Raw genomic sequence first — 121896 nt, 5'->3', positions numbered from 1 at the left:
TTCTTTCTTTCTTTTTTTTTTTTTGTTGCTGATGAAATAACAACATTTTTGTGCTTCAATATTTTAAAAATTATAAAAAAAAAAGATTGCAGTTTAATGACTAATTTTAATGATACTCCTGGGGAAAACATGGACATAAAATCCCAGCTTTCAAAACAGCATTTCAGATGCGCATTCAGTGCGGTCGTAAAAATGAGGTCTTAAGGGCATTCGACAGGTGTGAAAACGCAGCAGTGAGGATTTGAATTGCTGATTTTTTGAATCGCACGCAAAATCTTTGTATAAAAGCCTGAGGGCAGGAGCAGACAGATCATCCTAGGTTGGATTAACCAAGCACCATGCAGTGGTCAACTTACCTTGCCTTATTCTTCGCTGTTTTTTGCGCCCAGAGCTACTCAGCTCTGGGGCAAGGAGCCTCAGTATGGTCAAGCCCCCAAATGGCCGAGAACTTCATGAACGGCTTCTCCGTGGCTCTTTCGCAAGCTGGAGCATTCAGTGGGCAGGAGATGAAAGACTTCGATGATGTCAGAGATATCATGAACTCTGCAATGGACAAGATGATAAGGTCCGGGAAAAGTGGCCGTGGCGCGATGAGGGCCATGAACGCAGCGTTCGGCTCAGCTATTGCAGAAATCGTTGCTGCTAACGGCGGAAAAGAATACCAAATAGGCGCAGTTCTAGATGCAGTTACTAATACTCTTCTACAGCTGACCGGAAATGTTGATAACGGTTTTCTCAATGAAATCAGTCGACTCATCACGCTATTTAGCAGTGTAGAAGCAAACGATATATCAGCATCTGCGGGGGCAGATGCATCCGGAAGTTCAGGTCCAGTAGGTGGATACTCATCCGGAGCAGGAGCAGCAGTTGGACAGGGAACAGCTCAGGCTGTAGGATACGGAGGAGGAGCACAAGGAGTTGCATCAAGTGCTGCTGCCGGAGCAACAAATTATGCTCAAGGCGTGTCTACCGGAAGTACACAAAATGTCGCAACTTCCACTGTCACAACAACAACAAATGTTGCAGGTTCAACTGCAACAGGATACAACACCGGATATGGAACAGGTGCAGCAGCAGGAGCAGCCGCTGGCGCAAGCTCTGGATACGGAACAGGCTATGGAACCGGAACTGGAGCAGGTGCTGGTGCTGGTTCAGGCGCTGGTTATGGTGCTGGTGCAGGAGCGGGAGCTGGTTCAGGCGCTGGTTATGGTGCCGGTGCAGGAGCCGGAGCTAGTTCAGGTGCTGGTTATGGAGCTGGTGCAGGAGCTGGATACGGTGCTGGTGCAGGAGCAGGGGCTGCTTCAGGTGCTGGTTATGGAGCTGGTGCAGGTACTGGATACGGTGCTGGTGCAGGAGCAGGAGCTGCTTCAGGTGCTGGTTATGGAGCTGGTGCAGGAGCAGGTGCAGGTTCTGGATACGGTGCTGGTGCAGGAGCTGGAGCCGGATCTGGTTATGGCGCGGGTGCAGGAGCAGGAGCAGGAGCCGGAGCAGGATCTGGTTACGGCGCTGGTGCAGGAGCTGGAGCAGTATCTGGTTACGGCGCTGGAGCGGGAGCAGGAGCAGGTGCAGGATCTGGTTACGGCGCTGGTGCAGGAGCTGGAGCAGGATCTGGCTACAGTACTGGAGCAGGATATTCTGCAGGTGCTGCGGCAGCTGGCAGCAGTTCGAGCACTCAAGTAACAACTCAACAAACTGTTACATCACAGGCTTCTGCAGCAGGAGCTGGATACGGAGTTGGCGCAGGAGCTGGAGCTGCAGCTTCTGCAGGAAGCGGCACTCGAGCTGGATATGGTACTGGTGCGGGGGCAGGAGCTGGAGCTGGAGCTGGAGCTGGAGCAGGAGCTGGCTACGGTGCAGGTGCCGGAGCTGGTTATGGTGCTGGTTCAGGAGCTCGTGCAGCAGCCGGCGCAGGGGCTGGGTACGGCAGTGGAGCAGGAGCTGGTGCAGGATCTGGTTACGGCAGTAGGGCAGGAGCGGGAGCTGGGGCTGGTGCTGGAGCTGGTGCCGGCTACGGTGCTGGTGCTGGAGCAGGATCTGGTGCCGGCTACGGTGCTGGTGCTGGAGCAGGATCTGGTGCTGGCTACGGTGCTGGAGCTGGAGCAGGATCTGGTGCCGGCTACGGGTCTGGTGCTGGAGCAGGATCTGGTTACGGTGCTGGTGCAGGAGCTGGAGCAGGATCTGGTTACGGCGCTGGTGCAGGAGCTGGAGCAGGTTCTGGCTACGGTGCTGGTGCAGCAGCAGGAGCTGGCGCAGGAGCAGGATCTGGTTACGGCGCTGGTGCTGGAGCTAGAGCTGGGGCTGGGGCTGGGACTGGTGCTGGCTACGGAAGTGGTTATGGAGCAAGCAGTGGTTCCGGAGCTGGAGCAGCTGCAGGCTCAGGAGCTGCAGCTGGGGCTGGGTATGGTACTGGAGCAGGATATTCAACTGGTGCTGCATCGGCTGGCAGCAGTTCAAGCACTCAGGTAATAACTCAAGAGACTGTTACATCACAGGCATCATCTGGCGCATCTGGAGCAGCATCTGGTTACAGTGCTGGATCAGGAGCGGGAGCAGCAGCAGGAGCTGGAGCAGGATCTGGTTATGGTGCTGGAGCAGGAGCCGGAGCAGGATCTGGTTACGGTGCAGGTGCAGGAGCAGGAGCAGGATCTGGCTACGGCGCTGGTGCAGGAGCTGGAGCAGGATCTGGGTACGGCGTAGGTGCAGGAGCTGCAGCAGGATCCGGTTACGGCGCCGGTGCAGGAGCTGGAGCAGGATCAGGTTATGGCGCTGGAGCAGGATCTGGTTATGGACAAGGAGCCGGTGCTTCAGCAGGAGGAGCAGCAGCTGGTGCAGGCGCTGGATATAGAGGTCAAGCAGGTTATGGACAAGGAGCTGGTGCTTCAGCAGGAGCAGCAGCAGCTGGTGCAGGCGCTGGATATGGAGGACAAGCAGGTTATGGACAAGGAGCTGGTGCATCAGCAGGAGCAGTAGCAGCTGGTGCAGGCGCTGGATATGGAGGACAAGCAGGTTATGGACAAGGAGCTGGCGCTTCAGCAGGAGCAGCTGGTGCAGGCGCTGGATATGGAGGACAAGCAGGTTATGGACAAGGAGCCGGCGCTTCAGCAGGAGCAGCAGCAGCTGGTGCAGGCGCTGGATATGGAGGACAAGCAGGTTATGGACAAGGAGCCGGCGCTTCAGCAGGAGCAGCAGCTGCTGGTGCAGGTGCTGGAAGACAAGCAGGTTACGGACAAGGAGCCGGTGCATCATCAGGAGCAGCAGCAGCAGCTGGTGCAGGCGCTGGATATGGAGGACAAGCAGGTTATGGACAAGGAGCCGGCGCTTCAGCAGGAGCAGCAGCAGCAGCTGGTGCAGGCGCTGGAAGACAAGCAAGTTACGGACAAGGAGCCGGTGCATCAGCAGGAGCAGCAGCAGCAGCTGGTGCAGGCGCTGGATATGGAGGACAAGCAGGTTACGGACAAGGAGCCGGTGCATCAGCAGGAGCAGCAGCAGCTGGTGCAGGCGCTGGAGGACAAGCAGGTTACGGGCAAGGAGCGGGTGCTTCAGCAGGATCAGCAGCTGCTGGTGCAGGTGCTGGAAGACAAGCAAGTTACGGACAAGGAGCCGGTGCATCAGCAGGAGCAGCAGCAGCAGCTGGTGCAGGCGCTGGATATGGAGGACAAGCAGGTTACGGACAAGGAGCCGGTGCATCAGCAGGAGCAGCAGCAGCTGGTGCAGGCGCTGGAGGACAAGCAGGTTACGGGCAAGGAGCGGGTGCTTCAGCAGGATCAGCAGCTGCTGGTGCAGGTGCTGGAAGACAAGCAAGTTACGGACAAGGAGCCGGTGCATCAGCAGGAGCAGCAGCAGCTGGTGCAGGCGCTGGATATGGAGGACAAGCAGGTTATGGACAAGGAGCCGGTGCATCATCAGGAGCAGCAGCAGCAGCTGGTGCAGGCGCTGGAAGACAATCAGGTTACGGACAAGGAGCTGGTGCATCAGCAGGAGCTGCAGCAGCTGGTACAGGCGCTGGATATGGAGGACAAGCAGGTTATGGACAAGGAGCCGGCGCTTCAGCAGGAGCAGCAGCTGCTGGTGCAGGTGCTGGAAGCCGAGCAGGTTACGGACAAGGAGCCGGTGCATCATCAAGAGCAGCAGCAGCAGCTGGTGCAGGCGCTGGATATGGAGGACAAGCAGGTTATGGACAAGGAGCCGGCGCTTCAGCAGGAGCAGCAGCAGCAGCTGGTGCAGGCGCTGGAAGACAAGCAGGTTACGGACAAGGAGCTGGTGCATCAGCAGGAGCAGCAGCAGCTGGTGCAGGCGCTGGATATGGAGGACAAGCAGGTTATGGACAAGGAGCCGGCGCTTCAGCAGGAGCAGCAGCTGCTGGTGCAGGTGCTGGAAGACAAGCAGGTTACGGACAAGGAGCCGGTGCATCAGCAGGAGCAGCAGCAGCTGGTGCAGGCGCTGGAAGACAAGCAGGTTACGGACAAGGAGCCGGTGCATCAGCAGGAGCAGCAGCAGCAACTGGTGCAGGCGCTGGATATGGAGGACAATCAGGTTATGGGCAAGGAACCGGTGCATCATCAGGAGCAGCAGCAGCAGCTGGTGCTGGCGCTGGATATGGAGGACAAGCAGGTTACGGACAAGGAGCTGGTGCATCAGCAGGAGCAGCAGCAGCTGGTGCAGGCGCTGGATATGGAGGACAAGCAGGTTATGGACAAGGAGCCGGTGCTTCAGCAGGAGCAGCAGCTGCTGGTGCAGGTGCAGGAAGACAAGCAGGTTACGGACAATTAGCTAGTGCATCAGCAGGAGCAGCAGCAGCTGGTGCAGGCGCTGGATATGGAGGACAAGCAGGTTATGGACAAGGAGCCGGTGCTTCAGCAGGAGCAGCAGCTGCTGGTGCAGGTGCAGGAAGACAAGCAGGTTACGGACAAGGAGCTGGTGCATCAGCAGGAGCAGCAGCAGCTGGTTCAGGCGCTGGATATGGAGGACAAGCAGGTTATGGACAAGGAGCCGGCGCTTCAGCAGGAGCAGCAGCTGCTGGTGCAGGTGCTGGAAGACAAGCAGGTTACGGACAAGGAGCCGGTGCATCAGCAGGTGCAGCAGTAGCTGGTGCAGGCGCTGGATATGGAGGACAAGCAGGTTATGGACAAGGAGCCGGCGCTTCAGCAGGGGCAGCAGCTGCTGGTGCAGGAGCTGGAAGACAAGCAGGTTACGGACAAGGAGCTGGTGCATCAGCAGGAGCAGCAGCAGCAGCTGGGGCAGGCGCTGGATATGGGGGACAAGCAGGTTATGGACAAGGAGCCGGCGCTTCAGCAGGAGCAGCAGCTGCTGGTGCAGGAGCTGGAAGACAAGCAGGTTACGGGCAAGGAGCTGGTGCTTCAGCAGGAGCAGCAGCTGCTGGTGCAGGTGCTGGAAGACAAGCAGGTTACGGACAAGGAGCCGGTGCATCAGCAGGAGCAGCAGCAGCTGGTGCAGGCGCTGGATTTGGAGGACAAGCAGGTTATGGACAAGGAGCTGGCGCTTCAGCAGGAGCAGCAGCTGCTGGTGCAGCCTCTGGAAGACAAGCAGGTTATGGACAAGGAGCCGGTGCATCAGCAGGAGCAGCAGCAGCTGGTGCAGGCGCTGGATACGGAGGTCAAGCAGGTTACGGACAAGGAGCCGGTGCATCAGCTGGAGCAGCAGCAGCTGGTGCAGGAGCTGGAAGACAAGCAGGTTACGGACAAGGAGCTGGTGCATCAGCAGGAGCAGCAGCAGCTGGTGCAGGCGCTGGATATGGAGGACAAGCAGGTTATGGACAAGGAGCCGGCGCTTCAGCAGGAGCAGCAGCTGCTGGTGCAGGAGCTGGAAGACAAGCAGGTTACGGACAAGGAGCCGGTGCATCAGCAGGAGCAGCAGCAGCTGGTGCAGGCGCTGGATACGGAGGTCAAGCAGGTTACGGACAAGGAGCCGGTGCAGCAGCTGGAGCAGCAGCAGCTGGTGCAGGCGCTGGATACGGAGGACAAGCAGGTTATGGACAAGGAGCCGGCGCTTCAGCAGGAGCAGCAGCTGCTGGTGCAGGTGCTGGAAGACAAGCAGGTTATGGACAAGGAGCCGGTGCATCAGCAGGAGCAGCAGCTGGTGCAGGCGCTGGATACGGAGGTCAAGCAGGTTACAGACAAGGAGCTGGTGCTGCAGCAAGTGCCGCAGCTGCTAGTGCAGGAGCAGGTGGTCAAACAGGATATGGCGCAAGTGCAGGAGCCGCTAGTTCACAAGCTGTATCCAGAACAACGACAACCACATCACAATCCGCAGCAGGAGGAGCTGCTTCTGGATATAGTACAGGAGTTGGGTCTGGAGCGGCAGCTACTGCTTCAGGTGCTGGATATGGAGGACAATCAGGATACGGAACTGGAGCAGGTGCAGCAGCAGGAGCTGCAGCTTCCGGCGCAGGAGCTGGATATGGAGGTCAAGCTGGATACGGACAAGGTGCAGGAGCCTCAGCAGCAGCTGCAAGCAACCGAATTGTATCTGCTCCAGCTGTCAACCGAATGAGCGCAGCATCTTCAACTCTTGTTTCTAACGGCGCTTTTAACGTCGGTGCTCTCGGTTCAACGATTTCAAATATGGCTGCTCAGATCCAAGCTAGTTCACAAGGACTTTCTAGTGCAGAAGCAACTGTGCAAGCTCTTCTTGAAGTAATTTCGGTTCTTACCCACATGCTCAGTTCGGCAAACATTGGATACGTCGATTTCAGTCGTGTTGGAGATTCCGCATCTGCTGTCTCTCAATCAATGGCCTATGCCGGTTAAGCACTTTTTCAATGTTTAATTATTTTTATGTAATTATTCTGAGAAATAAAATGACATAGTGCTTTTTTCTGAAATTTTGTGCGTGTCTATAATTATATTCTCTTATTGCTGGAGAGTAACTAATTTTATCTTTCTTCCATTTATGATCTTTTTGGCAGACATTTTCGTATAAATTGCAAAGGGAAATAAAATAGAATAACAGATACGGAAAAAATTGCGAAGTAAAAGTAGAGAGAGCATGTTGAAACTCAAATGAAAATATCATCACGATATTATAAATTATTTATATTTTATGACCATAAAAATATGAAATCTAAAATTAGGTTTATGGCAATCAGTTATTTTGTCGTTCGTAGGGTCCTTTTTCATTTAAGGCTGATATTTGGTAACATTAGTCATGTTTGCTTTCAGTAAGTCACAAAAAATGAGAAAGTGGAGTTTTTTCAAAAAAAAAAAAAAAAAAAGTTTAACGATTGTGTTATAACAGTCTATAAAATCATTGAGTTTTTACGCCGTAGACAAAAGAGGTGAAGCTCATAAACGACCTTTAAAATTTCATTCAAAAGAGTACCTGTTATACTGGTTTGTGAAAAAAAAAAAAAAAAAAAAAAAAAAAAAATCAGTTTTCTTCTTATACATGCTTTTTAAGTCAAAGTTGGTGCCCGGTTGTCCGAGATATTTCGGAGTCTATGATTTTTCTCAATCGCCACAGTTTAGGCAACAATTGTTAGATACTAAAATCTGACAACGGATGAGACGGAAAAGCAAACATTCGGTTCACAGGAGAAAATGGACGCATCTACTGGTTTTCAGGGATGACAGCTTTTGCAGATGTACGTTTGCCTTTAAACTAAACAGAGTCAGATTGAACTATACGGATTTCGCGAATTAAATTTTTACTTTTCCCCCTCATTCAGGTAGACACGTCTTAACTGGGCGTTTTCCGATTCCATATCATCCGTGGCAGGGGGAAAAAGTTTTTTGACAGATTGGTGGTTGCCCTTGAAAAAGTTCACTTGTTACTTCCTCCCACATAGGATTGCAGGTAAAAGTGATGAATAAATCATTGTGCACGTACGTCACGGCGTCCTGCGTTTTTTCTTGCATGTAACGCGGACTTCCGGTAAAATTGGACGGTAAAATAGTGAGCTTTCCTACGTTATTTACGTTACCATCATTTAATATCGCATCTTTAAGATGAATGTAGTTGTCAACTCTAAGCTTTTGTTGATTTAATTGTACGTAGCGAAGTATTTCTGCCTCAATTTTAGCGTACATGTCTACTGCATATTGCTGAAAAAGCTCTCGTCCATGAAGAATTGTACTAAATTCTGTGCTGCGAACCATCAGACGAAAAGCATAGAATTCCATAGCTGAAATTTTTTTGTTTGTCAAAACCCCAGTTTCTGGGTTTCTTTGTTTGTGACTAAAATTATATCTATCCTGCCCTTTCCAAAAAAATAAGGGATATTGCAAGGAGTCATATGATCGATGCGTTTCAGAAATCCTTAGTAGGATATTATTTCGTAATTCTAAGACAATGTCACGGTGTCCTTTACTTTCTCCTGCCCTTATTATTGCAACTTCTGATGAAGATGGAATGTTGAATCGTCCTTTATGTTCACCGGCTGGAATTGGATCTGCAGAAATAATCAGCTGAGCGTCAGGAGTCAACTTCTCCATTGTCATTTTGAAATCTCTAACGTAGTTATTTTCCTGATGAAGCATCGCTTGCAACTGACTTACTAATTTTGGTTTTATGTTTTAAATATATTTACAACGTTGCGTGAGCTGTTCTTCTGTGTCAGATATGTTAAACTGTGAGCTTTTAAAAGTGCTCAGCTTATTAACTTTTATAACTTTTATAACTCAGCTTATTAACTTATTTAGTGGAAGCTCAACCAGGACGTATGATACTTCTTGAAAAAACATATTTATCTTGTGCAACATCAAGAAGAGCCAAAGTTAAAAAGTAACTTGTTTATTATATCTATGATATATACTATGACATGTTAAGATGTTATTGAGAATACGCTCTTTACAATAGTAGCTCATTGTACTTTAAATGACTTCTGAAGCTAACATTTTAAGTCAAAGTATGATACGTTAAACATATTGAGCTATAATATTCATGTCAAGAGCAGTAAGCCAAAGCCATCGGCAAAAACGGACAGACTCAACTGAGCTGCCGAAAAAGACAACCAAGTCTGACTTGGGTTGAAATTGAAAGGGAAGAAAATGAGGCAAAGTGCCGGGAGCTCAAATGCTACTGGCAATTTGCATATTCTGCTAACGCGATCTTGTTGCAAGAAGGAAAGAACGAATGAGAAAAAACTAATGCAAATTAAGGTTGACAACACTTTTGGAAAAAAATTTACCTCCTTTCGTAACAAGATACAAAGTACAACTGTAAAAATTTATGGCGTTCTTTTTCAGAGGGTTCTAAACTACCAATTCTATGGTACACTTGCCCCTGTACTTGAAACATTGGCATAAATCCCGCTTCTTTAACTTCTTTTTCAGCACCAAATGAAGTCATACTGAAACAGGCGTTTTAGCGTCTTTAGTTTCTCACGAAGTGTTTTGCATCAGTCGGTTCTTCGGAATGCAACGTACGAAGAAATTTCGGAGGCTCAGAAACATACGGAATATCAACTTTTCCATTGAGGCAACACAATCCTGGCGCTTCCTACTTCCACTTAAAAGCACTGCAGTATTTGCACTGAACAGACATTGACCCAATTTGGAATGATGGATCAGCAGAATAATTTACACCAGCACTATACTCTTTTTCTTTCCACACTTTTAATCGCGCAGCTGACTTGAAAGTTCTGTGTTTTTCTAACCTTCTTCTGCGCTCATTTTCTGTTTCCTCTTTAAATGCAGCTTCCTTGTCAAGTCTGTCTTTTTCTAATCTTTTTCTGCGCTCATCTTCCGTTTCCTCTTTACATGCAATTTCTCTGTTAAGTCTGTCTTTCTCCAATCTTCCTGCACGTTCTTCTTTTGTTTCTTCTTCAAGTGCAATTTTTTTGTTTAGACGATTTTTCTCTAATCTGCGCTCATTTTCTGTTTCTTCTTTAAGTGCAGCTTCTTTGTTAAATCTGTCTTTTTCTAATCTTTTCCTGCGCTCATCTCCTGTTTCCTCCTTGCTTGCCATTTCTCTGTTAAGTCTGTCTTTCTCGAATCTTCCAGCGCGTTCTTCTTTAGTTTCTTCATCATGTGCAATTTCTTTGTTCAGACGATTTTTCTCTAACCTTCTTCTGCGCTCATCTTCTGTTTCCTCTTTAAGTGCAGTTTCTTTGTTAAGTCTGTCTTTTTCTAATCTTCTTGTGCGTTCATTTTCCGTTTCTTCATTCCTTCTTTTGCGCATATTCTCTTTGTGTTTTTCACGGTTTTTCACACACATATTTTTTTTTGGTGCTGGAGGCATGGTTAATTTTTTAAGTTGCGCGAAAAGCCTCTTAAAAACTGAATATATATGGATCTTACATATCTTCAGTTATTGATATGCATGCCCCCAAAAAACAACAACAACAAAGTTCGATAAATAGGCACAATAAGTTGCAAATAAATCAAGTGCTCTCTCATTTGTCTCAAACGCTAAATATCGAGTAAATAATTTACTCTTAGATGTGCAATTTCATAACAACTTACTTTCATAAACGCAATAGAAATGCTTATACCCAAAACACAGCTGAAAATCAATTACTTTCAGATGACAACACATAACAGGAACTAACTAAATAGTGATGGTAATTAAATCACTATTAGCACTAACAAATAAAAGCAGAATTAAATTCAAAAGTTTATGTAGAATTGTGAATAAGACACAGTTAAAAAGTTCATATTCGATGACAACATATTATGCGATTGAATCATACTAACTAATATACATAAAAATAGACAATGCGAAAATCTTAAAATTCTAATTTTTAGGAGCACATAAATCGGGGATAAAAATTAAAGTTTACGTCTGCTATGTATCGTATGAATAAATGATGCGTTAGAATGACTAAAGCTGTAACATAATAACAACTTCAAAGTTTGACTTCTCATGAACACCAACAAAGCTTTTATTCTTCATCCATAAAAAATAATAATAAGTAAAATAGAAATAAAGCGGCATAAACTGTAAAAAAAAACCCTAAAAATTAAAAGTTCATGTTTTGCAATAGAACAGTTTAAAAACAATCATATTCGAATAACAAAACATCATGCGATTGAATCATACTGAGATATATACATTCAAAACAAATAAAAGTATTTATATTGCGTACAGAAGTTTTGTTAAGTTCCTGATTCCACAAATACAAAAGGTTAAAATCAAACATAACAGATCACGTTCATTTTGATATAACATAAACAAATAACTCTTAAATATGCATTAAAATAACTGAAATTGTTACTTAATAGCACCTCCGACAGGCACCAATAGCGCTTTAAAATGGAATCATTAATTTTTTATAAATAATCTAGAAAACGTCAGATAAGTTCTTGGGGTTTTTGTCAAATTTAATAAAAGACACTTTTGCTGCAGTTAATTATTTCTAGTTGATATTGTGGTTGAAAAACTATTTTCTGATGTTAACAGACTGTCCGGTTACGTCAGCACTACACCGCATGCAGCAAAGATACTTAAGCTATGTAACCTAAACGCAACTTTGAAATCCAAAGTTCCCTAATACTAATAGAAAAACTAAAAATATTTTTTTTTGATGACAACATATCGTAACTAAATCATAGTCTACACAATAAAGAAACGAATAGATTTGTATTTGCAGTCAGACTATTGCCAAAAAGAATCCAAATTTGAACTATTCAATTTAAAAGTAGCTGTTGTTCATCAGCGTTAAACATCTAATGAGTACTATTCGCAACTCCAGAGCTCAAATACGCTACCTTGCGGATATTTACAAAACTGCCGAAAAAACTAAAACATTGCGTTCCACGTGTTCATTTTGGGCAAAACAAACAGTTTGTTATGTGTATTTTTTTTATTTGCGTAATTCATCATTTGGAATCGTCATTCGCAACAGCGTAACATCAAAAATATCAGATATAAACTGTGAGTACACATTTTATTTTTCTTGTTCTGAGTGAATTTGAATAAATATCAGTTTTTCAATTCAATGAAAAAAAGCGGGCTTAGCAACATTGACTGGACACTAGGGCCATGCTGAAAAAGTACTCTTTTCCTTAACCTAATTCTACATAAATGATTTAAATAACCTTTCTTACTACAGCATCCAACTGAAATGGACAGTATGCAAATAAATTTTCTTGAAAATATTTATCGCAGAACAGAATGAAAAATCCAGAAAGAACGTTAAGAATTTGAACAATAAAAAATAAAAGTTTGGGATTTTTATCGCTAAAATATCGCGCCAACTTAACTTTATTGCTCTCCAAAAGCTGTCATTATCGGTGGAAGAGTCTCGCCAAAAATCTGTTTATAGGGTTATGGTTTGAAAATTGTGTGAAAGAATAATGTATCATGACAAGATTTCGCATATCAGTTAAATCATTTCCATGACGAATGAATTAAATGCCTGATGATTTCTTTTGATATCCAATCATATAGTCATAGAAATAAATTATCTAGTGTTAAATGTTACTTTTGACAGTCTGTCACGCATGTGCACTATGTGACATAAATGTCAACAAATTCCGGAAATGTCACAAAAATGTCAACAAATGAGGAAATGTCACGAATCTGGACATAATATGTACTAATGTACAGAAAAAACGGTACAAAATGAAAATGCTGTTCGAAGTGAACCAAAAAATTATGAATTCCGAATTCAACATCGTGAAAATGGCTGCTTCAGAACAACTTACTGTGTGTTCTGCATTAGTTTTTTACTTTCGTAATACTTTTTGATTTCTAATCTCTTTCTACATGGGTCAGAATAACCAAAAGACTTTGAAAAATCTTTTCAAATGAATAAAGGACAAACTAGTATGTTGTGACTATCACGAAACTTTCTTCTATATTTTTCCTTTTTCTGATCCCTCCCCATGCTTGACGAGAAAGCAATATTTCTAACAAAAACAAAATTACACATGCAAAGACTTGACGACCATCCCAATGTCTGAATTATTGTAAAAACAAAACAAAGAGCGAAAATTGAAAGTTACTCTAAAATCCTTACTTGAATTAATTATAAATATATTATTTATTAACAAACATAAGATGGCAACAGTTAAAAATTTTAAATCATTGAGATAATATTTCCGATCATTTCCATACAATTAAAATCACGAGAAATGCGCAGACGACAATCTATTACGATTTATCTTTCTTATTGTTGCATTAATATAATTATTTTTATTCGCAAAAAAAAGAAAAGAAAAAAAATCAACAACTCTTGGAGCGATTGGAGTCAAAATTGAACCAAAGCCTGTTTACGTATGGATTCACATATATTCCAAATTTCAACCAGAACGTAACATTACTTCTTGAGATAGGGCACTCACAATGGAAAAAAAAAAAGAACGGGCGATTGCGCTACCCCCTTTTTAGCTGTTGACACCAAAATAAAATCAGCTCTTATACCCACTAAGGGCTACTTGTCAAAAATTTTTGTTTGATTCCGTTCTTTATTTCTTGAGATACAGCAATCACAATTGACGACAAAAAACGTTCTATAACTCAACCCCCGTTTGAGCTATTGACACCAAAATTGAATCAGCACCTGCTCCTGTTAGGGGAAACAAATGGACCAAATTTTGTTTGATTCCGCCAGTTACTTCTGAGGAATAGCAAGCACGCGTAACTCAAAAAACGTCCCATTGCTCCACCCCCCTTGGAGGAATTCGCGCCAAAAACCAATGGGCACAAGTTCACATAGGGGCACATATGTGTACCGAATTTCGTTGAATTTCATGCGGTAGTTTTTGCTGTAGAGTGGCCACAAAAAACTGGTCACACACAGACGTGACACACATACACACACACACACATACACACAGACAGACAGACATTTTCCAAAAATAGTCGAAATGGACTCAGCACACCTCAAAACGTATGAATCCGTCAAAATTCGAAGTTCAAAAATTTGCACGAATCCAATATTTTCTTCTACATATTAGATATCGAAGAAAGTAAAAATCATGCATGTGAACAAAAATTTCTGTCATTTCGTAAGTTTAGAAGCAATTTATACGTTACACCGTGCGTTTGTTTTAGTTTTTTCATCCGCCATTAGACAGTGACTGCAGCGACCCCTATAGTTTGTTGGAGTTGCGAATTTTTATTCGAATATTTTGTGAATTAATCTGTTAAAACTTTTTTTTATACATTAAAAAATAATATTAGGTTTCATTTTCATGTTTTTTTTCCCCAAAATATTGACTGTGCTTTCTGCTATCTTTAATAACTTTTGTAGAGAACAATAAATTGACAAAATTTTGTTGAGTTGATGTGAGTTAGTTTTAGAATTACTTTTAATCTAAGTATTTGATATTTTATCTGAAATTTTCTGAACATAATTTATTATTACATGAGAATTCATCTGACCAACAATCATCATTCTAACTGCCCGGCCGAGTCAACGAGAAAATATCACGCCTGTTGATCGTTAGTATAAATTTGTCCCTTAAGTTTGGGATTTAATAAAATAATAGTTTAAAAAAACTAAAAAAACCCGCTTTCGTAGCAAAATGAACTAAAAAGTGAAAAGTAATCTTTGGATGATAGTAGTTGACCCAATCACTTAATTTTAATTTAATACAAAAAAGCGTGGGGTGCTGTCTATTTACATTTTTGCTTGGACAACAAACGGAAGAAATCCAATACAACTGATAAGAAGCCCTCCACGCTTTTTTGTATTACATTAAAATTAAGTGATTGGTCAACTACTATCATCCAAAGATTATTTTTCACTTTTTAGTTCATTTTGCTACGAAAGCGGGTTTTTTTAGTTTTTTTAAACTATTATTTTATTTTTCTGTTTTTCAGTCTTATGTTGGAGAATTATCAGGCAACGAAATTATTTATAAACCGAGTGCGAGGTAATATCTTAAAGTTAAGACAAGGGCACCCCGATGGGAAGCTACTGTGAGTCATCGATGTATGTTTGCGGAAATCATATTTATATTACTTTGAAAATTTGAGATGCATTTGAATAAAAGTTTTGTTCAACCATGGTCTGATCAGCAATGAATTTCCAATTGAAGGCTCACCTAAATTTTGGTATGAAATTAGTTAAAAACAATTATATTTCATGTTCTAATTACCTTGGAACATTGGAACAAATTTTGTCTGATGCAGGAAAAGTAAAGGTTTTCGTAGATATTTTTAAATAATTTTTGCGAGCATTTTTTAATGTATTTTTTTTAATTTTTCCTTTTTTTACATTGTTGGATTTATGCCAAAATATTGATTAAAATTGAACGAAACTAACAATTAAAAGAGTTAATTAATTTATTTTATTATAGAATATTGCATTGTCAACGGGTCTGAGGTCGCGTGCAAAATTTCAAAAGAATCCGAGCGCAGGAAGTGGGCGAAATTTGAGCTGCAAGATTCCGTTACAAGATACATACATACATACATACATACATACAGGTGAAGCTAATAAAAGCGGGTTAAAAAAAACTCAAAGTTAAATTTAAGTTTTAAGTTAGGAAAGGCTCTTTTCTACGCATTGACGGGAAATTTTATTTATTTATTTTTTTTCCTAACTGCTGAACATGCTTCACTTGACCCAACTTTTATTTTTGAAGTAGACCGTGTAACGCCAGGCAATGCAGCTAGTTTGTCAATAAAAGTTAATAAACCGATTTCAAGTCTGAACCTAAGCAATGGGGGCTATGCTTTTAAACTGATCACTTGATGTCCAAAATCCCCAAACGTATGATTTCTTAAGTTCAACCTTGAAATTAAGTTGTTAATATTATTAACAAAACTAGCCTTATAATTACTATTATTTTTTATTGCTTTTGGCTTCGATTAAAAATTGGAGTAATTTAACTTTGATTGCTATTATTTTACATTGTTTTTGGCAACAATTAAAAAACAACTGCGACACCTCCGTCACACGCAAAGCTTGCGGACGAGAATGTGAAAGCAATATCATAAAAAGTTTGACTGCAAAAATTAATAAACAAATAAAATTTAAAAACTTGAATAAATAATCTTTATCATCCAAAGAAAAAAAAAAGATCGTCTGCACAGATCTTTCTGTTAAAACATAAATGACTATGAATTTCCCTTCATTTCTCGTTGCCCAAAATTGACAAATTAAGTAAAATTGAAGAATGAAAATAAAACAAATAAAATCAGCAGTCATTACTTCACAGTAAAACCCAGTTTCTTTGGAGTGGGTGTCGGGAATCGAAGGTTTAAGTTGAAAGAATCATAGTCGGAGTCGGTCATTTTCCCTAAAAGTCTACAACTCTTTCAGCCGGAGTTGGACTGATTTTGTGGTAAAGGAGTAGGAGACCTAAAACTTCTTTGAATTGGAGTCAGGGCCGGAGACGGTCATTTTTCCTTCAACTCCGCAGCCTTGGTAAAGACAAAGGCTGCGAAGTCAGAGTCAGAGTCCGGAGTAGAAGGTTTTACAGTTCCTAGAGTCGGAGTTGGTCATAATCCCTCCGAGTCTGAGTGAGAGTCGAAGGCTCTAAAAGCTATAAAAGTCGGAGTCGAGACTCGGTCACTATTTTCCCACCGACTCCCCAGCCATGGTATACAAACAATTCCATAAGGCCCTCGTTTTACGCGGATTTATTTTACGCGGTTTCGATTATACGCGGTTTAAGATTTGACACCTTTATTTTATTTTACGCGGATGAGTTTCGGTTTTACACAGATACGGCATGCAAACAGATAAAATTTTCCCCTCTTTAAAAATCCAAACTCCTAAGGATTGCAGATGACGCGTAATCAACTGAATTTTGGCGTGCTAACAATCGAGCTTGGGCCACTGGAGACATTTTATGCGATGGGTTCCAGAGCTCTTTCCAGAAGTAAAGTTATTAAACTTTCACAGTTCAGAACTCACTGGAAGAAGAGCTTTTAGGAGTGACAAAGGGGACCAAAACCAACGAGGATACCGACGTCGGTGCCGCAGAGCCAAAAACGTTCACATTGAAAATTTTGAGTCATTCAAAGACAATAGAAATGATCTTTCTCATTTGTTAGTGAAGGAAGATTCTGTCATGGAAATGACGCAAGTGATCATGGATGCGTTAATGCTCTGCAAAGAATTACATAGAAAAATTCTTAATGACTGCCAAAAGACTATCATGGCCAGCTCCTCTTTATAAACAGAGCACAAAATTAATTTATCTTTTACTTATGCATGTTGTGCATAAAAGTCTATATAAGTACTCATTAAGCTTACAATTAGTCACCACTAACTAGAATGAAGTATTTTGATATCTACGGAACCAAACCCCTATTTTAATATTATTATTAGGTTTCAATTTACGAGGTTTCGTTTTGCGCTGAATTTCCGTGGAACGTAACGCTCGCGTAAAACGAGGGTCTACTGTAGTATGTATCTATGACTCGCGTTAATGCTAAGCCCGCGAAATAACGTAATTTGATTGTTATTGATAGCTTTTTTTCTATATCTTGAAACAAAAGACTGTAAGCATATTCAGAATCTGCACACTACTTTCAATTTCCTGGAGCCAAATAATTTTTTTTTTTTTGCGTTGTTGTTAGTGTTAAAATATTTTAAATTGTTAAAAAAGTATCTTCAGAATAGCTAAATAAAAAAAATCTGCTCTATATACATTTTCTTCATTTAGCGCTTTTTCCAACAAAGTTTGTTTGAAGCAAATCCTTCTATAAGTTAGGGATCTACATTGACCTTGTTTTCCCACAGGCGCAAATGTTAAGGGTTTTTAAACTGTTCAAAACTGAACAAAAAATTGCTCAAATCAAAAAGATATTTTCTACATACGTTCTTCATCAAAAGCTTCTTCCAACAAAGTTTGTTTGAAGCGAATTCACCTCTATAAGTTCAGAATATATATTTTTCCTTGAATTTTCAAGCAGGCGCTAATGTTAAGTTTTTTTGAACTGTTCAAAATTGAACGAAAAATTGCTCATATCAAAAGATGAAGTATGGGAATGAGGTGCTCTCTCCGAGATCTTTCGAACAAAAAAAAAATTGTTCAGATCAAACTATTCACTCAAAAATTATTAGGGGGGAATCGTCAACAGACAGACTCATAAACAGACAGACAGACTCATAAACAGACAGACAGACCGACAGACATTTTTCCCCCATCTCAATACCTTACTTTCCAATTTTTCGATATTTATTTAATTATTTCATTTATTTTTGATTTTTTTATCGATATTTTTGAGATGCATTAAGCCGTCGTTCATGCTCTTTTCTTCTTTCTTTTACTTTTACTGTGAAAGTAGGCTAAAAATTGAAAGTCTGTAAATCTGTAAAATTAGAAAGAGAAGCAAACATAACGACGATGTAAGCGTAATTTTTTCAACTTTCGCCGGCGATGATGTGAGCACGATTTTTTTAGTTTTCGCCAAGGTAGAGAGAAAACTCACCAAGCCAGCCAAGTGACGTACCTATAACGAAAGAATATCTAAAGAGAAAATATAAAGTATTGCAGTTTTACCGATATTGTGAAAATACAACGATTACTGTCAAAATCTTGACGACTGTGCCTTTAAATACATCCTTTAAATATGCAGTAAAATACTGAAAAATTTGTAAACAGCAAATATTCCTTCCTAGACGTTGTTTTTCTTAATTTAGAGGAAGAGTGATGTTTAAACCCTTCCCGATATTAACTCACATTAAATGTCTCAAAAATGTTAGACGTAATCCCAAAACATTAAAATAGTATTTTTTCACTTTTATTTAATGACTAGAAAATCGTCTGTCAATGTATGACGGGTGAAAATTGCTTCTACATTTGAACGAAGCCATTGCCTGTTGGGTGATATTTTGATAGTTGAAATTTTAACCCTAACTCCACTGGATGAACCCTAAAGTCCAGTAGTTAGCGTTCATTGTTGACCATTTTTTGGTCTCTTCATTCCCCTGAAGTGACAGTCTTACCACTAAAACAGTTAAGTTACCGGATCGAGTTCAGCCTTGTCGCAATAAAGCCTTTCCCTGTATGTCAAACATTACCGAAACATATTAGCAGGGGAAAAAGAAACGATTTTTTTTATATGATGTATTTATTTTAACGAGCTTTCCAACCATATCAAATTCGAAGCATTAAAATGCATTTTTCGTGTAGAAAAAGCGGTTTAAAAAATGAATTAAAACTTAATGTTTCACGCTTCCAACAATGAATTTCAACAACGGAAAAGAAATAAAATTAAAATTTTTGAGTTTCGCTAACTAAAAATCGCTTATAACTTTTTTTCAAGTGGATTTATGTTATTGGACCTTGGGCGCCCTGACAATTTTTTCGTTACGAGTGTTTTTTAAAGACCTTTCCAACCATATCAAATTCGAAAAAATTGGACCATCCCTTCTCGTAGAAAGAGCCATTTAGGACGAAAATGCGTTTTTTATTGATATCTCCGTTAATTAGCGTTCGATCTCAAAATTTTTTATTGATGACACTAAAACTCGGCAATAGCTACTGAACAAAAAATAAATGAAGGAAATCGGTTCACAAACAGAGGAGAAATCGGTACCGAAAGAAAAGAGCTCGCCTATTAATATATAAAGATGAGCTTATTAATTTTAATTATTATTATTTCGTTTTGAAAGCTGTTAATTTTTTTTTAATTTAAAAAAAGTGTATTAGCTGCTTTGTTTAAAAGGTGCTGCTATTATATATATATATATATATATATATATATATATATATATATATATATATATATATATATATATATATATATATATATATATATATATACAGGGTGATTCTGAATTCATCATCAATATTTGGTGGGGAGGTAGGGAATAGGAAAATAACACTATTTCACATAGGAAAGCATGGGCGCAGACGTCATGTAGTAGGGCAATATGAATCCGGTTAAATGATGGAAAGAAAAACATAACAAGAAAGTGGTAAGAGAAAAAACATTTATTTGTGCATCTTTTGTACAGACTTACAAGAGGTGCTCGAAATTCTGACCATTTGCTAGATTACATGCCTCACAACGACGTTGCATGGACAACCGAACTTTCTGGAATATGCCTGGCGTTTCCCGGATGTTTGCGGCGGCAACCGATATGCGTGCTACAAGGTCCATATCACTGGCAACAGGGGTCTCGTACACCATGGTTTTCATGGCACCCCATACAAAGAAGTCTATTGGAGATAAATCCGGTGACCGTGGTGGCCAACAAACCGGTCCTCCGCGACCAACCCATTGAGCTCCAAATTTTCTGGTCAGGTAACAACGCACATCATTTGCGAAATGTGCTGGAGCGCCGTCATGCTGGAACCACATTCGCCGGAGAATAACAGCAGGAACCTCGTTCATAAGACCCGGTAACACAGTCTGAAGAAATATGAGGTAGTTTGCGCAATCTAAACGGGATGGTAGTAAATACGGTCCCCAGCAAACAGTCGCCGACGATCCCAGTCCACACATTGACGGCAAAGCGTTGTTGCGCAGCTCGAACTCTCGTACCGTGTGGATTCTGATTAGCCCACACATGCGAATTGTGTGTGTTGAAGACACCTTCACGAGTGAAGGACGCTTCATCTGTGAAAAGAACATACGTTGGGAAATTGGGATCAACGGCTGTTCTCTGCATGAACCACTGACAAAAAGTAACACGCTTGGGATAGTCCTCTGCTTCCAGTAACTGCACTGTGTGCAAATGAAAAGGATGTAAACGTTCCTCGTGTAGTATCCGCCACACTGACGATTGTGAAACTCCAAACTGGCGAGCAATACCTCGTGTGCTAGAACTTGGCTGTTCTTCGATAGACTGTAGGACAGCTTCCTCGACTGAAACTGTCCGTGTTGATCGGCGCCTGCCTCGATCAACATTAATACCAGCAAATGATCCAGTTTCGCACAGTTGTCGATGCACACGTGAAAACATTTGATGCTGTGGCACGCGCCGGTTGGGGTAGCGCTCTGCATACATTTGCCTAGCTCTAAGACAGCTTTCTCCTGCGGCACCGTAAGTTAGATGCATATCTGCAAGTTCTTGAGACGTGTACCGGTTCATGTTACTTCTGCGAAGTCACCTTGTCGAATGACGACTGGCTGCACACGGCAGACAGCTATGCGCGTTCATGGGAGATGCGGACACACACCGCCCTCTACACCGTCATGCGTTCGTTTGTGCCCATGCTTTCCTATGTGAAATAGTGTTCTTTTCCTATTCCCTACCTCCCCACCAAATATTGATGATGAATTCAGAATCACCCTGTATATTTTACGCATTTGCGATTTTAGCTATTTTTGAGAATATTGATCAGGTACTAGAAAGTAGTATGTATATACGGGAAATTCTGCTCCTGTAGTTCTAGACGTAACCTCTTGTTTTTGATACGTTATCATCTTTAGAGTGGACGTTCTACTCGCTGGACCTCAATCCCATTAATTACACTGTATGGCCTGTTTTAGAGTCAAAGGTCTATCCTAAACTACACATAAGTTTGCGCTCTCTAAATCAATCGCTTTATGGGAATTGGATCCATTAAAGGACTTGAGGCCCTTGAATAAAAAATTCAATAAGCAGTTGCACCTCTGTATTACTTCGAAAGGCGGCCAGTTTGAAACCAATGAATTTATTGATTGCTAAAGGTCTTCTCATATTATAATTTTTCGTGTTTTGTTAATTTTTTTATTTTTAATAAAATTACATAGAAAATTGCCGGGGTGTTTTGCCGCACCCTGTACATTTGGTTCGCACAGTCAGCAGAAACATAGTTCTGTGATTAAAGTTATGCTTGTTTGTTTTATGAAGCAGGAAAATAAATTCTTCACCAAGGATATTGGTATAATTTTTTTTGCAAGTATTAAATGTTTTTTTTTTAAAAATCTATATGCAAGTTATATTATCATAGAACAACTTGCATCATCAAAGTTAGACATACAAGGAGGGGGTCGGGGGAGGAGAAATCATCAGAATTGAGGTATGAGAAATTTCTAACCACTTATAGCTGAAAATTCCAACTAAAACTTTCTGAAAAGTTGAAAAAATTCATTTTTTCAATTTTTTTGGGGTAGGATAAACCCCTTTGGAAAAAAAAGGTTTTTCTCCGGGTTTTTTTCGAAAATTTCCGGGTTTTTTTCTATTGTTTTCATCTCTAGTTATTTCACATTTCCCACCTAAACCGAGAAGTTCTTGCAACCAGTCGGGGGAGGAGCGGAGAAGTTTCTCTCTCTCTCTCTCCTCATCACTAACAAGGTGGTCGAATCATCTGATGTTTACTCCAACTAAAATAATGTAGGTTATCATACTATAAAACTAGCGTGAAAATGAAAATTTGTTTTTAAAGTTTTCACAAGTCGTTTTCTGAGGAATTTCATTTCAATATTTCCAGTTCACAAATGATCTTGAAACAATATATTTAGGTAGTATAGGTTAAAAAAAATATCACTTAGTGATAGTAACCCAATTATGAAAAAAAGTACAGTTACGGCTTCTGTGCTTAGGACGGCAGTATCCTTAATTTTCCCTTTTATGATTTTATATTTCACCAGAAAATCGCCCGTCAAGGTATGAAGGGTGGAAATTGCTTCTACATTTGAACGAAGCCATTGCCTGTTTGATGACATTTTGATGGTCGAAATTTTAACCCTAACTCCAGTACGCTAACCCTAACTCCAGTAGATAGCATTCATGGCAGGGTTGGCCGGATTGGACCCAATTGGGTTGGACTCAATGGTTTTTTTTTTTTGAAAAAACCCATTTAAAAAAAGCCATTATTTTGCCCACTTTTGTTTTTTTGTTTTTAAAAATTTTCTGAGAAGTTTTTTCAAAAATTAATTAATTTTAAATATTTTCACAATTTAAACTTCTTTTTTATTTGTTCTTCACCACAGACAATGGACATAAAAAATGAATTTTGAACTTTAATAGTATTTCTTAACTCTTAACGGAATTAAAAAAACACTTCAAAGATTTTAAATAAATATATTTAACTTTTTTCTTTAACTGGTCAAAAAATAACTCAAATTATCTTTTTTAAGTCCTGTCTTGCCTAATTTTCTCAATATTTGTAGACTGCTCAGAGGAAACTACTCCAGCTAAAAGACTTTCTTGTGAATTATTTTCTGCAAACCAACACGTCACAAATCTCGAATAAACATGGTACATTTTTTAGAAATTAACAGGTTTTACAAACGGTTGGACAGAAAACAGAATAGGATGTAGAGTATTTTAATTATCTTATGAAAAAGTTTAATATTTCTTACTCTGCACACAGAAATAGAAAAACAGGCAACATAAAATTCAGAGAAATGTCTTGATTAAGCTGGAATTCAGTAAAAAGGGATTTTTAAACTAATTGAGGTTCTACAGTAGTTTTGCATAACAAAATGAAATACAATAAAGTAAAATGCAAAAAAAAAAAAAAAAAAAAAAAAAAGGAAAACAAAAACGAACAAACGAACAATAGATTTAATCACTCAGAAGTAACTTTGCCTTAACTGTTAGCAATCAAGGAAACTAAACTAGTATGTTGTGGCCATCACGAAACTTTCTTCTATATTTTTCCTTTTTCTGATCCCTCCCCATGCTTGACGAGGAAGCAATATTCCTAACAAAAACAAAATTACACATGCAAAAACTTGACGACCCTCCCAATGTCTGAATTATTGCAAAAGCAAAGCAAAGAGCGAAAATTGAAAGTTATTTTAAAAGCCTTGCTTGAATTAATTACAAATATTTTATTTGTTAACAAACATAAGATGGCAACAGTTAAAAATTTTAAATCATTGAGATAATATTTCCTATCATTTCCATACAATTAAAATCACGAGAAATACGCAGACGACAATCTATTACGATTTATCTTTCTTATTGTTGCATTAATAAAAATATTTTTATTCGCAAAAAAAAAAAAAAAATCAACACCTCTTGAAGCGATCGGCGTCAAAATTAAACCAGAGCCTGTTTACATATGGATTCACATATATTCCAAATTTCAACCAGAACGTAGCATTACTTCTTGAGATAGGGCACTCAAAATGGAAAAAAAGAACGAGTGTTTGCGCTACCCCCTTTTTAGCTGTTGACACAAAAATAAAATCAGTTCTTATACCCACTAAGGGCTACTTGCCGATAAATTTTTCTTTCATTCCGTTCATTATTTCTTGAGATACAGCAGTCACAATTGACGACAAAAAACGTTCTATAGCTCAACCCCCGTTTGAGTTATTGACACCAAAATTGAATCAGCACCTGTTCCTGTTAATACCAACATATGGACCAAATTTTGTTTGATTCCGCCAGTTACTTCCTGAGGAATAGCAAGCACGCGTAACTCGAAAAACGTCCCATTGCTCCACCCCCCTTGGAGGAATTCGCGCCAAAAACTAATGGGCACAAGTTCACATAGGGGCACATATGTGTACAAAATTTCGTTCGATTTCATGCGGTAGTTTTTGTTGTAGAGCGGCCACAAAAAACTGGTCACACACAGACGTGACACACATACATACACACACACATACATACATACACACACACATACACACACACACACAGACAGACAGACATTTTCCAAAAATGGTCGAAATGGACTCAGCGCACCTCAAAACGTACGAATCCGTCAAAATTCGAAATTCGAAAATTTGCACGAATCCAATACTTTCTTCTATATATTAGATATAGAAGAAAGTAAAAATCTGAAACTTCACCATTCTTGGGTTTTTGTCGTCTTTTATACTTTTCTTCTGAAAACACTGACTATTCCAGCTTTTTTTACCCCAAGACAATTTTTGTGCTTTGTCCATATACTCACGCTACAATATGCTACAAGTACCCCACATTTTCCCTAAAAAAAGACAAAAAAAAACCCACATTTCTTTTTAAAAAAACAACTTCAGTTGGTTTTTTTTGAGGGGTTTTATTTAAAAAAAAACCCTGGATCCATGGACTTTTTTTAAAGAACCCGGGTTTTTGCCCCAACCCTGCAAGTGAAATGGAGCTCTTTTTAAACAGAAAGACAATGAAAAACCTTAAAAGGAACGCAAGAAAGCAAAAAATGAAAAACCTGTACAATGTACATATTTTATCGATGTTAGTACGAAATAAAAGCGACAGAAATTCGCAAAATACTTCAAAAATAATCGCGGAAACTAACCTTATCTGTTGACAATCAAGGAAACTAAAAAATCTGAAACTTCACCATTCTTGGGTTTCGTCGTCTTTTATACTTTTCTTCAGAAAACACTGAATTTTCCAGCTTTTATTACCCCAAGACAATTTTTGTGCTTTGTCCATATACTCACGCTGCAATATGCTACAAGTACCCCACATTTTCCCTAAAAAAAGACCAAAAAAAAACACATTTCTTTTAAAAAACCAAGCTTTAGTTGGTTTTTTTGGGGTTTTATTTAAAAAAACCCCCAAAAAAAACCTAGGTCCATGGGCTTTTGAAAAAAAAACCGGGTTTTTGCCAACCCTGGTTCATGGACCACTTTTTCGTCTCTTCATTCTCCCAAAATAAGTCTTACCAGTAAAACAGTTAAGTTACCGGATCCAGTTCAGCGTTGTCAAAATAAAGCATTTCCCTGCATGCCAAACATTACCAAAAAATATTGTCAAATGACCATGCTATGGCGCGAGTTTCGTTGCTGGTGACGCCAGGAACGTTACTCGATCGGTGAATTGGCTATTATCTCAACTTTTGGTCGATAGCGAATTTTAAATTTGATATTGTTTTCGTTTCTCACGTGATTCTTCGAGGCTTTTCTCAAGTCAAATAATAATGGTTCTGTCTTTTACTTTCGTTTTTCCAAAACTAGAAACGAAGTTTTTAAGAACATCATCACAGGGTGGACTATCCTTTTGAATTTAGGAGAGTGCAGTTTCCTGTAAAAGTTTGCTTTGCAATAACCGTTAATAAGTCACAAGGACAGACATTAAAAAGTAGCAGGAATCGATTTAAGAGAATAATTTTTTTTCACACGGCCAATTTTATGTAGCTTGCTCCAAAGTCAGTTCATCAAGCAACTTAATAATTTTACCACAAAAAAAAAAAAAAAAATTAATAAAAATAAAAATAAAAAATAAAAAATAAAAAATAATAAAAATTAATTTGAATTCTGAAATTTTGAATTCAAATTATGTTTTTCGCAGTCACGAACTGAGACAGGACCTTACTCATTAGAGTTATTGTTTATAGAAACGGCTCCTGCCCCCCCCCAAGTCTGCCTCTCCTCCTGGGCGATTCCGTGTGCATAGTTGTGTGTGTGTGCTTAGACCTGTGTGTATGCACGTAGGCGCGTGTGAGTGTATGTGTGTGAAGTCGTGTGTGTGTATGTGTGTGAACGTGCGTGTGTGTAGGACATGGACGCCTCCGACCAGGAGAAGCGGATAGCTCAAAACCGGAGCAGCCGCGCCGCGCCGCGAGCAGAGGACGGTGGGCGGTGGTGCTGCAAAGGCTTCTGGTCCAAGTTGAAAAAGGCACGGACACCAAAAACGGTCAAATGAGAACAATAAGCAATTGTGATTGCTCAAAAAAAAAAAAAAAAAATGTTGTATACAAAGAGGTTTTTGCTTAAAACTAGGTATAACAATAAAATGGATGGCTTGTGTTTGCAAAGATAACCAATACTTTAAAAGGATCGTTAATAACAGTTAAAGATCGGTTAAGGACAAGGGCATATATATAAGGAGTCCAGGGGCCCCGGGATCCTCCCAAAATTAGAAAAAAAATATAGGTAATAAATAATTATTATAGAAGATTTTCCAAACTAGGTGCACCCAGCATTGTTAACCCCTGCTAATTCCATTACCCGAGCAATGCCGGGTACGAGAATGCTAGTATATACATAAGGATTTTCATGAATTCAAAATACAGTTTTTACTGCGTACGCAGTAGTTTGCTTATGTACCTTGACTCAATTTATGCGTTTTTATGCCTAATCTTTGGTTTCATTGATCTGGACGACCTGGATCTCCTATTAGTGCAGATTATTGAAATTAAAACTGAATATATTCCATTACTGTTTGACCGCGGATTGTATGTAATTTGGCAATTTGCCCAGTAAAGACTATTCCATCTGAATGAATCTGGCAGGGGAGACGGAAAAATAACGATGGGTTTTTGATGCACGCGTTTTATAATGTCACTAGTGCCTTACTCATTTATTGCATTCTCTAAAATAAAATAAGGGAAAATAAAAATAGTAACCATGGAAACAACAAAAATAAAATAAAATATTTTCATTTCGTTCAGGAACCTAAAAGCAAAATGGTAAGCTCAAAACTTTCATGTGAATAAATAAATCAATTAATTTTTGCCTTAAGAATATAGATGGAATATACTTTAGGATTAAAAAAATGTTGCTGAGAGCAAATTTTCTTTTTTACAAAACTAAGGCTAAATAATAGAGAGGCAAAAGTGCACATCTAAAACAAACCAACTAACGCCCCTATAAACTAATAGATACGTCCATTTCCGCCTATAAACCGGATATTAGCCTTTCCATGTAATCGATGGTCAAACAGTATTTGCCCCTTTTCTCTTTTGCTGAGCATAATTTGTACTTGACGTAACATCGCAGCTGGTGCTACAGAATACTGAACGCGACGTGGTCCGAAACTTTTATTGATTCCTCCAGGTGGGGAAGAAGCAATAAATTTTAAGGTTTATGGATGCCTTATTCATGAATATTGATGTCCCCTGTTACAAGAATGGAAACGCGTTGTTGCCGAAAATAAGGTGTGCAAACACGACTCTGCCATGCGGCATTTCGAAATCTATGTTGCAAAAACTTCGTCCACTACACATCGACATGAATTGTTCACTAGTTAAACTCATTCATGAATTTTTAGGAAGATTCATTCTTTTGTCTGGAAGCAAAGTTTGATTTGATTTATTGACAACATACATTTCAAGTTCGTGTACTTGGTCACACAGGCAGTGTTGCCAGATTGGGGGAAATTTCCCCATTTTGGGGAAATCTGGTGCTCTCTGGGGAAATTTTCGGGAAATGGGTTTTGAGGGGAATTCTTTGGGGAAAAATTTTTTCCTTGAGGAAAACCTTGGGAAAAAAACCTCGGGAAAAAAGATTTTTTTTTTCGTATTTAAATACGCGTCAAGAAGTAGTGGGAACATTGTGTATCAAACAGCGTTGGGTTAACTTTGCTCAACTTTATGGAATTCGCATTATGTGGAATATTATGCTATGGAATTCGCATTAATGTTCTGCGTGAGTAACTAGTTGATACGTGAAGCATTTAAAAATAAGTGTGATGAAGAGTGTTCTTGGATAAATATATACAAAAATCATAGTTTAAATGTACATACAGAAGCAGAGTAGTAAATGCGAGTAGAAAAAATATATTTGGTTATTTCTTATCTCTCGGTCAGGCGCTTGTATTTATGGCTAGTGGCACCCGCACGGCTTTGCCTGTAAGAAAAAGAACAAAATCAAATTTTCAAAAAATCGCTTAAAGGTGCACACCCGCATGCTACAAACTAATTATTTGCCAAATTTCATGAAAATCAGCCGAACGGTCTTGGCGCTATATGCGCGTTAGAGATCCTGACAGACAGAAATAGATATAGAATATTCTATCTAATATAAATTTCCTGTATTTTTCATCAAGAACTGTGTCGTCCTTTCAAGAAAGTTTGAAGCCGCACCGGATCCGTTACAATATATATATATATATATATATATATATATATATATATATATATATATATATATATATATATATATATTCATACAAACAGTCAAAATGGAAAATGAAAAAGGTGAACCTAGGACCAACACTTACTCAAGGGGGGGGGGGGGGGGATTGGTCCTAAAGTTCACAAGGCCCTTTCTGTCTAGCAAGAGGGAAGGTCCCAATAGCTTGCTACCCTCCCCGAGAGCCTTAGAAGAGAAAGGAATCAGAGAACATACCTTAAGATAAAAGTGCAGAAGAAAGTTCCGGAGTGCATCCAAACGGAATGAGCACATTGAAATTAAAATTGACCTGCACGTGCCAGGCAAAGATGCAGTTAGGACACGGCAGCAGCGGGACATGGAATTGAAAACCGTGGAGTTGAAAAAACCTGGAGTATAGTAAACCCGAGGAGAGAAAAAGCAAAAATTGGATCGGAAATTACATCAGAAATATTCAGGATAGCTCCTGGCAGACCTTCATAGCTTAGGTGGCCTTACTGCAATAATACAATTGCGCTATACTTCACTCTGCTAGGCAATTCCCTACTTTTCTAATGTGGCTTAAATAAAAAGATTGAGGGACTTTATTATAGTCTAAAGTGCTTTTCATTAAATTAAGATTTTTAGAAACAAAATCATTTCTGTTGCAGATAGTTTTAATTCTGTTAATTTCATTAATCAAGGTATTACGAAAAACTTAAATAGAAATATTTGAATCCCATGAAATCAAACGATGAACATGGAATTGAAAGGACATTCGTTTATCAAAAAGATCAATATGCACAGAGTTATCCGAAAGAGAAATGTTAAGATCCAGGAAATCAGATTGATTGATATTATTATTGGTGTGGATAAGTTCTAATTCGGGAGGATAAATACTTTTAGAATCATTAAAAAAGTTGTGATAATTGAAAATAATGAAGTCATCGACGTATCTGAAAGCCCTAGGAATGGATAAGGTGAAGTTTTTTTTCAAAGTGGTGTAAGTACAGGTTGGCTAATACTGAAGAGAACTTAGATCCTTGAGGAATACCGTTGACTTGCAAAAAGCAATGTTCACCATTGTAAATGTAGTTGTTAAACAAACAGTAATTAATTAAATCGGACCATCCATTTTCATTAATGTCCAGCGTGTTGCTAAAGTCATAAAAGTATGACATGAGATCTTCTTTTAAACTAGAAATAGAAATACTTGTAAATAGGTCTTTGAAATCAAAGGAATAGATACATTCGATTGTATTATATTTGAGAAATTCTAGAACAGGTTTATTATTCTTAATGATCCAAGTGTGGCCGTCATCCAGAATTTTATTAAAAATTTAATTTAACAGGTTAACAAAAATTTTTCCTGGGGAATTCATCTAAGAGTTGGAACCACATGTTATATATCGGAATTTTACAGGATTTTTATGAAATTTGGGATATATGGTGATATACGGAAAAATAATCTTAGAGTTTTTAATATTAACTTTTTTGTTGAGGGCAATAACCTTTTTTGCAATGGTGTTATACGAAGCGTTAACTTTTTTGTAGGTGGAGGAATTCTGAAGTTCTTCATCTAATAATTGGAGATAGAATTTTTTACAAATAATTGAAAAGTTGTTGGCTGCTTTGTCAATAGGGGCGATAATAAAAGAATCTTGAACATCTTTGATATGGGGAGAAAAATCTGTAAATTTGAAAACATTTTTAATATGATATTTATGTAGAAAAGTTTTGAAATGATTGTAAAATCTCCACTTCCACTCCGCAAACACTTCCAAAGGAATCTTGCACGTAAACGAGGTTTTTATAATGTACTAGTGATACCCGCACGGCTTTGCCCGTAATAGAAAAATCAAAAGGTCTTTTGCTTCGCCTGTATATTTACAAATAATGTATGGTGACTTTTCTCGCCAGTTGGCTTGTACCCATCTTACGGTTCCACGTTATGATAATTTTGTATCTCGCCAATTGGCTTGTGCCCATGTTACGGTTCCACGTTATGATAATTTCGTAATTTACTCGTCAATCTTATGATGTTTTTTTTTTCTTAAAATTGGAATAGAAAAAGAACCACACCGAATTTTCGAAAAATCATTTCGAGGTGCACACCCCCATGCTACAAACTAACTTTGTGCCAAATTTCATGAAAATCGGCCGAACGGTTTAGGCGTTATGCGCGTCACAGACATCCTACAGACATCCTCCGGACAGAGAGACTTTCAGCTTTGTTATTAGTAACTAGTGGCACCCGCACGGCTTCGCACATAATAGAAAAATTAAAGGTCTTTTGGTTCGCTTGTATATTTACAAATAATGTATGGTGAATTTTCTCGCCAATAGGCTTGTACCGACGTTACAGTTCCACGTTATGATAATTTCGTATCTCGCCAATTGGCTTGTGCCCATGTTACGGTTCCACGTTATGATAATTTCGTAATTTATGAGAGTTTTTTTTCTTAAAATTGGAATAAAAAAAGAACCACATCGAATTTTCGAAAAATCGCTTCGAGGTGCACACCCCCATGCTTCATACTAACTTTGTGCCAAATTTCATGAAAATCGGCCGAACGGTTAAGGCGCTATGCGCGTCACAGACATCCTACAGACATCCTCCGGACATCCTACAGATATCCAGACATCCAGACATCCTCCGGACAGAGAGACTTTCAGCTTTATTATTAGTAACTAGTGGTACCCGCACGGCTTCGCCCGTAATAGCAAATTAAAAGGTCTTTTGCTTCGCCTGTATATTTACAAATAATGTATGGTGAATTTTCTCGCCAGTTGGCTTGTACCCATCTTACGGTTCCACGTTATGATAATTTCGTATCTCGCCAATTGGCTTGTGCCCATGTTACGGTTCCACGTTATGATAATTTCGTAATTTATTCGTCCATCTTATGATAGTTTTGTTCTTAAAATTGGAATAGAAAAAGAATAAAATCGAATTTTCGAAAAATCGCTTCGAGGTGCACACCCACATGCTACATACTAACTTTGTGCCGAATTTCATGAAAATCGGCCGAACGGTCTAGGCGCTATGCGCGTCACAGAGATCCTACAGACATCCTACAGATATCCTACAGACATCCAGACATCCAGACATCCTCCGGACAGAGAGACTTTCAGCTTTATTATTAATAAAGATAAAGAAGAAGAAGAGTCTAAGTCTTCAAGAAATGAACCTAAAAGGTGTTTTTTACTAAAATAAAAAATAGGACGGAATTTAGTGCCATAATTCATTAAATTGCGAAGGGAAATGTTATCAATAATTTTCAGATCACCTGTAATGATATGGCTATGGTCCTGATTGACAAATGGAGCAAAATCTTCTTTTTGGCAAAAACATTGCACATTATCCCGAATCAGATTGATATTTTTACAAAACGTGTTATAATTAAAAATTCTGCGCCCAAGTGGGATATCATAACTAAAAGAAGGTTTAACCTGAATGTCTTTAATTGGAAAATAATGCGACAAATTCAAAATAATACTGTTAAGTTTAAGGTGATCATAACAAGGATTTTTAAATTTAATCAGTAAATAAGACAACTTACATACTTTTTGTTTAGAGATTTTCGAAACACGACTCTTCAAAATGTCCTTAAAAAGAAGCTCAAAGCGAAAGTCTGAAAAGACTAAGTTATCAAAATTGTTATTGCAAAAAAGACTTTGTTTATCATTAAGCGAATACAAAAAGCTTTTTAGTGGAATCCAAGAAAAATTTTTAAGGAAGCTATTTTCAAGAAAAGTGATGTGTGATTGTAGTTTCATGGAGTTGTAGGAGATGTTCATATCAAAGAAGTTAGGTTTTTTACTGATATTATGACCACTGCGTTTATGTCTAGAAGTTTTTGTATTGGTGTTATGAAAAAAATGAAAGGTACAAGAAATGGAATTGGAAACCCTAGAACCATTAAAAAGGTCGTTAAGACCGTACGGAGATAAAGTTTTATAATAAATAATATAGGAGTTTTCTTTAGAAATGCGTAAGTTATAATCTGTTTCAAAATCAAGAATGCTAAAAATGGCAAATTTAAAGTCGTGCATTTTAAAATAATTAAATTCAAGGTTATAGTCCTTTTTAGCAGAATAGTTGGAGATATTAGATTTTCAAAGAGGGGAAAATTTTATCTGTTTGCATGCCGTATCTGTGTAAAACCGAAACTCATCCGCGTAAAATAAAATAAAGGTGTCAAATCTTAAACCGCGTATAATCGAAACCGCGTAAAATAAATCCGCGTAAAACGAGGGCCTTAAGGAATTGTTTGTATACCATGGCTGTGGAGTCGGTGGGAAAATAGTGACCGAGTCTCGACTCCGATTTTTATAGCTTTTAGAGCCTTCGAATTCGACTCTCACTCAGACTCGAAGGGATTATGACGAACTCCGACTCTAGGAACTGTAAAACCTTCTACTCCAGACTCTGACTCTGACTTCGCAGCCTTTGTCTTTACCAAGGCTGCGGAGTTGAAGGAAAAATTATCGTCTACGGCCATGACTCCGACTCAAAGAATTTTTAGGTCTCCTACTCCTTTACCACAAAATCACACAGTCCAACTCCGGCTGAAAGAGTTGTAGACTTTTAGGGAAAATGACCGACTCCGACTCTGATTCTTTAAACTTAACCCTTCGATTCCCGACACCCACTCCAAAGAAACTGGGTTTTACTGTGAAGTAATGATTGCTGATTTTTGAGCAATCACGATTGCTTATTGTTCTCATTTGACCGTTTTTGGTGTCCTTGCCTTCTTCAACTTGAACCAGAAGCCTTTGCAGCACCACCGCCCACCGTCCTCTGCTAGCGGCGCGGCGCGACTGCTCCGGTTTGGAGCTATCCGCTTCTCTTGGTCGGAGGCGTCCATGTCCTACACACACACACACGTTCACACGCATACACACACGACTTCACACACATACACTCACACACGCCTACGTGCATACACACAGGTCTACGCACACACACAACTATGCACAAGTAACCGCCCAGGAGGAGAGGCAGACTTGGGGGGGGGGGACAGGAGCCGTTTCTAGAAACAATAACTCCAATGAGTAGGGTCCTATCTCAGTTCGTGATTGCGAAAAACATAATTTGAATTCAAAATTTCAGAATTCAAATTAATTTTTATTTGTTTTATTTTCATTCTTCAATTTTACTTAATTTGTCAATTTTGGGCAACGAGAAATGAAGGGAAATTCAGAGTCATTTATGTTTTAACAAAAAGAGCTGTGCAGACGATCTTTTTTTTTTTTTGGATGATAAAGATTATTTATTCAAGTTTTTAAATTTTATTTGTTTATTAATTTTTGCAGTCACACTTTTTATGCTATTGCTTTCACATTCTGATGCGCAAGCTTTGCGTGTGACGGAGGTGTCGCAGTTCTTTTTTAATTGTTGCCAAAAACAATGTAAAATAATAGTAATCAAAGTTAAATTACTCCAATTTTTAATCGAAGCCAAAAACAATAAAAAAATAATAGTAATTTAAGGATAGTTTTGTTAATAATATTAACAAATTAATTTCAAGGCTAAACTTAGGAAATCATACGTTTGGGGATTTTGGGCATCAAGTGATCAGTTTAAAAGCATAGCCCCCCATTGCTTAGGTTCAGACAGGAAACAAGTTTATTAACTTTTATTGACAAACTAGCTGAATTGCCTGGCGTTACACGGTCTACTTCAAAAATAAAAGTTGGGTCAAGTGAAGCATGTTCAGCAGTTAGGGAAAAAAAAAAAATAAAATAAAATTTCCCGTCAATGCGTAGAAAAGAGCCTTTCCTAACTTAAAACTTAAATTTAACTTTGAGTTTTTTTTTAATCCCAAACTTCAGGGACAAATTTAGACTAACGATCAACAGGCGTGATATTTTCTTGTTGACTCGGCCGGGCAGTTAGAATGATGATTGTTGGTCAGATGAATTCTCATGTAATAATAAAATATGTTCAGAAAATTTCAGATAAAATATCAAATACTTAGATTAAAAGTAATTCTAAAACTAACGCACATCAACTCAACAAAATTTTGTCAATTTATTGTGCTCTACAAAAGTTATTAAAGCTAGCAGAAAGCGCAGTCAATATTTTGGAGGAAAAAAAAACATGAAAATGAAACCCAATATTATTTTTTAATGTATAAAAAAAGTTTTAACAGATTAATTCACAAAATACTCGAATAAAAATTCGCAACTCCAACAAACTATAGGGGGCGCTGCAGTCACTGTCTAATGGCGGATGAAAAAACTAAAACAAACGCACGGTGTAACGTATAAATTGCTTCTAAACTTACGAAATGACAGAAATTTTTGTTCGCATGCATGATTTTTACTTTCTTCTATATCTAATATATAGAAGAAAGTATTGGATTCGTGCAAATTTTCGAATTTCGAATTTTGACGGATTCATACGTTTTGAGGTGTGCTGAGTCCATTTCGACTATTTTTGGAAAATGTCTGTCTGTCTGTGTGTATGTATGTGTGTGTGTGTGTGTATGTGTGTCACGTCTGTGTGAGACCAGTTTTTTTCTGGCCGCTCTACAGCAAAAACTACCGCATGAAATTGAACGAAATTTGGTACACATATGTGCCCCTATATGAACTTGTGCCCATTGGTTTTTGGCGCGAATTCTTCCAAGGGGGGTGGAGCAATGGGACGTTTTTTGAGTTACGCGTGCATGCCATTCCTCAGAAGTAACTGGCGGAATCAAACAAAATTTGGTCCATTTGTTGCCCCTAACAGGAGCAGGTGCTGATTCAATTTTGGTGTCAATAGCTCAAACGGGGGTTGAGTTAAAGAACGTTTTTTGTCGTCAATTGTGACTGCTGTATCTCAAGAAATAACGAACGGAATCAAACAAAAACTTTTTAACAAGTAGCCCTAAGTGGGTATGTTCGAGGTAAGTACACTAGGAGAACCCACCGCTAGAGGGAGTGATCGTCGACGCATGCTCCGCAGTAACTATGTTTCAGTCTCTGTGTAGATCTCGTTAAGATAACCTAATGTAAATACTCGTGTGTGTAAATATAGTCGTTTATGTTTCTAATTCGTTCAATTATTGTGCCCACACCCCGCATGTCACCGTACATGTTTCTGGTCCGTCGACAGCAGCAATAAATTAGTGGAAGAAGCACAATTCAATTGTCAACGAGTAGAACATTCAAACACTATGGATAACCTAAAGAAGAAACGAAGCTACCTCAAAGGTAGGACGACTCGATTAATTAATATTCTTAACGACAAAATTAATTCAGATGCAATTACTATTGATGAACTCGAAATACATGGCTCTGATGCTCGGGATTTATGGCATGAATTTCACGAGTTAAACACGGAAATTATCCTAGCTCAAAAGGATACGGAAATCGAGGCAAACGACAAAGAATATGATGAAATCGCATCTAAAATTGAAAGTTTAAAGGTAACAATTTCTAAAGAAATTAAAACCAAAACAGCAGGTGAGACCTGTACGATTAATACTTCTCACGTATCAAATCAGTCGAATTCAGAACATCATTTGAACTCTGTTAAATTACCCAAAATAGAACTACCAATATTTTCAGGCAATTTTTGTGAATGGCTAAGTTTTCGTGACTTATTCATTGCAACCATTCATAACAATTCATCTCTTTCTGATGCTCAACGTTTGCAATATCTCAAGCTTTCGATTAAAGGACAAGCATCTGTTCTAATTCAAGCTCTGCAAATCACGAATGAAAATTACGACAAAGCATGGAAATTAATCAGTGATAGGTATGAAAATGAATCGGAAATAATAAATGCAACCCTAGACCGATTATTTTCGCAACCAAATTTAAATTCTGAGTCATCTCATGGATTAAGAAGGTTATTAGATATTACTAATCAGTGTATCGACACTTTAGAAATACTAAAACAACCAGTATCTCATTGGGATACCATTCTAGTTTATTTCTTGAAAAAGAAACTGGATTCTGAAACATTACGTCAGTTTACATTGAGTTTGAACAGATCGGAAGTTCCAACATTCAAATCAATTCGCGAATTCATTGAAAAACGCGCTGCAGCTTTAGCGTGTCTGAGACATAACACACATGGCAACACACATGGCGCGGGATCATTTTCGTCAAGGACACCGAACGAAAAATCTTTCTCATCAAAAAACAAAATAGAGTCAAAACATATAGCTGTTACGAACACTTGTTTATACTGTAAGGATAATTCACATGCAATTTATCAGTGCGATAAATTTAAAGAAATGCCAATTAGTGTGAGAAAGGACTTTGTAATGCAAATGAAAATTTGTTTGAATTGTTTACGACCAAATCATTTTGCTAATACATGTAAGAGTTCAAAGTGCAAAAAATGCGATCGTAAGCATAACACTTTGCTCCACGAAACGGCAAATGTCAAAAATGAAGAACAGAAAAGTGATACGTTAGTATCAAATCATTATTCGGAATCTAATTTAAATGCACAAAATGTTTTGCTTCCAACTGCTATTATTAATGTGCATGACAAGTATGGAAATGCGCATGTTTGTAAAGCTCTAATTGATTGTGCATCTCAAGCAAGCTTTTTTAGAGAGGATTGTTTACAGCGGTTAGGTATTCCACGGCAGCGGGTTAGTGTTACTGTTGCAGGGTTAGGTTCTAATGAATCGAATAAAATTTCGGGTGCAGCTCAAATTAAAATATCGCCAGTCTCAGATACTGATTTGACACTCACTGTTGATGCATTAACCATCCCTAAAATTACAAATAATCTTCCCCAGAATAAAATTGATGATGCGAAATTAAAATATTTTAAGCATATGATACTTGCAGATAAAAATTGTAATCAACCTAGCACCATTGATGTCCTACTGGGTGCTGACGTGATAGCAAACATAATGCTGAGTGGGCATATTGTTATTCCAGGAGAGAATTTGATGGCGCAGGAAACAATTTTTGGATGGGTTATCTTGGGAAAAGCGGGAAAAACTCAAAGCAACTCGAATCGCGTTTATACTCACTTCACTCGTTGCGAGGAGTTCGAAGTTCAGAAGTTGTGGGAATTAGAAGAAATTCCAAATAAAAAAATACTCTCCCCTTCAGAACAGGCATGTGACTTTCACACAGAAATAGACTGTTTGAAACATTCTCGCACACTACCTACAAAGAGTAAGATCTTGTCTCTAAATCCTTTCCTTGATGATGACGGTTTGCTCAGGGTGGGCGGTCGTCTTCGCCATGCAAACCTACCGGAAAATCAAAAATATCCTGTTTTGTTACCTAAACGCAGCTTTTTCACGGATCTGTTGATTTCTTCATTACATGTAACAAACTTACATGCTGGACCTCAGTTACTTCAAGCGTGCATTCAACGTGAATACTGGATACTATCTGCTAGAGATACTATTCGACAGTGCATTAGGAAATGCATGACATGTGCCAAGATTAAAGCTCAAACCGCTCAGCAAATGTTAGGCGATTTGCCAGCTGCACGAGTAACGCCATCCCGACCATTTCTTAAATGTGGCGTTGACTATGGTGGCCCTTTCTCCATACGGATGTCAAAGAGCTCCAAAGCAAAAACCTGCAAGGCATATCTATGTCTGTTTGTGTGCTTTTCAACTAGAGCAATTCACTGTGAACTAGTTAGTGATTTGTCAACAAATGCCTTCATAGCTGCTTTTAAACGTTTTATTTCACGTCGCGGTAAATGTTCTGACATTTACAGTGACTGCGGCACTAATTTTATTGGTGCAAAGAAGGAACTTGACGAACTTAATGCATTGTTCAAATCACCAAACCATAATGAAACAAGAAGTTCCGTCTAGAACTAGACGAGCCTACTTTCCCGTATACCCATACTACTTTCTAGTACCTGATCAGAATTCTCAAAAATAGCTAAAATCGAAAATTTTTTCAAACATATTTTTTTAAATATTTTAAGCTGATTTCTAGGAATAAAATATTCCTTACTTTTCTTCAAAAAAACGAACAAATAAAATAGCACCTTTTAAACAAAGCAGCTAATACACTTCTTTCCATTAAAAATTTTTTTTAACAGCTTTCAAAACGAAAAAATAATAAGTTCATTAAAATAAATACATCATATAAAAAAAATCGTTTCTTTTTCCCCTGTTGCCAGAAATAATTTTTTAAACAAATTAATGCACTTACCAAAATAAAAAAAAAACAATAAAATGTCAACATAAAGAAATAATTTTCATTGTCAAAAAAAAAAAAAAAAATCGTCTGCGCATATTTTTCGAGTTTATTCACCGAAAACTAAATACCTAAATTAAAACTTTAGCGTGAAAATAAAAACAAATCATATCAACAATAATTATTTCACATTTAAAACCACAGCAGCGGAGTCGGAGTCGGAGTCAATCTCATTTTGGGATAAAAGAGTCGGAGTCGAATATCCAAGAATCGGAGTCAGTCATTTGTCCTCCGTGTATAAATGTTTGCCAAAGCTACGAAGTCAGAGTCGAAGTCGGGGAGTCGGAGTCCGATTAATTGTCGGGAACAGGAGTCAGAGTCGGTGTCAGGTGCCCCTAAATTCTCGGAGTCGGAGTCGGGAGTAGGTCGTCAAGAGCTATTTCCAACAAAGTTTGTTTGAAGTAAATCCGCCTTTAAGTTCGGAATCTATATTGACTTTCAGTTTCCCCTTAGGCGCTAATGTTAAGAGATTTGAACTGTTCAAAATTGAACGAAAACTTGTTCAAATCAAAAAGATATTTTCGATACATGTTTTTTATCAAAAGTTTTTCCCTACAAAGTTTGTTTGAAGCCACTTCGCTTCTAAGTTCAAGATTTATTTTTGATTTGAATTTCCCCGTAGGCGCTAATGTTAAGTTTTTTTGAACTGTTCAAAATTGAACGAAAAATTGTTCGAATCAAAAAATGAATTATGGGAATGAGATGTCCTCGCCGAGATCTTTCTAACAAAAAAAAATTGTTCGAATCGGACTATTCATTCAAAAGTTATTAGGGGGGGACAGACAGACAGACCGACAGACAGACCGACAGACAGACAGACCGACAGACAGACAGACCGACAGACAGACAGACCGACAGACATTTTTCCCCATCTCAATACCCTACTTTCCAATTTTTAATTTTTCAATATTTATCTAACTATTTTATTTATTTTTGACTTTTTTTTGTTTTTCGGGATATTTTTAAGATGTATTAAGCCTTCTTTCATGCTTTTTTCTTCTTTCTCTGATTTTTACTGGGAAAGTAGGCTAAAAATCGCTCATTACTTATCTGATGAAGGTATCAACTGGCACTTCAACCCACCAGCTGCTCCTCACATGGGAGGCATTTGGGAAGCGGGCATCAAATTTGTGAAATTCCATCTTAAGCGCATCATATCAAACGTAATATTAACTTACGAACAGTTATACACGATCATAGTGCAAGTTGAGGCCTGTCTCAACTCTCGCCCTCTCTCACCTCTGTCCAGTGATCCAAATGACCTTTCAGTGCTCACACCAGGACACTTTCTTACTGGTGGTCCTCTAAACGCTGTTCCAGAAACAGATTTTACATCTTTTAAACTCAACCATCTGACACGCTGGCAGCTGACGCAACGTCTATTGCAGCACTTCTGGAAGCGTTGGAGTTCCGAGTACGTGACCCGTTTACAACAACGACCAAAGTGGTTTTCCAGAAAACCCAATTTGAAAGTTGGAGACCTTGTGCTGGTTAAAAATGAAAACTTACCCCCGCTAAAGTGGCGTCTGGGACGCATCTCAGAGGTTTTTCCAGGAAAGGACGGTTGTGTTAGAGTGGCAGCAGTAAAAACTTCTGACGGACTGCTTAAGAGACCCATTGTTAAGTTATGCAAACTGCCAATGGACAATGATTGACTTTTGAACTTTATTTTACATTTCATTTTGTTTAAATTGCAAATTTTTGTATTCATAATTGCATTATTCATATTTTAATTGCTTTTTGTATTTATAGTAACACTTAAATATTTCATGTTGAAACAGCAGTGTTTGAAGGTGGGCGGAATGTTCGAGGTAAGTACACTAGGAGAACCCACCGCTAGAGGGAGTGATCGTCGACGCATGCTCCGCAGTAACTATGTTTCAGTCTCTGTGTAGATCTCGTTAAGATAACCTAATGTAAATACTCGTGTGTGTAAATATAGTCGTTTATGTTTCTAATTCGTTCAATTATTGTGCCCACACCCCGCATGTCACCGTACATGTTTCTGGTCCGTCGACAGCAGCAATAAATTAGTGGAAGAAGCACAATTCAATTGTCAACGAGTAGAACATTCAAACACTATGGATAACCTAAAGAAGAAACGAAGCTACCTCAAAGGTAGGACGACTCGATTAATTAATATTCTTAACGACAAAATTAATTCAGATGCAATTACTATTGATGAACTCGAAATACATGGCTCTGATGCTCGGGATTTATGGCATGAATTTCACGAGTTAAACACGGAAATTATCCTAGCTCAAAAGGATACGGAAATCGAGGCAAACGACAAAGAATATGATGAAATCGCATCTAAAATTGAAAGTTTAAAGGTAACAATTTCTAAAGAAATTAAAACCAAAACAGCAGGTGAGACCTGTACGATTAATACTTCTCACGTATCAAATCAGTCGAATTCAGAACATCATTTGAACTCTGTTAAATTACCCAAAATAGAACTACCAACATTTTCAGGCAATTTTTGTGAATGGCTAAGTTTTCGTGACTTATTCATTGCAACCATTCATAACAATTCATCTCTTTCTGATGCTCAACGTTTGCAATATCTCAAGCTTTCGATTAAAGGACAAGCATCTGTTCTAATTCAAGCTCTGCAAATCACGAATGAAAATTACGACAAAGCATGGAAATTAATCAGTGATAGGTATGAAAATGAATCGGAAATAATAAATGCAACCCTAGACCGATTATTTTCGCAACCAAATTTAAATTCTGAGTCATCTCATGGATTAAGAAGGTTATTAGATATTACTAATCAGTGTATCGACACTTTAGAAATACTAAAACAACCAGTATCTCATTGGGATACCATTCTAGTTTATTTCTTGAAAAAGAAACTGGATTCTGAAACATTACGTCAGTTTACATTGAGTTTGAACAGATCGGAAGTTCCAACATTCAAATCAATTCGCGAATTCATTGAAAAACGCGCTGCAGCTTTAGCGTGTCTGAGACATAACACACATGGCAACACACATGGCGCGGGATCATTTTCGTCAAGGACACCGAACGAAAAATCTTTCTCATCAAAAAACAAAATAGAGTCAAAACATATAGCTGTTACGAACACTTGTTTATACTGTAAGGATAATTCACATGCAATTTATCAGTGCGATAAATTTAAAGAAATGCCAATTAGTGTGAGAAAGGACTTTGTAATGCAAATGAAAATTTGTTTGAATTGTTTACGACCAAATCATTTTGCTAATACATGTAAGAGTTCAAAGTGCAAAAAATGCGATCGTAAGCATAACACTTTGCTCCACGAAACGGCAAATGTCAAAAATGAAGAACAGAAAAGTGATACGTTAGTATCAAATCATTATTCGGAATCTAATTTAAATGCACAAAATGTTTTGCTTCCAACTGCTATTATTAATGTGCATGACAAGTATGGAAATGCGCATGTTTGTAAAGCTCTAATTGATTGTGCATCTCAAGCAAGCTTTTTTAGAGAGGATTGTTTACAGCGGTTAGGTATTCCACGGCAGCGGGTTAGTGTTACTGTTGCAGGGTTAGGTTCTAATGAATCGAATAAAATTTCGGGTGCAGCTCAAATTAAAATATCGCCAGTCTCAGATACTGATTTGACACTCACTGTTGATGCATAAACCATCCCTAAAATTACAAATAATCTTCCCCAGAATAAAATTGATGATGCGAAATTAAAATATTTTAAGCATATGATACTTGCAGATAAAAATTGTAATCAACCTAGCACCATTGATGTCCTACTGGGTGCTGACGTGATAGCAAACATAATGCTGAGTGGGCATATTGTTATTCCAGGGGAGAATTTGATGGCGCAGGAAACAATTTTTGGATGGGTTATCTTGGGAAAAGCGGGAAAAACTCAAAGCAACTCGAATCGCGTTTATACTCACTTCACTCGTTGCGAGGAGTTCGAAGTTCAGAAGTTGTGGGAATTAGAAGAAATTCCAAATAAAAAAATACTCTCCCCTTCAGAACAGGCATGTGACTTTCACACAGAAATAGACTGTTTGAAACATTCTCGCACACTACCTACAAAGAGTAAGATCTTGTCTCTAAATCCTTTCCTTGATGATGACGGTTTGCTCAGGGTGGGCGGTCGTCTTCGCCATGCAAACCTACCGGAAAATCAAAAATATCCTGTTTTGTTACCTAAACGCAGCTTTTTCACGGATCTGTTGATTTCTTCATTACATGTAACAAACTTACATGCTGGACCTCAGTTACTTCAAGCGTGCATTCAACGTGAATACTGGATCCTATCTGCTAGAGATACTATTCGACAGTGCATTAGGAAATGCATGACATGTGCCAAGATTAAAGCTCAAACCGCTCAGCAAATGTTAGGCGATTTGCCAGCTGCACGAGTAACGCCATCCCGACCATTTCTTAAATGTGGCGTTGACTATGGTGGCCCTTTCTCCATACGGATGTCAAAGAGCTCCAGAGCAAAAACCTGCAAGGCATATCTATGTCTGTTTGTGTGCTTTTCAACTAGAGCAATTCACTGTGAACTAGTTAGTGATTTGTCAACAAATGCCTTCATAGCTGCTTTTAAACGTTTTATTTCACGTCGCGGTAAATGTTCTGACATTTACAGTGACTGCGGCACTAATTTTATTGGTGCAAAGAAGGAACTTGACGAACTTAATGCATTGTTCAAATCACCAAACCATAATGAAACAAGAAGTTCCGTCTAGAACTAGACGAGCCTACTTTCCCGTATACCCATACTACTTTCTAGTACCTGATCAGAATTCTCAAAAATAGCTAAAATCGAAAATTTTTTCAAACATATTTTTTTAAATATTTTAAGCTGATTTCTAGGAATAAAATATTCCTTACTTTTCTTCAAAAAAACGAACAAATAAAATAGCACCTTTTAAACAAAGCAGCTAATACACTTCTTTCCATTAAAAATTTTTTTTAACAGCTTTCAAAACGAAAAAATAATAATAAGTTCATTAAAATAAATACATCATATAAAAAAAATCGTTTCTTTTTCCCCTGTTGCCAAAAATAATTTTTTAAACAAATTAATGCACTTACCAAAATAAAAAAAAAACAATAAAATGTCAACATAAAGAAATAATTTTCATTGTCAAAAAAAAAAAAAAAAAAAAAAAATCGTCTGCGCATATTTTTCGAGTTTATTCACCGAAAACTAAATACCTAAATTAAAACTGTAGCGTGAAAATAAAAACAAATCATATCAACAATAATTATTTCACAGTTAAAACCACAGCAGCGGAGTCGGAGTCGGAGTCAATCTCATTTTGGGATAAAAGAGTCGGAGTCGAATATCCAAGAATCGGAGTCAGTCATTTGTCCTCCGTGTATAAATGTTTGCCAAAGCTACGAAGTCAGAGTCGAAGTCGGGGAGTCGGAGTCCGATTAATTGTCGGGAACAGGAGTCAGAGTCGGTGTCAGGTGCCCCTAAATTCTCGGAGTCGGAGTCGGGAGTAGGTCGTCAAGAGCTATTTCCAACAAAGTTTGTTTGAAGTAAATCCGCCTTTAAGTTCGGAATCTATATTGACTTTCAGTTTCCCCTTAGGCGCTAATGTTAAGAGATTTGAACTGTTCAAAATTGAACGAAAACTTGTTCAAATCAAAAAGATATTTTCGATACATGTTTTTTATCAAAAGTTTTTCCCTACAAAGTTTGTTTGAAGCCACTTCGCTTCTAAGTTCAAGATTTATTTTTGATTTGAATTTCCCCGTAGGCGCTAATGTTAAGTTTTTTTGAACTGTTCAAAATTGAACGAAAAATTGTTCGAATCAAAAAATGAATTATGGGAATGAGATGTCCTCGCCGAGATCTTTCTAACAAAAAAAAAATTGTTCGAATCGGACTATTCATTCAAAAGTTATTAGGGGGGGACAGACAGACAGACCGACAGACAGACCGACAGACAGACAGACCGACAGACAGACAGACCGACAGACAGACAGACCGACAGACATTTTTCCCCATCTCAATACCCTACTTTCCAATTTTTAATTTTTCAATATTTATCTAACTATTTTATTTATTTTTGACTTTTTTTTGTTTTTCGGGATATTTTTAAGATGTATTAAGCCTTCTTTCATGCTTTTTTCTTCTTTCTCTGATTTTTACTGGGAAAGTAGGCTAAAAATCGCTCATTACTTATCTGATGAAGGTATCAACTGGCACTTCAACCCACCAGCTGCTCCTCACATGGGAGGCATTTGGGAAGCGGGCATCAAATTTGTGAAATTCCATCTTAAGCGCATCATATCAAACGTAATATTAACTTACGAACAGTTATACACGATCATAGTGCAAGTTGAGGCCTGTCTCAACTCTCGCCCTCTCTCACCTCTGTCCAGTGATCCAAATGACCTTTCAGTGCTCACACCAGGACACTTTCTTACTGGTGGTCCTCTAAACGCTGTTCCAGAAACAGATTTTACATCTTTTAAACTCAACCATCTGACACGCTGGCAGCTGACGCAACGTCTATTGCAGCACTTCTGGAAGCGTTGGAGTTCCGAGTACGTGACCCGTTTACAACAACGACCAAAGTGGTTTTCCAGAAAACCCAATTTGAAAGTTGGAGACCTTGTGCTGGTTAAAAATGAAAACTTACCCCCGCTAAAGTGGCGTCTGGGACGCATCTCTGAGGTTTTTCCAGGAAAGGACGGTTGTGTTAGAGTGGCAGCAGTAAAAACTTCTGACGGACTGCTTAAGAGACCCATTGTTAAGTTATGCAAACTGCCAATGGACAATGATTGACTTTTGAACTTTATTTTACATTTCATTTTGTTTAAATTGCAAATTTTTGTATTCATAATTGCATTATTCATATTTTAATTGCTTTTTGTATTTATAGTAACACTTAAATATTTCATGTTGAAACAGCAGTGTTTGAAGGTGGGCGGAATGTTCGAGGTAAGTACACTAGGAGAACCCACCGCTAGAGGGAGTGATCGTCGACGCATGCTCCGCAGTAACTATGTTTCAGTCTCTGTGTAGATCTCGTTAAGATAACCTAATGTAAATACTCGTGTGTGTAAATATAGTCGTTTATGTTTCTAATTCGTTCAATTACTGTGCCCACACCCCGCATGTCACCGTACAGGGTATAAGAGCTGATTTTATTTTGGTGTCAACAGCTAAAAAGGGGGTAGCGCAATCGCCCGTTCTTTTTTTCCATTGTGAGTGCCCTATCTTAAGAAGTAATGCTACGTTCTGGTTGAAATTTCGAATATATGCGAATCCATACGTAAACAGGCTTTGGTTCAATTTTGACTCCAATCGCTCCAATAGGTGTTGATTTTTTTTCTTTTCTTTTTTTTGCGAATAAAAATAGTTATATTAATGCAACAATAAGAAAGATAAATCGTAATAGATTGTCGTCTGCGTATTTCTCGTGATTTTAACTGTATGGAAATAATCGGAAATATTATCTCAATGATTTAAAATTTTTAACTGTTGCCATCTTATGTTTGTTAATAAATAAAATATTTGTAATTAATTCAAGTAAGGCTTTTAAAGTAACTTTCAATTTTCGCTCTTTGTTTTGTTTTTACAATAATTCAGACATTGGAATGGTCGTCAAGTTTTTGCATGTGTAATTTTGTTTTTGTTAGAAATATTGCTTCCTCGTCAAGCATGGGGAGGAATCAGAAAAAGAAAAATATAGAAGAAAGTTTCGTGATGGCCACAACATACTAGTTTGTTCTTTATTCATTTGAAAAGATTTTTCAAAGTCTTTTGGTTATTCTGACCCATGTAGAAAGAGATTAAAAATCAAAAAGTATTACGAAAGTAAAAAATTAATGCAGAACACACAGTAAGTTGTTCTGAAGCAGCCATTTTCACGATGTTGAATTCGGAATTCATAAATTTTTGGTTCGCTTCGAACAGCATTTTCATTTTGTACCGTTTTTTCTGTACATTAGTACATATTATGTCCAGTTTCGTGACATTTCCGGCATTTGTTGACATTTTTGTGACATTTCCGGCATTTTTTAACATTTGTGTCACATAGTGCACATGCGTGACAGACTGTCAAGAGTAACATTTAACACTAGATAATTTATTTCTATGACTATATGATTGGATATCAAAAGAAATCATCAGGCATTTAATTCATTCGTCATGGAAATGATTTAACTGATATGCGAAATCTTGTCAAGATACATTATTCTTTCACACAATTTTCAAACCATAACCCTATAAACAGATTTTTGGCGAGACTCTTCCACCGATAATGACAGCTTTTGGAGAGCAATAAAGTTAAGTTGGCGCGATATTTTAGCGATAAAAATCCCAAACTTTTATTTTTTATTCTTCAAATTCTTAACGTTCTTTCTGGATTTTTCATTCTGTTCTGCGATAAATATTTTCAAGAAAATTTATTTGCATACTGTCCATTTCAGTTGGATGCTGTAGTAAGAAAGGTTATTTAAATCATTTATGTAGAATTAGGTAAAGGAAAAGAGTATTTTTTCAGCATGGCCCTAGTGTCCAGTCAATGTTGTTAAGCCCGCTTTTTTTCATCGAATTGAAAAACTGATATTTATTCAAATTCACTCAGAACAAGATAAATAAAATGTGTACTCACAGTTTATATCAGATATTTTTGATGTTACGCTGTTGCGAATGACGATTCCAAATGAAGAATTACGCAAATAAAAAAAAAAAATACACTTAACAAACTGTTTGTTTTGCCCAAAATGAACAAGTGGAACGCAATATTTTAGTTTTTTCGGCAGTTTTGTAAATATCCGCAAGGTAGCGTATTCGAACTCTGGAGTTGCGAATAGTACTCATTAGATGTTTAACGCTGATGAACAACAGCTACTTTTAAATTGAATAGTTCAAATTTGGATTCTTTTTGGCAATAATCTGACTGCAAATACAAATCTATTCGTTTCTTTATTGTGTAGACTATGATTTAGTTACGATATGTTGTCATAAAAAAAATATTTTTAGTTTTTCTATTAGTATTAGGGAACTTTGGATTTCAAAGTTGCGTTTAGGTTACATAGCTTAAGTATCTTTGCTGCATGCGGTGTAGTGCTGACGTAACCGGACAGTCTGTTAACATCAGAAAATAGTTTTTCAACCACAATATCAACTAGAAATAATTAACTGCAGCAAAAGTGTCTTTTATTAAGTTTGACAAAAACCCCAAGAACTTATCTGCCGTTTTCTAGATTATTTATAAAAAATTAATGATTCCATTTTAAAGCGCTATTGGTGCCTATCGGAGGTGCTATTAAGTAACAATTTCAGTTATTTTAATGCATATTTAAGAGTTATTTGTTTATGTTATATCAAAATGAACGTGATCTGTTATGTTTGATTTTAACCTTTTGTATTTGTGGAATCAGGAACTTAACAAAACTTCTGTACGCAATATAAATACTTTTATTTGTTTTGAATGTATATAACTCAGTATGATTCAATCGCATGATGTTTTGTTATTCGAATATGATTGTTTTTAAACTGTTCTATTGCAAAACATGAACTTTTAATTTTTAGGGGTTTTTTTACAGTTTATGCCGCTTTATTTCTATTTTACTTAATATTATTTTTTATGGATGAAGAATAAAAGCTTTGTTGCTGTTCATGAGAAGTCAAACTTTGAAGTTGTTATTATGTTACAGCTTTAGTCATTCTAACGCATCATTTATTCATACGATACATAGCAGACGTAAACTTTAATTTTTATCCTCGATTTATGTGCTGCTAAAAATTAGAATTTTAAGATTTTCGCATTGTCTATTTTTATGTATATTAGCATGATTCAATCGCATAATATGTTGTCATCGAATATGAACTTTTTAACTGTGTCTTATTTACAATTCTACATAAACTTTTGAATTTAATTCTGCTTTTATTTGTTAGTGCTAATAGTGATTTAATTACCATCACTATTTAGTTAGTTCCTGTTATGTGTTGTCATCTGAAAGTAATTGATTTTCAGCTGTGTTTTGGGTATACGCATTTCTATTGCGTTTATGAAAGTAAGTTGTTATGAAATTGCACATCTAAGAGTAAATTATTTACTCGATATTTAGCGTTTGAGACAAATGAGAGAGCACTTGATTTATTTGCAACTTATTGTGCCTATTTATCGAACTTTGTTGTTGTTGTTTTTCGGGGGCATGAATATCAATAACTGAAGATATGTAAGATCCATATATATTCAGTTTTTAAGAGTCTTTTCGCGCAACTTAAAAAATTAACCATGCCTCCAGCACCAAAAAAAATATGTGTGTGAAAAACCGCGAAAAACACAAAGAGAATATGCGCAAAAGAAGGAATGAAGAAACGGAAAATGAACGCACAAGAAGATTAGAAAAAGACTGACTTAACAAAGAAACTGCACTTAAAGAGGAAACAGAAGATGAGCACAGAAGAAGGTTAGAGAAAAATCGTCTGAACAAAGAAATTGCACATGATGAAGAAACTAAAGAAGAACGCGCTGGAAGATTCGAGAAAGACAGACTTAACAGAGAAATGGCAAGCAAGGAGGAAACAGGAGATGAGCGCAGGAAAGGATTAGAAAAAGACAGATTCAACAAAGAAGCTGCACTTAAAGAAGAAACAGAAAATGAGCGCAGATTAGAGAAAAATCGTCTAAACAAAAAAATTGCACTTGAAGAAGAAACAAAAGAAGAACGTGCAGGAAGATTGGAGAAAGACAGACTTAAATGATAAATTGCATGTAAAGAGGAAACGGAAGATGAGCGCAGAAAAAGATTAGAAAAAGACAGACTTGACAAGGAAGCTGCATTTAAAGAGGAAACAGAAAATGAGCGCAGAAGAAGGTTAGAAAAACACAGAACTTTCAAGTCAGCTGCGCGATTAAAAGTGTGGAAAGAAAAAGAGTATAGTGCTTGTGTAAATTATTCTGCTGATCCATCATTCCAAATTGGGTCAATGTCTTTTCAGTGCAAATACTGCAGTGCTTTTAAGTGGAAGTAGGAAGCGCCAGGATTGTGTTGCCTCAATGGAAAAGTTGATATTCCGTATGTTTCTGAGCCTCCGAAATTTCTTCGTACGTTGCATTCCGAAGAACCGACTGATGCAAAACACTTCGTGAGAAACTTAAGACGCTACAACGCCTGTTTCAGTATGACTTCATTTGGTGCTGAAAAAGAAGTTAAAGAAGCGGGATTTATGCCAATGTTTCAAGTACAGGGGCAAGTGTACCATAGAATTGGTAGTTTAGAACGCTCCGAAAAAGAACGCCATAAATTTTTACAGTTGTACTTTGTATCTTGTTACGAAAGGAGGTAAATTTTTTTCCAAAAGTGTTGTCAACCTTAATTTGCATTAGTTTTTTCTCATTCGTTCTTTCCTTCTTGCAACAAGATCGCGTTAGCAAAATATGCAAATTGCCAGTAGCATTTGAGCTCACGGCACTTTGCCTCATTTTCTTCCCTTTCAATTTCAACCCAAGTCAGACTTGGTTGTCTTTTTCGGCAGCTCAGTTGAGTCTGTCCGTTTTTTGCCGATGGCTTTGGCTTACTGCTCTTGACATGAATATTATAGCTCAATATGTTTAACGTTTCATACTTTGACTTAAAATGTTAGCTTCAGAAGTCATTTAAAGTGCAATGAGCTACTATTGTAAAGAGCGTATTCTCAATAACATCTTAACATGTCATAGTATATATCATAGATATAATAAACAAGTTACTTTTTAACTTTGGCTCTTGTTGATGTTGCACAAGATAAATATGTTTTTTCAAGAAGTATCATACGTCCTGGTTGAGCTTCCACTAAATAAGTTAATAAGCTGAGTTTTAAAAGTTATAAAAGTTAATAAGCTGAGCACTTTTAAAAGCTCACAGTTTAACATATCTGACACAGAAGAACAGCTCACGCAACGTTGTAAATATATTTAAAACATAAAACCAAAATTAGTAAGTCAGTTGCAGGCGATGCTCCATCAGGAAAATAATTACGTTAGAGATTTCAAAATGACAATGGAGAAGTTGACTCCTGACGCTCAGCTGACTATTTCTGCAGATCCAATTCCAGCCGGTGAACATAAAGGACGATTCAACATTCCATCTTCATCAGAAGTTGCAATAATAAGGGCAGGAGAAAGTAAAGGACACCGTGACATTGTCTTAGAATTACGAAATAATATCCTACAAAGGATTTCTGAAACGCATCGATCATATGACTCTTTGCAATATCCCTTATTTTTTTGGAAAGGCCAGGATAGATATAATTTTAGTCACAAACAAAGAAACCCAGAAACTGGGGTTTTGACAAACAAAAAAATTTCAGCTATGGAATTCTATGCTTTTCGTCTGATGGTTCGCAGCACAGAATTTAGTACAATTCTTCGTGGACGAGAGCTTTTTCAGCAATATGCAGTAGACATGTACGCTAAAATTGAGGCAGAAATACTTCGCTACGTACAATTAAATCAACAAAAGCTTAGAGTTGACAACTACATTCATCTTAAAGATGCGATATTAAATGATGGTAACGTAAATAACGTAGGAAAGCTCACTATTTTACCGTCCAATTTTACCGGAAGTTCGCGTTACGTGCAAGAAAAAACGCAGGACGCCGTGACGTACGTGCACAATGATTTATTCATCACTTTTACCTGCAATCCTATGTGGGAGGAAGTAACAAGTGAACTTTTTCAAGGGCAACCACCAATCTGTCAAAAAACTTTTTCCCCCTGCCACGGATGATATGGAATCGGAAAACGCCCAGTTAAGACGTGTCTACCTGAATGAGGGGGAAAAGTAAAAATGTAATTCGCGAGCTCCGTATAGTTCAATCTGACTCTGTTTAGTTTAAAGGCAAACGTACATCTGCAAAAGCTGTCATCCCTGAAAACCAGTAGATGCGTCCATTTTCTCCTGTGAACCGAATGTTTGCTTTTCTGTCTCATCCGCTGTCAGATTTTAGTATCTAACAATTGTTGCCTAAACTGTGGCGATTGAGAAAAATCATAGACTTCGAAATATCCCGGACAACCGGGCACCAACTTTGACTTAAAAAGCTTGTATAAGAAGGTAACAGAATTTTTTTTTCACAAACCTGTATAACAGGTACTCTTTTGAATGAAATTTTAAAGCTCGTTTATGAGCTTCACCTCTTTTGTCTACGACGTAAAAACTCAATGATTTTATAGACTGTTGTAACACAATCGTTAAACATTTTTTTTTTGAAAAAACTCCACTTTCTTATTTTTTGTGACTTACTGAAAGCAAACGTGACTAATGTTACCAAATATCAGCCATAAATAAAAAAGGACCCTATGAACGACAAAATAACTGATTGCCATAAACCTAATTTTAGATTTCATATTTTTAAGGTCATAAAATATAAATAATTTATAATATCGTGACGATATTTTCATTTGAGTTTCAACATGCTCTCTCTACATTTACTTTGCAATTTTTCCCGTGTCTGTTATTCTATTTTATTTCCCTTTGCAATTTATACGAGAATGTCTGCCAAAAAGATCATAAATGGAAGAATGATAAAACTAGTTCCTCTCCAGCAATAAGAGAATATAATTTAAGACACGCACAAAATTTCAGAAAAAAAGCACTCTGTCATTTTATTTCTCAGAATAATTACATACAAATAATTAAACATTGAAAAAGTGCTTAACCAGCATAGGCCATTGATTGAGAGACAGCAGATGCGGAATCTCCAACACGACTGAAATCGACGTATCCAATGTTTGCCGAACTGAGCATGTGGGTAAGAACCGAAATTACTTCAAGAAGAGCTTGCACAGTTGCTTCTGCACTAGAAAGTCCTTGTGAACTAGCTTGGATCTGAGCAGCCATATTTGAAATCGTTGAACCAAGAGCACCGACGTTAAAAGCGCCGTTAGAAACAAGAGTTGAAGATGCTGCGCTCATTCGATTGACAGCAGGAGCAGATACAATTCGGTTGCTTGCAGCTGAAGCGGTTGCTGCTGCTGAGGCTCCTGCACCTTGTCCGTATCCAGCTTGACCTCCATATCCAGCTCCTGCGCCGGAAGCTGCAGCTCCTGCTGCTGCACCTGCTCCAGTTCCGTATCCTGATTGTCCTCCATATCCAGCACCTGAAGCAGTAGCTACCGCTCCAGACCCAACTCCTGTACTATATCCAGAAGCAGCTCCTCCTGCTGCGGATTGTGATGTGGTTGTCGTTGTTCTGGATACAACTTGTGAACTAGCGGCTCCTGCACTAGCAGCTGCGGCACTTGCTGCAGCACCAGTTCCTTGTCTGTAACCTGCTTGACCTCCGTATCCAGCGCCTGCACCAGCTGCTGCTGCTCCTGCTGATGCACCGGCTCCTTGTCCATAACCTGCTTGTCTTCCAGCGGCTGCACCAGCAGCTGCTGCTCCTGCTGAAGCGCCGGCGCCTTGTCCATAACCTGCTTGTCCTCCATATCCAGCGCCTGCACCAGCTGCTGCTGCTCCTGCTGATGCACCGGCTCCTTGTCCGTAACCTGCTTGTCTTCCAGCTCCTGCACCAGCTGCTGCTGCTCCAGCTGATGCACCGGCTCCTTGTCCGTAACCTGCTTGACCTCCGTATCCAGCGCCTGCACCAGCTGCTGCTGCTCCTGCTGATGCACCGGCTCCTTGTCCATAACCTGCTTGTCTTCCAGCGGCTGCACCAGCAGCTGCTGCTCCTGCTGAAGCGCCGGCTCCTTGTCCATAACCTGCTTGTCCTCCATATCCCGCGCCAGCACCAGCTGCTCCTGCTGATGCACCGGCTCCTTGTCCGTAACCTGCTTGTCTTCCAGCGCCTGCACCAGCTGCTGCTGCTCCTGCTGATGCACCGGCTCCTTGTCCGTAACCTGCTTGTCTTCCAGCTCCTGCACCAGCTGCTGCTGCTCCAGCTGATGCACCGGCTCCTTGTCCGTAACCTGCTTGACTTCCGTATCCAGCGCCTGCACCAGCTGCTGCTGCTCCTGCTGATGCACCGGCTCCTTGTCCATAACTTGCTTGTCTTCCAGCGGCTGCACCAGCAGCTGCTGCTCCTGCTGAAGCGCCGGCTCCTTGTCCATAACCTGCTTGTCCCCCATATCCAGCGCCTGCACCAGCTGCTGCTGCTGCTCCTGATGATGCACCGGCTCCTTGTCCATAACCTGCTTGTCCTCCATATCCAGCGCCTGCACCAGCTGCTGCTGCTGCTCCTGCTGATGCACCGGCTCCTTGTCCGTAACCTGCTTGTCTTCCAGCTCCTGCACCAGCAGCTGCTGCTCCTGCTGAAGCGCCAGCTCCTTGTCCATAACCTGCTTGTCCTCCATATCCAGCGCCTGCACCAGCTGCTGCTGCTGCTCCTGCTGATGCACCGGCTCCTTGTCCGTAACCTGCTTGTCTTCCAGCTCCTGCACCAGCAGCTGCTGCTCCTGCTGAAGCGCCAGCTCCTTGTCCATAACCTGCTTGTCCTCCATATCCAGCGCCTGCACCAGCTGCTGCTGCTCCTGCTGATGCACCGGCTCCTTGTCCGTAACCTGCTTGTCTTCCAGCACCTGCACCAGCAGCTGCTGCTCCTGCTGAAGCGCCGGCTCCTTGTCCATAACCTGCTTGTCCTCCATATCCAGCGCCTGCACCAGCTGCTGCTGCTCCTGCTGATGCACCGGCTCCTTGTCCGTAACCTGCTTGTCTTCCTGCACCTGCACCAGCAGCTGCTGCTCCTGCTGAAGCACCGGCTCCTTGTCCATAACCTGCTTGTCCTCCATATCCAGCTCCTGCACCAGCTGCTGCTGCTCCTGCTGATGCACCGGCTCCTTGTCCGTAACCTGCTTGTCTTCCTGCACCTGCACCAGCAGCTGCTGCTCCTGCTGAAGCACCGGCTCCTTGTCCATAACCTGCTTGTCCTCCATATCCAGCTCCTGCACCAGCTGCTGCAGCTCCTGCTGATGCACCGGCTCCTTGTCCGTAACCTGCTTGACCTCCGTATCCAGCGCCTGCACCAGCTGCTGCTGCTCCTGCTGATGCACCGGCTCCTTGTCCATAACCTGCTTGTCCTCCATATCCAGCGCCTGCACCAGCTGCTGCTGCTGCTCCGGATGATGCACCGGCTCCTTGCCCATAACCTGCTTGTCCTCCATATCCAGCGCCTGCACCAGCTCCTTGTCCGTAACCTGCTTGTCTTCCAGCGCCTGCACCAGCTGCTGCTGCTGCTCCTGATGATGCACCGGCTCCTTGCCCATAACCTGCTTGTCCTCCATATCCAGCGCCTGCAACAGCTGCTGCTGCTGCTCCTGCTGATGCACCGGCTCCTTGTCCGTAACCTGCTTGTCTTCCAGCACCTGCACCAGCAGCTGCTGCTCCTGCTGAAGCACCAGCTCCTTGCCCGTAACCTGCTTGTCTTCCAGCACCTGCACCAGCAGCTGCTGCTCCTGCTGAAGCGCCGGCTCCTTGTCCATAACCTGCTTGTCCTCCATATCCAGCGCCTGCACCAGCTGCTGCTGCTGCTAATGCTGAAGCGCCGGCTCCTTGTCCATAACCTGCTTGTCCTCCATATCCAGCGCCTGCACCAGCTGCTGCTGCTCCTGCTGATGCACCAGCTCCTTGTCCGTAACCTGCTTGTCTTCCAGCGCCTGCACCAGCTGCTGCTGCTGCTCCTGATGATGCACCGGCTCCTTGTCCATAACCTGCTTGTCCTCCATATCCAGCGCTTGCACCAGCTGCTGCTGCTCCTGCTGATGCACCGGCTCCTTGCCCGTAACCTGCTTGTCTTCCAGCGCCTGCACCAGCTGCTGCTGTTCCTGCTGCTGCACCGGCTCCTTGTCCGTAACCTGCTTGTCCTCCATATCCAGCGCCTGCACCAGCTGCTGCTGCTGCTCCTGCTGATGCACCGGCTCCTTGTCCGTAACCTGCTTGTCTTCCAGCTCCTGCACCAGCAGCTGCTGCTCCTGCTGAAGCGCCGGCTCCTTGTCCATAACCTGCTTGTCCTCCATATCCAGCGCCTGCACCAGCTGCTGCTGCTGCTCCTGATGTTGCACCGGCTCCTTGTCCGTAACCTGCTCGGCTTCCAGCACCTGCACCAGCAGCTGCTGCTCCTGCAGAAGCACCAGCTCCTTGCCCGTAACCTGCTTGTCTTCCAGCACCTGCACCAGCAGCTGCTGCTCCTGCTGAAGCGCCGGCTCCTTGTCCATAACCTGCTTGTCCTCCATATCCAGCGCCTGCAGCAGCTGCTGCTGCTCCTGCTGATGCACCGGCTCCTTGTCCATAACCTGCTTGTCCTCCATATCCAGCGCCTGCACCAGCTGCTGCTGCTCCTGCTGAAGCACCAGCTCCTTGTCCATAACCTGCTTGTCCTCCATATCCAGCACCTGCACCAGCTGCTGCTCCTGCTGAAGCACCAGCTCCTTGTCCATAACCTGCTTGACCTCCATATCCAGCGCCTGCACCAGCTGCTGCTGCTCCTGCTGAAGCACCGGCTCCTTGACCATAACCAGATCCTGCTCCAGCGCCATAACCTGATCCTGCTCCAGCTCCTGCACCGGCGCCGTAACCGGATCCTGCTGCAGCTCCTGCACCTACGCCGTACCCAGATCCTGCTCCAGCTCCTGCACCAACGCCGTAGCCAGATCCTGCTCCTGCTCCTGCGCCTGCACCGAAACCAGATCCTGCTCCGGCTCCTGCTCCAGCACCATAACCAGATCCTGCTCTAGCTCCTGCTGCTGCTCCCGCTCCTGAACCAGCACCGTAACCAGACCCCACTCCTGCTCCTGCTGCCACTCCTGAACTAGCACTGTAACCAGATGCTGCTCCAGATGCGCCAGATGTAACAGTCTGTTGAGTTATTACCTGAGTGCTTGAACTGCTGCCAGCCGATGCAGCGCCAGTTGAATATCCTGCTCCAGTACCATACCCAGCCCCAGCTGCAGCTCCTGAGCCTGCGGCTGCTCCAGCTCCGGATCCACTGCTTGCTCCATAACCACTTCCGTAGCCAGCACCAGTCCCAGCTCCAGCCCCAGCTCTAGCTCCAGCACCAGCGCCGTAACCAGATCCTGCTCCTGCGCCAGCTCCTGCTCCTGCACCAGCACCGTAGCCAGAACCTGCTCCAGCTCCTGCACCAGCGCCGTAACCAGATCCTGCTCCAGCTCCTGCACCAGCACCGTAACCAGATCCTGCTCCAGCACCAGCACCGTAGCCGGCACCAGATCCTGCTCCAGCACCAGCACCGTAGCCGGCACCAGATCCTGCTCCAGCACCAGCACCGTAGCCGGCACCAGCTCCAGCACCAGCCCCAGCTCCCGCTCCTGCACTACTGCCGTAACCAGATCCTGCACCAGCTCCTGCTCCACTGCCATACCCAGCCCCTGCGCCGGCTCCTGCACGAGCTCCTGAACCAGCACCATAACCAGCTTCGGCACCTGCACCGTAGCCAGCTCCTGCTCCAGCTCCAGCTCCAGCTCCTGCGCCAACTCCGTATCCAGCTCCTGCTGCAGAAGCCTGTGATGTAACAGTTTGTTGAGTTGTTACTTGAGTGCTCGAACTGCTGCCAGCTGACGCAGCACCTGCAGAATATCCTGCTCCAGTACTGTAGCCAGATCCTGCTCCAGCTCCTGCACCAGCACCGTAACCAGATCCTGCACCTGCTCCTGCACCAGCGCCGTATCCAGATCCTGCTCCAGCTCCTGCTCCCGCTCCAGCGCCGTAACCAGATCCTGCTCCAGCTCCTGCACCAGCGCCGTAACCAGATCCTGCTCCGGCTCCTGCTCCTGCTCCTGCACCCGCGCCATAACCAGATCCTGCTCCAGCTCCTGCACCAGCACCGTATCCAGAACCTGCACCAGCTCCATAACCAGCACCTGAAGCAGCTCCTGCTCCTGCACCAGCACCGTATCCAGTACCTGCACCTGCTCCTGCACCAGCTCCATAACCAGCACCTGAAGCGGCTCCAGCTCCTGCACCAGCGCCGTAACCAGATCCTGCTCCGGCTCCTGCTCCTGCACCCGCGCCATAACCAGATCCTGCTCCAGCTCCTGCACCAGCACCGTATCCAGAACCTGCACCTGCTCCTGCACCGGCACCATAACCAGCGCCTGAACCAGCTCCCGCTCCTGCACCAGCACCATAACCAGCGCCTGAACCAGCACCAGCACCTGCTCCAGCTCCGGTTCCATAGCCTGTTCCGTATCCAGAGCTTGCGCCAGCGGCTGCTCCTGCTGCTGCACCAATTCCATATCCGGTGTTGTATCCTGTTGCAGTTGAACCTGCAACATTTGTTGTTGTTGTGACAGTGGAAGTTGCGACATTTTGTGTACTTCCGGTAGACACGCCTTGAGCATAATTTGTTGCTCCGGCAGCAGCACTTGATGCAACTCCTTGTGCTCCTCCTCCGTATCCTACAGCCTGAGCTGTTCCCTGTCCAACTGCTGCTCCTGCTCCGGATGAGTATCCACCTACTGGACCTGAACTTCCGGATGCATCTGCCCCCGCAGATGCTGATACGTCGTTTGCTTCTACACTGCTAAATAGCGTGATGAGTCGACTGATTTCATTGAGAAAACCGTTATCAACATTTCCGGTCAGCTGTAGAAGAGTATTAGTAACTGCATCTAGAACTGCGCCTATTTGGTATTCTTTTCCGCCGTTAGCAGCAACGATTTCTGCAATAGCTGAGCCGAACGCTGCGTTCATGGCCCTCATCGCGCCACGGCCACTTTTCCCGGACCTTATCATCTTGTCCATTGCAGAGTTCATGATATCTCTGACATCATCGAAGTCTTTCATCTCCTGCCCACTGAATGCTCCAGCTTGCGAAAGTGCAACGGAGAAGCCGTTCATGAAGTTCTCGGCCATTTGGGGGCTTGACCATACTGAGGCTCCTTGCCCCAGAGCTGAGTAGCTCTGGGCGCAAAAAACAGCGAAGAATAAGGCAAGGTAAGTTGACCACTGCATGGTGCTTGGTTAATCCAACCTAGGATGATCTGTCTGCTCCTGCCCTGAGGCTTTTATACAAAGATTTTGCGTGCGATTCAAAAAATCAGCAATTCAAATCCTCACTGCTGCGTTTTCACACCTGTCGAATGCCCTTAAGACCTCATTTTTACGACCGCACTGAATGCGCATCTGGAATGCTGTTTTGAAAGCTGGGATTTTATGTCCATGTTTTCCCCAGGAGTATCATTAAAATTAGTCATTAAACTGCAATCTTTTTTTTTATAATTTTTAAAATATTGAAGCACAAAAATGTTGTTATTTCATCAGCAACCAAAAAAAAAAAAAGAAAGAAGGAAATATCTCGTTCACGTTTTTTCGTAAATAATTTAAACTATTAATAAACGAAAATAATTTCAAACATTCTATGCGGTTACGAGTCAGAGAACCTTGTGTTTTTCCCTAGCTTTTGTTATCTCTTTTCTCTATGTATTTTCTTATTTTGCAGCATTTTCGTTGAGAGTCTCTTTCTTTTCCTAACTCTGATCCCAGACCCTTTACAAATGTAAATTGATTTACTTTTCGTTTTGGGGGCACTTTACTTGACGAAACAAAGCTGCCTCAGACTTATTAGGACTGAAAAATGAGGAGTTAGTTGTTTATCTAAGCAAGCTGGCAACGGATTCCCTTACTTTGGCGGAACCCCTAATGTTTTTCTCTTCTATAAAATTACCGTTGTTAAAATCTTGATGCAAAACAATATTTTATTTCAATTAAGAGTTAATCTGGAAAATAGTTTACATGGAAATCTAAAAATCATATATCGATTGGCATATCGATTGCCTAACTGTGTTTATTACGTACAAGCTCTCGATACGTAAACACTTATTATACTTCCGTCTGTTGTAACTATCTGTTAAAAATGCTGGAGACATTTCTTGAAATAACAGTTCTGTTTCATACTCTTTATATCAAAAATAAATAAGTTATCAAACAATAATATGAGGCATAGTGAGAAGCAAAGGGATTGTAAGTTGCAAAATTAAAAATTTGGAGATAACCAGTACTCATGGTATGTGAACCTATCTCTGTCTTGGGGCAAGAGATGGTACTAGTAGTCCTGGTAGGTGCTGCTATTCAGCAAGATTCAGAAAAAAATGTCAATGAAAGCCTACCTAGGGTGTTATCTTTGAACGCGTTTTACTCAAAACTTGGAAATGTCCACTTGCATCCCTTTGCTTCTCACTGCCTCGTATGATGTTGCTACTATCTTCGTAGCCGCAACTAACAAACATAAATGCTAGTTAATCATTCGAACAAATTTCCCTTTTGCAATTCACTGCTAGTTTGCATAATTCTACATTAAAGTTCATTGATAAGCAGCGACAACTTTCACTTTCGCAATTCGAAACGAAATAATGCAAATTTAATTTGGAACATAAATGTACGTCCGAAAATGATAAAAATTAATAATTCCAACACAACGGGGTTGTGTCCTTCAGTCAAAAGTACTTCTTTTAGTCACTGAAATTGATAGAATAAGCAAAAAAAAAAAAAAAAAAACAACAGCGAGAAAAAAAAATCACTTTGGCAACTGTTACTATTTAATAATTTTTTTTTAATTTCCGATTTTGGAAATAATGCGTTTTCTTTATGTCGTCACAAGTGATGAAATTTGGCGCGATACTTCACTGGCACTTTGAATGCTTACGCTTGCTGTCTACCGCAATATAGCAAAACGCGATATTATATACATTTCAATTCAATTCCACTCAAAAGTCAAGAAATGTTTGCTTTCGAGTAAAATCCACGAAAGCAATAATTTTTGCAGACATGGATGCTTGATTGTTAAATATTAGAATGTTTTCTCCTTTTCTTGCAGTTATATTCATTTTAATACAATGAAACGAGAGAACGAAAAACTTATTTAAAAAGTATACAAAAGTAACTATTTCTCTCACACACAATCTATGAAATGGACTGCCGTCTGCCGTTTAAATTCTTAAATAGAAGTACAATCGAACTTGCTTATAACGAGTTTAACGAGAACCCGGATATAGCGAGGAAATCACAAATACTTGGTTGGTACACTGTTAAGTCTATGGGAACATAGCACGCTTTTAACGAGCAAAACCCGCTTAAAACGAGCAATATTATTGTGATTTGTAACATTTCTATTGACTTCCAGCTCTCTCTCTCTCTCTCTCTCTCAACTTATCCTTTTTACTTCCTTTTACAAAAAAGGAAGTATTGTATTCGCGAAAAAATGTTCACTCAAAAATCGGCCTTAATTTTCCTTTTTCTCACCCCCGAATGAATGTTGAGTTTTTTTCCGACCGGATGGAACGTACAGACACGTAAAGTATCCCTTTTGACGACCCCCGAGTTAATTACAACGAGTTTTCTCGTGACGTCCGTATTTACGTATGTATGTGCGTATGTGTGTATGTATCTCGCATAACTCAAAAACGGTATATCCTAGAAAGTTGAAATTTGGAACGTAGACTCCTAGTGGGGTCTAGTTGTGCACCTTTCCTTTTGGTTGCATTCGGATGTCCCTAAAAGGGTCTTTTGCCCCTTTTTGGGGGGAAATCATTGTTAATTTCGATGTAAACTCAAGTTGTGATATAATTTGTTGGACACTTGGCGATATGTTGCCAGTCTTTTGGTCGCCAAGTTTTGTCGCCAACTTGGCGACAAATTTGGCGATTTTTTTTTAAAATTTGGTTTCAATTTGTCTACTCTTGGTGATATTTAGAAAGTAAACAATTGAATCACATTAAAATTGCCAATAATTGGGAAAATGACATTAAATTGGAGTAAAAGGAAGTCATGTGATGCACACATCAGCTCGTTTTCCTTCAACATTCCACAGTCACCCAAAATAAGTGATAAATCATATATCCTAAGAACAAGCGATGACAGCACTTTTTTGTTGGCATTTAAGTGAAGAGCTCATATTAGAACACAATCCCACTCCCAGACGAAAACTAAAAGAACTTGATAGAAATACGCATATATAACCGAGATTTTTTTTTTTCAAAGGGCTTTGAAGAGCATCCCTTTCCCAGGTCACAAACTTGCACAGCTACAAGTGCTAAAGGGTTCCTGATCATTCATCTCTTTAATAGGCATCTCATCCCTTTAATAGGCAATTACAAGAAATTTTAACTTAAAGAAATAATTACAAAAAAACTAATTCGTAAGTTTAAAGCATAAAACTCCAAGTGCAAAACCCCTGGGCTCGGAGTAATTTCGTACAAAACTTCAAGGCTGCAGGTACCGTAGGGTCTCCTGGGCGCATTCCCGCCACAGACTTCCTTTCACATTTTCTTTGACGTTACTTTTTTTAATATATAGAAATACGACTTTTTTTTAAGCAAAAGGAAACCCGTTTTATTCTGCACCAGTGTTATCAGCACGGCTTTGCCCGTAGTAAAAAATTAAGAGGTAATTTGATTCGCCGATAACTGAACTAATAATGGATGATGATTTTCTCGCCAATTGGCTATGCTCATTTGCTCTCTCATGTTGAACCCCGCGTTATGATAATTTCGTAATTTACTAGTCCACGTTATGATAATTTCCTCGGTAAAATGTACTTAAAATTGGAATAGAAAAAGAACAAAATCGAATATTTGAAAAAATCGCTTCGAAGTGCACATCCCCATGCTACAAACTAACTTTGTGCCAAATTTCATGGCAATCGGCCGAACGGACTAGGCGCTATGCGCGTCACAGACATCCAGACAGACAGAGATCCAGATATCCAGACAGAGAGACTTTCAGCTTCATTATTAGTAAAAAGATGCCACAAAATTTGATCTATCGGACATGTTGTCTCAACCACACGTTTTTTGGGCACGCCAGCTGATGCGGGCAATAGGATAATATTAAAATCCTTAAATGAACGAATAACCAACGCTTTTCATTCATTTAATTTTTAAGCACAAAGGTATTTATTTATTCATTACTAGTGGAACCCGCACGTCTTTGCCCGTAATAGAAAAATAAAAATATCTTTTGGTTCGCCTGTATATTTACATATAATGTATGGTGAATTTTCTCGCCAATTGGCTTGCACCGATGTTACGGTTCCACGTTATGATAATTTCGTATCTCGCCAATTGGCTTGCGCCCATGTTACGATTCCACGTTATGATAATTTCGTAATTTACCCGTCCATCTTATGATAGTTTTGATCTTAAAACTGGAATAGAAAAAGAACCACGTCGAATTTTCGAAAAATCGCTTCGAGGAGCACACCCCCATGCTACAAACTAACTTTGTGCCGAATTTCATGAAAATCGGCAGAACGGTTTAGGCGCTATGCGCCTCACAGAGATCCTGACAGACAGACAGAGATCCAGACAGACAGAGAGACTTTCAGCTTTATTATTAGTAAAGAAGACACCACGAATTTGAGAGCGACTTTTCATCAACTTTACAAACTGTCATTTTGCTCAGCTTAGGAGCTCCTCAGCATCTATATATGTGCAAGTTGGTACAAGTTTGTTTGGAACCCAAGAAAGGGGTGCTCTTCAAAGAGCTTTTTTTATTATTATTATTAATAACTCAGTCATGCATATTTCTATCAAGTTCTTTTTTTCTTTAGGTAGCGGCGATGTTTTGTTGTAATTATGAGCTAAACTTAAATTCTATTTTCTATGGGTGGGAGAGGGGAATTTTCGTTCTGGTAGAAACGGAACTCATAACGCGTTTTTTAAATCTGATTCTTTTTAATCGACGATTTAAATTCATGCGAATCAAATAAGATCAATCAAATAAGCAATCTTCTTGGGTTCGTGAGTGCCAGCGAGCAGGGAGCTTAGACCCACAGTTACATAAATGAGGGCATCACATACCATAAAAAAAAAAAGGCGTATGCACGCCTTACCTTGTGAACTGCGTGTGCTAAATATGCCTGGTTATTAAAATCCTTGTAATTTAACACTTTTGAATTATTAAAATCATTTGCATGAAACTATAATTAGCAATCATTCATCTGGATTATATTACTGGTGATGATACGACATAAGGCAGCGCTGATGGTTACGAGTCACGAATTTGATATGATCAGAAAGTTTTATTGCTCGTCCCAGGTGAAGAAAAGGCAATAAATTTTTAGTTTATGGATGCCTTTTCATGAATATTAATATTTTGCTTAGGAAAAATGAAAACAGATTGTTTTAGGTGCTAAGATGTACAAACACGACGTGGTCGTGCGAAGCTTCGAGAATTTCGTCGCAATACGTCGCATCTCAAGACATTGCCTTTTTTGGATGCGAGGGCATACAGGACATTTTTTTATTGATTGCAGCTGTTGCTGAGATTACTGTTGCTCATCCTAGTTAATATTCATATCTCTGAATGGTGCCACATAGTCAATCCTAATTTTGGGACATCGCGCGCTGAACTTCGGCTGTCTTCAGTCAACCTTTGAGAAGTCAGCAGAAGCAATCGGTTGCTCAATGTTCTGTAAGTATCAGTAAGTATGAGTCTCTGCATGGACACTACTGCTTGACCATCGATTACATGGAAAGGCTGATGTCCGGTTTAAAGGCGGAAATGGACACATCTATTAGTTTATAGGGATGTTAGTTGGTTTATTTCAGATGTTCACTTTTGCATCTCTATTATTTAGCCTTAGTTTTGTAAAAATGAAAATTTACGCACAGCAACATTTTTTAAATCTAAAATATATTCGATCTATATTCTCACGGCAAAAACTAATTGATTTATTTATTTACTAGTGATACCCACACGGCTTTGCCCGTAATAGAAAAATAGAAAGGTATTTTGGTTCGCCTGTATATTTACAAATAATGTATGGTGAATTTCCTCGCCAGTTGGCTTGCACCCATCTTACGGTTCCACGTTATGATAATTTCGTATCTCGCCAATTGGCTTGTGTCCATGTTACAGTTCCACGTTATGATAATTTCGTAATTTACTCGTTCATGTTATGATATTTTTTTTCTTAAAATTGGAATAGAAAAAGATTCACATCGAATTTTCGAAAAATCGCTTCGAGGTGCACACCCCCACGCTACATACTAACTTTGTGCCAAATTTCATGAAAATCGGCCGAACGGTTTAGGCGCTATGCGCGTCACAGGCATCCTACAGACATCCAGACATCCTCCGGACAGAGAAACTTTAAGCTTTATTATTAGTAAAGATAAAGACAACAAAGTTTTGAGCTTACCATTTTGCTTTTACATTCCTGAACGAAATGAAAATATTTTATTTTCTTTTTGTTGTTTCTATGGAAACTATTTTTGTCTCCCCTTATTTTATTTTAGAAAAGGCAATAAATGAATAAAGCACTAGTGACATTATAAAATGCGTGCATCAAAATCTCATCGTTATTATCCTTTCTCCCCTGCTGGATTCATTCAGATGGAATCGTCTTTATTTGGCAGATTGCCAAACTACATACAATCCATGGTCAAACTATACGTACAGCAAACTTCGATTATCCGCGGAATAGGATGGCACGGTAATCGCGGTTAAGAAAATTTGCGGGCAATATGAAAATAGGTAAAAACGTTGCTATTGTATGCAAAAGCTTAAAAATATCATTAACACAGCATGCACTGAACAATTAAAAACGAGTTTGTAAAAAAAATGCTTGTAAAAGTCAGGGGTGCCTCCCACCCCTCTTAAGAGCAAGGGCACACCCCCAGTGGTGCACACAAGGGGAGGATCCAGGGGGTCCCGGACCCCTTCCATCGTCCTTGTTGTTTTTTGATTGACTATAATCCTATGTATGTTGTACGTAAAATAATTTCATGCAAAAGTAACGACAGTTTCAAGTTTAAGGAATGAAAAAATGAAATTTATTTTCGCTCTTTCGTGAACGTAAATTGTTCTATAATAATAATTCTGTTCCGCTGTTTTTATTTTTAATTATAAATTCATTCATTCTTATCATCTTGTGCTGTCTGATATTTTAATTAAGTATTTGTTATTCATAAACTTATTTTATTCCTTAATGCTAAGTAATTATTTTTTTTTCTTTTCTTTTTTACGTTTTTTATTCCCGACAACTGATGAGAATATGTTTGGATGCGTGTTGGAGTAAGATATGAGAATGGTGGACCTTCAATCCTCAACCCCCCCCCCCTTTGAAAAATTCCTGTGTGCGCCACTGCACGCCACCTAAATATCGCGTGGGCTCCCTCAAAAGCAAGAGCACACCCTCCCTAAAGTAAAAAATACCCCTTAAAACACACTCCCTAAAAAATTTCAATTGCACAGTCTGCACCATGACCCCCATCTCCTCCCTACTCCACGTGGGCAACTTTGTAAAAGTTAAAAAAGAATCCCTCAATATTTCAGACAGATTGCACTCACACGCTGGCAAATCGTGCAACCAGATTACCTTCAACAGATGGAACGAGGTTTCACAAAAAAAATGCACAGGGGAGGAGAGGAGGAGAATTTTTACAAGTCAGGTCTGGTCACTCGTTTACGCATATAGGTAGTATAGAACTAAAGCAGTGCAGATCGAAAATCGGATTCCATCTAGTCAGATTTCGGTAACCCTGGAAGGTTTAATGTCATTGGAAAGGAGAGTTAAGAGAAAAATAGGAGTGGGGGTCTTCAGTGACTCTTCCCCGTAGAAATAACATTGCACCTTCCATATGAAAAATCATCAAAGCTTAACTTTGTTTATCTTTTTTTGGCTCGCTTACCTTTTGAAAGAAATGATAGATTTAATATTTAAAATATTCTGACACTAACTTGCGATCGAAAGCTGCGCGAATTTCTGTTTTTACGAAAAACGTTTCTGCATTATTGAATGGAAATGTTTTAGTTGCTGAATCGGTTAATCAGATTGAGTTTTTTGGGGAAAGAGCCCGCCTAGTAGGCTATATATATTGCGCCAAACGATTAATTCAACAAGAAGTTCTGCCTAGAACTAGACGAGCCTACTTTCCCGTATACCCATACTAATTTCTAGTACCTGATCAATATTCTCAAAAATAGCTAAAATCGCAAATGTTTTCAAACATATTTTTTAAATACTTTAAGCTGATTTCTAGGAATAAAATTTTCCTCACTCATCTAAAAAAATTAGATGCGTTAAAAAAAAAAAAAAACTGAACAAATAAAATAGCAACAACTTTTAAACAAAGCAGCTAATACAATTTTTCCCATAAAAAAAAATCTTTAACAGCTTTCAAAACGAAAAAATAATAGTTAAAATTAATAAGCTCATTAAAATAAAAACATCATATAAAAAAACCGATTCTTTTACCCTGTTGCCAAAAGCAATTTTTTAAATGAATTAATGCACTTACCAAAATAAATAAAAACAATAAAATGTCAACTTAAAAAAATAATTTTCACTGTCAAAAAAAAATCGTCTGCGCATAACTTTATGTAGAAACATAAATGACTTTATTTCACAGTTAAAATAATGGCTGCGGAGTCGGAGTCGGAGTCAATCTCATTTTTGGGTAAAGAAGTCGGAGTCGAATATCTAAGAATCGGAGGCAGTCATTTGTCCTTCGTGTATAAATTTTTGCCAAAGCTACGAAGTCAGAGTCGAAGTCGGGGAGTCGGAGTCCGATTAATTGTCGGGCACAGGAGTCGGAGTAAGATGCCCCTAAATTCTCGGAGTCAGAGTCTGGAGTTTGGCGTCAAGAGCTATTTCCAACAAAATTTGCTTCAGATAAATCCACCTTCAAGTGCGGAATCTACATTGACTTGCAGTTCCCCGTAGGCGCTAATGTTAAGGGATTTGAACTGTTCAAAATTGAACGGAAAATTGTTCAAATCAAAAAGATATTTTATATACAAATTTTTCATCAAAATCTTTTTCCTACAAAGTTTGTTTGAAGCAAATTCGGCTCTCAGTTCGGAATTGCCTTGAATTTCCCCGTAGGCGCTAATGTTAAGTTTTTTTGATCTGTTCAAAATTGAACAAAACATAGTTCAAATCAAAAAGTGAAATATGGGAGTGAGGTGTCCTCGCCGAGATCTTTCGAACAAAAAAAAAGTTTGTTCGAATTGGACTATTCATTCGAAAGTTATTAGGGGGGGACAGACAGACAGACCGACAGACATTTTTCCCCATCTCAATACCCTACTTTCCAATTTTTAATTTTTCGATATTTATTTAATTGTTTTATTTATTTTTGACTATTTTTTTTTGTTTTTCGCGATATTTGTAAGATGTATTAAGCCTTCTTTCATGCTTTTTTCTTCTTTTTCTGACTTTTACTGGGAGAGTAGGCTAAAAAAGGTGCCAAAGAAGAGAAAATATTTAAAGAAGAAAGGACATAAACTTCAAGAGTTTGGAACACTTTTGCCGAAATAAGCAAATAAACGAAGTTTTAAATTTTGAGTAACAAGCCAAAAAGAGTTTTAGCTGGCTATTTTAAAGCTGTTTCAAATGAGTTAACCATTTAAATGTTTAAATTTAAATGTCGTTTTAAAATCTCGAAAGATTCTTCCGAACTTTTCCAGGAAATATCTTTACCATTCTTTCCTTTTTCTTCTTATTTTTTTTATTAAAGTTAAAACAGTAATAATATTCAAGAATAAAAAAAAGAAAAAGAAGAACTTAACAATATTTTCTACGCAAAGTTCCACACTGGTCGATTTGCTTTTAAGAAACTTGATCGAAAAGCAATTAGAACATTAGCAGACAAAGTTATTTATTTTTCTATTTTCAAAGTAATTTTTTGAATATTCATAATTTTTCCATGTTACCGCCTAACTGAAGAAATTCGAGTTTTACGTCTAAAGACCAATATCAATAAAACAATTAGGTGCGAAAATTCGAAACTATTCCTGAAATTTAAAAAAATAGTAATTGAAGGATTTCTCTTCGGCAGAGAAATCTCGACACTTTTAAGAAATTCAAAAAAGAAGGCTTGCACCCTAGTGTCGCCTTTGGACGAGATGGTTGTTAATCGAAGTTCTTGAAAATTCAGTAATTGAGAAAGAAAATTAATATTAATAATTCATCAAGTAAGCTCTTCAAGTTTACAAAGCGTGAATGGGGTTGTTTCCTTCAGTCAAAAGTAGTACTTTTAGTCACTGAAATTGATAGAATGAGTAAATGGACCCAGAAAATACTTTCATTTTCCCAACAGTTGTTTTTTAATTAATTTTTTTAAACGTTCGATTTTTCAAACAAGGCGTGGTCTTGATGACGTCACAAATGATGCTCTTTTGCGCATCTTTCTACCTTGTTTTCATGTTATGATAATCAAGAAGCGAATTAAAATTGCTCTCTACGCTTGCTATCAATCCTATCGTTGCCAATACACGTGAGTAAAGATGCGAATTAAGTATTTTGTTCTGTGAATGGCAATACTGAATGGCATTTCCTCATTTGTGATGTCATCGGATAGAAACGTAAACAATGAAAGCGCGCCGAATTAAGTAATTTTTTAAAATATTAAACTTAAACAAATTATTTAAAAAATGGTCAGATCCTGTGTTCTTAAGCATGCTCTTTCAGAAAAGAATACTTTTAAAACTTTGGAAACGACCCCATTATGAGCTTAACAGTTATGTCTTTGAACTTTGACGAATTTCAATTGACTGCACTGTTAAAAATTTTCCGGAAAATGTACGGTAATTGTTACTGGCATCCATGTTGCCAGTAACTATTACCGTAAAAATCAAATGTTACTGTAAAATTTTACGGTATCCTCGGTAGGCCGCAGCAACCAATTGGCGCTGGGATCGCTTATTTCTCCGGTATAAATTACTGTAAAAATCAGCTATGCGTTAGTCCACCATTTTACAGTAACAATTACCAGAAAATCTTCCTGAATTTTTAACAGTGTGGCTAGTAAGATCACGCATTCGCAGAAACATGGCTGTGTGCGCAAAACTGGCTCATATTTAGTTAGAGGGGCGTTCAACCATTACTTGCAGAAATGTGTAATTCGAGGAGATTTCGACAGTACGATACGGAGGAGCATCTTGACATTTCGAATTTCCCCCGATTTTTGCATTTTTAAGTCATATCTGAACAAAATACAGTCGAACCTCCATATATCGAAGTAGCAAATTGCAAAAAAAAAAAAAAAAAAAATTCGATAGATAGAAATTTCGATGTATAGGAACGATCTTATTTTATCATAAAAATCTCCTAAAACATTAAAATTACAGCTAATTTTCGTGCATGAAACCCAATTTCTAATTTATATGAACATCGGGTTAATTGAAGGTTAATAATTAAAAAATTAACAGAAATAATATTTTTGCGCCTTAACACATTCACTCTTCGGCAATTCAACTTGATCCGCAACATAAAGGATTTTCGTTTTGACAATATAATCGAGAGAAAAGTAAAAAATCAATCTACTTAACTTGAATTTTTTTTACTGAAGCTAAAAAGACTAGGAATGATAATTAAGAGACAAAAGGGATAACTTGAAACTGATTTTACAGTGTCTCTTGTTACGTCTAAGATTTAAAATAAACTTGAGGGAACTGAAGAACTCTAGAACAAAACAACGACCTATCTACACACCCCTCAACCCAGATTCGTTATGAATTTCGTAGCAACCTTTAGTGGACATAGTTTTCTCCCCTAACCTTCATTTTTCACGAGACAAACAGTCTAAAGTGGAAAAAAAATCTACGAAAGTCTCAAAAAAAATTTCGCTATATAGAGATTTTTTCGATATATAGAAACAATTTTTCTATGTAATGAACATAGAAATTTGCTGGGATTTCGATGTATAGAAAATTTCGATAAGTGGAAGTTCGATATATGGAGGTCCGACTGTACATACTTCAACCTACCTGCAATAAGGGTTCCAAGGGGCTTGTGATTGAAAATCGAAACCAAACCCAGTTTCCAAGTGTTTATAGTTTTTTCAAGGGGTGTTGTAATTGTACTGTTTCTCTGCGTTTAGTCCGCCAATCTTATGTTTTGCAATGTTCATATTTTTTTTTGCCCGATCCATTGTTTTAAACGGATCTTAAACGGATCATTTCTATTCTAAATATGTTTTTTAAATTAAAGACTCTTAAATACCGTTTAAATTAGGTTTTATTCCCTATTTGAATTATAAGGTATCATTTCAGAAACCAATTTGTCCCTCCCCCCCCCTTTGCAAAAAGGAAGGGGAAATTAGTTTTAAAAGTGTATCAGTGTGTCTTTTTGCGACATCGTAGCTCCTAAACAGATGAACGGAATTTGATAGTTCATTTTTCGTTCAAAAGGTGACTTGAGCGAAAGTTTTCTTAGCTTGGCCTTGTTTTTGTAGAACTTGAATTACCGGAAATAGTAATTAAAAACCGACTTAACGTTTTTCGCAATTATGGTAGTAAAAATTTACCCGTACGTTAAAAATTGAAAGAACGAAGTTTTCTGCATTTGATTTTTATTTCTAACTTCCAACTTATATAAAGTAGGAGCTGTAATCTTGTTAAGTAAATTTTCCATGCAATTCTAAGCCTTTATACGCGTGACTGGTAGCAATTTCATAGTCGGAAGATAAGGAGAAAAAGCTCGATGATTTAAAATTTTTACTGCTGTCAGTTCATATTTGTTAACAAATGTGCATTCTGACCCGTGAAATTCATCTTAATATGAGGTCGGCTGTGTGTGACATTGTTTGTTTTTTTAATTTAATATTAGTTTTTGTTATTGTTTTGGGGTTTCTGTTATTCTTCATTTGTGTTTTTCTCGGCATCCTTCAAAAAAAGAGAGAATAAATTCTGTTTGTAAAGGTGTTCCCGGCTCTGTATTTCGTCGGTCGGAGTAAGTTCGTTGGGATGGGACAGGGCTGCATTTATGTTGAAATAAAAAGAAAAAATATTTCTAGCCGTCCAGTAGCTGCTTTACACCCTTGCTCCTGAATCCCACATCTACCGAAAAAAGCTGGAAATAATTTTTCACATTCCATTTAAGCATTGACGCAGTGCTGGCCCATTCCTTCCAATTCTCCCTCAATTTTAACGGAGATTTCTTTAAAGAGTAAATCATAGTCTTGATTATATTTTTGCCACAGTTGACTTTTTTGGGAGAAACTGCCATTATTCTGACGGGAGTACCTTCCGTAACAAATTTTACACTTGGATTGTTGAATTGGGAAAAAAAAATTTGAGATCTGTATCCGTATCCACGGATCTACTTTTTTAACGATCCGCACATCACTACACCGAATCTCTTCTTACCTTTCTTACCTAACATTACCAAAGATCATCTAAAATGCATTTTTAAGATTACAAATTCCAAAACTTTCCGGGGGAGAAACCCCCGGACCCTCTTTACTTCGGAGTTAATATTATACTTACGGTTGGTTAGAATCGGCTTCCTCTTAAATCAGAAGTCCTATACAGTCGCCTCAAAACAAACAGTACTGATCACAGGAATACCACTTTGAGAAGATGAAATATCCACACGGTTGTTAAGAAAAGAGGAAAATTATTGGGAAGGTTACAGCCTTTATGTTAAACTTGCGTCACCTAGTGAAAAATTCTTTTAAAAATCCTCTAGTTAAAGGTGGGCTCTATTGATATTTGTAAAATTAAAAAAATTTCCAAAGCATCGTATTTTTCCAAATGGCCCTCTCCGAGAATTCTGTCTGGATCCGCCCCTGCTTGCTTGGCTGTTATACTCGATTTAGCCGGTTTCTAAATTTGCCGCCTAGGGATCAGATGCCGACGTCTCCATTTTCCTTACACCCTATAGCAGGGTCGATTAAAATTTACGGTAATGATCTGGCTGTTTTGACTTCTTCTAACTCATAGTATCTCTAACTAAAGAACTCTTCAAAAATTAAAAGTACAGGGTTTTCCAAAAATGACTGAAACATTTGAAAAATCAATAAAAACTAAACGGGCAGAAATGGAAATTTTCCGTTTGTTGCATTTGTGCTTGGAACAGCAGCAAATTTTATGACAAACTTTCGAAATTAGTTACAATGTTCCTCAACAGATGGCGCTGCTGGTATTTTAAAAGTTATAAAAGAAAACGCAGTCTGTAAGATCACCAAAATGACCTGTGTATTTGAAAAATCAATAAAAACTACACGGCCAGCATTGATTTTTCAAATATACCGGTTATAGAAATTCGAAATTTCACATTGATAAAACGTTGCGCTTATAGCCCTACATGCACCACTAAAAAAATTATCCAAATCAGAAAATATTTAGGTGTCCAGCAGGAGGCCTAAAATGTGTAATTGTCTTCAAAAAATCGATTTTTAAGCCCTTTTATTACATTTGGCCTAATTGATACGGAAAAATCTGAGGCTTGCTGTTGCTATATCTCAGCATCTAAATCACTTTGAGACTTCGGAATTTCATCCTAACCCCTTATTTGACTACTACATCTTCCTCGTGTTGACAGCTAGTTTATCCCCTGTAGATCAAGAAGAATATTTGGCGATTTCGAGCATCGAAAGTCCGTTCTTTCGATCAGGCATACCTCCATAAATCGGCATATGTGTGGAAAAGAGGGGGGGGGGGGGATGGCACCTGCCTAACATGATGTTCAAAACTATGTACAACAAAACTGTAGATAAGTGCCTACATCATTGAAAAAAAAAGAAAAAAATTATATCGATTTGAATTTTTCGCATCTTAAATTCAAATTATGTTTTTCGCAATCACGAGCGTGTGTGTGTATAAATAAGCGTGTGTATTTGTGTGTGTTTATGCAAATGTGTGCGTGTTCTGTATGCAGTGCTGTGTATGTACGCGCGTGTGTGTGTAGGCGTTCGCGCGTGTGTGTGTATGTAGGCATATGTGTGTCTGTGTGCAGGCATGAGTGTGTGTATGTGTATGTGTTTGTGTGTAGAAGTGTGTGTTTGTGTCTGTGCGCAGGCATGAGTGTGTGTATGTGTGTGTAGGCGTGTGTGTGTATCCGTGTGTGTGTAGGATATGGATGCAAATGGAGAGGGTTTTCACAAGAGGAGAAGCATCGTGAGGTCGGTAGACGCGACGGTGGTGCTGGCAGAGGGTGCTGGTGGGAAAATAATATGATAGGAATTCAAAACAGTCGAATGAGAACAATAAGCAATCGTGATTGCTCAAAAAATATATAAATAAATATAAAAATTTTGAATTTTGGCTTCCTGAATTCAAATTATGTTTTTCGCAATCACGTGTGTGTGTGTGTGTGTGTGTGTGTGTAGGCGTGTGTGTTTGTGCCCAGGCATGAGTGTGTGGGTATGTGTGTAGGTGTGCATGTATGCGTGTGCGTGTAGGATATGGACGCAACCTGGAGACGATTTTCGCTGGAGGAGCAGCATCGGGAGGGGCCAGTCGACGGTGGTGCTGCAGAAGGAGGCGGGAAAAAATAAAATCAAAGGACGCCAAAAACAGTCAAATGAGAACAATAAACAATAGTGATTGCTCAAAAACATTCTGATTCGTAAGTCCAAACAAGGACGAAACCGCAGTCTTTAAGTGGGATAGTTGGGCAGTCTGAGCATTGTACCATAGAAAAAAATGTTACAACAGTCCTTTGAAATTAAAACACTGTTTGTTCAGTGGGTGGAACTTTTTTAACAGCCACCTCCTTTAGGTGAGTCCTGGGCTATTTAACGTAGGTTTTCAACGCTAAGACCACAGAAAGCTGCTGTTGTCAAACAGCATAATTAAAATTTTAAAATTTGTTATCAATAAATATCTAACTTATAACGCAAGAAGCAACTAATTAACAATTTGTGACAAACTATAAAGTTATTTCAGATAAAAGCCGGTGAAAATAATATTTCAACGTTCTAGCAAAAAAATTAAAAATTAAAAAAAAAAAAAAAAATAGAAACCGCCAAAACTTTTTCATTGCGGCAAAGAAAGAAATACCTTCACGCCTCAAACTTTTTTATGCACTTTGTTCCACTGAAAGCCCCTTTTCCACACTACCCATCATCAAAAATCTAAAAAAATAAATAAATAAAAGAAAATAAAAAAATAGAAAAAGGGTTTTTCGGCCTCATCGCTATAAGAACTCTTTCAAAATAAATAAATAAATAAATAAAATAAAAATTCGTTAATTTGTTTATTTATTTTTTTCGCTCTAAGTTTCGAAAATACTAAATATTTGCAATCCAATAGGAATGTCGATTGGACTCGTAGAAAGGTGAAGGAGGATTGTACAGAACAAAATATAAAGAAATCACTAAAGGTTTAGACTATTATATAAGCAATAACACACTAAACTGATGGGGGATTATTCAATAAAGGTGCTTTTCCAAATGTCGCCAAATTTTGGCGATAAATCTCTCTTATGGCAACCAAGCGCCACTGTCGCAATACTACGGCAACCCTACTATTTTCCCCTTCCCTGGCGATAAACTGCTCTCATAGCAAACCGGCGTCACTACGGGGATACTACGGCAACCCCTTTACCACCCATTCTACGGAGCGGAGCGCCCCTTGCCTTCCCCCCTACCCCCGCTTTTCGCATTTCGGATGGGAGTGCAGTGGTTTCACCTCGTGGCCAAATTTTTTTTTAATTAATTTAAATTGGGCGTTTTTCTTTTTTCAAAAAACTAAGAAGATCTTATTGAAAACCTGCAAGCAGTGAGTACAACTTTTTACTTTTTTTAAATTTAAATTTGTAAGTAGTTTTTATAAAACGGCATGGGATGCAGTGATTTTATTGTTACATAACCACCCCCTCTTTTGTAGTGCTTAATTTTACAAAAATAATAAATTTCTTTGAGTCTAATATTTATTTTAATCCTAAATTTATCCTTTCCAATCGTTTTTAATTTTTTTCAGTCCAGATGTATTTAGATTTTGCTCTAATCAGGCTAAACGTGTTTGCAACCAAGCCAAGCCAAGCCATGTAATAGCTAACAGGCGGAGGGGGAGAACCCCCTTTTACCTGAAATCTATGAGAAGTGGGTGCAGAAAAAAGCGCCGGAGCGCACCTATGAGAAAGAAAAAAGGGGGGGGGGGAGGAGAAAGCTTTATGGCCTCGCTAGGGCTGCGAGGCCGCTTACGAGGGCATCTATTTGCTGTTGCTGGGCTTGGAGCTGTGTGAGGACCTGGGTAAGAAGTGCCAGGACCTGGCTGGAGTCGGGGACAGAGAGCTGCTGCAGGGCGACAGGTCTGGGAAGGAAGTCCGTAGTCCTGGGAGCTGTGCGTGGAGTCCTTTCTTTCCATGCGTTTCCGACCTGTGCAGAAAAGGTCCTGGGGGGCTTGGGTAGACGGGGTTTTGGCCTTTCAGGGCAGACAGGAGCATTTGCTGGATGAGGGCCGCCACACAGGGCGCAGCAGGCTGGGGTAGAACTGTCCTTAGTACAGTCGAAGGTCCTGTGTTCCTGGGCACATTTGAGGCAGCGTGGGGAGCGATGACACTTGGCCGCCGTATGGCCAAAACGCTGGCATTTGTAGCACTGGATCATTGTGGTCTTGGGACGAAGTCGCTCCACCTTGATGCGGAGGTAGCCGATGTTTCCGATACCAAATACGTCGTCGGCCTTATCGTCTTTGTTAAGTACGGCCAGGTATAGGGGCAGCACTCTTTTCTCAGGTCCTGTCTTCATTTGGAGAACCTTGACTACGTCGAATCCGTAACCTCTCAGGTCCTGAAGAATATCATCTGTTGGGAAGTTGATTGGCAGGCCACGGATAACGACTTTCAGCGGGCGTTTACTGGGCAGGACTCGGCTATGAAATTGGAGACTCTTCTCCTGCAGATATTTCTCAATGAGGTCGATGTCGTCTTCGAGGGCTGGAAAGATGTTGAGATCGTCGCCAGTGATTTTTCCTTGGATAGCACCGGCGCATACTTTAGACAGGAATTCCAAGATACCAACTGGATTTGGGGGGTTGGCGACAGTGATGGGAGGCGGAGAACGTGCCTTGGTCTTTTTGGGAGCATCCTGGGTGGCCGAAGGTTCGAACTGATCTGTAATCGTACTAGGAGTAGCACTCTGTAGACTGGCTGGTTCGTCATCTTTAGAGGAGAGGGTGGAGAACATGTTTTTAGTAGGGATAGCCGTCACTTTTTCCTTGGGAGGGCTCCGACAGGTTCTTTTAGCCTTTACGAAATCGTTCTGTGTGGACAACTCCTCGTCGCTTTCGCTGTCGAGGGGGATGTCTGGGGGGAAGAGTCCGTCTAGCTTCTGTTGGTTTTCCTTGGAGAGAAGATCAGCATCGTCGTAGATTTTTTGTTCCTCCATAGTCCAGGTTCTTGGGTCGGTCAGAGTGAAGAGGGCGTCGAGAAGTTCGTACAGGTAGTCCGCAATGCCGTTTAGAGTGGGCTGGTCGAAAGCTTCAACGTATTTTTCCTTGGTTGCCTGGAGATCAAACTTGTAGCGATCAAGAAGTTGTTGAAAGCGAGTGGATATTCCCTTTTTAATGGTGCGTGGGTATTTCTTCCTAATAGTGGCCAAAGACATGAGAGAACCGGGAGAAGGCCAGGCGCTGAGCTGGGGGACGGTTTCGCTGACGGGAGTTACCCCGCCGGCCCTGACAAGGGCCTCTACGCCATTATCCCTAGCTGCGCACTGTTTCTTCCGCGTCGAGGGCATAGGCTTTTTATTTTGGGATTTTATGTGTTTTCTTACAACTGTTGCTAAATTTTTTGGCCCCCATTTCCAGACGCTATTTTTTTTCGCTCTGCAAATGAAAAAGAAAGGGTGAAAATATTTTTTTTTCTATCCTACTTCCGTGGAAAATGAATGAATTTCTCGTGTTTTGGAGGATTTATTTTTTAATTGAATGTTTAAGAGTTTATTTATTTAGATTAGTTAAATAATAGTGTTTTTGAGGCTATTTCCCAAATTAATTTTTGATTTGATGTTTGTTTTAATGTTTTTATGGTCATTGGGGAAGTATCTTAATTTGTGTGGTCGGCCATACATAATTCGTCCGACCGCATAGAATATCATTGGTCGACTGTTGAAATTAGATCCCGCCCCTTTGGTCGGGTTCATAAAACAGTCCCGACCCCAGGCAGTAATTTCTACTCGCTCATGCACAGAAGTTGGTCGGTGCTTCATTATATTTCCGGCGGTCGGGTCTGCAACCAATATATCTATCTAGTTTTCGCAGCATTTTATTGTATTGTTTAGGGTTTATTTATTTAGATTAGTTTATAATTAGTGTTTTTGTGCATTAAATTATTGAAATTAATTTCTTTTTTAATAGGTTAATTATTTATTTTAATGCTTTTTACCGTTTTTTAAAGAATTTTTTTTGCCTAGTTTTCTTTGCATTTCCATGTAATTTTCAGTGTTTATTTGATTAGATTAGTTCAAATATAGTGTTTTTAAGCAGTTGAGTTTTTTAGTATTTTTCTCGAGATTTAGTTGTTTTTGAACCTTTTGTTTACATTTTGATGCTCCAATTTCTTGTATTTCTGATGCAAAAACTCCGTTTCATTCATTTTCCAGTAGGTTAGTAAAAAAAAAAACATACGTTTCTCTCCCCTTTTTTTTCATTGGCAGAGCGGGGAAAAATAGCGCCTAGACTTTGGCGCCAAAAAATTTGGCGAACTTTGAAAAAGTCGCCAAGACGCACCTTTATCGAAAACTTCCCAACTAATGAAACAAGTAGAAGTCATAAACAACATTTAGAAAAAAAATATAAAGATAATAAATTTCACTTATATTCGACAAGTTTTAAGGTTCAAAGCTTCCACCAGTATTTTATTTTCTTGTTTTAGTACTGTTATATAAAACCAAGTATTTCTACTACATGAGAGAGTCATTCACTCATTCCACGTCGAGCGTCCGATCTGATCGGACGTTTTTTTTTCTCAAGCTCGTTCGTACCGGATGTTCACGCAACTAAAGCCCCTATAACCGGAGAGGCCGACGCATCCGCCATTTTAGAGCAAGCGTGCAACAGGGAAAGCTACCATTATTGGCAATCCATCGCCAAACAGGGAACGAGAGAGTCGGAGAGCAAAGGTGAACATTGGCGAAATTTTGGAAACAGTTGGCGTCGTTTCCAATCTGCCAGTCACTTCGCGTGCCATTATTTATCCATTTCTTTTTTCTTTCTGCTTCTACTGGAAATCTGAAGAGCCGAAATCCTTTTTTGGAGCTGTTTACACAATTAACAGCCGAACAACCATCCATTTGACTCAACTTAATACATGCTAAAGACATGTAAACATCGGCAGCAATGCTAACGCTACGAAACACTGGATCAAGTTTGCTCCAAAATGGCGGATGCGTCGGCTCCTCCACTGTAGGGGCCTTACACGCAACCACCGCGGAAGAAGGCGGCCGCTCCCGGGGATAACGGCGTAGAGGCCCTTGTCAGGGCCGGCGGGGTTTTCCCCGTCAGCGAAACCGTCCCCCGGTTCAGCGTCCCCGCTTCTCCCAGCTCCCCCGCCTCCACGACCTCCTCACGGAGCGACTCGTCAGACAAAAAGCGAATGTCTGCCGATCAAGTTCTCGAGAAACACGAATACGACTACAACGAAGCCAGAAAAGGTCTTGAAGCATGCACAGACCGAGCCGATTACGAGGCAATATTAAACTGTGCCGGTAAATTACTAAGCAGTCTGGATAGAACCGATCGAAGAACCTGGACGGCAAGGCACCACAAGATCCGCGCGGAAATTGTCGAAATCAAGGCGGCGGCTTACGCAGGGACCCTCCGTGCTCCCTCTCCCGCTAAAATGGACACCGAAGGCGACGACCAACTCCTGCAAGCTTCCCTTCCTCCCGCTCCAGCTCCTGACCTACCCTTAAGTAATAGGTTCTCTCCCCTTCAAGTGGATGGCAACAATGCTCAAGACGATGTCCAAACTGAAGCAAGTGCAGCTCCCTCTCTTCCTACTGCCAAACCTAGTACAGCAAGACACAGATCGGCCCCCATTACTATCGCCAGTGCTCCCGACCCTGTCAAACTACTTGCTGAACTCGACAAGCTCTGTGCAGGTTAAATTCAAGGGAAAATCTCGGGTGCTGATCTCAAAGTCTACCTCTCCCTCACTGATGACGTCGATCTCGTAGAGAGCTCTCTCCATGACCACAGAATGGAATACCACAGCCGCATCCTCCCCAGTAAAAGGCCTCTCAAAGTGGTCATCAGGGGTCTCCCCTTGTCATACCTGACAAATGAAATTCAAGATGATCTTAAAGGACTCGGTTTTGAAGTAACCAAAGTTCTCCAAATGAAGACCGGCCCTGAAAGAAAACCACTCCCCCTCTACCTAGCTGCTCTGAATAAGACCGACATTGCCGAGGATATCTTCGGAGTTTCCCACATCGGGCACCTTCGCATCTCTGTCGAGCGTCTCCACCCAAAGTTGACTCCAGTACAATGCTACAAGTGTCAACGCTTCGGCCACACTGCTGTGAAGTGCTTTAGAGCTCCAAGATGTCTGAAGTGCGCTCTAGAGCACCGCTTTTACGAGTGCTCTAAGGACAAGTCTACTTCAGCCAGCTGCGCCCTCTGTGGCGGCCCCCATCCTGCAAATGCCCCTGTCTGCCCTGCACGACCTCAGCCCCGCCAGCAAAAGCTCCCTCGGACTTTTCCTGCACAAGTCGGTAATGCCTGGAACCTGCGGACTCCACGCACTGCTCCCAAGACCACTACAGACTTCCTTCCCCGACCAGTTGCCCTGCAACAGCTCGCCGCCCCTGACTCCAGCCAGATCCTTGCTCTTCTCACCCAAGTCCTCAACCAGCTCCAGGCTCATCAGCAGCAAATTGACGCTCTCTTAAGCGGCCTCGCAGCCCTAGCGAGGCTATAATGCTTTCTCCCCCCCCCCCTTTTTCTTTTCTTATAGGTGTGCTCCGGCACTTTCTTCTTCTCGTTTTTCTTCTGGAATCCAGGTAAAAGGGGGTTCTCCCCCTCCGCCTGTTAGCTATTTCATGGCTTGGCTTGGCTACATGAGAGAGTCGTGGCGCTGGTTAGTGTCGACGAGGTTTAGTCCATTGTTTCGCCAATGGCGAAATTTCTGCCCGCAAATTAAATCGACGGTAATATTGTCTGTCATTCTGCGTATGCCGACATTTAAGTTGAACCGATCATAGTTTACAGTGAAAACTCACAAAAACATTCTAGGATGAACTTTATGATCCGTTTACTCGCGCCTGAGCAGGTTGCTGCGATTCTTTTCGCTTGATTTCCAGATTTGATTCATTCAAGGGGAAGAAATGCTTTTGACAAAACATCAAAATAACAATTTTCGTGTAATCTTTGCTGCCTCCCGAAGGATGTATCTCTCTGGCAGTTTTAGTAAATATAACGAAATTTCAGCGAACTTTTAGTTATAGACTAAAGAACCAAACAAAAAACCTACATGATAAAGCAAAACCTACGCTTTTGCATATATAATGCAGTTTTATTACAACAGATGGCGCTATAGCTCATGCATCGGTAGAGATCTTGTATTATAGCGCAGTGCATAGACAACGACTGAGTTTTTAACATTAGAGATTTATCCTGCCCCTACACGCTTGTCTACCTCAGCCAGTTGATGCGCTGGAGAGGTGTATTTAAGTAATCTAGAACAAAAGGGTAAAACGCAGCGGGAAAAACTCTTTTTAAAACTTATACTACTTTAAAGTTGCTTTTAACTGGGAGTTATGCCGAATTTCGTGTTTTCTGTGGGTTTTATCAGCTGCTGCTGTTTCTCATATAGCTTATCAAGAAAACGTAGAATAAATGATCAATACAAATAAAGAACACGGTTGTTTCTTTATTATCCGAATTTTGCATTCAAAAGTGGAATTGTTTTTAGACGAATGTTTAAAAAAAAAAACTTGGAATACTAATAAGCTAGGAAGGAATAGCAATGTACATCACGGCCTGTTGGAACTCGAACACATCCCGTTATGAAAAATTTTCTTCGTGTATTATAAAAGAATTAATGAAATAGTTTTATAAAAATTAACTTATTTTGGTTCTTTGAAGAGAAAATTCAAACATTAGGCAGAAGTAATGAAACGGTTTGTAAAAGAGATATGACGTCATTTCGTCTCCACCTTTTGGCGAGCACTAGTGATATTTCCCCAGACTCCTTGGTTTCAGCAACATCGCCAATCTTAGTATCGTAACACTTGCATAAACTGTTATATTGTCCTCCTCCAGGTGAAATTTCTGTCTGCTCTGAACAAATGGCACAGAACTGCTGCAAACATAAACTAAGTTGATTGAGAAAATTCGGCAAATTTTAAGTCTTACTTCTTGCTAAAATATTACATGAATGCGCGCTCGTATTTTTTTTAATGCTGTTTAAATTTATCACAGCAATATATTTTCCTAAATCCCTCTCTGAAAGCAATTTTTTTTTTCGTTCAGTAGAATCTCAAAAATTCGAATTAATATGGCCGAATCATAAGCCATGCCAATTTTGCTGAATCGAGAAAGGTCCCAAATTCATGTCATTGATACAGCGCGTGGGTTTTTCCGTTTTTTTTTATTTGAAAAATAAAATATTCCCGACTATCGGTCTGGTTTTTCCGAAGTCCAAACTTTTGCGACCCGAGTTTGTAAGAATCTACTTGAGTAGTTACTTTTAAAAAACTACTGCAAACACAATTATTTCATCCCACAGTCCTGTATTAAACATTAACAACTTTAGTAACCTGAAAAATTCACTGAGAGGGATTTGAGATTTATTTCAACCATCTACTAAACGTGCTTGAATTATAAGCAGTTGAAGAGATTGAAATTGGACATTGGGAGGTGTTCCGCGAGGAAACTGAAAAACTTTTATGAAATCAACAGGTCAGACCATCTTCTAAGATTTCTTCCTTATCTCCACTTTCGGATATGACTGATGTTTTTCTTGTTAGAGGATGTCTCTTTGACTGAAAATGAAAAACACACAGCCTTACTTCCCAAATCGAAGTTTGAGGAACTAGTTATTTCCGATTTACATCCTCGCGTATTTCATTCGGGTGTATCAACAACTTCAGCTCAAGAGCATGAAAAATTCTCGATAGCAAAAGGAAGACAATCTGTGAAAACAGTTATTTCTGCTTGTTTAATATGCAAAAAATATTTGATAAAACCAGCTAAGCAGTCAACTGGTCAATCGCCCTTAGACCGTATTACTGAAAGTCCACTGTTTACTAATGTGGGAACTGACTTTTGCGGTGCAATAACGGATAAATCTAAGTTAACCAGTCGTGAGAAATTGTGCATCGTATAAATTACGGGTGCCGTAATTACAGTGGTTCAGAATGAAGTGGTGCAAGATGTGTCAAGGAACTCAGTAAATACGAGTATATCCTGTGAATAAGCTCTGATTCTAACCTGTGTTCTTTGGTGTGAATTTTGAATTAGCTTATGTTCTTTTTTGCTTTAAACATGGGCGCTGTGACAACAGAACTTGTCACAATTTCAGATAATGCCTCATACCGAAAATCAATTAACGCCATGCACCAAACCTAGATGTCAGCACCATACAGCGTGCATCTAAAAGAAAACCCGTTTTTCTACCAGCCTATCTGGAGAGAGAATTTTTTCCTTCCGGCCACTTGCGCGAGGAACGATGGCGGGAGCGGTGCCGAACAAGAGAGAGGCTTGGAAGAGGCGAAGGAAGAAAGGATTTTTTTTTGTAGTACGACATGGAAATGAAAATAATCGAACAATAACCATCCTCATCAAACTAGGAGCGCATCGCCTTTGCCTAATAATACGACACAAGCATGAATAACTTGCTTCTGGCCTGATGGTAACAGATGGCGACCAGAGACTAGGAACTCTCGACTCGAAAACATAGCCCCGGCAAATTGATGCTCAAGCCGCTGGTAATCTTCAAGCACCGCCTGCAGCCCTCATCTGGATTCATCTAATAAGTCTTCGGAGCTTTATCCTCTACCTTCTCAGAGCCCGGCGCAGCGGAGCAGCCCCAGCACAGCAGAGCAGCCCCTGCACGGCTGAGCACGTGGGAAAAGGGCGCAACGTCTTCCTACCACCTGAACATCTTCCGGATCCCCGGAGCAAGGGTGGGAAAACATCCTAGCCCTGTTGGGAAAATGTCCGGTTACCTCGCCCCGATGATGTGTAGTGGCCGATAAGGCGAAGAATCAGTGTATCCAGTGCGCGTGTTCTTTCAAGCGAGGGCTCGTAGAGGTCGATTCTATAGCCCGCGCGCGACCTAAGGTCGCTACTATGCCCCTGTCCGCATCCGGCGTCGTCGTCCGAGTTTTTGAACTGGATTGTTTGGGAGAGGTTAATTCCTTTTGCACATGTATATTTTTTTACCATGTTTAATTCCTTTGCACATGTATGTTTTTTAACCATGCTTTTGTTTAATCGGAATATTTTCAAATGATGCTATCTTTTTAATTATACTCATTTAAGGTGTACACCTAATACAAGTAATTGTGAAAAATCTAATGTCTCCTAAAGAGAATAAAGAAGTGTTTTTCTGACCTAACGTTAATCGTTTTTTGATGCAGCCAAACTCATACTCTAAACTCCTGTAACCAGGAGATTCTTGTACTAACCACTATAAGAATCGCGCCCACCCTGCTGGTGGTAAATCCACCCCCCAGCATAACAGGCGCCCATATGCAAAAGGTTAAGGGGGCCTAAGCTATTTTTCCCATGGTTTAACAGCATATTTTCCACCATAGAAACTGAATTCAACACATAATAGAGTGATTAAAATTTGACATTTTTAATAATTTGATCATTAATGGTTGGAGAAAAAAGCATTTTTGCAAAGAGAAAAAGTACCAAAAGCAAAGAAGTTTTAATTTCTAAGGGGGGGCGGGTGCTTGAGCCCTCACTTGCCCCCCCCCATATGGGCGCTCTTGGTTTTAATAAAGGTTGTATAGTTAATGATGGTTTAATGTATGTGTTATCATCGCGTGGCAGAATTAAGTTTGGAATATAAGATTCGCGACAGCTTAAAAGCTCAAACATAAGTCATTCATGGTGTTGTAAAACCAGTCAGACAGCGTTTTAGATCCTTACTTGGCTGTTATACTTGATTTAGCCGGCTTCTAAATTTGCCGCTTAGGGATCGGATGCCGACGTCTCTATTTTCCTTACATCCTATAGCAGCGTTGATTTAAATTTACGGTAATGCTCTGGCTATTTTGCCTTCTTCTAACTCATAGTATCTCTAACTAACTAACTCTTTAAAAATTAAAAGTACAGAGTTATCCAAAAAGGACTGAAACATTTGAAAAATCAATAAAAACTAAATGGGCAGAAATGGAAATTTTCCGTTTGTTGCATTGTGCTTGGGACAACAGCAAATTTTATGACAGACAAACGTTCGAAATTAATTACAATGTTCCTCATTAGATGGCGCTGCTGGTATTTTAAAAGTTATGAAAGAAAACAAGGATTTTCTCGATTAATTTCGAGAGAGATGAGAGTAGGCTGATAGGTCTGTAATTTTGTGGGAAGGAACGATCGGCGTTAGGCTTAGGGATGGGAATGACAATAGCATTCTTCCAAGAGCTGGGGAAAATTTTGTTGATGACTTTGGCAAGGAAAGTGATAGCTTTGAGGGGGAGGTGCTTTAGATGAACGTTCTTGATACCATCTTCTCCACCTGCCTTTCTAACGGGGAGGTGATTGATAGTAATCATGATCTCGAGAGGGGGGGATGATAGGGGGAGGAGCAGAAGTGGGAGGGGCTTGGAAGAAACGATTAATGCTCCGATTCACTTCGGAGATCGTATCCTCGTCATATTCATGAGTATTAAGCTGAAAATTATCTTCAAGAGTGCTGGCGATAGCGCTAGCCTTATCTTGGGTAGTATATACCAACTTAAAAGTCTACAAAACACTTTTTTGAAACAATAGGGAGGAAAGAAGTCCAATTAATGGAAAGTAAAAAACAACCATCCCAGGCCCAAGTAAACAACTTAGAACATCTCCCAAAATATAAAACAATCTTCGATCCAGTCCCAGAGCAGACCCAGGATCACGTTAGAAGGGAAAGCACAACAAAGAAAACGAGGGAACAAAGAGCAGAAAACAAGGAGGGAGAATTAAAAAGCAACACAAACAAAAAGCCTGACAGACCACAATACAACACAATGGTAAAAAGAAACACACAATCACAAAACAAAAAGGAAACACAACAAGAAGGGAGACTAGAGCTAACCATCCAGAGCACAAAAATAAACCACTCACAGGTGGACATAAGAAGGGCACTAAAAGTAGAGACGGAAATTCTTAAAATAAACAGGGACAGTTACAGATTAGAAGATTCTGATAGTAGGGAAAATAGACTAAGAATAGAAGTCAAGGACTCCAAGATCCTGCAACAATTCAGGGAACTCCTCAAGGACTAAAAAGAAGCAGACACAAACTCAGAACAGATCACCAAAACACAGATTAAGCCCACAAATAACACACAAAACAACTCTGCAGACAATAGACCAATGAGGAAACCACAATTAATAATATACAGGGTACTTGATGGCATTTTCAACCATGAAATAGAACAATGCCTAGGGGAAAAACATAATTTGGAAAAAGGGGCAGTAAAGGTGGTACACGGCTTCCCCATCAGAGGCACAAACAAACACAATATGATAATAGAGTGTAGCATGGAGGTCCGAAACAAAATCATAAACACAAATGACCAGACAATAGACATATTAGGAATTGAACACCAAATAAACGACCACATAACAGTGCCGCGTTGCAGGCGATGCCAGAAAATAGGCAACAGTCAAAATAAATGTAAGCTCATAACAAGGCCTCACTGTGAAAATTGCTCACAGGGCCACAAGAGCAAAGCCTGCTTTAACCCGCCGCACTGTATAAACTGCTACACACTAGGTATTAAACTAAATCAGGACATTCCATACACACACAGCCAACAGACCCAGACTGCTACGCTTACTACCAAGCGTATTTGCAGCAGAGGGCATGGATCGGATACAACGACATTTAAACCGAACCTCCTCACACAGGCAGAGCTTAACTTATTTCACCCTCTTTTTCCACGACTTTCTCTTACATCTCACACCTCCACTCCACTTAACTAAGTTCCATCTTTAGAATGAACAACATACTAAGGATAGGACAAATCAACCTCTGGAAAGCAAAAGCCGCCACACAAAACTTTGAAAAGGTGATGAAGGAAAAACAGATACAACTGGCCATACTTTCAGAACCATACTACGACTTGAGAATTCTTCCCAAGGCTTGACTCAAATTCCAGTCAAAGAATAATAAAGCCGCAATAGTAATACCAACGAACAATCTAAATCCATACATACAAAAAATAGAAGAGGACTACGTGCTCATCTCCATTAATTTATACTCAGACTTATTACACATTTTCTCAGTATACATATCCCCAGCAAAGAACCTTGAACCAGTATATAAAGAAATAGAAAAAGATCTAGCAAAATTAAAAGGCAACATAATTATTGCTGGGGACTTAAACGCCCATCACACATTATGGGGACACCCAACATGTGACATGTGTGGAGATGACTTGATAGCTCTAGCCCACAGACACAACGCAGAATTCATGAACAAAGACAACAGGACCCCGACCTTTGACAATGGCAGAGTCACGGGGTTCCCTGACGTCACACTGTATATTCAGAACATACGACTGAGATGTCAAAACTGGGAAGTATCCGACGAAAACTCACTCAGTGATCATAAACTTATATTATTCCAGCTAAGTAACTTTAACAAGATCAGCACAATCTTAAGATTCAACACTAAATATTGTAACTATAGGAAGCTGGATAAAAAATTAACGGAAATAGATCAAAATCTCAGCCAATTAATAGACAACATACAGACCAAAACAGACCTCATCACCTTTACCAAAGACTTTCAAGCATCATTAATTTCGGTCTGTCGCTCTGCCTGTAAGAAAAAGAATTTACAAACCACACCCAAACAACACACTTTCTGGTGGACGCCAACGCTACAGACACAAAAATCTAATCAAAGCACTCTTTAAGAGAATAAAATATACTAAAGATCAAGGGGAAAAGGCTAACCTAAAGATTAAACTCAAGAGGGAGACGGCAAAGCACAAACTCATGATCAAAGGGGAAAAAACAAAGAGCTGGCGGAATCTCTGCAACAGGATAATAGACTGTTTTTCGATCGCTTATAAAGTGACTTTCGAAAAAATTAAGGAAAAAGATCCTATCAAAAACGACCAAGATGAGGTCAATCCAGATTATATCGAAGAGATTAGGAACATAATCAGGAAAATTTTTCCTGAGAGTGTACAACCTAAATCTCAATCAAAATTAACACATAACAATTTGGCAGAAGAATCCCCATTTACCCATTACGAAATTTCTAACGCAATAAGAGATTTAAATAATAATAAAGCACCAGGCACCGAGGGGGTTGACGGCAAAGGACTAAAAGACATATATAAAATTATTCCAAATTTCATAGACAAAATTCTGAACCTTTGCTTAAAATTTAGCTATTTCCCAACAGAATGGAAAAATGCAGAGCTGATTCTTTTCAGAAAGCCAGACAAAGTAATAAAAGACAGACAAGGACAGACCAAAACAATAATTAACTACAGACCAATATGCCTCATACCGACCCTTGGAAAAACATTAGAAAAACTAATAGCAAAACGTCTCTTAAACCACCAACACGAAAATGGCCTGCTAGCAGAACAACAGTATGGCTTTGTGCCCGGAAAATCCCCAGAGCTAGCCATACAAGAACTAGTAACAAAAATACAAACACACAGGAAAAACGGAAATTATGTCGTGGCCATTTTCTTCGACATACAGGGAGCCTTTGACAGAATCGAATACAGACAACTCAAGGAACAACTAAACGAACACAAGGTGAGCAAAACACTTATAAAACTAGATACTGTCCTAAGTAAAGGCTGCCCACAAGGTTCCTGTTTGAGTCCTATACTCTGGAACACACTAGCATGCAAATTCCTAAACACAAGAATGCCAGATGTCGTACAGATCCAGGCATACGCTGACGACTTTGCCGCAATAATAGCAGGAAGAAAAAGAGACGAAGTAGAAACCAGGGGTCAACAGATGATAAACCTCTTCACTGAATGGCTATCTGAAAACAACCTACAGCTCTCAGAAGGAAAAACCGTTGCATTAAAATATAGCAAAACAGACTACAATTCCACCCACGGTAAAGATCGCAGGTACAGATCACTCCAAAGCCCACCCCAGATTAAATTATACGGACAAAATTTAGTTTTTAAAGATAACGTTAAATATTTAGGAGTGTAACTTAATGAAAACATGACCTGGACCCATCATATTAATTATATTAAAACCAAAGCCTCAACTAAGCTAGGCAACGTAGCAAAATTAAAAGGCGGTAAATGGGGATACAGCACAAAAAATCTAAAGCAAATTTACGAAGCTGTCATAGCAAAATCATTACTACATGGCAGCAGCGTATGGGGACGTGATCTTGATGCACAGAATAGAGCGGGCTTAGTCACCGAGCAAAGAACAATAGTCACATTCTTATCTAAGGGGTTGCAAAACAATTCCAACAATATCAGCGCAAATACTAATGGGAGGATCACCACTGGACCTAGTAGCGGAGTACGACTGCACATATAAAAACATACTGCAGCATGAATTTAATCAGACTTACAACAATAGACTATTCGAACATAAAGATTATGATAAGCGCCCAAAATTTCCTTACATTAAACTAAAGGCTAATTTCGAAGACAAACTAACTCCGATTAACAAACAAAAGGACCAGATAGACCACGAAGTGTATTCGGACGGGTCTAAGACCGAAGCAGGAGTAGGGCACGCGTTCGTCTCCTATAAGAATAAAAAGCAGACATTTAGTCAGAAGACTCGAGTACAAAATAATAACACAGCTTTTCAGGCGGAACTCTCAGCAACAGAAAAGGCAATAGACTGGCTTAACGTAAATTCAGACAAAAATAAGACCTCAATAATATGGACAGACAGTGAGTCCTCGATAAAGGCAATAGAAAAACAAAAAAGTAACACCGATCAGATTAAACGCACTAAAGCTAAATTTAATGATCTTGGAAACGTAAAATTAATGTGGCTTAAAGCACACAACAATAATGAAGGTAATGAATTAGCAGATAGACTAGCAAAGGAAGCAACACATCAAGACGTACCATCTCTTGATCTTCCGCTCCCCAAATCATACTTTAAAAAGCAACTAAACTCTCAACTACTAAAAGCATGGCAGGAGCGATACGAGGAGACGGACAAACAAATTAAACTTTTCTTCCCTAAAGTAAGCCTTAATAGATACGTTATAGATAAAGGATTAATACAGTTCATAACGGGACACGACCCATTTCAGACACATCTCAAAAGATTTCATCAAAGTGGTAACGGGAACTGCATTTGCGGGGATGTGGGAGGTGCGGATCATTACGCCTTTAATTGCGAGATCACGCAGCGCTTCCACATCCCTCGTCCACAAACTAAAGACGAAATATGGGCACATAGACTTCTCTCGGATAGAGAGCAACGCCGGAGAATCAAAGATTTAATGGCATTTCTTCTAGAAAACGAGGATGAACTCCAAGATACCGGGTAGGGGTAACATCCACTTGCACAAGATCACTTCCCAACTCAGTCATTCCCTGTCGCACAAACGAAGCTAAAAAAAGGGGGGGGGGGGGGGAATAAACAAAAAGAAAAAAAAAAGACAAAAAATAAAACATGATCTATAGTTCTGATTATAGGAAGTGAAATGTAATTTCTTACAGGTCACCCTATGGGACCGGGGGAAGGGTCCCACACTAATCAGATCTTATAATCATTACAGGATATGACAAGACCAGGCCATGACAAGACGGGGGAGATCAGGTCAAATAGCTTTCCCCATAATCTCATTCTGAAGCTCCTCCTACTTAATAAGTAAGGCAAGAGGCGGGCGGTCCTTCCCATCAGGCCTGGTCCAGACAACCTACCTCATTCCAATAGTATCCTAGTTTTAAAACTGTCCCATGCCAATAGTTCTTCCCAAGACCCGAGATGGGCTGAGGGGGCGAGATGGGGGTGTCGTGACTACAAGGACACTAAAGTTTCATGAGGGTAAGTCCCCTACCTCGGACAAAAGTACTCCCTCCCCCCCCCAAAAAAAAAAAGGAAAAAATCAAATATTCAAAATATCCAAAAATATAAATGTTGTAATATGTCTTGTGCTGTTTGATGTTGTCATGTGTAAATGTTAAAAAAAGGGGGGGGGGGGGGCTCCCATAGCATGGAGATAGACAATCCGGCCAGCTTCCAGGCATGGTGTCGTCAGTAAGCCCGAGGTCTTCAAGGAAGCAAGTTCCACCCCCATGGAACTCCCCTCGAACTCCCCACTTAACCTTCGTAATTTCCATTGCAGGAAAGTGTTCTCTCATTTTAAACCGAGACCGACAGGGGATCGGCGGGAAACACTTACACGGCAGTAACTAACAATACTTTATTTTTCAGCAATTAACCCATTTTTTTCCATTACAGAGAGGACACTCCGGAAATTGGGACTGATCAATATCTGCTCCCCACATAGAAGGAGTGTCCTAGTGTATGTTTCTGCCGTAGTGCATAAAATGTAGTAGTGCATAAATGTATTAGTGCATTTTTATGTTTAACCCCGTTCCATATAGGGTCATCCACTTATAAGGTCACCCCGCATATAAGGTCACTTTTCTAAAGTCCCGGCTCACTGAATCGGAATTCTATGTCATGTATTATCGGATATATGGTCAGGTCATAATGCATTAATCGCTTATAAAGTCACTTTTGTCGGATTTCTTTGAATGCTTTCAGTGTATAACAGATTCACTTCCAAGTATTCACTGCGATATACGATCCTTAAAAAGTGAAAAATCGTTTTTCCTATTAACGTAACATGTAGTGCACAGAATGAAGTAGCAAGTGAGCATTACGACAGTGATACTAAAATATGAAGAAGTAATGCGTGCATTCAGCGTGTACAATGTACATATTGCACTCTTTTGCCAGTCATAAGAAGCTGAAGAAATTTTCAGACAATAATTATAATCCATTGTGCTTAAATTAAAGAAAAAACACATTAGTTCTGTATTAATGATAATTTTAAGTAAGGTAAGTTGCACATCAGTTGTTTGCTTGGGGATATTAGAATGCAGCTTTACTCTAAATGAAATTTTTGAAAATTTAAATTGGTTGAAATCAATTTAACTATAATAACCTAATTAACTGATAGTTTTAAACGCATTAAATTTTGAAAAGAATCAATGAATTACATGTTTATTTATCAATGAATATATATGAATCGGTTATAAGATCAACCCCCTTATAAGGTCAGTTTCGTGAAGTCCCGACGGGTGACCTTATATCGAGGTCCGACTGTACTTAACCGTCATAAAATAAGTTAAAGTTCAATGTTACATTTAATAATTAACTGTATTTTTATACTAGAAAGTCCCCCGTCATGGTATGGCAGGTGAAAATTTGCTCCTACATTTGAACGCAGGCATCGCCTCTTTGGTGATATTTTGGTAGTTTTAAGTTTTAACCATAACTCCCATGGATTAACTCTGAACTCCAGTAGATAGCAGTCATGGTTGGCCATTTTTACGTTTCTTCATTCTTCTGAAATGACAGTTTTACCAGTGAAACAGTTAAGTCCAGGGCCGCGACGTCCCTATGTGCAAGGTCGTGCGACGCACGGCGGCGCCAGAGTCAAAAAGGCGCCGTGCTCTACCAATCAAAAATGCTCCAAATGAGGGGGAAAAATAAAACTAAACTTTTCATTTTTCTATGCAAATAGCAGTGAAATTATACTGCCCATTAAAACAAGCAATCCTCCTTGCTGCCTATTTATAAGAAAAAAGTATTACCTTGTTGTGTCTGAAAGTGCTATTCAAAAGTGCTATCTTTTACACAGAAAAAACACATGATGCTAATTAATTAGCATTTTTCTTCATACCTGGAGCCATCAATGTTATTTCAACATGTCTGTAATTTCACAAGGTTGAGCATACGAAGCAGCGCAAGAAATTTGCTATTTCCCATTGTGGTTCTTGCTATAAATCGTGCAATATGCCTTTTTGTGATTTGTAACTATTGTTCGTGATCATTTCACTGCATCATGTTATCATACGTTAAAAAATACGGTATGCACATTTGCATATTATTTACTTGTGCGTAATACGCATATATTGTAGACAACAATTTAGATTAACTTTTTAGTTCCGAAAAGTAACGACTTGACCATAATTAATCAATTCCCGCACCCCATTTTTCTTCACCTATTAGTGTATTAAATTAAAAAAAAAAAGCTCTTCGGACAATGTGTTTGTTTTAGATATTAAAGTCAATGCTTTTTTAACGATTCGAACTTTAGAATTACTCGTTTTACCAGCAAGTTTCAGTTTCAGATTTTATGAAGGGATATCCTCTACAATATTACCCTTCAATTTAGAAATATAATCAGTACCCTCCTGTCTGTTCCGTGACGCAACCGGGGGGGGGGGGGGTCCAAAGGACACCCTCTGGTTGCACCGCCCAGTGCTCCCTTTCCTCCAGAATGCTGAGTTGAATGTTTCTCAAAAATATTTACTTTTGAAGGGGGGGGGGGGGAGGGGGTAACGCGTCTTCGGAAAACAAAGTGATTTTAGTAGAGAAAAAATTATGGTGTTGGGGTAAATCTTTAATTTGTTTTAAAAAGAAATCTTTGAGTTTAAAATTCACAATAGTTTCAGCTAACTGGTCAGCTACTCTCCCTCCCTCCTATTTCTTTTCTTTTTTTCATTATTATTTTTCTTTTTTCTAGTTCGCTTGAAAATAAGAAAGTTGTCAAAATTTTACTCCACCCCGAATCTCTTCCCCCCCCTCCCACCAAAGGCATTACGGAGCATCTCAAATTTCGTTTCCAGATCTTCAATTTTGCAAAATGTTACGAAAGCTCCCGAATAAGAAACAACATCGCATGAAACTGTGTTCGAAAATCTCTTAAAATGCGTTTTTAGAGCTTTAATTTCGGAAGATTGCCGGCCCTAATGTTACCAAATATGGCCTTACAATCACGTTTTTAGGACTTCAATTTCAGAAAGTACTCGGGCAAGGGCTTCAGAACCTCCTTCCTTAAATATCATCAAAAGTTAGGTTTTTGAAACATGTCTTATCAAAAATTTCATTTAGAATAGCCCCTGAACCACTTCTCCTAACATCGCAGAATACTGCTTAGGTTTTAAGGACTTTAATTTAAAAAAAAATTTCAGGGGGAGCTCCAGAATTCCTTTCTTGTAAAAATTTTCAAAGTTGTCTGCAATTGCGTTTTTGGAAGTTCAAAGTCGAAACATTAGAGGGGAGAAAAGGAATTGATTTCCCAATTTAATTTTCAAAAAATAAAACCGATTGTGTAGAAACCTAGAGTTCCATCCCTTTTTCTAACGCCAATAAATATGCCCTAAAATCACGTTTTAAGGCTTCAACTTCCATAAATTTTCGCGGAGCCACTTGTACCTTTTTTTCCCCCATAACACCACTAAAGACCATCTAAAATTGCGTTTTTCAAACTTTAAGTTTCGAAATTTTTCCGGAGAGGACCCGGACTAGAGTGTGTCTTATAATGCACCTTTTCAAAAAAATTTGAATTTCTTATGGGGCATCCCTTTAATTGCTTCCTTTTGATGAAAAAATACGCACATGTAAGTTTTATAGAATTTGAACATAATTTAGGGGGTGCTACCAGTGATTAAAATTACATTCATTGTGAAAAATATGGTGTAAAAATCAACTCCCCAATATATTTTGTCATATTTTTAATCAACATGAAATTAGGTTGGTTGGGTTTAACAAACACAAATACCTATTTCTTGTATATACAAGAAAATAATAAGCATTTCATGGTTGTCATTTTAAGTATTAATGTCAAAAAAGCATTTGAAAGTTCGGTAAAGCCATTCATAACACAAGTTTACACTTTCGGTCTATTACATTCAGCAATATTGTAATTTTTTTTTTGTTACTTCTATGTGACAATACAAACTTTTCACTGATTGCTACTTGTTTTACAGACTAAATAAATTAATTTAAAAAAATAAAAAGAGAGAGAGAGTTGACAAATTTTGCAGCAGTGGTAGCACCCTCTGAATATTATTCAATTTTTATTTTTCATATATGAGAATTTGTTTTTCATCCAAAGAAACAAAATGAGAGGGTGCCTCTTGAAAAAATAACACCTTCAAAAATAAGACGCACCCTACCCCGGACCCCTCTTTATTAAAAGAGATTTTTTTTTTTCATTTTGTACCCTATTAAAAATATATTCTAGTTGCGCCACTGCTCCTGCTGTCATGTCTAGAGTGGCATAAAATAAATTAGATAGTAGCTTTAACTTAGACATTAAAATATTTTCTTCTTCCCATTACTAACATATCAGAGGAGCTGCTGAACTCGGAATAATTTCGAGATATGAAGTAAAAACTTACACCATACTGCGAAATTTCATATCCACACATTATTTTTTTGCATAAGTTAAATGCCAAACGTACTTTTTTCCATTTTATATTTGTCTGCAAAATCTCCCTCTATATTTTTCTCGAACACCAGAGCATAAAGGCTCTTCAATAACATTTGCACAACGGCGCCGATCAGGCTTGGCGCGGTCGTGGTTAAGTCACTGGATTTAGTTCAGCCTTGCCACAATAAAGCAATTCCCTGCATGTAAAACATTACCAAATCATATTATCAAATTATCATGCCGGGGTGCGAGTTTCATTGTTGAAACACGGGGGTTACTTTATCATCGGCTATCTTAATTTACAAAAATCAATGTCCTGAGATAACATATATATATATATATATATATATATATATATATATATATATATATATATATATATATCAACGCACAGCCAATACTGCTGAAGCCTCAGACTTGAAAATTGGCAGGCATGTCCACATGATTATGAAAGTATCCACTAAGAAAGGTTTTTTCGAAATATCGATTAGTTCATGGGAAATTAATTAAAATCCCTTAATTTCTGTGAAATTAAAACCTGTCATTGAAATTTAAATCCCTTATTTTCGGAGGCTTTCCTCCATTCAAATCATTATTCAGTACCTCATCTCAACTTTTGGTCAAAAGCGAATTTTAAATTTGATATTGTTTTTGTTTCTCACGTGATTCTTCGAGGCTTTTCTCAAATCAAATAATAATGTTTCTGTCTTTTGCTTTCATTTTTACTTTCTTCTATATCTAATATATAGAAGAAAGTATTGGATTCGTGCAAATTTTCGAATTTCGAATTTTGACGGATTCGAACGTTTTGAGGTGTGCTGAGTCCATTTCGACCATTTTTGGAAAATGTCTGTCTGTCTGTGTGTGTGTATGTGTGTGTGTATGTGTCACGTCTGTGTGTGACCAGTTTTTTGTGGCCGCTCTACAGCAAAAACTACCGCATGAAATTGAACGAAATTTAGTACACATATGTGCCGCTATGTGAACTTGTGCCCATTGGTTTTTGGCGCGAATCCCTCCAAGGGGGGTGGAGCAATGGGACGTTTTTTGAGTTACGCGTGCTTGCTATTCCTCAGGAAGTAACTGGCGGAATCAAACAAAATTTGGTCCATATGTTGCCATTAACAGGAACAGGTGCTGATTCAATTTTGGTGTCAATAACTCAAACGGGGGTTGAGCTATAGAACGTGTTTTGTCGTCAATTGTGACTGCTGTATCTCAAGAAATAATGAACGGAATGAAAGAAAAATTTATCGGCAAGTAGCCCTTAGTGGGTATAAGAGCTGATTTTATTTTGGTGTCAACAGCTAAAAAGGGGGTAGCGCAATCACCCGTTTTTTTTTTCCATTGTGAGTGCCCTATCTCAAGAAGTAATGCTGCGTTCTGGTTGAAATTTGGAATATATGTGAATCCATATGTAAACAGACTTCGGTTCAATTTGGACGCCAATCGCTCCAAGAGGTGTTGATTTTTTTTTTTTTTTTTTTGCGAATAAAAATAGCTTTATTAATGCAACAATAAGAAAGATAAATCGTAATAGATTGTCGTCTGCGTATTTCTCGTGATTTTAATTGTATGGAAATGATCGGAAATTTTATCTCAATGATTTAAAATGTTTAACTGTTGCCATCTTATGTTTGTTAATAAATAAAATATTTGTAATTAATTTAAGCAAGGCTTTTAAAATAACTTTCATTTTTCGCTTTTTGCTTTGCTTTTGCAATAATTCAGACATTGGAATGGTCGTCAAGTCTTTTCATGTGTAATTTCGTTTTTGTTGGGAATATTGCTTCCTCGTCAAGCATGGGGAGGGATCAGAAAAAAAAGAAAAATATAGAAGAAAGTTTCGTGATGGCCACAACATACTAGTTTTAAAACTGGAAGCGAAGTTTTTAAGAACATCATCACAGGCAGACTATTCTTTTGAATTTAGAAGTGTTCAGTTTCCTGTAAAATTTGCTTTGCAATAACCGTTAATAAGTCAGAAGGACAGACATTAAAAGTAGCAGGGATCGATTTTGGAGAAGACTTTTTTTCACCCGGCCAATTTTATGTAGCTTACTCCAACGTCAGTTCATCAAGCAGCTTAATAGTTTAAGCACCAGGAAAAAAAACTAAAAATGTTGTGTACAAAGAAGTTCTTGCTTAAACATAGGTATAACAATAAAATGTGGATGTCCTGTGTTTGCAAAGATAATCAATACTTTTAAAAAATCGTTAATAACAGTTAAAGATCGGTTAAGGACAAGGGCATATATATATATGGAGTCCAGGGGCCCCGGGACCCTCTCAAAATTAGAAAAAAAATATAGGTAATAAGTAATTATTATAGGGGATTTTCGAAACTAGGTGCACCAAGCACTGTTAACTCCTGCTAATTCCATAACCCGAGCAATGCTGGGTACGGGAATGATAGTTATTTATATGAGGATTTTCTACATACACGATTTAAAAGCTAATTTCATAAAACGGCGGTAGTGATTTTATAAAAGGATGGTTTTTGGTTATGTTTTGATATTGTAATAATTCTGTCCTCCCAGATTTGATTTTAAAGAGCGGCTGATTTTATAATCCTGTGATTTTAAGAGTGGCGGTTACCGTCACCCGCATTTTTCTTTTTTTTTTGAGCAATCACGATTGCTTATTGTTCCCACTTGACAGTTTTTGATGTTACGCTGATTTTATTTTCCCACCAGCACCCTCTGCCAGCACCACCGTCACGTCGACCGGCCTCACGATGCTGCTCCTCTTGCGAAAATCGTCTCCAGGTTGCGTCCATATCCTACACGCACACACGCATACATACACACGCCTACGCACTCATGCCTGCACACAGACACAAACACACACTCCTACACACACATACACACACTCATGCCTGCACACAGACACAAACACATATGCCTACATACACACACACAAACGAATGCCTATACACACACACGCGCGCGTACACACATAGCACTGCATACACAACACGCACACACATGCATACATACACACATATACACGCACCCACATACATGAGCCTACACAAACACACACGCGCATTCATACACAAACGCTCGTGATTGCGAAAAACATAATTTGAATTCAAGATACCAAAAATTCAAGTTAATATAATTTTTTTGAGCAACCACGATTGTTTATTGTTCTCGTTTGACGGTCCTTGGCGTTCCGGTTCCTTTTTCAGCTTGGACCAGGTGCCTCTGCAGCACCACCGCCCACCGGCCTCTACAGGCGCGAATGTCCCCCGGTAGCCGCTTTTCCTGGTCAGTGGCGTCCATGTCCTACACACACGCATTGTTACGCACATACACACTCCCACACACAAGCCGTTACACACATACACACACGCCTAAGTGCATACACACAGGTCTACGCACACACACACACAAGCATACACATGCACGCACGTGCGCCTGCACACACATACCCAAAAATACACACGTAACCCCCAGAAGGAAGGGCAGGCTTGGGGGGACAGGAGTCGTTTCTGGTAGCAATAAGTCCAATGACTAGGGTCCTGTCGTGATTGCGAAAAACATAATTTGAATTCAAAATTTCAGAATTCAAGTTAATTTCTTTTTTAACCGACTTCAAAAAGGAGGCGGTTATCAATTCATACCGTATGTATGTTTTTTTTTTGTTTCTCCACTCATAGCGTCTCACCTAGTGAACCAATTTTTATGATTCTTTTTTTAATGGATAGGGGATGGCTCAACTTAGGTCCCATTACTTTGTTTGACCATATTTGTTCTTTAGGAAAAAAGTTATGGGCAAGAAACAGTAAATTTTATGCAATTTCCCTATTAAATGATTAAAATGATATTGTAGCGAAGTTCGCACTTTTCCTCCGTGGGTAACGGTGGCTCAGTGGTAGAATTCGCGCCTCCCACACGAGCGACCCGGGTTCAAATCCCGACTAGGACAAAGTGAATTTTACTAAAATTTCGTTTCTACTGTTTCCCGTATTTTCTCGAATGTTCTATTAATTTCTGTATCTTTCCAAGTCTGGAAAGTTCCAGCACTTTCTCAAGTTGTATATAAGGAGATGTAAAGTTCATTCGTGGTTCTGAATAAAGATCTCGAGTTGAGACTAACGAGTATTCGCTTCATTTGGCTTTCACATTGTCTTCGCTATCTTCATCTACGCGACAATATGAAACTCATTGTTATAAAAGTTTGGTGCCATATAACAGTAACATTAATAGTAATTGTAATGATAATTTACAATGAAGGCTTCTCTGAAGCAAGCATCAAATTTCTTCAAGGTATATTTCGATAATGGGGAATCTGGCACTGTCTTCTTATTTTTGGCATAAATAATTTTATTTTAGTAACCTTGCTGATTTATAGTAACCCTATGTGAATTATCAAAATCTTCCTTTCTTCAGTGCTATTGCTCCATAGTAGGGGTAAACCTAACCTGGAAAGGAGGTGATGCAGTGATTAGGATCTGCTTAGCCTTCACAATGCTACCATTAGGTTTGACTCAACTACTCTGTAGTAAAGTAAGACAAAACAACGTTAGAAGAAGCACATATTTGTAAATTACAGCAGACACGTGTTTCGGCGTTACAGGGAACGCCTTTTTCAATGCAAAAAATGATGAGCTTATGGATGAAAAGACATCCGACAAAAGCCAAGAGCAGATAAGCATGCAGCTTAAAAGATAAAAACAGCGGATTAGCCAAACACCAATGACAAAGTTATAAACCGATCAGGAACCAATAGGAATGCAAGCAAAATCCAAGAGCTTTCTCTTAGGTACGAACCCAGAAAGAAAGAAGTCAATTGGACAAAGATTAAGCCGAAGCTTAAACAAAAAGAAAAGAAATTGTCAGTAACCGTGAACCGCAAGAAAGGAAAAGCTGAATGAAAAACCATGAAATAAAATAAACAGAAACAAAAAATATTCGAAAAAAGGAAAAATAAAGATAAATAGAAGAAAATTTGGGGGGGGGGGGGGGGGGGTCAATCAAGACAAAAAGGTAAAAATAAACAGAGGAAGATCGATAAAAATGGTAGTACTTTTATCGTTATCATCTATGCCGATAACAGATGATCGGGGCTAGTAAGAAAATACAGGATTGCATCATGAGCAACTTAGATGCTGTGGAATGTAAATTAGTTAGGAAAAACGTAATACTTAAATGATTATAATTAAATTAAATACGCATGATTTCCAGACAGGAACAAAGATAAGTTTTTAGTGACAATCGCTTAAAGTTTAACGCGTGTCAATAGTTTTTTTTTATTAGTATGGAGCATTTTTAAGAAAAAAATGTGAAGTTTCGTGATGGTAACTTCTTATTATTTCTGAAATACCTACATTTACATTAAAAAGAATGAAATAAAAAAATTTTGAAAAAAAAAAAATAGAACCGACTTCAAAATTGCTCTAAAAAGTGAAAAATAATTTATTCTTTAAACACCATCGATAATGCTTTTAAACATAATTTTTGAAGTTGGCGCAAGAACGATAGATAAAATCATTCACAGCGATAACTCAAATACAACTATAAATTTAACCAGGACCAGTTTCTTCACTATCACATAAATTATGCATTGATGACAACATATTTGAATAGCGATATAAATGTTTCGTTCGTAACTTTGGATGCTTTTCTGAAAAGAAATATGAACGAAGCATGGTTACACTGGATTTTACGTTTTGTTTTTGCGCCAACTTCAAAAATTATGTTTCAAAGCATTATCGATGGTGTTTAAAGAATAAATTATTTTTCACTTTTTAGAGCAATTTTGAAGTCGGTTCTATTTTTTTTTCAAAATTTTTTTCTTTTCTTTTTGAGCAGTCACGATTGCTAATTGTTTTCACTTGACCGTCCTTGATGTCCGGTTCCTTTTTCAACCCCACCGTCCTCTGCAGGCGCGGCTCCTCCGGTCCTGAGCACTGTCCCCCGGAATCAGCTTCTCCTGGTCGGTGACGTCCATGTCCTACACACACACACGCTCATACACATACACACTTACACACGCACATCCGCCTTTACACATATACACCCTAACGTGCATTCACACAGGTATACGCACACACTAAAGCCTACACATACACAAGTATACACCTATACACACGTAACCGTCCAAGAGGAGGGGCAGGCTTTGGGGGACAGGAGCCGTTTCTAGAAACAATAACTCCAATGAGTAGGGTCCTGTCGCAGCTCGTGAAGGCGAAAAACATAGTTTGAATTCAAAATTTCAGAATTTAAATTAATTTTAATTTTAATTTTTATTTATTTATTTTTATTTATTTTATTTTATTTATTTATTTCTAGTTTATTTATTTATTTATTTATTCATTATTATTATTATTTATTTATTTTATTTTTTGAGCAAGTAAGAATGCTAATTCATTTTATTTCGCCATCGTGTACTTTCTGATTCTACTGTCTGTCTAACCCGTTGCTTGCTGTACGTGGCGAGGTGTTCTTAGACCCAGGCAATGTCTTGTTGGTACTCTTATGGAATTAGTTTTATTCCTATTCCTATTCAGAGTCAGAACTGACTACAACTGTATTTATGTCGAGGACTGCATACTAAGTGCCTTGCCTCCATTATTTTATATACCGATAGATGGCAGCACCATCACCGGATCGAACAGTTAATGAGAATTTAGAACTAGTCCAGGAGCTAATAGCTGCCTAGTACTAGCACCCCAGAGGTATCGTTTCACTTGGAGGACATTGAGACCACGAGCATATTTTTAACGTCGCCCAGTTCCCTTTAATGACGACGGTGGGTCTTCGACCATCGAGGTTCGAACCCAGGACCCTCCGGCCCCGAATCCGACACTCTACCGATCCGGCTTCCACGGCCCTTAGTTTTATTCACTTTGTGCTTAGAAGATGATTATCTTTCTTCTTCTTTATCTTCTTTTCTTTACTAATACTAAAGCTGAAAGTCTCTCTGTCTGTCAGGATCTCTTTCTGTCCGGATTTCTGTTTGCCTGTTTGTCAGGATGACTGTGACGCGCATAGCGCCTAGACCGTTCGGCCAATTGTCATGAAATTTGGCACAGAATTAGTTTATAGCATAGGGGTGTGTACCTCGAAGCGATTTTTCGAAAATTCGATTTTGTTCTTTTTCTATTCCAATTTTAAGCCCATTTTTCATATAAATTTGATAACATGGGGAAGAATTTGTTTATCTTTCTTCTTCTTCATCTGTCAGTATCTCTCTGACGAGCATAACGCCTAGACCGTTCCTCCGATTGTCATGAAATTCGGCACAGAATTAGTTTATAGCATGGGGGTGCGCACCTCGAAGCGATTTTTCGAAAACTCGATTTTGTTCTTTTTCTATTCCCATTTTAAGCCCATTTTTTATATAAACTTGATAATGTGGGGAAGAATTTGTTTATCTTTCTTCTTCTTTATCCTTACTAATAATAAAACTGAAAGTCTCTCTGTCTGTCTGTTAGGATCTCTGTGGCGCGCATAGCGCCTAGACCGTTCCTCCGATTTTCAAGAAATTTGGCAAAAAATTAGTTTGTAGCATGGGGGTGTGCACCACGAACCGATTTTTTGAAAATTCGATTTTGTTCTTTTTCTATTCCAATTTTCTTTATTAATAATAAAGTTGATATGGGGAAGAATTTGTTTATTTCGTATTTTTTTTTTTAGTTTTAAATCATTTGAAAGCTAGGAATTTTCCGATTAAGATGAAGTTTCTTTGAAGTTTCTACGAGCATTAGGAGAGCTTTAGAATTCGTTTAGAGAAAACCAACAGCCAATGCTTACCTTTAGTATTCCAAACGATTCTAAATGATTTGACTCGAGAATAAATCAAAAAATAAAGTTAAACCAGATAAAAGGTATGTCAAGTGACGCGTGTTAAACAATCAGGCTTGGAAAAAAAAAAGTGAATTTTTTGCGGGCGGCAGATTGCGGAAAAATAACCAAAAAGGAGGAATTTTAAATTCTCCGATTACATAAAAGCCTCAAAAAAAAAAGTCAATTTTATTTCTTCATACTCGAGAAACAAGATGGCAACACATCTTGCTTCTCAATGATTTTCCTCACTCTACACCTTTTAATAAAAGTATTGTTGTGGAAAGTTGAGATGAAGCACTGAATAATAATTTGAATGGATGTAAGCCTTCGGAAAATAGGGAGTTTATGTCGTAATAGAAGTGTCATAATTAATAGTTTTTAATTGATATATCCACTAATTATAATCAGAGGATTATGGTTAATAAGCAAACATAGAGATGGGAAATTTACTTATCCCTCGATATCCGGTTCGATGATCAGTTTACTGGCGTTCGGAAAAAGTAACTTGGACATAGACTTTCAGCTTTATTATTAACAAAGAAAATTGGAATAGAAAAAGAACAAAATCTAATTTTCAAAAAATCGCTTCGAAGTGCACACCCCCATGCTATAAGCTAATTCTGTGCCAAATTTCACGAAAATTAGTCGAACGATCTAGGCGCTATGCGCGTCAGAGAGACCCTGACAGACAGAAATCCGGTCAGAGAGAGATCCTGACAGAAATCCGGACAGAGAGGATCCTGACAGAAATCCTGACCGACAGAAGGACTTTCAACTTTATTATTAATAAATAAAGAAGATAAAGCTTCATAGTGATGTGTAATAGTTTATGAAATACAAATTTTTAAAACCGGGATATTCTTTTATGCTAATTCTGTATTTCCATTTGGTCATAGCAATTAAATACACTCCAAATTCTCTATTACATAAAACACTAATGTGTAGCAGAGAAAAATAATTGAAAAAATAAATTATAAACGTACATTTTTTAATATTTGGAATTTGCTACAGACGTTTATCGGTTACAGAATCGATTCTGTAAGAAATATGCATAAAATTAAATTATCGTCTGCGGTTTCTGATCACAGAAATGAAACTAAATGTAAAACTGAATTCCTAATTCGTAGCAGACGATATTTTCATGAAGGAAAAAAAAAATTAACGAAAAGCGTGAAGATTTCAAATTATCATCTGTTTTTGCCATTTTGGATACAAATAGTGTAAAGTCCATTTCGCGACTCCAGCGCTCGAATACGCTACCTTGCGGTGATTTACAAAACTGCCGAAAAAACTAAAACATTGCCACATTGAGTTCCATGTGTGTCTGTTGACGTAAACACAGGCAGTTTGTTAGAAGTATTTATTAACGCATTCGATGTGTCTTAGATTGCTTTCAGCAACAAAAATTTTTCGTCCCTTAATTGTATTCTCGATCTTCTCAAAATAATGTTAGTTTTCATTATTTTCCTCTAAAAAGTGTGATGATTGTCGTAAATGGTGAAAGCGAAACACAAGAAAACTCTGGGTTAACAAACTTCGCATTTGCTCTGTTCGATGCATTTTTCCCTTTTTTTTTGAAAGAGGATAACGGTATACAAGGTAAGTTTTTTTTTTTTAAATTGTTTTGTGTGAATTTGTAAGAATATGGGTTTTTTTTAATCTTAAGTTCGAAAGAAGGATTTGATAACATTAGCGGAAGAATTAGGGTTTTCATCTCCGCCTAGATTAAAAATAATTAATTAAAAAAACCTAATTTACTGCAGCATTTAGTTGGAATGGGCAGTATGCAAAATATTTTCTTGAATATATTATCGTAGAACGAAATGAAAAATGTTTATCGCTGAGAGTTTTCCTCGCTAAAATAGTGGGATTATAGTTTAAGGTTATAGTTTTAGTATTGTGCGAACAAAAAACATTTGGCGAGAAATTTCGCATGTCAGTTAAACCATATTTATTTTTTATCATGAGTGGAATAAAATGTTAGAAAGATTACAGAATTCGATAAGTTTAAAGAAGTAAAGTTAGATCAATTGAAAAGAAAACTACCATCATTTATCCGTGAGAATTTTGTTGATGATTTTCATGGCATGACATAATTAAACCATAACGCATAAATTAGAAAAATACAAAACAGAAAAGTTTAAAATTAACCGATTCGGCAATTTGAGAAAAATAACTCAGCTACAAATGCAAAATAATTAGCGCTAGCCAAGCAAGGCAAAGAAGTATCATCTTCGTTTGATAATAATTCGTGATGTCATTTAATTAAATTATCCAGCATTAATTATTATTCTTGTCAGGCCACAATTATTATTTAGTTTTATCAAGAATTGATAAATATCGAATTCAACATCGTGGAAATGGCTGCTTAGAACTACGAACTACGTGTAATTTGCATTATTTTTTGACGTTTAGTAATGCTTCTTGAATTCTCATTTCTTTCTACGTGGGCCAGAATATCAATAAGACTTTGAAAATTAATTTAAAAAGAATAAAGCGAAAAAATCATGCATACGAACAAAATTTACTTGGCTTATTAGCATTTTCCTCACATTTTAAGAATTTAAATTCATTGATACGCTCTGCTGTCAACGCGAAAAGATAGTGTCTTTTGCTGGTGCAAATTAGAAATGTATCTTCATGCTCCTGGTTACCTACAAGTATTTAGTTTGTATATACCTACTAGGGGTGCGACATCGATGTCGATGTTTTGGAAACATCGATGTTTTTCTTAAAACATCGATGTTTTACTTTCGATGTTTTTCTTAAAACATCAATGTTTTACTTTCGATGTTTTTCTTAAAACATCGATGTTTTACTTTCGATGTTTTCCTTTCGATGTTTTTTCGATGTTGATGTTTTTGCATTTTTATTGAAAATTATCACAAAATTTGCTCCAAATTTCTTGCTAGGTAATTAAGCTTACTTATGGAGTTGCCAAAATAAAAATCATTTTTTGCTCCCATTTTACAAGATCAATTTTTCTGTGTAGAGGATGATTTTTGGAAAGATCAATACAAGAGAGTAGATTAACTAGAGAGTGAGGAAGAGGTCAAAGCTATTGGAAGAACCTGACACTAGTAGTCTAGTACCAGAACGTGCAGTCTATTTCAAGGAATTCATTTCTTAAACTAAAGGAAAATCCTATACGTTACTACGGTGAAAATTATAACTTTAAAAATTTAGAGCTGGTAAAAGTTGCTTTAAAGTATTTGATAGTGATGTCATATTCTGTTCCATCGGAAAGTGATGTTTCCCTGACTGGTGGGATAGTCTGCGAAAAGAGAATTGTGGGGGGACAAAGTAAACAAACTTCTTTTTCCCCAAACTGTCAACACCAATAGTCGGGGTAACTAATCGACTTCCCCCAACAAGTTGTCCCTCTATTACTTACAATTTGTGTTTGATTATTAACTAGCAGTACAACACATATTTCTTGCTCTTAAAAATAATTGCTAGAACTAATTTTGTATTTTTAAAGTAATTAGCACAATTTTTTCTCATCATTCAACTGACGGTAAGTGTTATGATACATTTTTTCTTAGATCCTTTTTTGATGTAAATTTACTTTTAGTTTCATTAAGTTTGAAAATATTTCCTTATTCGCTACTCCAACGAACTATAGGGGGCACTGTAGCCACTTCCTAATGGCGGACGAAAAAGGTAAAACAAACGCACGTGATAACGAAGAAAATGCTAATAAGCCAAGTAAATTTTGTACGTAAGCATGATTTTTTGCGCTTTATTCTTTTTAAATTGATTTTCAAATTCTTATTGATATTCTGTCCCACGTAGAAAGAAATGAGAATTCAAGAAGCATTACAAACGTCAAAAAATAATGCAAATTACGTAGTTCGTAGTTCTAAGCAGCCTTTCCCACGATGTTGAATTCGATGTTTAAAAATTCTTGATACAACTAAATAATAATTGTGGCCTGACAAGAATAATAATTAATGCTGGATAATTTAATTAAATGACATGACGAATTATTATTAAAAGAAGATGATACTTCTTTGCCTTGCTTGGCTAGCGCTAATTGTTTTGCATTTGTAGCTGAGTTATTTTTCTCAAATTGCCGAATCGGTTAATTTTAAACTTTTCTGTTTCGTATTTTTCTAATTTATGCGTTATGATTTAATTATGTCATGCCATGCAAATCATCAACAAAATTCTCACGGATATATGGTGTTAGTTTTCTTTTCTATTGGTCTAACATTATTTCTTTAAACTTATCGAATTCTGTAATCTTTCTACCATTTTATTCCACTCATGATAAAAATATAAATATGGTTTAACTGACATGCGAAATCGCTCGCCAAATGTTCTTTGCTCGCACAATACTAAAACTGTAACCCTAAACTATAATCCCACTATTTCGGCGAGGAAAATTCTCAGCGTTAAACATTTTTCATTTTGTTCTACGATAATATATTCAAGAAAATATTTTGCATATTGTCCATTCCAACTAAATGCTGCTGTAAAATATGGTTAGTTAAATTATATTAAGATAAAAAAAAACATATTCTCACATTTTAAATTCACAGAAAACAATAAAAAAAATTTACCTGGCATAACGTTATCCAAGTTTGTTAATCCAGAGTTTTCTTGTGTTTACGCACCATTTAACAATCAACTCGCTTTTCAGAAGGAAATAATGAAAACAAACATTATTTTGAGAAGATCGAGAATACCATTAAGGGAATAAACAATTTCTGTTGCTGAAAGCAATCTAAGACACATCGAATGCGTTAATAATTACTCCTAACAAAATGCCTGTGTTTACGTCAACAGATACACATGGAACGCAATGTGGCAATGTTTTAGACTTTTCGGCAGTTTTGTAACTCACCGCAAGGTAGCGTATTCGAGCGCTAGATTTGCGAATATTTTCAAACAAATAATTGAATACGGAACAGACGATATTTTATTATTAAAAAAAAACCATAGACTAATAATAAGAGTAGACCGAGCTATGGCAACCCTTTTGCTGCTCATAAACCAAACCATGTGACTGGTGGATATCCTAGCAACAGCGGGCGTTAATCGTAGCAGACGATCAACGCCAGCGCGAAATAAAATAAATAGAATTGATGGAACACGGAAGAATGATCTTTTATGGAGTCCGATTTGTAAATTTGTTATTCTAAGTTGTAAATATTTTGTTAATGTAGTGAGTTTTTCGTTTAGATAGTATTGTGCATTTTCTTTAGTCAATTTCAATAACTCTCTAAGCAATAAAAGATGCAAGCGACCAAGAAGAATCAGCAAACGGTAAGATTTTTACCTACAGTTTCAATTTAAGATACCGATTAGTACATTTTTGCGTTAACGCTAAACGTTTACGCCATTTCGTTCACGCCAACGCTGACAGCTCCAAATGAAATAAAAGTTACCGAAAACTGATCAAAAACTATTACTAATGTCAAAATAATGCATAACTAAAAGAAAAACAGTTCAATCTCTGCACGTGGAAGTTTTTTTTAATGAAAACACATTTTCTTAAAATACATGTCGAGTGCCAAACTATAGATAATGCTGCCATCTAGCAACCATGCTGCCAAAGTCTTCGCCAAGCCCTTCCACTAGTCACATGATACATCTATGAACCAATTTTCTTCATCAGCAAGAATGAGAAAGCTCGGTCTACTCTTATTATTAGTCTATGAAAAAAACCTTAAAAAAATCTTCAAGCTTGTTTTTTAATTACTTTCATTCACGAAATTATCTTCCGCCACGAATAAGAATTTCAGCTTCATTTAATTTTAATTCCGTGACCAGAAACTGCTGACGATACTTTAAAAATGAAAATAAACCTCGTTTTATATTATGAAATCAACTGAAGAGAGTCCGGGACATGTTTTGAAAAACATTTTATTAAACAGTTTAGATTTTTGAAATTATTTGCACTGATTCACCATCTATTTAATAAACAAAATCATAACATAAATATTAAAAACAAATTAAAAGAAAATTAATTGAAATTTAAGTTTTAATGGAGTTTCTTTAAACTCAAAATATTCTTGGTCAATTTTCAATTTTGTTTTTCAAAAAGTTATTCACAAATATATAAGATTTAATTTTTATTCCGCGGTTTCGAAAATATTAATTCAAAAAAAAAAAAAAAAAAAAAAAAAAAAAAAAAAAAAATTGAAGAAAATTTTTGAAAAAATCAAAGATTCTTTTTTTTAATCATATTTTTTGCAGTAAACGATTTTTTTTTTTAAATTTGCCGAACAACAACTAAAGTAAACTGTTTGAAAAAGATATGCTTCAAATTTCATTAATTTATCTTTATCAATTTCTGACTTATAAGAGTTTGAAAGCAAAAAAATCGGAAAAACTGCATCATGGAGAAAAACGCGTTTAAAGTTTTTAAGTTTAATATAACATAAGTTAAATAATGCGTGCAACAAAAATAATTTTATCTTTCATTCTAATTAAGATAGGAACAAGATTCAAAAGTACTTTTCAGCAGAAAAAAACACGAAGTTTTTGAAATGATAAAAAAAATTGCAAAATTTGCCGATTTTTGTGTCCCAGATTCCATTAAAATTTTGAATTAGTGGGTGTTCTTGTTATGCGTCAAATTTAGGGTAAAATTCATATCGTGCAGCTTTTTAAATGCTTTAAAATGCTGCAAAAATCAAAAGAGTATGACTTTTTTCGATGAGATACTTGCAAATTATTTTGATTTTCTATAGAATTGGAATAAAAATCTTGTAATATTTATTTTTTTGGATGTTCTATTCTGTACCCCTGACAATGTGTATACAAAATTTCATGATGATCTCGGTTGAGTCACTCTCTTTCTTTTGAGTGGTTTCATTGTTTATTTAATTACACTATCTCACGCAAACTATGACGAAAATCAACCTAGAGACGGAAATAATGCCTGTTTTCGTTTAGTTTCACTTGTATACCAAATTTTGTATGAATCCTTGCATTACTTCTTGAGATATAGCAGTCATATAAAACGAGGAAAAGTATTCGGTGCGACATCCTTTTGAAGTAATTAAAGTCAAAAATAAATAAGCAACCTGCCCTTTAAGATATACGTGTAGACCAAATTTTGTCCCAATCCTTATATTACTTCCTGAGATATATTAGTCATAACTAATGAAAAAGATGGAAAAAAAAAACATTCAATTGCTCCTCTCCCTGGTGTTATTGGCCCCGAACTCTGCCCCTGCTGCTTCCTAACATTTTAATTGATTCGTTCATCATTTCTTGAGAAATGTCAGTCACGCATATCGATGAAAACGTTCAGTTGCTCCTCTATCTTGAACGAGTTGACGCAAAAACCACTTAGACCTCAATCGTATGTGGGTACTTGCGGCTACAAAATTTCGTTCGAAAACCTACAGCAGGTTTTGAGATAGAATGGAAGCAAAAAAATCGGTCACACGCGCACACCTTGGAGAAAGATTCAAAAGAATTCGGCACACGTCAGAACTGAGCATCGTCAGAACGTTTTACAGCTGGTAGATAGCGAGTCACAAGGAGTAAGGTAACGTAAATAAGGAAAAGTGCTTTTGTTTGTATTCTATTTATTTGCTGAAAAAGCCAAGAGTTACGAATCAAAACGGGATAAATTTTCCAGAATTTATCAAGAAACTCATTTAGTCCCGTCGCAATTTTTATGCTGAAAAGAATCGACGTACAGTTGAATCAGTCGTACCAGTTGACGGAGCGAATTTTGGACGGCGTCATTTTTGGCCGGTGAAAATTTGGCACGCTGACATTTTGGACCGGAGACATTTTGCACTGGTAACATTACGGACGGCAATATTTTCGCCCGATGACATTTTGGACTGGTGACATTTTTGCACTGGTAACATTACGGACGGCGATATTTTCGCCCGATGACATTTTGGACCGGAGACGTTTTGCACTGGTAACATTACGGACGGCGATATTTTCGCCCGATGACATTTTGGACCGGTGACATTTTGGACCGGAGACATTTTGCACTGGTAGCCTTACGGACGGCTATATTTTCGCACGATGACATTTTGGAGCGGTGACATTTTAGACCGGCGACATTTTGGAACTGCGACATTTTTACCCCAAAGTGTCTCTCTAATATACCGGTTTCATTAAACTCTGATACCGAGATATTGAAATATTTGAATTTGACCTTTTTCTTCTGTATATATAAAATAGCTTGTCCTGACTAACAATCAACGCGCATCCAAAACTGCTGAGGCTAGAAAACTGAAATTTGGAACATAGGTTTATTTTATAACGTAAGCGCGTGCTAAGAAAGGATTTTCTGAAACTTCAATTTTAAGGGGGTGAAACGGGTTGGGGAACGTTCCGCCCTCATATGCGAAATTTTAAAGAACGGACTCGAGTTCAAAGTCGAACGAGGTATTAAAAAATTCGAAATTTTACGAGGGTTACGAATATTTTAGCCTCCTCCTCGTAAGATGCTAATTAACTGAGATGTTAATTAAAAACTCAATTTTACGTCCACTTGAACTTTGCCAAGAAATGGTCCGATATTTTCGGTTTTTGTACCGTTGGGAAGCCCATAAAAAATAATCATTTCAAAAATATCCGCGATGACTGGAGCTGCGGACATCGAAAAATGACTACAAAAAAGTTATAAGAGTTTGAAGTAAAAATTAATTTATTTCGAAAAGAAATTTCTTTCTCCATTTTTTGCGCGAGATTAATTTTAGTTTGAAGAAAAGCTGAACAATATTATTTGTTGCCATTTCTTGCTTGAGTATCAAGAAGTAAAATTAATTTCTGGCAATTGGCATTGGGGCTTTATCTGTAACAGGTCATTTAAAATACCTATATTCCCTTTTGATTAGGTTTTCGCAAGCCGATGTTTTCATGTACGATTTTAATGACTGCGTAGTCTTTAAAAAAAATCTGACTCTAACTGGTTTTGTTAACGTTATTTTTGAAGGTGAATGATATGTTTTGTTTTAATGGCAATGTTGAGGAATATTTCTCTTAATTCAAAAGATTTTTTTTTTATGCTCTTAGACCCATTCTGATGAATATTTTGAAACTATTCGAGACGAGGATTTTAAGCAGCCTTCGACTCTCTTTAAAAACTGTTACCTTTATTATATCGAATACACTTTTTATCGTTACAGGTACTTTACGGCACATTATTAATCTTGGAGTATGTTTTTGTTTAGCTTATTGTTAGCATGTTTGATTAAACTGAAGGCAACTACATATACGGGGCCGTATATATATATATCGACTCTAATTAAACCTACGTAGAAACATTATTCGGCGGAGCCATGCATTATTTTGTCACTGTACTTCTTTTGTTTGAACAAAAAACAATAGTTGGAGGATTGTTTTAAGTTTTAAAGCAACTGAAGATGTGTAATTCAATGTTTTGGCGAATTGCTTTGAATTCAAAAAGGACTTTTGATTTGTTTTTAACCGACAGAAATATACGACTTTTTCCTTTTTTTTTCTAATGACGATTTTTGAATGTCCCACGAGTTTTCTTTTTCTTTTTTCGTTAGACAGATGGGATAGCTAATCAATCGGAGTTTGCATCGCTTGCTAAGAGCTGGGTTACGGTAGCGTGGTCGCTTAGCATGTTTGGCTACAAACAATAGAGTTGCGGGATTATTTTACATTTGATGTCTTTTTTAGTTATTTGTTGAAGCATTTCGAACTGCAGATAAAAAAAACTGCTTCATTCGCAAAAGGGCAGGGTTACGGTAGCGTGGTTGTTTGGCGCGTTGAGCGATGAACTATACAGTTGAACGATTATTTTGAGCTTTGAAGCTACCGTAAATCTTTTTAAATGTTTTAACGAATAGATTTAAATTCCAAAGAGATTTTGAAAGGATTAAAAAAAAATGATCATTTCACATGTCGGGGGGCATGGATTTATTTTATTCAACGGACTTCCTTTAAAGCAGCGATCAGCAACCTAAATTAACTGCCTATCTATTTTCCAAGTTTGGCAAACGCTAGGATCGGCTTCACTGGGTAGTAATGGCGGGGGAGGATGGAGGGGCTGATGTCTCCTCGCTGCGCCACTTAAAAGATTTTGCTCAAAACAATGTTTTTCTTGCTGAAAAAATTATAAAACCTTCATACCAAGTGCTATCTGTCAATCCATACGAGCTTTTGCGGATATTATTTTTCAAGAACAAAAGGTAAAAAAAAAAATCTAAATATTGAAAACGGTGCCCCTTTCAGCGATTTTAAAAAGTTCTAAAAAATCTTCAAACCCTTTTTGATTCGAAAGTTAAGACTGTTTATCCCCAGAAAATAATTTTTATTAATTGTACTTAAACAAGAAAGTTAACAAGATCCAGAATGTCGCCGGGATCGACTGCAAACAGGCGACCGGTCCATCACGATCAACGGGTTACCTGCCACTGCTTTGAATTCTTAGCACGGGCATCGCTGTGCGGGAACTGCTAGTCAGATATAAATTTTATCTATCATTTCAGTAAACTCCCTACCGGGGGGCGCGGTAGGGGGGCCTTCCGCCCTGGGTGTCACCTTATGAGGGTGGGGGGTATCGAAAGTAAAATTGCAAGTCTTTGAAAAAAAATCTAAAATGCAATTTTGAGACAACAAATTTGAAAATTTTCAGGTTCTCCTACATTCTCCCCATCACCCCCACCCCACATCAAATAAAAAATATTATGCTCAGGATTATTGTCAGAATTTAGACCTAGTAGTGACTTCCTCTTTAACCAAAAACCTGAAATCCATTTTTTTCCTCTGTGTTTCAGTTTGTTTTGAAATAATTAATGAGCCATCAATTTCAACCATCCTCTTATTTTTTTAAAATCTCGCAATGGCTCTGCACATACGCGTCTAGAGCAAGTTATATAAAAAGCTTTCTTAGTTTTTGTTCGACTTTTGTACATCGACCTACTTAAAATTTCACAATAGCATAAACGTGGCTGTTTCCAAAAATTGCATGAATCTCATTATTTCATACAACATTAAAACCTTTTTTTTTATTTTGTGCTTGTACTATCTGTGTCAGCTACTTGTTATTATTTTTGTACTAATAGACGGAAGTATTTTGGGAAAACTAAAACAAAGCATTTGTTCGTCTTTTATTTTTTATTTAGGAAACAGTAACGTTCAGCATAACGTTACGTAATTTTTGAAATTGCAACAAGACATTTCGGTTCAGCAATGAATTTTATGATACTCCTGGGGAAAACATAGACATAAAATTCCAGCTTTGAAAACAGCATTTCAGATGCACATCCAGTGCGGTCGTAAAAAGGGGATCTTACGGGTATTCGACAGGTGTGAAAACGTAGCAGGGACAATTTGAATTGCTGATTTTTTGAATTGCACGCAAAATCTTTGTATAAAAGCCTGAGGGCAGGAGCAGACAGATCATCCTAGGTTGGTTTAACCAAGCACCATGCAGTGGTCAACTTACCTTGCCTTATTCTTCGCTGTTTTCTGCGCCCAGAGCTACTCAGCTCTGGGGCAAGGAGCCTCAGTATGGTCAAGCCCCCAAATGGCCGAGAACTTCATGAACGGCTTCTCCATGGCTCTTTCGCAAGCTGGAGCATTCAGTGGGGAGGAGATGAAAGACTTCAATGATGTCAGAGATGTCATGAACTCTGCAATGGACAAGATGATAAGGTCCGGGAAAAGTGGCCGTGGCGCGATGAGGGCCATGAACGCAGCGTTCGGCTCAGCTATTGCAGAAATCGTTGCTGCTAACGGCGGAAAAGAATACCAAATAGGCGCAGTTCTAGATGCAGTTAGTAATACTCTTCTACAGCTGACCGGAAATGTTGATAACGGTTTTCTCAATGAAATCAGTCGACTCATCACGATATTTAGCAGTGTAGAAGCAAACGAGTTATCAGCATCTGCGGGGGCAGATGCGTCCGGAAGTTCAGGTCCAGTAGGTGGATACTCATCCGGAGCAGGAGCAGCAGTTGGACAGGGAACAGCTCAGGCTGTAGGATACGGAGGAGGAGCACAAGGAGTTGCATCAAGTGCTGCTGCCGGAACAGCAAGTTATGCACAAGGCGTGTCTACCGGAAGTACACAAAATGTCGCAACTTCCACTGTCACAACAGCAACAAATGTTGCAGGTTCAACTGCAACAGGATACAACACCGGATATGAAACCGGTGCAGCAGCAGGGGCAGCAGCTGGCGCAAGCTCAGGATATGGAACAAGCTATGGAACCGGAGCTGGAGCAGGTGCTGGTGCTGGTTCAGGCGCTGGTTATGGTGCTGGTGCAGGAGCGGGAGCTGTTTCAGGCGCTGGTTATGGTGCCGGTGCAGGAGCTGGATACGGTGTTGGTGCAGGAGCAGGGGCTGCTTCAGGTGCTGGTTATGGAGCTGGTGCAGGAGCAGGTGCAGGTGCTGGATACGGTGCTGGTGCAGGAGCAGGAGCTGCTTCAGGTGCTGGTTATGGAGCTGGTGCAGGAGCAGGTTCTGGATACGGTGCTGGTGCAGGCGCTGGAGCAAGATCTGGTTACGGCGCTGGAGCAGGGGCAGGAGCTGGAGCAGGATCTGGATACGGGGCTGGTGCAGCAGCAGGTGCAGGAGCTGGTTACGGCGCTGGCGCAGGAGCTGGAGCAGGATCTGGCTACAGTACTGGAGCAGCATATTCTACAGGTGCTGCGTCAGCTGGCAGCAGTTCAAGCACACAAGTAACAACTCAACAAACTGTTACATCACAGGCTTCTGCAGCAGGAGCTGGAGCTGGAGCAGGAGCAGGCTACGGTGCAGGTGCCGGAGCTGGTTATGGTGCTGGTTCAGGTGCAGGAGCTGCTTCAGGTGCTGGTTACGCAGCTGGTGCCGGAGCAGGTGCAGGTGCTGGTGCTGGTTATGGTACCGGTGCAGGAGCAGGAGCTGGTTATGGAGCTGGGGCAGGAGCTGGAGCTGGCGCAGGTGCTGGATACGGTGCAGGTGCAGGAGCTGGATCAGGATCTGGCTACGGTGCTGGTGCAGGAGCCGGAGCAGGATCTGGTTACGGCACTGGTGCAGGAGCAGGAGCAGGAGCTGGAGCAGGATCTGGATACGGCGCTGGTGCAGGAGCAGGTGCAGTATCTGGTTACGGCGCTGGTGCAGGAGCTGGAGCAGGATCTGGCTACAGTACTGGAGCGGGATACTCTACAGGTGCTGCCTCAGCTGGCAGCAGTTCGAGCACTCAAGTAACAACTCAACAAACTGTTACATCACAGGCTTCTGCAGCAGGAGCTGGAGCAGGAGCTGGCTACGGTGAAGGTGCCGGAGCTGGTTATGGTGCTGGTTCAGGAGCAGGAGCTGCTTCAGGTGCTGGTTACGGAGCTGGTGCAGGAGCAGGTGCAAGTGCTGGTGCTGGTTCAGGTGCTGGTTATGGTGCCGGTGCAGGAGCAGGAGCTGGTTATGGTGCCGGTGCAGGAGCAGGAGCTGCTTTAGGTGCTGGTTATGGAGCTGGGGCCGGAGCTGGAGCTGGCGCAGGTGCTGGATACGGTGCAGGAGCTGGAGCAGGTGCTGGATACGGTGCAGGAGCTGGAGCAGGATCTGGCTACGGTGCTGGTGCAGGAGCTGGAGCAGGATCTGGCTACGGTGCTGGTGCAGGAGCTGGAGCAGGATCTGGCTATGGTGCTGGTAGAGGAGCTGGAGCAGGATCTGGCTACGGTGCTGGTAGAGGAGCTGGAGCAGGATCTGGATACGGTGGTGGGTCAAGAGCAGGAGCAGGAACTGGTGCGGGAGCTGGAGCAGGATCTGGTTACGGTTCTGGTGCAGGAGCCGGATCTGGCTACGGGGCTGGTGCAGGTGCTGGAGCAGGATCTGGTTACGGCACTGGTGCAGCAGCTGGATCAGTATCTGGTTACGGCGCTGGTGCAGGAGCTGGAGCAGGATCTGGTTACGGCGCTGGTGCAGGATCTGGTTACGGTGCTGGTGCAGGAGCTGGAGCTGCCGCTGGAGCAGGATCTGGATATGGCGCTGGCGCAGGAGCTGGAGCAGAATCTGGAGCAGGATCCGGTTACGGCGCTGGTTCAGGAGCTGGAGCAGGATCGGGTTACGGTGCTGGTGCAGGAGTAGGAGCTGGTGCTGGAGCAGGATCTGGTTACGGCGCTGGTGCAGGAGCTGGAGCAGGATCTGGTTACGGCGCTGGTGCAGGATCTGGTTACGGTGCTGGTGCAGGAGCTGGAGCTGCCGCTGGAGCAGGATCTGGATATGGTACCGGATCAGGAGCAGGAGCAGGATCAGGTTACGGTGCTGGTGCTGGAGCAGGATCTGGTTACGGTGCTGGGTCATCTGCAAGTGCTGGCTCTGCTATAAATACACAAACTGTAACAAGTAGCACAACAACTTCATCACAATCATCTGCAGCTGCGACTGGAGCAGGTTATGGTACAGGGGCTGGAACTGGTGCTTCTGCAGGAGCAGCAGCATCGGGTGCAGGTGCTGGATACGGAGGTCAAGCAGGTTACGGACAAGGAGCTGGTGCTTCAGCAAGAGCAGCAGGATCTGGTTATGGTGCTGGAGCTGCGGCAGCAGCAGGATCCGGTTACGGTACTGGTGCAGGAGCTGGAGCAGGCTCTGGTTACGGTGCTGGAGCAGGAGCAGGATCTGGTTACGGTGCTGGTGCAGGAGCTGGAGCAGGATCTAGTTACGGTGCTGGTGCAGGAGCTGGAGCAGGATCTGGTTACGGTGCTGGAGCTGCAGCAGGATCTGGTTACGGTGCTGGTGCAGGAGCTGGAGCAGGCTCTGGTTACGGTGCTGGAGCTGGAGCAGGATCTGGTTACGGTGCTGGTGCAGGAGCTGGAGCAGGATCTGGTTATGGTGCTGGTGCAGGAGCTGGTGCTGGAGCAGGATCTGGTTATGGTGCTGGTGCAGGAGCTGGAGCAGGATCCAGTTATAGTGCTGGTGCAGGAGCTGGAGCAGGTTCTGGTTACGGCGCTGGGTCATCTGCAAGTGCAGGATCCGCAGTAAGTACACAAACTGTGTCAAGTAGTGCCACAACTTCATCACAATCAGCTGCAGCTGCAACTGGAGCAGCTTATGGTACACGGGCTAGTACTGGATCTGGTGCTTCAGCAGGAGCAGCAGCATCTGGAGCAGGCGCTGGATACGGAGGTCAAGCAGGTTACGGACAAGGAGGTGGTGCAGCTGCATATGGGGCAGGAGCTGGTAGTCAAGCTGCTTACGGACAAGGAGCCAGTGGATCATCAGGAGCTGCAGCAGCAGCTGGTGCAGGCGCTGGATATGGAGGACAAGTAGGTTATGGACAAGGAGCCGGTGCATCAGCAGGAGCAGCTGGTGCAGGTGCTGGATATGGAGGACAAGCAGGTTATGGACAAGGAGCCGGCGCTTCAGCAAGAGCAGCAGCTGCTGGTGCAGGTGCTGGAAGACAAGCAGGTTACGGACAAGGAGCCGGTGCATCAGCAAGGGCAGCAGCAGCTGGTGCAGGTGCTGGAAGCCAAGTAGGTTATGGACAAGGAGGCGGTGCATCATCAGGAGCTGCAGCAGCAGCTGGTGCAGGCGCTGGATATGGAGGACAAGCAGGTTACGAACAAGGAGCCGGTGCATCAGCAGGAGCAGAAGCAACAGCATCATCGGCAGGCGCTGGATATGGAGGACAAGCAGGTTATGGACAAGGAGCCGGCGCTTCAGCAGGAGCAGCAGCAGCTGGTGCAGGCGCTGGATATAGAGGACAAGCAGGTTATATTCAAGGAGCCGGTGCATCAGCAGGAGCAGCAGCAGCTGGAAGACAGGTAGGTTATGGACAAGGATCCGGTGCATCATCTGGAGCAGCAGCAGCTGGTGCAGGCGCTGGATATGGAGGACAAGCAGGTTATGGACAAGGAGCCGGCGCTTCAGCAGGAGCAGCAGCAGCTGCTGGTGCAGGTGCTGGAAGGCAAGCAGGTTACGGACAAGGTGCCGGTGCATCAGCAGGAGCAGCAGCAGCATCTGGTGCAGGCGCTGGATATGGAGGACAAGCAGGTTATGGACAAGGAGCCCGTGCTTCAGCAGGAGCAGCAGCTGCTGGTGCAGGTGCTGGAAGACAAGCAGGTTATGGACAAGGAGCCGGTGCATCAGCAGGAGCAGCAGCAGCTGGTGCAGGCGCTGGATACGGAGGTCAAGCAGGTTATGGACAAGGAGCCGGAGCATCAGCAGGAGCAGCGGCATCTGGTGCAGGCGCTGGATACGGAGGTCAAGCAGGTTATGGACAAGGAGCCGGAGCATCAGCAGGAGCAGCGGCAGCTGGTGCAGGCGCTGGATATTTAGGACAAGCAGGTTATGGACAAGGAGCCGGTGCATCAGCAGGAGCAGCAGCTGGTGCAGGCGCTGGATACGGAGGTCAAGCAGGTTACGGACAAGGAACTGGCGCTGCTGCAAGCGCTGCAGCTTCTAGTGCAGGAGCCGCTAGTTCACAAGTTGTATCCAGAACAACGACAACCACGTCACAATCCGCAGCAGGAGGAGCTGCTTCTGGATATAGTACAGGGGTTGGGTCTGGAGCGGCAGCTGCTACTTCAGGTGCTGGATATGGAGGACAAAGAGGATACGGAACCGGAGCAGGTGCAGCAGCAGGAGCTGCAGCTTCCGGCACAGGAGCTGGATATGGAGGTCAAGCTGGATACGGACAAGGTGCAGGAGCCTCATTAGCAGCAGCCGCATCAGCTGCTAGCAACCGAATTGTATCTGCTCCAGCTGTCAACCGAATGAGCGCAGCATCTTCAACTCTTGTTTCTAACGGCGCTTTTAACGTCGGTGCTCTTGGTTCAACGATTTCAGATATGGCTGCACAGATCCAAGCTGGTTCACAAGGACTTTCCAGTGCAGAAGCAACTGTGCAAGCTCTTCTTGAAGTAATTTCGGTTCTTACACACATGCTCAGTTCGGCAAACATTGGATACGTCGATTTCAGTCGTGTTGGAGATTCCGCATCTGCTGTCTCTCAATCAATGGCCTATGCCGGTTAAGCACTTCTTCAATGTTTAATTATTTTTATGTAATTATTCTGAGAAATAAAAGGACAGAATGCTTTTTTGTGAAATTTTGAGCTTGTCTTAATTTCTGTGTTCTTAACACTGGAGAGAGGAACTAATGTTTTATCTAGCATCCACTATAATATTTAAATCTGTTTGCGTCCGTCTGTCTGTCTGTCTGAAGATCGATCTTCTCGAGAACCGCTGCGAATCGAGAGTCAAACGAGATACCAATCAATTCGAAATTTCCCAAAGAAAACAAAAGGACCAATCTTGTAATTGTGCGACTTTATCTAACTTAGATATTAATTAAAACGTTAGTGAACGTAACGTTATTCAGGAATTTTTATTTCTTTCCTGTTGCCATTTTGCATATGGGTGAGCAAGTAAAATTCTAATGATTAGCCAATATAGAATTAGCATACCAGTTTGTTTCGCACTCTTGGCTTCCATAAGAGGTTTTCCATCTCCAGCTCAGTCACTTTCCTATGCCGGGCTGATGAATGCTAATAAGCATGAAACTGCAGTCCTCGGCTGGAAATGACTGAGCTGGCGGTGTATTTCACGTATTTCTGCTTTAGCCCTGGCTAATGGGCGGTAATTTACTGAATATACTTTGCCTCGCGTTCAATCTTCGAGTTGAACCGAACCATTGCTTCGGTCATTCGTATGGTATACTAATTCTATATTGGCTACCAGTTTGTTTCGCACTCTTGGCTTCCATAAGAGGTTTTCCATCTCCAGCTCAGTCACTTTCCTATGCCGGGCTGATGAGTGCTAATAAGCATGAAACTGCAGTCCTCGGCTGGAAATGACTGAGCTGGCGGTGTATTTCACGTCTTTCTGCTTTAGCCCTGGCTAATGGGCGGTAATTTACTGAATATACCTTGCCTGGCGTTCAATCCGAGTTGAACCGAACCATTGCTTCGGTCACTCGTCTGGCATGCTAATTCTATATTGGCTACCAGTTTGTTTCGCACTCTTGGCTTCCATAAGAGGTTTTCCACCTCCAGCTCAGTCACTTTCCTATGCCGGGCTGATGAGTGCTAATAAGCATGAAACTGCAGTCCTCGGCTAGAAATGACTGAGCTGGCGGTGTATTTCACGTATTTCTGCTTTAGCTCTGGCTAATGGGCGGTAATTTACTGAATATACCTTGCCTCGCGTTCAATCTTCGAGTTGAACCGAACCATTGCTTCGGTCACTCGTCTGGCATGCTAATTCTATATTGGCTACCAGTTTGTTTCGCACTCTTGGCTTCCATAAGAGGTTTTCCTTCTCCTGCTCAGTCACTTTCCTATGCCGGGCTGATGAGTGCTAATAAGCATGAAACTGCAGTCCTCGGCTGGAAATGACTGAGCTGGCGGTGTATTTCACGTCTTTCTGCTTTATCCCTGGCTAATGGGCGGTAATTTACTGAATATACCTTGCCTCGAGTTCAATCTTCGAGTTGAATCGAACCATTGCTTCGGTCACTCGTATGGTATACTAATTCTATATTGGCTACCAGTTTGTTTCGCACTCTTGGCTTCCATAAGAGGTTTTCCATCTCCAGCTCAGTCACTTTCCTATGCCGGGCTGATGAGTGCTAATAAGGAAGATAGCATAAAAAGATAGATATAGATAGATAGATATAGATAGTTATATAAATAGATAGAGAGATAAGTAGATATATAAATATAGATAGATAGATAGATAGAAAAATAGATAAGTACATTGATAAATAGGTAAATAGACATAGATAGTTATATAGATAGATAGATAGATCTCAAAGAAACTTAGTTTCTTTTTGAATCAAAATTTATCATGTTCATTCACTGGACCAATTTGTGTTCATTTGCTGGTTCGAGGTGTTCATTCACTGGGTCGTTGTGCCATTTTTTCTTTAAACACCTAAAAAAGTCGGAAGCGGTACCATATAAGTTCCCGTGATTTTTTAGAGATATTTACATAGATCAATAAAAATGTTTTAACTATTACAATCTGTATGGTATAGAATTTAAAATTACTAGGATTTTTAAAAAATGAAATTGTGCTTAACTGTTCATTCACTGGTCAGTCTACCCTATGTTTATTGATTGTAGTGTAAGTTTATTATTCACCGGCCTCATATTTTGGTACATTTAGGATGTGCGACTAATTATGTTTGTTTTGTTGAACTTTTTCCCGCCACATGGGTGACTTTTCGAAATGTAATAACTCTCTTTCTATTTTTGAAATACAGTTTGTATAGTTAAAAAAACATGTTAAATTAAGATAGTTTGGATTTCTTTAAGTGAAACA

The 121896-nt window shown here is 39.6% G+C and overlaps 2 protein-coding genes across 42 annotated transcripts; one reads left to right on the top strand and one right to left on the bottom strand.

Annotated features, from left to right (window-relative positions):
• Positions 1–297: 297 nt before the first annotated feature.
• On the top strand, positions 298–119681 carry LOC129234238 (fibroin heavy chain-like). Of its 25 annotated transcripts, none has more exons than XM_054868180.1 (4): positions 299–2757; positions 115010–117397; positions 117476–117901; positions 118109–119681. In XM_054868180.1, exons 1-4 carry the CDS (start codon positions 339–341, stop codon positions 119605–119607), a joined length of 6732 nt encoding a protein of 2243 aa, XP_054724155.1. In that variant the 5' UTR covers positions 299–338; the 3' UTR covers positions 119608–119681. The 25 variants fall into 25 exon arrangements, with proteins under 25 accessions (XP_054724153.1, XP_054724154.1, XP_054724155.1 ...); XM_054868197.1 differs by having other exon boundaries at positions 115010–117901; positions 118109–118186; positions 118919–119681; XM_054868194.1 differs by having other exon boundaries at positions 115010–117901; positions 118109–118186; positions 118694–119681.
• LOC129234241 (fibroin heavy chain-like) lies at positions 52270–58627 on the bottom strand. Of its 17 annotated transcripts, XM_054868213.1 has the most exons (3): positions 55191–58627; positions 55044–55112; positions 52270–54698 (listed from the first exon to the last, which is right to left on the bottom strand). In XM_054868213.1, exons 1-3 carry the CDS (start codon positions 58594–58596, stop codon positions 52345–52347), a joined length of 5829 nt encoding a protein of 1942 aa, XP_054724188.1. In that variant the 5' UTR covers positions 58597–58627; the 3' UTR covers positions 52270–52344. The 17 variants fall into 17 exon arrangements, with proteins under 17 accessions (XP_054724188.1, XP_054724181.1, XP_054724184.1 ...); XM_054868206.1 differs by having other exon boundaries at positions 52270–54047; positions 54117–58627; XM_054868209.1 differs by having other exon boundaries at positions 52270–54047; positions 54192–58627.
• Positions 119682–121896: the final 2215 nt, after the last annotated feature.

Source organism: Uloborus diversus, chromosome 1 (assembly GCF_026930045.1).
Source record: "Uloborus diversus isolate 005 chromosome 1, Udiv.v.3.1, whole genome shotgun sequence".
Taxonomy (NCBI): domain Eukaryota; kingdom Metazoa; phylum Arthropoda; class Arachnida; order Araneae; family Uloboridae; genus Uloborus; species Uloborus diversus.
The sequence above is the reverse complement of the archived record's forward strand: the minus strand, read 5'-3'. Positions and strand labels throughout refer to the sequence as shown.

Coding starts and splice junctions, on each gene's coding strand:
- LOC129234238 (XM_054868178.1), top strand. CDS start 339: ATGCAGTGGTCAACTTACCTTGCCTTATTCTTCGCTGTTTTTTGCGCC. Junction 2,758..115,009: donor AGGAGCTGGAGCAGGATCAG/GTTATGGCGCTG, acceptor GGGCTGCTTCAG/GTGCTGGTTATGGAGCTGGT. Junction 117,902..118,108: donor TGGATATGGAGGACAAGTAG/GTTATGGACAAG, acceptor GAAGCCAAGTAG/GTTATGGACAAGGAGGCGGT.
- LOC129234241 (XM_054868205.1), bottom strand. CDS start 58,596: ATGCAGTGGTCAACTTACCTTGCCTTATTCTTCGCTGTTTTTTGCGCC.